Source organism: Notamacropus eugenii, chromosome 2 (genome assembly GCF_028372415.1).
Source record: "Notamacropus eugenii isolate mMacEug1 chromosome 2, mMacEug1.pri_v2, whole genome shotgun sequence".
Lineage (NCBI taxonomy): Eukaryota > Metazoa > Chordata > Mammalia > Diprotodontia > Macropodidae > Notamacropus > Notamacropus eugenii.
Genome location: NC_092873.1, coordinates 481454097 through 481598275, shown reverse-complemented (window position 1 = coordinate 481598275; position 144179 = coordinate 481454097). Strand labels below are relative to the sequence as shown.

The window sequence follows — 144179 nt, the reverse complement described above, 5'->3', positions numbered from 1 at the left end:
CTATTATGTTCATGCACAACAATTTTTCACCCATTTCCCGTTTAAACCATATCTACTTTGCATCCAACTGTTTTTTTGCTCTTAGGAAAAGTACTGCTATGACGGTTAGTACTCCCATTGACTTTCTAGAATATCCTCTGATCAGCAATCTCATTGGGTCAAAAGTGTTTTCCAATGGTCTGGATCATAAAGTCCAGCAACACTAATGAATAATTGGCTATCTGTTAAAATATAGCGCACAAGAGGTATGGTGGGATAATAGATAGGGTGTCTTAAGTCCTGGATTTAAATCTCACTTTAGGAAAATTTTTTAAAATCTCCATAACCCTAGATAAGTCATTTAACTGATCTTTGCCTTATTTTTTCCTCATCCATGAAATGACTAAGTTGGATCTAACATCCTATTCCAACAATAATAATTAATGATGATGGTGACGATAATGATGGTCATGGTGACAGGATGGTGATGATAGCTGACATTTTTAGAGTTCCTACTACGTGCCAAGTACTTTACAAATATTTTATCATTTGAGCCTCAAAACAAGATGCTATTATCATACCCATTTACAGATGATGAAACTGTGAAAAATAGACATGAAGTGACTTGTTCAGGGTCACATATTTAGTAAGATTCTATGACCAGATTTGAACTCAGGCCTTCCTGACTTCGAGTCCAGCATTCTATCCACTGCACCACATAGTTGCCCCAATAAACCCATTAACTTAAAATCCTATAATCCATCCATTCTTGCCCATCCTGTAGGAATGTTATCCATGTTCTCCCAAAAGTTCACTACTAGAAATCTACCCAACATGTTAATACCTTCTCTGAGATTACCATTTACACACACACACACATACACACACACTCACATATACACTTACATATATATGAAATATACACACATCTATACCTGTATATAGTATATCATTGTATATATTATATATGATATATTATCTATAGTATATACTATGTATTATATTGTATATACTAATCTATATACTATATACATATATATAGTATGTAACCATATAGTTATTACATGTCTCTTCCTATTCTTAGCACTTAGCAAAGTACCTGGAACAAAGCAAATGCTTAATAAATGCTTTTTTTGAGGGGCACCTCAGAGGTATAGTGGATAGAATACTGGCCCTAGAGACAGGAGGACCTGAGATCAAATCTGGCCTCAGATACTTACTGCCTCCCCAAAAAACAATGATAAACAAAGGTTTGGTTTTTTTCACTAAGGTAATTGTAGGCATTTCTGGTTTTCTTTCAACAGAAAGAGGGTATCAGTGGATCATTCTAGTTGTCCACTTGGCATGTCTCACTCATGCTGAATGATCACTCATTTTCTCTTCCTGCCATGTAGTACCATGATGGTGTCCTTTACTCTGCTTGGCAGAATCCTCATTGGTTATATGTTTTGACTTGCTCAAGCACATTATGCAACTTTCTATTGCCCTCTGTGTGAAACTAACCTTTGATTCACTGAAGGAAGTGATATTTGATGTCTTGCTACCATATATTAGCAATAGTAAAATGTTACTATTGAAAAGATGAGCCTTTGATATTATGAGAAGCTTGGAATCAGTAAAAAGAACTTTGTAATTTCCCTAAAGCACTCTATCCTGCTTCAATCTTCCTTTACAATTCTTATAGCTCATTGTCCATTTGTCCTGTTTGTTCAAGATTGACATACCACTGGGTAAACTCCACCTGAAATGCATATTGATATCTGGGTAACAGACATTTTTCATCTACTTGGGCTTTTCCATATGGATGGACAGATCAAACTCTGTTGAGTTTGATCTGATTACATATCCCTTCCAAAAAGCCTTACAATATCTTAGATTTGATGTAATAAGTACAAAATCATTTACAAACAGGCACATATGGAGGAACTTTCCCTTCCTGGAGGACTCTTGCTGGATATCCATCATCACAATGGCAATTATTTAGACAATCATTTATCTCTCTGTTTTATGCCTGATGTCTATCACCAAAGGGTCCCTGAAAAGGGTTTTTTCTGTTGTTACATCTTCCAAAGAATTCTGAATGACCTTGATGAATGATGAATGAATAGGAGACACCTTGCTGTAAAAGCTTTTCTAATGATGACATTTTGGTCTACTGAATCAAATACTCGTTTGTAAGCAACAACCAATAAGAACAATGAATCTTACACTCTACACATCTTTGACAGTCAATTATGATTCGGTAAAGATGTGGTCCATTATTGAATGTAGCTTGCAAAAGCTCACTTGGTTCTCCCTGATATCCTTAGTCCTGGATTCAAGTATAGATGAGGTTTGTAAGGATTTTATAAAGATAGGAAAGTAAGCATATAAGTCAGTAGGTATTGATCTTCTCTCATTCTTTTTTCAGTACTAATAAGCTTTCCCCCTATGCCTTTGGTATATTTCTCTCCTTCAAATGCATATCATCCCTTAGTGTCCTTACAACTGTATCATCTCTAGCACTGACCTCTTTCTGCATAGTTTTCCTCATCAGTCTTGTTAGTGCTGCTTCTATCTCCTCTATAAGTACACCTGGCACTGACATATATATTAGAGTCTAAATCTGATGGTTCTACTACCATTGATGGAGAAAAGTCTAGTGAAATGTGTTGTGTTGTGTTTTTTGTTTTATTTTTAGCAGTTCTTTTGTTTTTCTTCCCTTTGTAGTCCACTACTGCTTTATGTAATGATACTGTTCATAATTACCCATCCCATTTTGCCATGAGTTTTCACAAACCAGTTTGCGTGCTAACCTGGTATTATCTTTGAGAAATCTCTTTCCATTTGGCAAGTAAACCAGGTGTTCATTGACCAGAACACTTTCTGGGCTCTTTCAGTCTCCATGCTGTGATAAGTAATGTACATTAGTTAATCTTAGGATAAACATTTGTTTTCTGTCATGCTTCTTGTATGTGCCTAATACTGGATCACTGGATGAAAAGTAATGAACAATTTAGTAATATTTAAAATACTTTATTCTTATTATTTCTTTTGTGAATAAATCCCTTTCCCCTTCCCTAAACAGTAAGACATATATATATAACAAAGGTTTTGATAAGAAAAGTTTAAAAAATTAGCAAAAAGAATATATCACTTGCGTCTGCCTGTGTCTGCAAGAAAACACATCCATAGTGCCTTATCTTTTCAAAGAGAGAAGGAAAGGACATTTTCTCCACTCTACTACGTGGTCAAGTTTTGTGATTATACAACATTTAGGTGTATTTTTTTATCCTTTGTTTTTGAGTTGCCATTGCCATTTTGCACAGTACTATTGTGGTTCTGCTTTTGGTCATTTTTCTTAAATAATTACAAATTTATTTTCAGTGTGGCTAGACCAGTATTGAATGAGGGTGTCTATCTGCCCACACTTCCTCCAACTTTGGCAACATCCACTTTCCCAAACTGATCACCTTTGTCAATTTCCTTGGAGTGAGCTAAAAATTCAGTTATCTTAACTAGCATTCCTATTACATTTAGTGTCGTGAAACTGTCTTTCATATGATCTTTGATAGCTTGACTTACTTCCATTGCACTGACTAAATGTTTTAGATACATCTGGAGATGCAATTGTTTTGTCCCAATTCATCAGTCAACCCAAAGAACACACCTTCAACATTCTTCCCTTCTGTTCCCTTCCTTTCCCTTCTCCTCCCCTACCATCCCTTTCCTTCTTTTTCTTTCTCTTCCCATCCTTTATTTAGTATCTTCTCAATTAATTGCCTTAATTGATCTAATCACTTGTTTAGGCATCCCATAGACACAGCCAAAATTATCTAGATCAGTGGGAGAACCACCATATGTGAATTCGGTGAATTCCATGTCCCAAATTCATTGCTTGATGACGGATCCTTTTCACTTTGACTATAAAGACCTAACCAAAGGGCACTGCTGTTTTCACTGGAATAATGCCAAGCCTACTTACATAAGGAAGTTAGAAAACTGTTTTTCTTCACTGGAGAAACAAAAGTCCCATGAATCTACTATGCAGGAAGCCCCTCATAAGAACAACTTGTCACAGCCATTCAAGGGAAAGCAACTCCTTCCCAGAGCTATATGTGCATCTGAGGTCAAAGAGCAAACCCTGTAGTCATTTACAGAAAATTGATCCTTCTCTTTTCTTCAAGGGTAGGAGATCTAAGGAGCAACATGATCTCTTCTTAATCTGCCCAAAGAGACAAAAACCAAAGTGTCTTGTGATAGTCCAGGCTCATAGAAACATTGGTATTTGACCACTGGGACTGTCATGATAAGGTTTTCATGTGTAGACAACAATTCCCTCTTTTGAAAAGTTTTATTGATGCCTCTTAATTTTTACACCACTATTGAACACTATGCATCACCACTCCACCACTGTTGCCATAGGACTTTCAGTTGTGGCAAATAAAAATAATTAGGCAAAACCAACCAAAAGGGAATATGACTCACACTATGCAAGTAAGTATACAACATCCTATGTATCCATATTCACTTATTTATCTATGAATGGGGAAAAATGTATGTCATCATCTGTTCTCTGGGATAAAGATTGGTCATTGCAATTGTTCTGAGTCCAGCTGTCTTCCTATGTTCTTTTATATTATTATGGTCATTGTGCATTTTGTTCTCCTGATTCATCTTTCTTTGGTCTACAGAAGCCCATACAAGTTTTCCCATGTTTGTCTAGATTCCTCACAATCTTATTTTTTATGGTACAGTATGTTGTATTGCATGTATGTGCTACAACTTGTTTAACTATCCCCTAATCATTGGGCAACCAGTTTGTTTCCACTTTGTTTGCTTTGCTATCACCACATACACAGAAAAAGCAACCTATTCCTTGAAAATGTGTACTTGCCAATCTTGGGAAGCCAGTAAGTAGGTGATCAGAGCTTGTAATACAATCTTCCTGTCTTTTGGGGCTCTAAGGTTCAAACACAGAATCTGAGCATCCTGGTTCATTGCACTGGAGAGCTGTACACTATACATGTTACTACTTGCTACAGACTTTGTTTCTTTCGTCTATTGTACATAGGATATGACATGACATAATTAATACCTATATGCTATGGGCAGTGGAATTTTTTATATTAAACACCTGTGCTTAAAAGGGAAATTTTAAAGCATCCACCTCATCCCCCAGGGATGCTTTCAAACTGTAGCCAGTAGAAGATGCTGAGGCCCTTAAGAGAGTAGCAGCATGGGAAAGGGGGAAAGATTGTTGAATCTGGCACTGGAGTTCTTGAGATCATATCTTTTTTCTGCTTACTACTTCTCTTACCTTGGAGTTGTTGTTTGACCTCTTGGGCCTCCATTTTCTCATTTATAAGCATAAATATTTTGAGCTAAATGACCTCTAAAGTCCTTTCCAATTTTACATCTTCAAATTTATGAAAAAGCCATAACTTTTCTTCTCATCTTTCTCATCTCATCTCATCACCAATTCAGGGCTCTGCTGCCTGCCTACCTGCTAGAGATGTACCTCTCTTAAATTTCCTCCCAGAGAACGATCCATTTTTTTATTCCATTAATACAGCTAGGAAGCTAACTTGAAGAAATGGACTTTCTTTCATCAATGGACTACCATTAGATTCTAAAAGAAATTATTTGAAATTTGTCTACACCAAATGAATAAAAGTTCCCCAATTGCCTGATTCGCTTTCCTTTTGCCATGTGGACTCTATAATGGGGACCAAGTAATCTAATCAACATTATGTAAGCAGTGAGGAGCACAACTGGCATTCAAATCCAATCCTTTCGATCCTAGATTCCCTGCTCTTTTCACTACACTAACCTGTTCTACTTTACTTTAAACTATTCATGATAGGGGATAAAATAAATCAAAAAGCAATTACCAAACTATTTCTCAATGGAAAAACTGGAGCAGCCCTCTTGCCTCTTACAATAACTGAACATCCAATCATTTGGTCTGTCAGTCAACAAACATTTATTGTATGAGAATGAACTGTATAAGCTGTAAAGCACAATACAAATGTAAGGTATTATTCTTATTAATGTATGACTTGGCTTACTCAGTATAGTTGACTCAGGCAAAGAACCAGTGAGGCATGGTGGTTGAAAAGATTTGTGTATGTGGACACAGGCTTAACATAGGTTAATATAAAGGCAGAAAACCTTTTCAAAAGAAAAATGCCAGTGGGAATGTGCAGGAGAGGGGGACAAAAACTGAAAGGAAAATGTCTCTGGAAATCTTCTTATTAAGACTAATTCTAGTTTTCTATTTACCACCTAAATGACTTTGAAGAACTCAAAGTTTCTCTTTTCCTCAGTTTCCTCAACTGTAAAATGAGAGGACAGAACTAGATAATAATGCATGTTTCAGCCCTAATTCTATGATAGTGAACTCGAAGAGAAGAAAGATAACCTCCCTTTTTGTGTGCTTTAATGCTTTTCATTCATTTATTCATTCACCTGTTTATTCGGCCCAGAGCTATGATTTTGTCAGTGTTGGGAATTCCTGCTCCTTCTCCTGATAAACATTTTCATTACTTCCATAATACGGAAGCTCAGAGACTTGCCTGGGCCACAGAGAGATTAAGTGACTTGCCCAATACTTCTCAAGTTAGCCCATTGAACTACAGAATGGATAGCTCTGATTGCCACTAAATTGTTTCCTGATTGAGAGTTTAAATTTGCTACCTTTGATACTTCACCCATTTCTCCTATTTTAGTTCTTGGAGAAAAAAAGAACAAGATTAATCTTTCTTCCATGTGAGCAGCTATCATGTATGTCCTTCCCTAATCCCAACCCCTTATCAAGTCTTCTCTGGGCTAAACATTCCCAGTTGCTTCAATGGATCTTTACATGGTAAGGATTTGTGGATTTTTAATACTGTAGTCATTTCTTCTAAACATTTCCTATTAATTTTCTTATTAATGTCCTTTCTAAGCTATATGGCCAAGAACTGAACATATATAGTCTAACCAGGACATATGCTTACCTCTCAATATAATACAAGATCACATTAAATTTTTTTGTGGCTGATATGTCAATCTGTTGGCTTATATTAAACTTGAAATCCACCAAAACTCCAAGTCTTTTTTGAACAGATTTGCTTAATCATATTTTCCCATGTTACACTTATAAGCCTAATTTTTGAACCCAAGTAGAAGTCTTTCCAGTTATCTCTATTATATTTCATCTTATTAGATTCAGTCCAATGTTCTACCTGTTGATATCTTTAAGGATCCTGTACCTTTTGTCGTGTGTTAGCTCTCTCTCCCCACATGTGGTCATCTGCAAATTTGGTAAACATGGCATCTATGTCTTTATTCAAGTCACTGAAAATGTTGAGTAGTATGGTTTCAAGTACAACACTTGGTATTCAACACTAGACGTCTTATAAAAGACTTTAAAGCCATTCACGGCTACTCTTTGAGTCAGCCTTCAACTAGTTCAAAACACATTTACCTGTACAAACATCTGGCCTATACCTCATCTTTTTTCATGAAAACAGCATGAGATATTTTACCAAAAACTTTCTGAATCTCAGTAAATTATTTTGATAGCATTCCCCTGATTTACCAATATGGTAATCCTATCAAATGAAATGAACATAGCAAGATTTGTTCTTCCTAAAGCCATGATAGTTATTTATGATCACCAGTTCCTCTCTGGGTATTCACTGACCCTTTTTTAATATTGCATTTTAGAGATTTATCAATGATTGGAAAATCAAGCTCCTTGGACTACAAGTTGTAAACTTTGATTGCTTACCTTTTCTGAACGTTAAAAACATACTTGCCCTCCTCCAGTTCTATGGTACCCATTCCATTTCCCCCAGTTTTTAAATACCCCTGACAATGGCTCAGCATTTATAACCTCCAGTGCTTTCAGTAGCTGAAGATATAGTTTCTATTGACCAAGTGATTTTAATTCATCAGGAGGACCTATATGATTTCTTACTTTCTGCTTTCTTTTAGTGAGTATCAACTCTTCATTGACCATTTTTGTTTTGCACTTCGAAGCTTAAAGATATTAAATGACTTACCTAGAGTCATATGGTTAAGAAGTTGTGGAGATTGAGCTGCAACCCAGGACTGAGATGCCACCAGTTTTAAAAGTGTTTGAAAGTCCTGAGCTCCATTTGTTCAATGCCTGTGGCATTTAATCATATATTTGTTTTGATACTTTAATGCTTTGTATGTATGGCTCTTGTCTTCCTACCTCGATATGAAGTAAGAGATGCTGCTTGTTCTAATTTCCCCCCCCCACCCCACCCCTTATGTCTATTCTTGGTGCTCAACTTGAATTAAAACATTTTATTATTAATACTTCTATTAAATATGAACCACAGATTCAGAGCTAGGAAGACAGCAAGAGATCCTCCTGCCCTCCTTCCAGAGGTGAAATATTGCATGCAGTTTTAGATGAGAACACTATACTATTAATTTTAGTTAACTATATTACTTTGTTGCAAGAGCCCTCTAGTGAGAATAATCTATAAGTATAATTTAAAAACAAAACACATCAATGAAATAAGAAAAAATTTAAGTATCCAAGCAATATTAAACTAAAGAATGAATGAATGACCTCCCTCTGCCTGTGACTGAACATTTCATCTAAGACAATACTTTCTGAGATATTTGCTGGGCTGGCCTGCTTTTATAATTTGGAAATTGTGTCCTTAACTCAACAAATTGGGGGACTGTAGTGGGGACAAATTAGAAAGACTTCTAGATTGAATCAGAGGTATAAACAAGGTATGAATAAGACCAAGGCACCTCTATTTAATTCATCAATAATCAGAGTCCTTAGACTAGGTGGCAGTAACCTGCTTATTCAAGGGGGGAAGGAGTGGAATTACTGGAGCCATTGGATGAAAGAGTGATGCTGCATAGGAAATGTATTGAAATTGGCTGAGGAAATTGAGTCACACTTTATTGGTTTTAGATAAAATAGTTTGCAAACTAGAGTAAAATAACAAATCAGAACATAGCATTCAAGTGTCTGGAAGCACAGAAGAAAATAACAGTTCTAGCCAAGCCCCTGATTACTTGATTTGGAGTAGAGGGGGTAGGAATAGGGAAGAAAAGATCCTCTGTGTTTCCCCCATTTTTAATCCAAGGAGGACCTTGTGGATTTCTAAAGGTCAGGAGATTTGGAATTCTCTTTAGCATCCTGGCAGTGTCCATTAAATAGTAGAAGTCTAGAGGTAGTGTGTATTCTGGAAGTTAGGACAAACTAGATATGCCAATGAAAGGCATCTTCAGGCTTCTACAAGGAGTTCAGTTGAGAGCTACACTGTAATTATGGAGAAGAACCCTGTAAAGGTTCCATCAAGGGAAAGGAAGGACTTACAGCTAAAGAACATCTTGGAGATATGAGTTGTTCCTTTTACAAACGTCCCCTAAGTTTGAACTCATTTTCCTGGACTCTGTGTTTTTATGGGAGACTGTGCCCCCAAATTGTGAGGAGGTGTTTTGGTTGTTTGACTATGCCACTTTGGTAAATACCTGTCTCTAACTGTGGACTAAGTCTGGACGGCTAATTGCTACCAACAGAAAATCATTTGGGAAAGTACACCAGAAGGGGCTCATGAGCAACAGAATTAGAGAAACCAACCCCAGGTCCCCAAAGTCCACTGAAATCCTAAAGCGAAAATTAACAGTCAAACTCTAGGGGGCCTTCTCTTCTAATTAGAGTGCTATATTAGACAGCAATCCCAGAGAATAGTAAAACTAAAACATTTTATTACTCATGTTTTTCATGGCTGTTCTACACAACTATGCCAAAGGGAAGAGATCCAGCATACTAAATCTATACTTATTAGGTGTGTGACCTTGGGTGAGTCACTTGAGACTGTTTGCCTCCATTTTTTCAGCTGTAAAATGAGCTTGAGAAGGAAATGGCAATCACTGTAGTATCTTTGTCAAGAAAACCCCAAATAACGTCACAAAGTCAGACACGACTGAACTATAACAACGCAATAGTTAGATAACCCAACCTATTGCCCTCCATCTTGCCCCAAAAAAAGAATGGGGGAGGAGAAACAAACAGAACAAATATTATATCCTAGCTCAATTTGGTCACAGTGGCACAGAGACAACCTTAGACCAAATCCAGCTGTACAGATTGGAGAATTTCTAAGTATTTAACAAATTTGGGCATATTGATACATAGCTATCTTAGCTAATTCACGAGTTTTTGTTTGGGTTAGCTGTCTACACCATCCAAGTCATTGAATAATTGCTCACCCTATAGACTTCTGGGTGTCCAGAAATTGTCATTTTCTCTGTCATATGCCAAGAAATGAGGGTGAGAACAAGAGCAAAGGCATTAAAATGAGTGAAAGGATTATGAAGAACCTTGAAAAATCATAGCTCCTTACATCTCTAAGGACTAAACTGAGGTTTGACCTTGGGCAAGATCCCTCAAGTCTTGAGGCTTTAATTTCCTTAATTGTAAAATAAAGAAGTTTAACTGGATGACCTCTAAAGTCCTTTCAAGCTTTAAATTTGATTCCATAAAATTGAAGCTGATGAAGTTATCTTTTTTTCACTATTCCCTTATTTTCCCCCAAAATAGCTTTTGCTTCACTGTACATGTTTGAGTTTGAGGTTTTAATTTTTGATATTTTTGCTTTTAAAAAAAGTCATGTAGATGTTTCAACTCTTTATTTAAGAGTTCGCGCAAAATCTGGGGCTCTTGATGTGTCATCCTTCTCCTGTAGCTGACTTTGAGGAAACCTCCACCATGTAACTCCCTGTTAATACACTCACATGTGTATCTGTCCTGGAAGGGCCAGTTAATTAACATAAGATCACTCAGAGCAAACTCGTTCCCTCCTCCTGATAACATCTAATCGAGCTCCTCAATTGAAAGGTAATCTCCCAGCAAATCTCATGTTGGCCATGGGGCAAAAATCTTAGGACAATAGAGGGGTTGTTTATGGAATGTTCCAACCCTAGCAGAAAGGTCAGTCACTCAATCAAACCCTCCTCCTTCCCAAAGCCTTCTGTGACCTGATTTTTTTTTAGAAACTCATACACTAAAGCCTTCTCTCTGATCTTCTCCAGGCTAGTTTGCCTATCACACCTGAACCCTAAATAACTATCCATTTTCATGGACAGAGACGTAAGTAGAATGTTGGTAAATGGGTCAAGGGTCAAAGAGGTGTCTCAAGCAAAAATCACAAAATATCCTACAATTCAACTTTTAGAGATTAATTGAATTGGGTAGGAGTGTAACAGAGGAGAAAGGACTTATGATACCAACGTCTATAGTTAAATATCTACCAGAGACACCCCAAGGCTAACGCTGGGGAGATCACCATTTGATAGTTTTCATTTTTAATTGTTCTTGTTATATACTAAATTAAGTTGCTTCCATGTTATTGAAAGGAATAAAAGTTCTCTCAGTACCTCATAAATTTCAGTGTCCTGGGAATAAGCCTTGGTTTTCACACCCTAGTTATGACATTGCTTGCAGGAACTGGGTTAACACAATGTTTATGAAACCAGGATGACTCTTGACCATTTCTACTATATCTTGAGGTCACTGGATCAAGTTCAGCTCTTTATCATGTTGTGTTGTTATTATTTTTTTTAATGTCTTCAAGACAGTGTGACTAACTCAAGAAAAGCCCAAACATAGGATTATATATTTAGAGTTGCCATCACATCTGATCCACTAATTTTACATTTGAGGAAACTGAGGCCCAGAGGTGCAAAGTACCTTATCCTAAGGAAATGAAAGCATTAAGAAGCAGAGCAAGAATATAAATCTAGGTTCTGTGACACAGATCTCATGTTCTTTACACTAAAATAAACTGACCCTGATAGGTTAAGAACCTATCCACCGCATCTGGGAAGGATGGATGGCCAAACTGAATAAAAACAAGGTTCTAATACATTATCCTTGTGATTCTGTATAATTCAGGCTAAAGCACTTTATTGGGATTGAATTATCCAGTTCAATGTCTCTGCTGGGCCCATGCTAAAACCTAATCTATGCAGCCATACTGAAGAAAAGATCAGTCAATTTTCCTGAATAATTTGGAATGTAAGACAATTAGGGAAAAAAGTAAGTTTCTTTATTTTCCATTTTAAATTGTGTCTACTGGGCCAGTAACAACACCAGAAACAGAAGTCAAAACTTCAGTTTGCCATCCAGATGTTCCAAGTGTCTAGTGGTTCAAAGCTAAGCATATATTTTTAAAAATAGGATGATCTACATTGAAAGTTTTCTGTTTCACTGTTTCCCCTTATCCCTACTAAAGTTAGCCAGAGAGGTACATTTGAAACAAGATGGCTAGTGAAATGAGGGTCAGTAAAACGTAGGCATTAACTTTGACCCTTTTCTCATTCCTTCACTCCCTACATCCAATCAGAAGTCAAAGACTATCAATTCTACCTCCAGTCAGTCAGTCAAGAAATATTTATTGAGCACTTACTATGTGCTACACAATGAGCTGAGTAATAGGGATAAAAAAAGGGCAAAATATGGTCTTTACCTTCAAGGAGCTCCCAATATAATGGAGGACACAGCATGAAAACATAAGAAAACTATACACAGGGTCAGTTAGAAATAATCAACAGGAGGAAGGCACTAGAATTAAGAAGAATGGGAAAGGTTTTCTCCAAAATATCTCTAGGAACTAATCCGTCCCTTATTTTCTTATACCTAAGCTGTTGTAATATCTTCCTAATTTGTTTCCCTGCTTCCAATGTCTTCACTCTCCAAGTCATCTTTTATTTGACTGCCAGGATAATATTCCACAAGTATACATGTTATTCCCCTTTTCAAAAACCTTCAGTGGCTCCCTATTACCCATAGGAACAAACCTCAAATTCCTAATCACGGACTCACAGAAACATAGAATTTGGGAGTTGGAAAGAGCCCTATAATCTGACCTGTGCATTAAAGGAATCCCTGCTAGAATATATTGATAAGCAGTTATCAATCTCTGCTCAGAAGCTTCCAAGGAAGAGAAACACCACTATTTCTCAAAGCACTCATCTTCATTTCTCCACAGGCTGTACCCCAGACTTCTCCTCTTTGCCTCCCCAGTCCTTTCTCAACTTTCTTTTTGTGTTCTCTTCCCCATAAAATGCAATCCTCTTGAGGGGCAGGACCTGCCTTTCCTTTTATTGTATTTGTTTTCCTGGCATCTAGCACACAAATGAATGCCTGTTGACTAACTAAAAGCACATTTCACTTTTGAACAGCTCAGATTGTTAGGAAATTTATTGTTCATTTTGTGTTTTTTTTCCTGATATCAAATTTAAATTTGCCACTTTTCAGCTTCCACCCATTACTCCTGATTCTGCCCCCTTAGGGACAGAATAGATAGAAAAGGTCAATTCTCCCCTCATCATCACAGTGATTCACACACTTAAAGATGGCTACCAGTGCCCTCCCACTTCTCCAAAGTCTTCTATTTTCCAGGATAAACATGCCCAGTTCCTTTATCCACTCTTTATATGAAATGGATTCAAGGTCCCTCACTATCTTGATCACTCTCATCTGGGCACTCTTCACCTTATCAGTGTCCATCTTATAAAACTGTAGTGCCCCAATATTCCATAGAAAGTCTGCAAGGGCAGTGAACTACCAACTCCCCATGCCCTTCTTAATGCAACCCAAGATCATGTTAGATTTTTTTTGGCTGCCATGTCACACCATTGACTTTTACTGAGCTTGCAGTGCACTAAAACTCAGGGATTTCTTCCAGAGTAACTGCTGTCTAGCCATGCTTCCATCCATCTTAAACTGGTGAGGCTGTTATTTTGTATCCAATAGCAAGACTTTGTATATATCCTTACTAAATTCCATTTTATTAGATTCAGCTCAATGTTCTAGCCCTGCCAAGATCCTTTTGGATTCAAAATATCACCCATTGTGTTAGTTACCACATCTAGCTCTGTGTCATCTGAAAATTTTATGAACATGCAAGTTGTGCTTCTATCTGTCATTAATAAAAGTTTTAAATAGTACAGGACCAAACCCAAATCCATGGTATATTCAACTGGAGAGCATCTGCTATACTGACAATGAACCACTAACAATCACTCTTTGAATCCAATCATTGACCTAGTTCTGCGTCCTCCTGATTGTAACAGCAAGGACCCTGGCATAGATATGCTTTTCTGAAAGGAAAGCAACTTTTGAAGGGCCAACAATCTACTTTAATCAAGCACATGTATCATTCACTTAGTTCAGGGGAAAAAGTCAGCACCCTGAATTTCAGAGAAAATACAAAGAAATAATAATCATCAACAGACAGGGCTTCCAGCTATCTGATTGTAAGCAATATATACATCACAGATCAACAGACAGATCCAACAGTCTGACTGTACATACAGACCAGAGACAGAAGCACCAACATCTGGGTTTTCAAAGCTGGGGTACTCCTTAGAGGCTGCCCAGAGTCTCTTCTGGACAAACAGACACTTCTAATGAGTAAGCTGCAAAACAAACCCTCATCTCAAGTCTATATACACTTTTCAGAGCCAGAGGGCACGCCCCCCTGACCCAGTGCCTCAATTGAAATTGACAAAAGGTGTGGACCTCCCCAAATCAAACTTCCCTTAAGGGGCAGGTCCATCAATGGATGGAGAAGATCTTTAACTCTCTAATTAACATTACACTGATTGTGCTAAATCAGTATCCACCCCACTGTGAGTGATCAAGGACAAATCCTTCTAGTTCATCATGTCTAGCCAGTCCTTGGCCCCAGACCAAACAATTAGACCATGCTTTATGTCCAATTCAGACATCAACTACAGCCATCTTCACATGCTGCATTCCTTCCACTTGGCCATCTTTCCAGACACCACAGGCCTGTTCCCACCCCTCCCCAAGAACAGCATGAGATATTTTCTCAAAAATTTTGCTACAAATATGTACAGATTTCACCTTATCCAATAGTTTATTAATGCTGACAAAAAAGAAAATGAGATCAGTTCTGCCATGCCCTGTTCTTGATGAAGTCATATTGATTCTTTGTGACTACTGCTTCTTTTTTCTAGATGTTCATTAATAATTTCTTTAATGATCCTTTCTAGAATTTTTGAAGAATCAAAGTCAACATCACTGACCTCTGTTTGTATATTCTCTGTTTTGAAAATTGGGGTGGTGTGGTGGCCAAGAACTAGAAATCAAGGGAATACTCATTAATTGGGGAATGGCTGAACAAGTGGTGGTATATGGATGCAATGGAATACTATTGTGCTATAACAAATGACGATCAGGCAGACTTCAGAAAAACATGGGAAGACTTATATGAACTAATGCTGAGTGAAATGAGCAGAACCAGGAGAACATTATACACAGTAGCAGCCACAGTGTGTGAGGACTCTTTCTGATAGACTAAGCCCTTCAAAGCAAAGCGAGGACCTAAAACATTCCCCAAGGACTCTTGAGGCAAAATGCCATCCACATCCAGAGAAAGAACTATGGAATCAGAATGCAGAATGAAGTAGACTATTTTCTCTTGTGTTATGTTTCATTTTGGTTTGGTTTTTCTCATGATTTCTCCCATTCATTTTAATTCTTCTATGCAACATGTCTAATATGAAAATGTGTTTAATAAGAATATATGTGTAGAACCCATATAAGATTACTAGCCATCTCAGGGAGGGAGGGGAGAGGGAAGGGGAGAAAATTTAAGACTTATGGAAGTGATTGTTGAAAACTGAAAACAAATAAATTAATAAAATTTTTAAAAAAGAAAAATATAAGAAAATTGGGGTGGCATCTTCCCTTCTCCAATGCTTAATACCTCTTCCATTTTCTATGATATTTCTATGACAGTAACATCTATTAGTTCTGCCCATATCCAAGGATGTAATTCCTTTGAATCAGGCTCTTTGAATTCATCCAGGCTAGCTAGGTGCTCAGTTACTATCTCTCTACTCATCTGGCATATTAATTACCAATTAGCCATTTTCATCAGGTCATTTCCAAAGTAAAGAACCTTGGCTTTCCACTGGGGAGCTTTGCTCTGGAAGCATCACAGGAATGGTATGTTGATCTACAGTGCAATTGATTAACATGTTCTTTCAATACAAAACCAATAGTAGTTGTAATGTTTTAATTACTGTGCCTGAGAAAGAGGTGGAGTAGGAGATTAGAGGTATGGGGGACATGTGTATGGTGGTAAGGAAGACAACAAATTGACTGGCTTGGGAATCTGGAAGGAATGAGAAATGTGAAGATGACTGGAGTTAATGCCTGCATAGGATATGAAGCATGGTCTGGTGGTCTGGCCTGGTGCCAAGACTGGCTAAATATGACAAACTAGACAGTTTTGTCCTTAGTCACTCACCATTCAAGGCAGTTTGGTTCTAGGGCTGCAGTTCCAAATCTGAGTTGATTAACTTCCTAAGGAAAGTTTTAAACTTTTCCAAAGACAGGAGGACTATCTTTGGAGGTTTGCTCCAAGGAGTTTGCTCTAAGGAGTTTCTCTATCTTACTTTGAGTGCTTGCTTGGTTAAAGAGGCATTGGTGCACAGTGAAAAAAACACTGACTCTGGAGTCAGACTTCCTGGATCAAAATTCCACCTTTAACAATTTCCTAAGTGAGTGACATTGGGTTCAGTGGCCCTTAGTTTCCTCATCTGTAAAATGAAATGTGACCTATGAAGTCCTTTCCTGCTCTAGCTATTATGAGAATGATTTTACTCAAGGATTGTTTCCACATCTAAGCAAGGATGTAGTTCCAAAATCTACAAGTATGAGTTTCACTTTAGACATGAGCATTATGGGGATCTAAACCTGGATGAACCCTGGGTTTTTTTTCTTCCTCTCCTTCCCCAACTCAAGGTCTTCCTCTCCTTTTCCCATTCAAGCAAAAGCTGAATGACCCTCTTATTGGGAATGCTGAAGAAGAGATTTTTGTTCAGATATGGGCTAAACTAGGTATGTTCTGATGCCCTCTTCTGACACCAAGACTTAAGTTCTGGGAAGTGTTGTGAAAATAGTTCAGCCAAAAAAACTCCCACCCCTAAAAGGTTGCCATTTATGATAAAGAAGATTCCTCTTGGCTTTAATTTTCTACATTTTGTGATATCCTGTAGTCACCAGCTCCTTATTTGATCCCCCATTTGACTTTGTCTGAGTAGACATAGACATAGATTACACAGGACCAGTCTGTGCCTCTGGAAGAAAGACAAACATTTTAGCTAAAGGATTTGCTTTTCTTCATGGCCCAAACAATTATGAATAGGCTGCCTATGAAATGTGATTTGAGGGATAATCTGTAAGGGCCCCTCACCAAAAAAAAGTTCCTGTCAATCTATATAGGCAGAAATCCTGCCATTACAGGATTCAGGCAGAATAGTCAATTCCCTTTCTACTGATTATTTCTTGTGATTCCCACCTTTGTGTCTCTGCATCTTTCACTTGCCCTGAATGCCCACCCACCTCCTTTCCACTAATTCAAATTTTATCTATCCTTCAAGGCTTTGCTCTTGTTTCAATGACTCCATGAAGTCTTCCTTAAATCCCTAGACCTCAGTGTTCTTTTCTGATAATAATAACAACAATTGACATTTATATAGCACTTGAAGGTTTGCACAATGTTTTTACAAATTTTTCCCTTTATCCTCACAATAACCCTTGGAATTAAGTGCCATAATGATCACCCCCATTTTATATATGAAGAAACTAAGGCAGGCAGAAGTTATGTCATTTTCTTGAGTCACAGACCTAGTAAGTGTCTGAGGTTATATCTAAACTCAGATCTTCCTGACTTCTGGCCCACAGTGCTATTCCCTGTGCAATTCATCTGCCATTGCACAGGGAATAGCACTGTGAGATAGATAGATATGGAGAGAAAGAGACAGAACAGAGAGAGAGGAAGAAAGAAGGAGAAAGGAAAGAAGGAAGGAAGGAAGGAAGGAAGGAAGGAAGGAAGGAAGGAAGGAAGGAAGGAAGGAAGGAAGGAAGGGAAGGAGGGAAGGAAGGAGGGAAAGGAAGGAAGGAAAGGAAGGAAGGAAGGAAGAAAAGAAGGAAGGAAGGAAGGAAGGAAGGAAGGAAGGAAGGAAGGAAGGAAGAAAGGAGGGAAGGAAGGAGGGAAAGGAAGGAAGGAAGGAAGGAAGGAAGGAAGGAAGGAAGGAAGGAAGGAAGGAGGGAAGAAAGGAGGGAAGGAAGGAGGGAAAGGAAGGAAGGAAGGAAGGAAGGAAGGAAGGAAGGAAGGAAGGAAGGAAGGAAGGAGGGAAGAAAGGAGGGAAGGAAGGAGGGAAAGGAAGGAAGGAAGGAAGGAAGGAAGGAAGGAAGGAAGGAAGGAAAAAGAAAAAGCAAGTATTTAATTGTTTACCATGTGCTAAACTTTGTGTAAGCACTGGGGACACAAAGAGAAGTGAACAAGGCAGTTCCTGCCCTCACGAAGCCTATATTCTAATGGGGAAAGATAGCACATAAAGGTGATCTTAAAAGGAGATGGGGCTGGGGAGGCACCATGGTGTGTGGATGACCAGTAGTGGTCTGGGTGTATGGATGACCAGTAAGTGGTCTGGAGGCCTGGTTCCAGTGATACAAGGTGAAAGCTCGTCCAGTATGCCAGGGGAAGAGTCCAAGGTTCCTTGGTGGGGGCGGTGAGGAAAAATGAAGATGATGATGGTCAGAATGAAAGGAGCACAGTCTAGATATGAACTCTTTTTTGGCGGGGAGAGGAGTGGGTGAGTGCGAAGAGGAGTGTCTACATCTATGATTTCATTAGTGTAGTGAACTTCTAATGAGAAAACTTTTCTCTAACAGTGTGAATAAGCAACCCTTCAGCTTTCAGAACTGGAAGTGGCACTGATTAACTTGCCTGAGTTAGCAAGACCTAAAAGTGTCATATCTCAGCTCTGATTATACAATTATCTATATATGTTAGATTGCTGTTTAAAGTTTTTCACTATGTATATTTTTTTTGGTGGGGGTGATAATGGAGAAACACCAACAATGCTGATTACATTCTTGTATCTTTAGATGAAAAATCAAGTCACTTGATGAGTATAATCTTTAGCCTTGGTTCCTTTCTGTCTCTCTCACTGCCATTTTTGGCCCATAGTTTAGTTTGACTTGAGTCCTTCTGGAAAGCAGGAAGAGTGGTTGAACAGAAAAGTTCCAAGTCCTATGGATGTTTTTCTCTAACTAGGTCCTAGACTTCGACTCAACGACACACATCTACACACCATCTACACACCCCAGAAAACCTGATGAGATGCTTGGAGAGATTGCCATAGACCTTGACTCTCTCTCCTTCAGTGTCAAAGCTCTGAACATTTGCTTGTGATTGAAATCTTATCTGTTTGTCCTTAAAAAAAGAGCAACCTACTGGCCCATGGTGCAGGCTCATATTACAAGCTGTTAGAGGAGAGCAGGGCTGAGGTTTATAGAGGTTGGATCAAGCAGGGACTTGGGAGCCTCCTTTTTTCAGGTGACTGTTGTTCTTCAGTTTTTACCCTTTATCTTTCACTATGGGGTAGCACCTAGAATTGGGCCTTCAACAAAGTAGGTGTTCAGTAGTTTAATAAGTTTCCTGAATTCCTCTCTGAGCTTTGCTGACCCTCTAGACTTTTTTTTCCCCATCATTCTTCAGCAGCCTTCTCAACCTGGAAGACCACCCCCTACTCCCTCACCCTTTACTAGTTGGAATAGTTCAAGGGAGAGGAAGCTAAATCAATTCAGTAATCTTCAGGTGTTAGAAGGGACACTGCCTGAGGAGTCAAAGTTCCTGAGTCTAACCTTCATATTTCCTTTCTGTGTGACCATGAGCAACCTATTTTGGGTCCCTTTTGCTTCATATGCAAGATGGGAACACTTCCATTTGCACTTCTTACCTTAAAAGATAGTTATAAAAATGAGCTTCATTAACTTTTTAGTGTTTGATAAATATAAATTATCAAAAGGCCTAGGAGTGTCAGGACTGAGGGTCATTAGTCGTGGAGGGGAGTCGAGCATAGGCAAGATGGAGGGAAGGAGATGGGAGGAGGAAGCAGAGATGACAATAATCTTGGATGTACCTTAGATTTTGAGCTTTTCGGGATATGTTTCTTAGAACAATCCTTTGAGGCACCTAATATAATGTATGCTCCTTTGAGGACAGAGGCTGTTTTTGCCTTTGCATTCCCAGTTTTTATCACAGTGCTTTGCACGTAGTAGGTTATTATTAGATGTCTGTGAAATTGAGTTGAATCATCATTCTCAGGTTAAAAAAAACTGAGGCCCAAAAAAGATGAAATAACTTATCTAGGGTGACACAGCTATTCATTGCAGGATCCAAGAGTTATACACAAGTCCCTTCCTTTTAGTACAGCAGGAGAAAGCACTATATTTAGAGTTGGGAGACAGGTTAAAATCTTTTTTTCTGACATTTACTACTTGTGTGACTTGAGGTAAATTATTTCATTTCCCTGTTTCTCTGTTTTCTTAACTTAAAAGTATATGCATGTATGTGTGTATGTGTGTGTGTGAGAGAGAGAGAGAGAGAGAAAGAGAGAGACAGAGAGAGAGAGACGGAGAGAGAGACAGAGACAGAGACAGAGACAGAGAGATAGGTAGAAGGGGTTAAACTTGTTTGCCTCTGAGGGACCTTCCAACCTTAGACCTATGATCCAGTGAACTCATAACCAAGCATTCTTTCCCCTTTACTGAGATGTCTCTCCAGTTATCAGAGAAACAGAAACCCATTAGGAAAAGCACTAGCTATGAAATTCTACTAGAAAATAGAAATACGAAAGCTGTTATTTGCCAAATAAAGATTGTTCTTGCTGTGAGAAAGATGTGGGGAAGAGAGAGGGGAAGAGAAAGAACAGGGTAAAAGAAATCCATTAGTCCATATTTAGAGAACTGTAACTGAGGGAAAAAAGAAAGTAAAGAAAAAAAGAGATGGGGCTAAATGAAGGAAAAAATTGGTTTCTGAGAGATTCTGGAGAGCATAATGTTGAGAGCTAAGAATGTTAATTAATTTGGAATCTTTGTTCATATTGTCCATGCTGTCCTTTCAAAAATGTGACTATAGCTACAAACAGTTGACAGAACTTAGGATAGTTCACTTGGCATCGATAATTCTTAGATAGCAAATGAGAAATATCTTTAAATATTTAAAGGACCATCATGTGGAAGAGAGACTTAATCTGAGGGTAGTAGCAATTAGAACTAGAAACACTGGATCACAAAGAGACCAACTCAAGTTCAAAAAAAAAAAAAAGATACTTTTGAACAAATATTATTATTCCAAAGAGGAATGGGTTTGACTAGGAGGTAAAAATGAAGATTTCCCTTCTTTGAAAATCTTCTTGAGAAAGAGGAATGATCTTCTCAGATAAAAGTTGAAAGAAAAAACTTCTTCAGACACTGAGATCCTGGGATTCTTTGTGTGGTTATAGATTTAACAAAACTAGATTCAGAAGAAATATTTTAAGCCAAAAAACATTCTGGGTGAGGAAGAGAGAGGAAGGAGGGAGAAAGGAGAAGGAGGAAAATAGAGTGCATTTCCCTTATATGAAATAAAATTAAGAGAAAGCTACTCACTGAATACCTACTACCTGCCAGGCATTGTGCTAAGTGCTAAGGATACAAAAACAAGCAAACAAGAAAGACTTTGCTCACAAGGAGCTTATATCCTAACATAGGAAGTCAACACATAAATGAGAGTGACTATTAGAAAGGAGGAGAAGATGGTGAACTTATGGCAAGTGTCATAGGTTTTAGAGATAGCCAGGAAGTGGTGCAGCAGTCTAGGTCCAGGCCGGATAAGGAGAAAGTTCATCTAATATAAGCTCATGGCCCCAAAGTGGGGGTGGGAGGTCTGAGGTACTGAGTCCTAGTAGTCAAAAGAAGAGAAAAGAGTGCAGGTGTCATGGTTTGGAAATGGTCAGAAGTTGATGTGGTAGTCTTTTTCCAACCCAGATAAATTGTAGGCTAGAGAGGATTAACACATTATAGTGGAAGGAACACTGGACTTAGAATCAGAATGCATTTGGGTCTTAGCTCTGTCCATTACTGAGCCTGATCTTGGAAATCTAATTTCCCCATATAGACCTCAGTCTCCATAATTGTAAAAGAATGGTACTGACAATTGAGATAGAAAGGGGAGCTGTTGATTAGGGGAAAATATGTCAAATGTCCTTTATAAGGGTATGATATCTAGGATATATAAGGAACTAATATAGATATACAAGATCAAGAGCCATTTCCCAATAGACATGTGGTAGAAAAAAATGATCATTTATCAAAAGAGTTGCAAAGTGTTAACAACCATGTGAAAGATTGTTCCAAATAGCTAATAATAAGATAAATGCGAATCAAACAGTTCTGTGGTTTTGTCTCATTCCTAGCAAATCAACAACGATAGCCAAAAATGGTAACAGTTAATGTAGAAGGGGTTGTAGTAAGACAAACAGTGAACAGAGTGCTAGATTTGAAGTCCAGAAGATGAGTTCAAATCTAATTTCAGAAATTTGTAAGTTTGATGTGACCCAGGACAAGTAATTTACCCTTTTTCTGCCTCAGTTTTATCATCTATTAAATGGAGATATAAATAAAACCCATCTCCCACAGTTGTTGGAGAATAAAATTAGATATAAACAAAGAACTTTGTAAACTTTAAAGCACTTTATAACTGTTAACTATTATTAATATATTGTTAGAACTGTGGTTTTTTTCTAACTATTCTGGAAAGGAATCAGGAATTATAAGAAAATTCCTTAAATGTCCATACATTGTGACACAGATCTCACCATCTATCCAAAAGAGGTTGAAGATTGAAATGAAGGTCTCATATGACCAAAAACATTGATAGCATCACTAATGCAAAGAACTAGAAACAAAGTAGATGCTTATTGATTAGAGAATGGCTAAAAAGTTATTACTTGAATGTGATGCAGTTTTATTGCACTTAACGAAATTATAATTGTGAAAAATACAGAGAATTATAGGAAAACATATGAACTGATGCAAATTGAAATAAATAAAATCAGGAAAACAATGAGCACAATCTAAATGAAAAGAACAGGAAACTAAGCAGGTTATATAATGATAATGATCAAACAGCCCTGAGGAAGAGATGAGACTAGGTACCTCTCTCCGTTCTCTGCAGAGTGTGGAACACTGCATCTCTCATCAGATCTGGTTCATGTATTGATTTACAAATATTATTTCTTTGTTATAAAGGACCCATTTTTTTATGTTACCTATCTGTGATTGGGGTGGGGAAGAAATGTATTTGGAAATGAAGATAGTATAAAATATAATATTTTTAAAAATTAGGCCATTAAAGTAAATTATCTTTAAGGATCTTTCCAGTTTTAACCTTCTGTCATGCTAAGACTGGGTCAAGTTTAATCTCAAGGAATGTCAGTATAAGAAAAAAATCTTTGAACATAAGCATACGTTTAAGTTTTTTTTTTTTCCAGTCAGGCTAACCATTCCTTTTCGCGATGCCCTCCTCACTATAAAGACTTACAATTTCTCTGCCAATTAAAAACTACCCTTTCCCTTTGTTACATTTTAGCATCCATGCAGTATATTCATTTGATATAAGAGGAACATTTGAGGTGGATTACATATGTTGTCCATGGTGAAGTAGTTAGTCATTTTCATGGCAAGATCCTTCTTTGGATGTGAGAGCATCTTCACAAATATAGGAACCTTTCCTTGGCCTATTTGGACAATATGTGGGAACCCTCTCTGACCATAATTTCCCCAGATGTATTTATTTATTCTTATTTTCTCAAATTTTATTTAAACAATCACGACCCTTCTTATTTTCACTTTATTCAAACATAACCATATGATCATCCTTATTTTTAGCTCCCTCCCTTACTTGCCACCCTTGATCCCAAATAAAAAAAAAAGAGACAATACATTTTAAAGAAGTTTTTAATGTCTTTTCAGTAATCTTGTATTGGAGTAGGGATCTCATTCATTTTCACTCCCATAAGTCCTGCTATATTCTCTGACTGATTCTTACCCACAGTCACCAGCAGAGAGCTACAGAATATTAGCTATTTTCATTCACCAAATTGGCTTGTTTTTTTATTTGCTTGCATAAATTATAAACAACAGCACAAAATCACACAACATAGAATCTAGAATAGAGAGGACGTGTTTCCTCTGGCCTTGGGGACACTATGTCCAAGGTTCCTTCTGCTCCCCCACAAGGAAGTCGAGTCCTATAACAATTCCTTCTTAGAGAAATGGAGGCCAATCCAACTTCTCCACTGCTCCCACCTCCTTGTTTGGGTTTTCCAGGAGGCCTCCTGGCAAAAAAAAAAGGATCCCAATCTAGCACCACATTTGGGAAATAGGATGTGGAACCATATCCTTATGTGCAAGGCTATTGAGTTGAACATAGCCATGGTCAGAAAAGTGACTCGAAAGGATATTGCCACTGGCTTCCTTCAAAAATCGCCTCTTGAGGATTCCTTGAGTTACCAGACGTTGTTTAGAAATAGAATCTCCAGGGCTGCAGCCCCTCCTCCATGTCTGACATATCATCTTTAACATCCCAGGCTCTACAATTGGAAATGGGATGGGCAATGTTGCCCAAAAGTCCTAAGGCTGAAGAGAAGTTATTCTGCTCTCCTCCCAGGGCTGTTCCTGCATCATCACGTCACTCCAACAGTAGTGAAAGCCTTCTATATTGAATAACGATGGCACAGATCGGTATTGCACCTCTCTTTATCTGCATTTCATTAAGAATTAAGCTTCAGTGCTCCTGGGTGAGGTAGGTAAGTTCCATCAGCCTCATGCTGCAGCCCAATGCGGTTAAGGGACTTGCCCAATATTATCCAGCAGCTGAGTACTGTCATTAATCATCCTGGCTCTGAGCTCCCCACTAATGTTATGAGACATTACTCTCTCCCAACTAAGTCACTTGGTACTGGGGTAGGCGGCCCCTGTCAGCAAGGACCAATCACTTTTTGGAACTCAACCCCTAGCAATGAAAACTAAACGAACTCAAACCAGACTAGATGAATCGGCAATCCTGCCCTGACAAGTCAATCCTGCCTCCGACTAAAAATAAAGTTTATAAAAGTAAATTATCTCATTTTATAACTTAAGTGCATCAAGCATTTCCTTAAATAGAGTTCACACTGAAAATAAAGTTACTTTCGCTGTACAGTTGCTGCCTGTTACAATTAGGAATAAACTTTGATGATAAAGTATGAAAGGTTACACACACTCACACACACGTCCATCTGTCTATGGGGTCATAGATGGATGGACGTATGGACCTCTTGACAAGAGCTTCCCCAAAACGGTGGGAAGTTGTTAGGAGTTTCTAGGTATCTAATTTGTATGAGAATGTCTATATTAAAAGTCCCTGTCCTTAATGATAAACACGTCTTCATATCTAATGCTATTACTCTTATAGAAACATTAAACTATGCAATCCATAACGTATTCAGTCTTTGGAAATGCTGGACTATACCATATTGTTATTATACAGCATCCCCAAGAAAGGCCCCTCCCCCACCCACTTCTTCCCTAACTTCCCAAACTAAGGCCAGTTGACCCCTGGTTTAATATGTTTGTTTCACTTGGGAACCTAACCACTGGACTCTGGAGTGGACTCAAGAGGTGAAATAAGAATTCTGCATGGAGTACAAGTGGTCGATGGGGTTCCCCACCCGGGACTGCAAGGGCCCGGCTTCAGAGGTTGCTAGGAAACAGTCACCCAGGTTACTGAGGGAGGTGTCATCACTATCTAGGTCATGGAAAAGGGGCTCAGCACCTGAAATGGAAATAAAACACCAGCATGAAGTTCACCTTTTATTGCTAGAAAAATACAAGTCAATTCAATGAATATTTACTGTGTAGAGACTATATGCTGACAAAAGTAGTTGTTTGATAATGGTCCTCAAGAACCTGGTCATTCTTTTCAGCAAATCAGACATATGCAGACAAACACTGTAAAATAGTACTTTGCACACTTTTACATTTAGAAAGAAATTATAACAGAGTGCTAAATGGAATGAATCAAGTGCCACCACACATGGTCCAAGGAGTGAGGTGAGCAGACCAGTTCATGATACCCAGCGCTGAAGGGGACCCATGCTGCTTCATCCCCCGAGGTCTCCTTCTATCTAACAATAGCAAAACCTTTGAATCCTGACTGTTACCAACATGCATCCATGTCCTACCACCTCATCTGCCTTCCACTAAAGACTGAACTTCTGCATGCAATCAGTTTCAGCCCACAAAGGAGGAAGCCACCACCCAATGAAGTTAAGTGGCTTGTTTATCATTCTATGGATGGTCAGGAAAAGTAGAAGGCAGTGCTGCTTGGAGTTATCATTCAAGTTTTCGGGAAGAAGATTGGACCTAGAAAATGATGCTCCATGAATGGTAAGAAAACATGAAACAGCTCCATGACTGACTAGTGAAGCTTCAGGTGAATTCCATGTTCTATATTCAATGAACATTTAATAGCCAGCTCATAGCTAGGTAGCACTTTCAAGAGTTTTAAAGGCTTAAAAGGCTGGCAAAGTGCTTTACAAATATCTTTTCATTTTATTCTCACAACAACCCTAGGATTATTGTAATCTATTTTGTGTAGTATTTCTACATTATTTAGTTGTATATTATTTTACAGGTGTGATTTATTTCATTGTTTTCATATTTATCATTTTACACCGGAGGAAACTGAGGAAGTCAAAGGTTAAGTGACATTTCTGGAATCTGTAGCTAGTGTCTGAGGCACGATTTGAACTCTGGTCCTTCTCATTCCATAACCTGGGCCACCTCACTGCCTCATTTACTTAGTGCCCCCAGTGTTCCCAATCCTACACTAGATTCTTTGAGAAATGCAAAAGAAACAGATGACCTGGTCCCTGAGACAAGAGATATCTTTACACAATAACTAGAGGAAAAATTACGAAGCAAAATAAATAAATGTATAGAATGCACTAGAGGCACCTGCCCCCAGCCCCAGCTTAAGCAAACCATACACACATACACACACACATATATACAGATACACACACACACATATATATACAGATACAGACACACACACACACACATATATATATACAGATACAGACACACACACATACACATATATATACAGATACAGACACACACACATACAGACACACACACATATATATATGTAATCTGATTCTGAGGGGGAAAACATCATTTGGAAGATAAAATTATTCACTTTACAAATGTTTTAATCTTAAGATTTCTTTCTATAGCAAGCTACCTTAGTGTCTTTAAAATATGAGTTGTCAGAAGAATGATTTATGTACATTTTTCTAGGAACAGGGATATTTCATAAAGTTAGCCATATCTTTTTGTTGTACAGTTGAGATCCTATCATACAAGGGTTAGCTGAAGGAACTGGAGATGGTTAACCAGAAGAAGAGAAGACAGAGGCAGGACATGGTAGCTGCCATTGAGTATTTGAAGGTCTGTCCTGAGCAAGAGCAATGAGAACAATCATGTGGTCAAAGAGTTTAGAATTTAGAACAATAGGTCAAGGTTGCAGAGAGGAAGATTTTGACCAGAGATGTTTGAAAATGGAATGGAATTTTTCAGGAGTTAGGGAGATTCCTTTCATCAGAGATCATTAAACAAGTCCTGAATGACTACTTGTAGGTGGGATTCATTGGCCCAGAAATTCCCTTCCAAGATTTGAGATTTTATAAGACTGTGATAGGATACAAATGTGGTATAATGGTGGGTGGGGGTGGAATAAAGAAAGGAGGTCTCAGGGTAAATATGTATGTATGGTGCTAGAATAAGTACTTAAAGTCTTCTTGTAGGAAGCCATGACTATGGATGACAACTGAGAATTGATTTTGTGTCTGAAAGGATTTTAATGATTATCTAGTCCAACAGCTGAGAAAACTGAGGCCCAGGTGACTTGCACAAAAAACCAGGTCCTGAACTCAGCTTCTTTCTCCAAATCCAGTGCTCAGATCACACATGAATCAATAGACACTTCAAAATAGCTTCCTAAGTGAAAATAATAGCCCTATGAGTATCAGAGTTCAACCCACTGATCTCCTCACCTAGCTCCTTGCTTTGGTCTTATCATTAGTCATTCACTCTTTTTTTCTATGCCAGTGGTTGTTTCATCTATCCTGATCAGCCTCTAGGTCCACCAAGTATTTCTTTACTATCTATTGCCCCTTTGGGGGCTCAAGGAGGTCCCATTGAGTAAACCCGGGAATTGCTTCTCACCATGTTGTTGGATGTGGGCGTTGGAAAATAAGATAAGAATTGTGATCTCCTCTCATACTCAAGAGCAGATATACATTATGACTTCCTAACTCTCTCAGGCTTTCCAAGTAACTCTTGAACTCTAAGTAAAGGGAAGGGAGCTAGAGGAACCCAGCAAAACTATGCATGCCCCAGGAACACCTTTATGTTTTGATGAAGAAGCCTGTTGGTGTCTGCTACCAGACAGCAGAGGGTGCTGGTGGCATACAGCAATTAGATGTATAAAGACACCAGTGAACAATGGAAGTTGGTGGATTTAAGGTCCATAATTTGTGGTTGATGTTGCCATCGTACCAATGGTTTGGTGTTTCCTACTGGCTGAAAAAGCTTTATATTTAGTCTTAGCAACTATTTTATTTACTACTTGTTGCAGAATATTGGTCAATATGAATTTTTCTTTGTAAAAAGCTAATGTTCTAAATCCCCAATTTCCATTAAATCTCATCTTTCTGTTTCGGAGAGCAACTCTAGGTTCCAAGTCTGGTTCCTACTGCTGGCTCCTATTCACTAACCTACTAAAAGTTATTTAAATGGTAAATAGGGAAGATGAGTGCTTTCTGTAGCTACTTAGAGCTGGTTAAGGAGGATTCCCTACAGATTGACTTGGTCTATAAATCTATTCTAATTGGGAGGAAAACTTTTTAACCACTAAAGGTTGATTTATGGTCCTTAGATTACGTTAGAATACCTGCTAGCATTCATGATAGAAAAAGACAAGTAGAAAAACTGCTACTTGTGTGTTTATTCTCAAAGCTAATTACTTGCTTAATTAAAGAATCCTACCTTGATCAGAGGTATTATCATTAGATATTTAATGAGCTCCTCTACTCACCCCAACCTGGTATGAAGGAAAGAATCTGAAAATTCAAATGCATTGTTGGGATAGAAATAGTCATGGTGGCCCAATGGATAGAGTGCCATACTTGGAGTCAAAAAGATTTGGGTTCGTAATCTGGTCTTATATACTCACTAGCTGTGTGACAGTGGGACAATCACTAAACCTTGCTTGGGAAGCAGCCTTGGAAAGGAAGAATGCAAGAGCCTATATGTAAGTCGGAGATGTTTCTTGAATTCAGTCATGGCAGTGTTTTGAGTTTCTTACCATAAGGGTGCATGTGGTCTCCAGGCATCTGGGGAGGGGTGAGCCCTTGTCGAAAGGGATCTGAGTTGTACACACTCTGTTCAATGGCCAGGAGCTGCTGTGGGGTTGGCAGTGCAGTATAAGGATTCATGATCCCTTCCATCCCAGTACTCCCTCCACCATTTGTCTGAGCTGTAAGACAAAAGAGAGGAGAGATCAATCTCTCTGACCTGGAATAAGGGAGGGATTATCCTGATTTAGTCTCGCCCAATTATCTGGAATCTATTGCAATGAGTTCTTTTCCATTAGAATATAAACTCCTTGAGATCAGGGATGGTCTTAGCATAATGTTTATCACACAGTAAGTGTGTAATAAATGCTGATTGACTTGATTTCCTCCTCCAGGAGTTGTGACATGTTGTCCAAAGCAGTCTTTCTGGGGTGGTTAGTGAACCAGGGGACCCTGCCCTAGCCTTGCTACATTATTATAACTAACACTTTAAGCCTCTGTTTCTTCATCTACAATCAAAGAGGTAATAAATACTTGTCATCTGCCTTAGTCTTTTGATGTCCATGGAGCTATTATAGGAGAATCTCTTGGGAGCTTCTGAATGAATGGGTCCTAGAAAGATCAAGTGCTTCTGCTTCCATAGTCCTTTGCAGCATCTTTTTCTATGGGTCTTTTTAATTTAAGGGAGCCATTTTGCATGATTGTGTCAACAACTCCTTGAATTTTAAATTTGCTCAAGTTCTGGTCCACTGGAAATTGTGATTAAATTTATTATTATTAATTAGCATTTATTAAGCATTTTCTGTGTAACACTGTGCTAAACCTTAGGGATCTAAAGCAAAGCAAAAGACAGTCCATGCCTTCAAGGACTTTGTCTAGCGCGAAAGACAATGTATAGACAGCTTTGTGCACAGAAGCTATATACAGAATAAATTAAAAAAATTAAATGAATAGAGGAATTAGAACTGAAATCAAAAGATGAAATCTTTACTATGAGGCTTACTACTTGTGTGTCCTTGGTAAGTCACTTGCCCTCAACAGGCCTCAGTCTCCTCATCTAGGAAATGACAAGGTTGGATTTCACTAAACAGTCTCTGAGGTCTATGGGATCTAGATCTATAATCCCATAATCTGGGATCAGAGAATCTGATTTGAATGGCAGCTTTGATACTAAGCGTCTGTGTAACTCTAGGTATGTAGCATCACCTACCTAGGCCTCACTTTCCTTATCTGTAGAAGGAAGTGGCAGGATTGGAGAACCTCTGTTCTCTCCACCTCTAAGCTTAGTGGTGGTTAATAATGTCATACTTAACTCTGGGAGGAAACAGAGAATGACCTGGAGCAGTAGCTGCTGAGGAGGGGTGCCCACCTTACCTGAACTCAGCCTCTGTGTGTTCTGCTGATCTTGCTGTTGCTGCTGCTGTCGCCTTGCCAACTTCTTCATCTGGTGAAGAGAGAACATGGGAGTTAGAATCTAGCCCACCTGCAGTAGCCTAATGAGATGGAGGATGGGAGGGTTGGCCTGTCTGATCAGTGAAATGACTGGACCCTGCTTGCTCCACTTTGCATTTGGGGAAGGGGCTTGCTTCGCAGGACCCAGACATTTTGGGGAAACGGTTCCACTGGGAACCTTGCAACTAGCTATATCTCATCTGCATAGCTATTTTACAGATGTGAAGACTGACACACAGGCAGAACTTTGTTTCAGTGCAAAAGGCAGTGTCTGTGCTGGGAACTGAAACAACAGATTGGCAAAGAGACATCATCTGAGGAATAATAAGTAAAGAAATAAATAAAAGTAAGAAGTATAAATATATAAATAAAATAAAAATTAAATGAATGAATGAATAAATAAGAGATATAATTTGGAACAAGTAGGAATTACTAAATTTCCTAGCAGGGGAGAGGAGGCAAAAATTTTCTGAATGAACAGTATACAAGTTTTAAACACGTCTATAGAAATAAGAAACAGAGTAGGGAACACAGTAAAAGTTGATTGGTCAAGGTCCCTGGTACTGGGGCTCAAGGCTGACCTGGCACAGTAACCTTTTTACACAGTTTCAGGGTAACAGGAAGCGGGAGGTGGATTTCTGTTTCTCAGAACAATCTGTACAGCAGGTTACCATGGCAATCCTATTTAGGGTTATTTGCATTTTAGGTACCAATGGGAAACTATAGACATATACATATGTGAACTAAATGAAATGATTCTGAAAATGGAAGAGTTCTGAATCCACAACAGTGGAAAGATGAAATAGAGTGGAAAATAAATAAGTTTCTTTAATTTTCTGCCTATAATCATTACCTCAAATATTTATAGGCCTACTCATCTCTAATAATAACAATAGCTCCTATTTTTATAACATTTTAGAATTGCAATACCATTGTAAAACTCATTCCTTACAGTCCTGTGAAACAGGTAGTAAAATAGAATCTATCTGGTTTTGTAGACAGTCAAATGAGTATTTGGAAAAATTAAGTGACAAACCTGTGAGCATACAATTAATTAGTAAGTGTTGAATCCAGGGTTCCAACCCAGGTTTCCTGACTCTAGGGACAGTATTCTTTGCTGCATTTTGTTGTAGGGCGTATGTGCTCAGGCTGACCTAGTAGGCAGGTAGAATAAATGGCCTGCCCACTGATTGTCAGAATCTGACTTTAGAGTCACTTCTCATAGCCATAGAAAGAGATTTAGAGTTGAAAGAAATCTTAGAAATTGTCTTGTACCAATCTCTTCACCTTACAGTAGGTGAAAAAAAAAATGGAAGCCTGAAAAAAGGAAGGGAACTGCTCAGTCATACAATGAAAATTGATTTTTTTTGTTGGTTTGATCACAGACTTAGAAGCTAGAAGGGACCTTAGAAGTCACCTACAGCAACCCCCTCATTTAACAGATAAGGAAACTGAGACCTAGAATGGTTAAGTGACTTGCTAAAAGTTATCACATAAAAAATAAGAATTGAAGACAGAATTTGGTGCAGTCTTTTGACTTCCAATCAATTCTAAGATGCCCCTACCATGAGGAATCTTCTCTAGAAGGTCCATGTATTGCCTGGGGAAGGGGATTTGTGTGACACTATTAGCCCACGTGATGCCATTACAATAGATTGGCTGTTCCTAAAGAGAAGAGTCCTAAAGGAATAGGAATGGGGAAAATGGGAAATAAAGAGGTGGAGAATATGGGTTGCCACCATAGAAGGCAGGCCAAAATAAGTACCTTTGAACCAAGTGGCAGTAGAAAAAAACCTTATCCATGGGAATGGAGATTGCCAAAAATGGAGAGATACACTGGAAAGGACCATGTGTTTAAAGTGAAATTCCCCCAAAACCCAATTCATCTGGAATTAGGATACCTGGCTTAACTTCTTGGTTCAGCCACATGCTATCTGAATGACACTGGGCAATACATAACATCTGAGACAATTTTCTCTTGCATAAAAAGTGAATAATAACACTTATGCTACATATTTCAAAGAACTTTTGTTTTAAAAAGTGTGAATATCTCAAATCATTACAAAATGCAATAATTATTACTTAAAGAGTCAGTTTAGTAGAAGGGAAAGAAAACTAGACTTGGAGTAGACTTCAGTTTGAGTTCACAATCCATCTATTACTAGGAAGAATCTCAGCTACAGTACTGAGACTCAGTTTCCTTATCTGTAAAACAGGGATAACAGTACTTAGACTACCTTGAATTATCATTCTGCTATATTGATGAGTATCAAATGAGACTCATTTTAATGAAAGCTCCATATGACAATAATACATTACTATACAGCATATCTCAAAATTCCTAGTGCAGTGTTAAGTTTTAATATAATAATAACAATAATAATAGCAGTGGTCAGTCTGCTTGTTTGGAAGACAAAAATAAGAGGTTTTTAAAAATAGTTGTTTTTGTTAATGACTTACCATTTACACTAACCCCAAATGAAACTTAACAAAACTCGTATGTATAGAGTGTCCAAAAGTCACACTAAGACTTTTGGGAAACACTGTATAAATGTCAATTATTGTCATTACTTCACTAGGCTCGGTCTTGAATATATCAACTGAAATTTACATTGTAAATTTTAGAAAGTTTGCTATCTGCTTAAATAATGCTTAAAACCTCACCTCATAACCAACAAGGTAAAGCATTTTTCCTGAAATATGACAGGATGGCATCTAGTAGATGAGCATAGGATTAACTAAGATGGCTACAAAAAATGATCTCCTGCTATCACTATTATTTTTTCAGGTATACAGTAGTATCTCAAGGGATTAGGGTAGTATCAAGATCAGAAGGCAGGTTACCTTAGCTCTCTGATTTTGGAACCAAACTTGAACAACACGAACACTCAACCCTGTCTCAGCAGCCAAAGTCTCTCTTACCTTTAAAAGACAGAAAGTTAGAAACATTAAAATTTTTAAAAAGGGGGAAGATGTAGAAGCATTTCTTAATACATTATATCAAATATATTACATGCTTTATCGTGAACATACCTTATTTTGCTCTAATAAACAGATTTTCTGGTACACAGATTTTTTTAATGGATGGGGTAGGTATTCAAAATTATCATAAAACACGAGGAAGACCAGATTAGTGTTTCTTTGATCAATAACTTCACATTAAGCAATCACGAAACTGAACAAAACTTCATATGTACAAGGTGTCTCAAAAGTCTTTGTGTGGTTAAGCTTTTAATGGCTTAACACTGAACTAAGACTTTTGTGATATATTGTGTAGCTTTTTCATATGTGTAATTATCTTATGACACACAAAATGTATCATCAAAGCAATTGAACTCGATATGACTATGAGTTTGTGCCCGATCACTGCTGAAAGGAATTAGAGATGGAAGAATAACAGGTAGATAGAAGAATAGAAGAGATATTTTGTAATAAGATCAGGGGAAGGAGAATGTTTATCTGAACATGTTGAAACATATTTCCCTTCTCATTTAACACTTGACTTTAAATGTAAGTTTGGAACATATAATAAGCCAGCAAATGGTTGACTTTTGATAAGTCTGATGACAAACGGTAATTGAAACTGAAAAAACACATGACATAATTAAATATTCCACAAAAGGTTAATGTCAATATCTTCATAATGACCTGACTAATGATCAGAAATCAAGTAATCCAAAGCATAAGAAAAAATCCCCTCTTTAAAATTTAACATACAAGTACATCTCATAAGAAACAATCATGAACTCAAAGGTTTGAAACACCTCAAGGAGGTGTTTCCTGCGGTTTGAGTTTACGTTGAATATTAGCCAACTCTTCCAGAAGATGTTGGACACTAGCCCATTGTTGAACATTAGCTGTAACACATTTATTAACAGACAAACAGAGAGTGAAGGTTTCTGTGAAAAATACCTTTAAAGAGACTTACTGCTTTTAGCTTTATGGTTGACATTTTGCATTTTAATTTGCTTTGAATGTTGCCATATCTTTCCTTTGATTAATTTAAAGATATCATGTGTATCAAAATTAGTGTGAGACTTGCAGTTAGAATGCTTGGTTCCAGTCCCTACCTCTGATGCCTCCTGCCAATGTAACCATAGACAAGCAACTTAACTTCTGGTCCTCAATTTCCCCATCTGTAAAGTGGGGATAATCATACCCTTTCCACCTTTCTAATGGAGCATCTTACATAATGCTTTGTGCTATATTTGGTCTAATATGGAGGCATCATACATGCTACCTACAGGCTGCATAAACCCCACAATACTTTAATATCAAAACAATTTTACAAAAAGTTTCTCTCATAAAGGCCTCATTTCTCAAATGTACAGAGAACTGAGTCAAATTTTAAAAATAAGAGCCATTACCCAATTCATAAATGACCAGAGGATATGAACAGGCAGCTTTAAGAAGAAGAAATCAAAGCTATTTATAGTTGTATGAAAAATGCTCCAAATCATTATTGATTAGAGAAATGCAAATTAAAATAATACTGAGGAGTTTGCTTTAGTCTATGCAATGATTGAACATTTGGTATGGGGGATAGTGAGAATGGAAAGTTATTTTATGTTTATGCTGTGGTAAAACCTGTCACCTATGTTTTGATTGGTCACAGGAGACTTGGGAATTTCAGAAATAAGTTACCTCCCTTAGGATCAAAATAAGCAACATTAGTAATGAGAACAGAGAAGGAAGAGCTTCCAGAAATTTTTTGTATAGGTCCAAGAGGGAGGTGAAGCCAATGTTTAAATTAGTTTTTCCACCTGCCATGATTTTCTCATAACTAAGCTTTGCCTAACTCCTGGCCATGTTTTTTGTCTGTATACATCCTCAGACCTCACAGAGTCCTTTGTCAACACATCCATTTAATGCATTTATGTAATGTAGTTATCAATGTTTGTGTCTTACCTTCCAACTGGTCTCTGTACTTATACCATAGCAGGGACCCTGGTTTATCTAAATTTTGAACCTTCCCCAGTATGGTGTTCGATATAAAGTAAGTACTTAAGAAGTTCTTTAATTAACAAATGAAAGAATGAATGCCATGAGTGTAATACAAGTGAATATGAGTTTAAAATCAGCCTTAACAGAATCTGCCCTATTTAGGGTTAGACAAGTCTTTCTTGAGTCCTCATCAGAAAGAGATATGACACGGATGTGAGCAACTGTTTCCCTCTTCCTCCTGACAGTACCTTCCTGCATGGTTTGGAGGAGACTTCAAATGAGGCCTTGAATGCCCTCCGCTGCTGGGTGGTCAGGATGGTCCTGGGGCGTTTGGGGCGCTTGTGGTCTTTGCCATCCTCAGCAGCTCCTTTCCCTGTCCCATGACCTGCCTTGCAAAGGCTATCTTCATCATCACTTTTCCCTGAAAAAAGGAGAAAGTCATGTAGACAATCTATTGAAAGTCTTTTACTGGAATTTATGTGTTTTGTTTTGTTTTTTGCCCCAAACTCTCAGCCACAGAGCTGGCCTTCCATATCGTCAGAGTAGGTGATTGTAAATGGTATGATTTCAGAGGACCCAGGCTCCACTTCTCGTCTGATACTGTTCCATGCCTATTGGATCTGGTGATTTTTGTTATTGTCTATTATAATTGCTTTAAAAGGATCATGGGTTTTGAGATACCAGGCACTCTAGACTTTATCTAGTCCAAACTTGTAATTTTACAACTGAAGGAACTGAAGTCCAGAGAGGTGAAAATAATTTGCCCAAAAGTATCCAAGGAGAAATGGTCAAACTAAGATTCAAATCCAGATCCCCTATTTTCAAATTCATTGGTTTTTCCATTGTGCCATGTACGAACAGCATTACAGGGGTTTATTGTATCTTTAGAAGCACCAAATATGCAAAGCTAGTAGCTATCCCCAGGTGAAGAGTGGTACCCTCTCATCAGCAGATTCAGCATTTAGGTTACCCCAAGCCATGGAAAATATAAAGTAAAAGGAGGCCATCCTGTCTCATTGACTTGTAGAAGTTTAAAATTTGAAAAGATATCAGACAATTTTACAGCATCTTTTTGCTAGAACATTACTATCAGAATAGCAATATGAAATGGTTACTTATTCACCATAAGATATTGATAAACAATGAGATGGAATATGGCTCGAGACTGAAAAGGAAGATCACTTCCTGAGTACAAGATGCAGTATGAACTTTCTCTCTCTCAGAGTAATTGTTACCAACCATAGATTTACTTACTCTAAAGCTAGTGTCTTCCCAGGTTCAAGCTTTGAATCTTCTCTTAGACTAGCTCAAGAAAAGCTGCTTCTGAACTCCACAGCCTCATCAAAATGTATTGTTTATCTGCTTATTCTAATTATTCTAGCTTTGACCAGTGGGGGGATAGTAAATGTTTAACAAGTGACTCTCTGGAGGGAAAATGTACCCAAAACACACTTTCAGGTTTAATTTATGTTATTGACATTTTCTCCACCACTTTCTTGAATGGTCAAAATTAGCAAAACAATATATCTGTAGTGTTTGCCAATTTCTGGTAAACTCCCCTTAAAAATTTAATATTTAAAATATTTTAAAAATTAGTATTTCAAATTTAAAAATTTAATAACCAGCTCTCACGAGCTGGTTCTGACACACCTCTGAACTTCACCCTTATCAATGTTGTTGATTTGTTTCAATCTGACTCTTCATGATCCCAGTTGGAGTTTTCTTGGCAGAGATAGAGTGGTTTGCTATTTCCTTTTCCAGCTCATTTGACAAATGAGGAAAATGAGGCAAACAGGGTTAAGTGACTAGTTCAGGATCACACAGCTAGTAATTGTCTGAGCCCAGATAATCCTCACAAAGATGAGTCTTCCTGATTCCAGGGGCAGCGCTCTATCACTGTACCACCTAGATGCCCTTACCTATAATTTTACCAATTGCTATCAATGACTTAACTGCTTCTCTGAAAAAATGATTTGGGGGGTTTAGTGACTTGTAAGAAGTCCTGGAAAAGAAAAGACTGAGAGGGCTTATGATAGTGAATCCCAATATCTGAAGGCTGAAATATTCAAATAATTAGCTTATCCTGCCTTGCCCCAATTGTGCCAAAGTAGGAGCAATATATGGGAGTAGTTTTAGAAAGATGGAAAATACAACTAGCTCCTAACCATCAGACCGATCCAAAAAAGAAATAAGCTGCCCCCGATGCATGAGGGACCCTATCATTTTTAATCTGCAAACGAAGATAAGGCATTTGTTTGGCATACTGTAGAGGGGGTTCTTGGTCAGGTAAGGATTGCACTAGGTTGAATATAGGATGCCTTCTAGTTCTTAGACTGATTCTGGGATCTCCTTTTGTATCCTCTCACTTCATGAGAATGGAATTCCTAGTGCATCCTCATTTGGGGATCATTTCCTCAACTCTAAGTTCTTGGTCTTCTGTCCCTTCCCTAACACTAACTAGAGCTTGTCCCTTAGCTTCTGTGGATCCCAGACTTCTAATCTGTAAACTAGAGAGTGCAGTGTAGATTGGATGACAGGTAAGGTCCTTTCTAATTGAAAAATCTCTTCTTCTGTGGTCCTATTTTTCAAGAGGTTAAATAGAAGTGTTTTCAGATGGAAGGATAGAGCACACAAAAAAATGGCCTTTTCACTTTAAGCTTCCTCCTTCAGACCTATTTCTACTTCATCCATTCAGTCTTCCCCTCCTAAAAGTAGAGATATCTACATAAAATTATATTGTTTACTTTTTAGATAAATTCATTTTTGAAGTTCTGTTAACTTTGTCTTTCTCCCAAAATTAAATTATTTTCTAAAGAAGGGTGCTCTTTTTGTTTGTTTGAACATTAAAAAATTATTTTAACTTAATAGGATAAGCAATAACTGGTTTCTTTAGAAAATCTGATTCCTTTTACGTTTTAGCTAAATTCTTTCACTTCTGAGGTTCTGTTAACTTTGACTTTCTCCCAAAACTAAATGACTTATTTTTTAAAGGATGATGCCTTTTTTGTATGTTTGAACATGAAAAAAAAACAAAAATCCATACTTGAAATTTAATAGAACACATTTTACTCTGGTTTCCTCCCAAAACTTTTTTCTTTAGCCATGATTCCTGTTAAAATATGCATATGCTTGGAAGGGATAATAATATTATCAGTTATTTATGCCTGAGAGTGAATAAATTTTTTTAAACTTTCCTGCATTTTTTCACTTTGGGCAGTGGAAAAGAGAATATGAAATAACAGTGTACCTGGTGAGGGATAGTGGGGAACAGTGAACCACCAAGCTGTGTGACCCTAGGCAAGTCACTTAACCCTGAATGTCTCAGTTTTTCGCATCTGTAAAACAAGCTGGAGAAGTAAATGGCAAACCACTCCAGTATCTTTGTCAAGAAAACCCAAAATTATGTCACAAAGAGTCATACACAACTCAACAACAACCTCATTTCTTCCTACCTTTCCAATTATATTATACATTAGTTTTTTCCACACACTGCAAGATTCAGCTCTGCTGTCCTGCTTTCTGTTCCTCACACAAATTTATGCTTTTAAAATATCTATTTTCCTTGCCTTGACTGTTCCACCCCTATGATGGCTTATGTTAATTGGTGATTTTGCAGACCTACCTGGCAGTTAGGAGCATTATGGTACAGGAGACCAGTCGTGTCAGTGAGAATCTGTTCTGAGAAAGTTTTCAAGTGAGAATGAAAAGTGGGAAAGTAAGTGAGAAAAAAGTACAAATACGGACCCTAGGGGCCAGGACAGTGGATTTTAGACTTGGCATGAAAGCCAAGAATGAGCATGAGCATGGCTAAGGGACAGCTGTTATGTGCTTTAGGAGTGGACTGAGAAGACTGAGTAAGACCAGAGATTATATACAAAGGTAGGGTTCTGTTCTGGCTGCTAATTCTTCCCCCATCTCCCCCTCCTCCTCCCCTGCCCCACAATGCAATGTATACCAGTATGGAATGAGACATGATGAAAGGATGTAAGATAAGAGTCTGTCCAGTACAATGTATCTGAATTGTGGGTTTGTGAGGTCTCTCCTGGGTTTTATCCCAGATGCAGACTGAACTTGGGAGGAGGGGTTCATGGAGTGACCTAGGAGGATATTTGAGATAGGGTGGATTCTGTTCTGTTGACAGGTTTAGGGCAACAGGAGCCCTGCCTTTACCGTGACACATGGGCAGAATATCATTCTTGGTCAAACTGGTCAAACAGAACCCAAATAAGTCACAAGTTAACCATTTTGCCAAGGGTTAGGAGTATGCTAGAACACTAGGTACATCTACCGGTGCTGCCCAAGAGCAAAGGGTGAAAGATGGTGAAAGGGGGGAAAATGTCAAACAACAAATGGAAAGAAGGACCCTCTTCATGGCTCCAAGACTCCCCCATATAGATCTACTCATCATAATTTACTCTGACACTCCCAGGCTGAGATGAAAAGAGCTTCACTTGCTGCTCCCTGACAGCCAATGTCAGCAGAACTGGAGGGAATTTCATCACAATTGCAACATAAATCTGACTCCTGAAGGGAAAGTCCAGAGATTAAGTCTCCACACATTCTCCCACCAGGTGGAGATGAATTTGTTCCGTGCAGAGTTTGAACTTGTATCCTAAGGCCTTTTCTCCCCCAACTTCTTGTAAAAATGCTAGTTCTGGTACCAGCAACCCCCCCTTTCTCCTGTTCCTCCCACTCATTTATGACATAAGCAGTCACAGATGAAAGGCTATGCCATGGTTTATGGCTCCGAAATTGGCCTGACTACCTGTGGGGCCTTGAAGATTCCTTTCAGGTTGTTGGAAAAATCCCAGCGGTGTATAAACAGTAAAAGAGACATCTGAGCTTCAGTTTAAAATAGGGAGGAAAGGGAGGGAGCAGACCCCTTTGCTGAGGAAGGGGGAGGCCTGGGAGGTCCTCAGATGCTTCTCAAATAGATTAACCTTATAAATATTGTGTTTGTTGGGTGGGAGTGGGGTGGTATGGAGTGGAGATTATGTCTGGACCTCATCATGACCCAGATTCTGGTAGGAGGAGAGAAAGATCCGAATAGGAAAAAAAGAATAATCTACAAAGCCAAGAGGAAATGATGCCTAAGAGGAATTCTCAGCCATTAATCTGCATCTCATAACCCCCTCAGATGCTTCTCAAATAGATTAACCTTATAAATATTGTGTTTTCTGGGTGGAAGTGGAGTGGTATGGAGTGGAAATTATGTCTGGACCTCATGGTCACCCAGGTTCTGATATGGGGAGAGAAGGATCTGAATAGGAAAACAGAGAGTAATCTACAAAGCCAAGAAAAAATGGTGCCTATGAGGAGTTCTCAGTCATTAGTTCACATCTCATGACCCAAACCCCTCAGAGATGTCAGCTCTGAAAACCAAGTGTCCAGTGACTGCAGATATATACAGTAAGGTACCAGAAAGATAAGCAGAGGGAAGGTACTAGCTGTGGAGAAACCCAGGAAAGGCTTGGAGATGGCAGAATGTGACTGAGTTACAAAGAAATTCAGGGAAACTAAGGGAGAGAATGAGAAGGAAAAGGATTCCAAGCATGGATACAAAAAAAGAGGCACAGAAATGAAGGGTCAAGTTCAAAGAACAGCCAATAGGCTGACTGCATTGGCCAGTGCACCAGAGGGGAGTAAAGTGTGACATTGTACACAGGAGCAGCCACAGTGTGTGATAACTGACTTGGATGGACTTAGCCTTTTCAGCAATGCAAGGACCTAAAACATTTCCAAAAGACTCATGAAAGAAAACACCATCCGCGTCCAGAGAAAGAAATCTGAAGTCTGAACGCAGAGTGAAGCAGACTATTTTCTGTGTTTGTTTTGTCGTTTTTTTGTTTTGTTTTTTCACTCTCATGACTCCTCCCATTTGTTCTAATTCTTCTATACAACATGACTAATGTAAAAATATTTTCAATAGGAATGTATATGTAAAGCCTATGTCAGATTGCATGCCACCTTGGAGAAGAAGGAGGGGAGGGAGGAGGAGAAAATTTGGAACTCAAAAGCTTGCGAAACTGAATGTGGTAAACTAAAAATAAATAAATATATTCTATGTATAATGACTAGAAAGGGGCCAGATTATAATGAGCTTTAAGTGCCAAATAAAATTTTGCATTTGATCCTGGAGGTAACAGGAAGTCACTAGAGATTACTGAGCAACAGGGTGACGTGGTCAGACCTACACTTCAAGAAAATCACTTTGACAGCTGAGTGGATAGCACTCAGTGTAGGAAGAGACTTGAGCAAGACCAATTACACGGGTATTGTAATAATCCAAACAACAGGTTGTGAGGGCTGACATAAGGAAGGATGATTGTAGGGTAAGGCAACTCAAAAAAATTTCATGAAGGAGGTAAGCAAGGCTTTGGGTAGGGTTTTAGATATGCTTTGACTAGGGTAAAATAGGAAGGATATTCAAGACCAGAGAAACACAATAAGTTACTTACTACCATGGAGGTGAAAATAAGCAGGGAATTTGTGAAAAACAATAGGGAAACCTACTGTCATTTTGCATAGGAAAACTGGAGGGAAATAGAGTGAGATGGGATGTGACATGTCAGGGAGGGCTTTGAAAGTCAGGCAGAGTTTATAGACTCAATGTTCTGAACAGTAGGGAGTCTTTCTATTTTCTTGAGTAGGGAGGGAGTAACATAAGAAGGACGTTTTAGGAAAATTAGTTTGGCAGAAGTGAACAGGCTGGATTCAAACAGAAACATTGCCATCAATACCCTGGATTTGGCACCTGGGTGGAGGAAGGAGGCGTGTTCATTTTAAAGGTTAGTGGAGAAAATATCCCAGCTCCCAGCTCTAGGTGCTAATCCTGGAAGGATAATGAGGGCCTGGCTCATTCTCAATCAATAGAGGACCAAGGACAAGCAGGTGAAATGCACCTGCTGGGAGACCTGGCAAGTTTGAAGGCTTTGTTACAAATAGACTGTTAACATAAGGAATCTATTTGTTATTTAAAATGCTGAATGAGGTTATAGAAAGAAGTGTGGCCCTTGCTGTATTATCATTCTGAGAGGTAGCTACACTACAGTACCAAGAGTCATGAATTTGAACGTAGACTTGGGTTTGAATCTCAACTATTTTACTTAGTACTTTTGTGACTTTAGACTAATCTATCTGAGCCTCAGTTTCCTCATCTGTAAAATAAGAATATAGGAGTTGAAGATCTCTAAGGTCTCTTCTTTCTCGACATCTGATGGACTCCTACGAATTATGAATGAAGCTATATAACTTTGGATAAGTCAAGTGACTTCTCTGTGCCCTTATTTATCCATCTGTCAAAGGGAAATAGCACCTGCCTCACTTACATAAATTTGATATTTCCATAGTGCTTTTAAGTCTTACAAAGTGTATTCTTTGTAGTGACCCTATAAGCAGGTAGATACATGGAAAGAATACTGGATTTTGAATCAGAGACCCTAAGTTTGAATTCTACTTCTGCTTCCTACCTGTATTACCTAGGGCAAATCACCCTCTCAAACCCTCAGTTTCTTTATCCATATGAGAAGAAGTTGATCTAGGTGATTTGACTCTAAATCTGTGATACTACAACTTCACCATGCTGTTTTGATGATCAAATGAGATGTGATGACACATGAAGATGTTTAGAAAAGAGTTATGTTCTATGAATTCAAAGTGTCACAGAAAAAAAGAAAACTCTTGTAAAGAAGGATAAAGGATGCTATTGGGAAGTTCAGATTTTCTGGAGTTGGAGCATCAATTAAACTATGGCTAGACAATCACTAATAGTCCAGTCCAAATGGGACTGAGTTTATTTTTCCCCCTCTTTAAAAACAGACCCACAGCTGAGCAAGGAAGAAGTTTTCTTTCAATGTGCTAATCATTCCCAGAGTTGGAGCGACAGGAGCTTTGCTACCTTCCCAGATAAGGCTGTAGCTGAAGTGCCCAAAGAAAGATATCTTTGTTCAGGGATGTTCACTGCAGATGGGTTTTCTGTCCAGGCAGAGGGGAGTTCAGATCTGGGGCAGGCTGCAAAGGGGATCTGTGTGTGCTGTAAGGTCTGGCAGAGTGCCTCTGACTCCTTTTTCTTCCCTCTACTGGCTGATATGCATGAAAAGGAAACCTTGTGCATGGAGTATTATAGGAAACCTACCAGTATTGACACTGATTGGGGGGACTACTGTTGATTTGTATAAAGGACAGTCTTTTACTCATTCCCATAAACCCAGAGGGAATGAGATCCCTCTTTCCCCCTCTCTGGGTCCTCTCTCCTTTCTTTGGTCCCCTACCTGCCTCATTCTTTCCTTTCCCACTTCTTGGTCTTTCTATCTTGTCTTGGTTTCTTTTCCCCCTCTTTTCCCTTCTTTTTTTCCACTCCCTTTTCTTCCATATCCCGTTCTAAGTTCTCTATCTCTGTCTCTCTGTTTCTATTTCTCTCTTTCTCTGTGTCTCTCTCTTTCTCTGTCTTTCTCATTCTCTCTCTTTTCTCTTCCTCCCTCTCTGCCTCAGTCTTTGTCTTTATTTCTATTAGTCTCTGTCTTTTTGTCTGTCTGCCTGCCTCTGTCTCTCTGTTTGTCTTTTTCTCTGTCTCTCTCTTCTTCTCTTCTTCTCCCTTCTTCTCTTCTTTCTCCCTTCCCCTTCCCTCTCTCTTTCCCTCCCTTCCCCTTCCCTCTCTCTTTCCCTCCCTTCTTCTCTTCTTTCTCCTTTCCCCTTCCCTCTCTCTTTCCCTCCCTTCTTCTCTCCTTTCTCCCTTCCCCTTCCCTCTCTCTTTCCCTCCCTTCTTCTCTTATTTCTCCCTTCCCCTTCCCTCTCTCTTTCCCTCACCTACTATTTTTTCATGAAGAAAAACTTTGTGTTGATTGATTTTTAAACTAGTCATGACAAAAAAATTTTTCTTTACATAAACTCACACAAACGTCAAAGAAATCCAAAGCATCCATGTTATTGTTCAGTCATTTCAGCCATATCTGACCCTTTGTGACCCCATTTGGAGTTTTCTTGGCAAAGATACTGGAGTGGTTTGTCATTTACTTCTATAGCTCATTTTGCAGATAAGGGAATGGAGGCAAACATGGATAAGTGACTTGCCCAGAGTCACACAGCTAGTCTCTGAGGCCAGATTCGAAATAAAATTTTCCTGATTTCCAGTCCTGGCGCTTTATCCACTGCAACACCACAGTAAAAAGTAATAGGAAAAAAAGGAAATTACATTTATCTTTGCAGACATAAACATATATACTTGTGGGGGGAGGGGGAAATCAGTTCACACTAGCATTGGAAAACTCCAAACCTGGGATATAGAACCATAAACACCGTGCAAAGGTCAGAGTTCATCATCATTGTGTATCTCCCTTGCCAAAGTACCTGTCAAGCTTCTCCTTTACCTAACCAATCAAGCACAAATTTCTCATCCTGGAATTCAAGGCCTTGTATAATCTTTTAATAATAATATTTAATAATAATATTTTCAAATCCTTCTCAGGGCATCCAATCCCCACCAGCCAGCTCAATCTCTTGATCATGCTCTAGAAACACTCTCATCCTTCCTACCTGTTCACATAGCTCCTACTGCTTCCTTTACCTGGAATCCCTCCCCTCATCCTTCAAGCCAATAAAACCTGTTTGTACAATGGATGCCCTAAAGTCATGTTACTGAAGCACTGACTTAAATTTCCGTATGAAATATGTCAGTTTGGCCTTGTCTACTAATATAATAACTATTGTATTGATAAAGTATGATACTTGCCAAATAATTCACATCACAGGTATCTTACACAGCTTCTCCCTCTCCACGTAAACAAATACCATCTCTTTAAGGCTATTTTGAGTCCCACTGCCTCTATGGAATTTTCCCTGGTAACCCCAAGTAACCTCGGTCTATTTCCTCAATGACCACCTTTCTCTTATTGGTTGTGTGATAATTTTGGTAGTTGTGGTCATGTTCAATTTAACATGATTACAATTGCATTCATGTTAGTAACTCACATTTACATAACGCTCTAAAGTAAGCCTAGTGTAGTAGGTGGAGAATGAGGTTCAGAGTCAGAAAGAGCTGAGTTCAAGTGCCACCTATGACACATACTGGCTCTGCCACCCTAGGTGAGTTGTTTAACCTCAAAGAGCCCCAGGTAGCTTAGAAGATAAACTGCAAATTAGGTGGTGATCTACATTGATAGAGGGAGTTCCCTAGACCAGTAAAGGCAGCTAGATGGTGCAAGGCATAGGTAAGAGCTCCAAATCTGGCCTTAGACACTTGGAAGCTGTGTGACCCTAAGCAAGACTCTTAACCCTGTTTGCCTCAGTTTCCTCATTTGCAAAATGAGCTGGAGAAGGAAATGGTAAATCACTCCAGTATCTTTGCCAAGAAAACCCCAAATGGGGTCATGACAAGTTGGACACGACTAAAATGACCGAATTACAACAACAAACACAAAATCTCAGATCACGTCACCTCACCCTGCCTTTGTCCAAACAAAAAGCCGTCTAAAGTTTACAAAGTATTTTCCTTACAACAATCCTGGGAAGTAGTACAAGTATGGCAAGCCAGCATGGTATAGAAGAAGGGATGCTGGAAGGGAGGTTATCAGACCTAATACCAGGTACAAATCTGATAAGGCCAGCTATGCAAACATTTTATCTCTGAGCTCATCATAAAATGGGGATATTAATACTCATACTCCTGACCACCTAAGACTGTTGTAATAAAAGAGTTTCACAAACTGTAAAGTGCTGTAGAAATGTAAGCTGTTTGCCTCACTCCCGTTGTCTAGGTCAGGAAAGTCAAGAAAGATGAAATGACTCAAGCAGGGCCACACAGTCAAGAACAGATCTGGAATTTGAACTCAGTTGTCTAAGTCCAGACCTAGAGCTCTTTTCAATACAAGGCTGTTGTGAGGATCAAATGAGATTTTATATACATACGTGTGTGTGTGTGTGTGTGTGTGTACTTCTTAGCCTGGTACACAATAGCCACTAAAAAAATGCCTATTCTCTTCCCTTTTTCTATCAAGAAGGCTTCTATTATTTTCTAACTGATTTATTTGTAATTTATTCTGATTTATTAGCATTACGCTAACACACACTTTCTCTCCCACCCCCAAGAAAAATTCCCATTGAGAGCAAACTACAATTCTTTAGCACCTCCCCTTGGCCTAGCACAGAGCTCACCTTAAGGACCCCAAGTACAATGACTGTGGAGTATCCATCTCTGTATTCCTCATAGCTTTGAGCAAGATATTAACCACAGAGTAAGTTACTTAAATATATATTGAATAAACAGTGATGCTCAATAAATGCCTATTAATGTTAATTAAATTGAACTGGATGGCCTTAAATCACTTAAAGACCTCTACAATATGACTACCTTTCCACCCATATTTCATATTATGACCTCTTCCCTCCTGTATTGACCAATTCTGATCAAACTGGCCTGCTAGCTGCTCCTTTGAATACTGCATTTCATCTTCTGCCTGTATGCATTTGCATAAGTGTCTAGAATATACTTTCTCTTCATTTAGAATCTGCACTTCCTTCAGGTGCAGGTACCACTTTATATATAGGGTTTTTCAACTCCTTCTCTTCCTAGTTACTTCCTCTCTCTCTCTCTGTCTCTGTCTCTCTGTCTCTCTCTCTCTGTCTCTCTGTCTCTGTCTCTCTGTCTCTGTCTCTCTCTGTGTCTCTGTCTCTGTCTCTCTGTCTCTCTATCTCTCTGTCTCTCTGTCTCTGTCTCTCTGTCTCTGTCTCTCTGTTTCTGTCTCTCTGTCTCTGTCTCTCTGTCTCTGTCTCTCTCTGTGTCTCTATCTCTGTCTCTGTCTCTCTGTCTCTGTCTCTCTCTGTGTCTCTGTCTCTGTGTCTCTGTCTCTGTCTCTCTATCTCTCTGTCTCTGTCTCTCTGTCTCTCTGTCTCTCTCTCTCTCCCCCTCTCTCCCCTTCCCTCCCCCCTTTTCTTCAGGTATTTCTTTGTCTACACCTATCATCTACTTACTTATATGTGTTTAATACAGTTTCTCACAGATTGTAGGTGCTTAATAAACATTTATTTACCAAATTACATCTGTGTATTTTCTTCAGTGGCAGAAAGTAAGCTTCTTGAAGGCAGGTACAAATGTTTTTGTTTTTTAATTTTTATCTCTATAATCTAACATAGTGTAGGACACGTAGTAGGTGCAATAAATGTTGAAGTAAACTGAGCCTTGAAATCACATGCCCCATCTAATCACCCCACAGAGAAAGGAACGTAATCGTTAGGCCTTTCCAATTTTCATTACTTATTTTACAAACCGAGCATGTTACAGCATTCAATGGGAGGAGGCAAAGCCTAAATAGCAGCTTCTCTTCTTTCTGATTGAATTATGGAATATGATCCCCTATTGTCTGGGCCTCCTAACAACTGTCCCTTTGGTATCGACTTGAAGATGTGGAATGCAATCTATTTCTCCTGCTCTCCCTCACCCCCTCATCATTGCCGCAGTACATACTTTGGGTTATTTAACTCTGTGCAGCATCATTGAAAGGGAAGAACATTTGGCTGGGAATCTCCTAATCCTGATCAGCTTGCACGGGACTTCATAATTAAGAAGCCTTATTTATGACATAAACAGAGGGCTGGATAGCCACAGTTCTTAATATGTCTCGGAGACTGGTGAGTCAGAGGGCATGAATGTTTTACAGAGGATGAACCTCCCTTTAATTAGTCATAAATTCATCATAAGGATTCATTTGGGAAGTGTTCATGGTAATTACCCCTCAGGGGGGATGGGCTAAAGGCTGTAATGTGGCCATGTGAATGAGGATCGAATCTCATTTTACTGTGGGCACCAGGAGCAGTATCAGACGTAGTTTATGGTATTATCAGGAAATGAATTAGCCTTGAATCTATGACTTTCAATATAGCATTTACTCATGCAATATTCTTTGGAAGCTCCATTTTTAAAGGAGATATTGGACTGCTAAAATGGCCATCACCATGATCAATGGTAGGAATACATAGTGAAGAGAAACCAGCTACTGCCTGTAAGGGGTTTGAATTCTGATGGGAGAGACAACACATACCTGTGTAGGTTTATGTGGGGCACATGTAGAAAGCAGGTCCGAGGTAACCTGGGAAGGGAAGGCTCTAGCAATTTGGGGAATGGGGAAAGGGGATCAGGAAATTCCTGCAGTTACAAAAAAAAAAAAAAAAAAAGATGGGACTCGAGCTGTTAGGTAACAGAGGTGTGAATAGTAAGGCACTTTCACCTTCTATTCTCAGACAATGGGTTTATTCATGATTCTTTCACTGCTCTGATCAGACCTATAGGGTGACCCTTATCATTGTTAAAATTCTTAGATACTCTTGGAAGGGAGGGGTTCAGCGGGTACAATTTGCTCTTTGGAATGTGAAGGTCAAATAAGAATGAAGTAATTGGAAATAATAATAGCTAGCTAGCATTTACACAGTGCCAGGTACTGGGCTGCTAAGTGGTAACAGTAGATAGAGTGCGGGACCTAGAGTCAGGAAAAACTGAGATCAAATACAGCCTCAGATGTTACTAGTTGTGTGACCTTGGGCAAGTGACAACACCTGTCTGCCTCAGTCTCCTCATCTATCACATGGGGATAATAATAGCACTTATCTCCCAGGGTTATTGTGAGGATCAAATGAAATATTTGTAAAGCACTTAGTGTAGTATGTGATACAGAGTAGGCACCTGATAAATGTTTATTCACTTCCTTTTCTTCCAACCAAGTACTTTACAAATAGGGCAGCTAGCTGGTACAGTGGGTAGAGCACCAATGCAGGAGTCAGGAGGACCTGAGTTCAAATCTCACCTCAGACACCTGACACTCACTAGCTGTATGACCTTGGGCAAGTCACTTCACCCCAACTGCCTCATCCTGGGTCATCTCCAGTCATCCTGATGAACATCTGGTCACTGGATTCAGATGGCTCTGGAGGAGAAGTGAGGCTGGTGACCTGCACAGCCCTCCCCACTCAAAACAAAGTCAAGTGCAAGTCGTGTCATCATTTCTCTGATGGCGTGGTCTTCTTTGGCAACAAATAATGGACACACACACACTTTACAAATATTATCTCCTTTGATCCTCACAACAACCCTGTAAGTGCTATTGTTATCATCTTCATTTTATAGTTGAGGAAACTGAATAAAGTCATTTGTGCAGATCACACAGCCCGTAAATGTCTAGGGTCACTGTAGCCTTCTATGGGCTCGGGAGCAAAACTTTTATCTGTGTCATTTTCCCTATTTAGAGGGTAATCTCTCTGTCTCCCTCTCCCTCTCTTTTTCTCTCTCTCTCTCTCATTGTAATCCAGTACTTAACATATTACTTAATACATACTAAGTTCTAAATATCATGTTTTTCATTAATTCAATATTTATTTTTATTTTTCCAAAAACTTTCCCAGTCTTTCTTAAACTTACTGGTTTCCATCTGATATTACCTGCAATTTATTCTGTATGTATCTTATTTGCATATTGTCCTCCTCATTATAATGTGAGCTCCTTGAAAGAAGGGGCTGTTTTTTAATCTTTCTTTATATCCCCTGTTCTTAGCACAATACCTGGAACATAGTAGGACATTACTAAATGCTAGTTGATGGATTTAATGACTCTTCTAGAATTTAGTACAGGACTTTGCATGCTCTAGATCATCAACATATATTTCTTGAATTGGATTCAATTGGATTGAATGTATATCACAAAGATAAGAGGCTCCATTCATATTTCCTAGGATATGGCTGGCATTGAAATGAATCTTGATGAAAGATGAGTATTTTAAAAATAAAGATTAAGAAAGAAGGCATTCCAGCTGTAGGGGACAGCCTTTCCAAAGACAGGGTAGTTGATGAAATGGTTTGCTCCATCTCCACACAGGCTGTCAGACTGCCAAGGGTTGACTACAATCTGATTTTTAATGATTTTTAAGTACCTGCCTGGAGCCATAATATTACGAAAAAGACCAACCATGATTCTTGTTCTCCACAGTTCCAGAACTACACAATTTTCTCCACCTCTATACCAGCTGCCTGGCCCTATTTTAGGGGTATCCTTCTACTCCTATCCCACTGTCTCTTTTCTCTGTTTTCCCGCTCTCCCTTTTGTTTTGTCCTTCACTAATTGAGTGCAAGATCCTTGATAGTAAGAGTCATCTTCTTTTCTTGTTTTTGATGCCCAACGCTCAGTACAGGGTCTAGTACATAGGAAGCACTTCATAAATGTTCTATCTATCTGTCTATCTATCTATCCATCTAAATTTCTGGAAGATTATTTTGGCAAGTCTGTGAAGGATGGATTAGAGAAGGCGAGAGACTGGAAGCTGGAATACCAGTTAAGAGGCTACTATAATTATCCATGTGGGAGGCAATGAGGACCTGAAGTAGGGTGTTAGTTATGTGTATGAAGAAGGGATGGAAGCCTGCTCACAGTTGGAGATCAGTACATACGTGATGATTAATTTAAAAAGTGTTTTATTTGTCTTAAATGAATTTTTATGCATCATAGAATTTCCCCTAGTCTAATATTCTGAGATTTGACAAACAAATTCATGCTCAAACTCTGTATAGACCTCATGATTTTAAAAGGCATCAGTCACATCCTTTTCAATCTTTATTTTTTCATTATCAATATTAATAATCCTGTTGGTGTGTTCTTGCATGGCAATGCCCAAGCTGATTTCTTCATCTTTATAAGTTGTCTTTCTCTAGACCTTCTCCAGCTTTATGTCTTTTATTCAGAAAAAGAGAAGATCTGCATGTAGATATCATGCTTCTTCATGTAGGCAAGATAATATTTTCTGTTTTGTTTCCAATATCCTTACCGAAGACAAGCAAAGCTGGTTAGGCCACAGGTACACACTGGACTCATGTCTTTGGAGCAGTTTGTTCATCGTGGAAATGATGATGGATGTGAAGTAAAAAAACTGGGTTCACACACCTGATCTGCCACTTGCTAGTTTTATGAACATGAGAAAGTTGTATTACTTCTCTGAGTCTCAGTTTCTTCATCTGTAAAATTAGAAAAAGAGGAGGAGGTGCAATCCAGTCAAAAGAGTCCTGATTTTGGAGACAAGGAGCCTGGATTCAGATTCCACTTATGATGCTTTTTACCTGTGCAACTTTGGTCAAATTACACAATATCACCGGGCCTCGGTAATATATATATATATATATATATATATATATATATATATATATATATATATATATATATATATATATATATATATATATATTTGAAGAGGGGGATAGGGGTCGGGAAGGATGGACTAGATGTCCCTGAGGTCTCTTCCAACTAAAACCTTATGATGGTATGAATCAGAGAAAGGCATGAAACTGAGTGGAGCCCTCATATACAGTTGTGGGAAGACACAAACAAAAAAGACAAATGATATAAAGGCGTAGATGGCTTGGTATCTGAATCAGGAGGACTACTCATATCAGTGAAATCATAGATCCTATTAAAATAACTCAAGTCTGAGAAAACTTCCACAGGCAGGTAGCTCTATAATATTACTATGGGGCAGTGGTGAACACCACCTGAGCACCATGTTCCATCTCATATTTTCAAAGTAATTGATAGTCATATATTCTAGAGGAAGAATTAGGTGATAAATATACTCTAAACTACTCAGCTCCTAAACCAAAACCAATCTCAGGAGTTTCTATGAGTTTACCTAGATGATTTATTTTCTCTTTCATGACACATGGCATAGAGGAAAAATGATGGTCATGTAGCCATAAAACCTAGGTTCTAATCCAACGTATTCCATTTAGAACCTCTTTAGGTTTCATTTTCCTCATGTGTAACATAAGGAGAGTGGCTAGGTGATTTTCAAGGTCCCTTTCAGCTCTGATATTCTATGGTTGCTATCTGTAACATCATCACTGCCTCCTTTACAGTTCCTTTGTGTGGTCTTTATTGTCACCGTACATGTACAGATGAAGGACATCTTTGAAAAATGACATTTCAGACAGGTCAAGCTACCTCTCTCTGGGAATTTAGTTTTTAAAACTAGATTAAATCTTGGTTAGTACATTTCATGAGAGTTTACTTAGATGTCACTAATTAAAATTTTAGATACTTCTGTGTCTCCTAAGTCTTATAGAATGGAATGTGTCCAAACTGCATGAAGTTCACATCAGAGTAGAAATTAGACAACCAAAAATAGTAAGAATTAATAGTTTTGTTCCCTTTCCCTCCCACTTTATCCTCAATAATTAGGCTTTAAATATTTGAAGAAATGTTATCCTAGAGGTGAGAGGAGGGCTTGAAGAGTAATGCTAATAATGTACGTGTATTCAGCACCATGGTCAGAGCCTGGTGGACTTGGAAGAACATTTTAGAACTCAAGGCTAGAACAAAGTAGAGGAGGCAAGAGATCTCTTGATTTAATTCAATGATAAAAATATTTCAAACTTACACATGTAGGATTTAGGGAGTTAAAAAACTATTAAAAAGCACCCTCAGACTTCTAACCCAATTTTGTTCCATTCCCCATAGTAATTATCCAAAGGAATGGGTAACGTTTTTGAAGACGTACCCAGGTAACTGACTCTATGGATGGATGCTACATCCCTTGTCTCCTTGGCAGTCAGCTATTGAAGAATCAGAGGAAAACAGTTCCCAAAGTTCTTAGTATTGTTGAATGATTCACCATCAGAAACTGACATGTTTTATCAATGAAAATGACACTAAGGAAAATGTATAACCATCTGTGGTAGGACTATTATCTACCAGCATTTCCTCCCAGCATGGATTGGGTCTCCATCTCTTCTTTCCCTCCTGCTAGAGGGATTAGTTTTCCCTAAAGGAAGACAAAGACATACCCAGGACCTGATTTCCCTGGCAGATTCTTTGCTCTTGGCCCTGACGTGGGGCAGGCTCAGACCCCTCCTCTCTCTCTCCTACAATAGAGACTAGCTCTCCATAAAAGGAGATAAAGCTGCCCTAAGAACTGCCAGCTCCCTTTTGCAGGTTTCTGGTCATTTTAAGGGCGTACAATGTTCCACTTATACAAAGGTTGGCTCCCTCTGACTTGGTGGTTTTCTGAAGATAATGCAATTCACATATTCTTCACTTTATCCAGCCTGATGGCCAAACACATTTCCATAGAGGGGGCCACATTAAAAGAAGCTAAGTGTCACTATATCCTTTTTTACATATTCTTGCTGTGTTAGAGCTAGTAAACTTTCTTTTGTTAACTGCTCAGTGACTCATGAGTGTCTCGTTCCATCCCAACAACGAACCTGAATTGAAGACTGGCATTAGGCCCAACTCTTACACCATCTGCTTTACTGATTTACTCTAAGGACCATAGGGTCTTTCCATCTGCTCTTCAGCTAAAACCTTTGAGATGTCTCATCTACCCTATTAGAATGTGAGCTCCATGAGAACATGGACTATGCTGCGTGTCTATGCATGTCCCAGTATCTGTGCAGTACTTTGCACTTAAGTATTTAATAAATGCCTTCTCATTCATTCAATTTGCTTCCAATTTCAGTATATGACAATAATGATAGCTGATATTTAGGATTTTGAAAATACTTTACATACAAGGTGGCCCTATACATTTATTATCTAAGAGTTGCATAACCCTATGAGTTAGGTATGATGAAGAGTATTATTTCAGTTCTACATATAAAGAAACTATGGTTTGAAGAAGTTATGTGACTTGCCCATTGTCATGTAGCTGGTGAGCATCAGAAGCAAGTTTCAAAGTCAGGTCTTTCTGATGTTTACGTCCAGAATTCCATCCACTTGGCTTGTTGCCTACATAGCTGTTATTTGTACTAATAACAAAATGCTAGAAAGGTAGTGTGATATAGTGAGAAGGTGGCTGATCTAGTCCTATGATACAGGTTCTAATCCAACCATGCCACAGATTGCTATATGACTGTGGACAAATCAGCTCTCTGGGACCTTTCACATTATCTGTAAGATGAGACTCTTCACTCGATGGTCTCCAAGTTTCCTTCCAGATAGAAGATGTTTCTTTTAAGTGATAGGTAACTGTGTTTCATCTAGGCTAGGGAAAACTATGAAATGGTCTTCATTCAAGTAACTTGGCTAGAAATTGATTCATGTCCAATGACCATAAAAACGAAGCTCCATTTTAGACACTTGATTCATCTTAATCAAATTGCTAAAATGTCTTGAAATATTTGAATTATAGGCATCTCAAGAGATAGATGATACTGTAACCTCAGCCACTTAGGCAGAATATATAAAGGTCATTTAATCCATACATTCATTCATCTTTTCTTCTCCAGGCAGCAAATAATTGCTAGTTTCAGTACATTAAAACCCATTCATGAATATCCAAAAACCTCCCTCGCATTGTATCTACATGACACCTCAACAAGATGGGTGATAAATAATCCAAATAATTGTCTTGGGAGTATAGATTTTAGAAGTTTGATTATTTTCATTAAATCAATTAAAGGGTGTTGTAGTATTGTATGGACTTAACTGAAAAGCTGCTGTTCTAGTGGAGTCCTGCTGAGATCAGATTAATAGTTCTTTTAATTCAATAAAGATTTCTCAAGTACTTACTATGTTTAGGCGCTGGGGGAGATACAAAGATAAGTAAAACACAGTCTTATTTATAAATTCAGAAAGCTGTTGATTTGATTAGGGAATTAAAGCATAAGCAAGTAACCAAAAATAGATTCAAGAGTAGTGACATAAGAATTCAGAAAAAGGAGGTTCATATAATCAAAAATATTTAGGGAGGAGGTTGATCAAGAAAGGCATCATAGATAAAGTAATATTTGAATTAGACCTTGAACCAGCAGAAATAGAAAAGAGAAAAGAAGTATACGTTTCATTTGCTTTACTTCAGAATAAAAATAGAAAGCTTCCCCTGATATACTAAGCTCCTCAGATGTCACCCCTATTTCCCAATCTTTACTTTTCCTAGTTCTGTGGGCAGTCTAATATATAGGCAAAGGAGGGTATCTTATGTATATGGTCAATGTCAGAAGCAGGCTTCAGAGTCAAGTATTTCTGACCCTTAAGTCCACTGGGCCATGTCATCAACATATATGTTATTCCTGTTAATAAAGATGCTAGAGGGGCAGCTAGGTGGAGCAACAAATAGAGCACTGGCACTGGAGTCAGGAGGACCTGAGTTGAAATTCGGCCTCAGACACTTAACACTAGCTGTGCGATCTTGACCAAGTCACCTAATCCCAATTGCCTTGCCATCCTCCTCCAAAAAAAATAAAAGTACTAGAAAGGTAGTATTATTTATACTAATAATAAAACACTAGAAAGGTAGGAAGATGGCTGATCTGTGAAATAGGTTTAGTGCTGACTCTGCTACTGATTACTATGTGACTTTGTAGAAGTCATTTCAATTCTCGGAGCCATTTGTCACTATCTGTAAAATGGGGCTTTTCACTAGATGGTCACACTTCACTATAAATAGTCTTCACCATATGGTTTCAGGACAGCACACCTTACTCAAAGGTACCATCCCACTTTCCTGTAATGGTACACATATGACACCAACTCTTCTTTGTTCTCATTACAGTGGAAGCATCAATTTGAAGAATAAACCTCCTATATTATCACTTGTTACTGAATATCTTTATAAAATGCATTAGCTTGATTTCCTGCCTTATTAAGTAGAGGGGACATAATGGGATCTACAGCAGCTCCGATTATGTCTGGATATCCCCAGACATTTGTCCTGATAGGCTGAAATCCCAGATCCCTGCCTGATCTGTTTTGGGAGAACTGACCTATCCTGCCAGGAGGTGGAGTTTTTCAAAGTAGGAGAACCTTGTTTGAAAACAGTATGAAAGAAAGTACAAATGAAACCATACAGAGACACAAACAAAACCCAAGTCCTTTCCTAGGACTGTCTCCTTCTCTTTTGTCTCTAACCTTTTTCAGAAATCATATTTGGTGACCTCACTGCTCTTCTTCACACCACAGCTGTTACACCAGATGATGCCAGCTGTGGCATCCTTGCATCTTTGTCAAATAACCTAGCATGAGTGTGGGGACACTTCAGTATATTGTGAAGGTGTCCTTGACATATCATAACTTACCAGATTACATAAAATTAAACAAAGCCTTAGAAATCACATGTTCTAATTCCCTCTTTTTACAAATACAGAAACTGAGGACTTTCCCAAGGTCAAAGAGAGAATTAGTGGCAGAACCAGAATTAGATGCCAGACTTCAGGCATCTAGTAAAAATCTTTAGGTCATGATGCCCATCCAAAAACTTCTAGTGCCCATTTCTTACACACTGGCTTTCCCTGTTTGCGACCAGTAGATTAGAAGCTTCCAGATTAAGGCATATCTATTGTATGAACGCTTTCCTGACTATTCTAGCCTTCACTGATTTCTCCAATGTCTAAGCACTGTATCATTCAAATCATTGGCTATATAATGCATATCATACAACATAGAATATGACCCATCAAAAAGCATTTTTTAGGTGAAACTGTTCCTACTGTCAAGGGACTTTACATTTCAATGGACAAAGGTAGTATATACAGCATACATATAAAGTAAACACAGACTTAGGTAGAAGATAACATGCTAAATAAATACAAAGCAGCATCATAGGAGATGGCATTATCAGCCCAGGGAAAATGGGAAAGGCCTGAAACTGATTCTTGAAGGAAACTAGAAACTATGAGAGGTACAGGTAAAGAGGGAGGGCATTCCAGGCACAAGGAAAGGCCAAAGCAAAGACATAGAAATGGGAGAAAGTTGTACGTGAGGAACATGAAGGAGACTAACATTGCTGGACCTCTGGGTGCATGGAAGGAGATAATGCATAAGAAGGTTAAAAAATATCAAGGACTAGTTTGTTAAAGGCTTTAAATCTGAAAACAGGAATTTATAGTTTATCTGAATTTATATTTAGTATCTTGCAATGTTTTTGATCCTTTCATAGAATAGTATTATTTTTCCAACTAGACACAATCTCCTTGAACTCATGTATTGTTTTCTGTATTTTTATATAACCCCCGCAGTACTTCTGTTAGAAGTACTAGACATAAAGTAATTGCTTAACTCTCACGGATTAAAAGAAAGTAGTGGTCACCATGATGGTTACTTGGTGGGATGGTGTGTGTGGATGTGTGGATGTTTATCTATCTACATAATATAGTGGAGGTGTAGGGCATAGATTGACAGAAGACTGAAATGATATGTGTATGGGTTCAGTTGTTGGGAAGGGAACTTAATTGAAAACGTAAAGAATCAAGGACTTAACACTTTGGTGCCTAAGACAGGCTCGGTTTACCCACACCAGGATGAGATCTGAAGAGCTGAAAGATTCCATTGATTTGTTTTAACCCTGCTCAATAGACAAAGCATTCAGAAATGCTAGCCCTAGTTACCTATGCAGCAGTCTTTATAAATTGTGCCTAACTGCATCTACTGAATCCTACTGGCTTGTTTCTACTGTCATCATGCAGAAAGGACATGAAATGGTGGCTCCCTACCTTAATTTGAGGCCTCTGAATCACCTGATTGAAAGCAACCTGACGGGAAAAAATTAGTGAGAATACAGGGAGAGGCCTGGTCTTCACTTATGCAAACAAACAATCATTTAGACAGGAAAAATGAAAACATGCTTCACCTAAATTATCCTGTAGGGTCCTGTCCTCCAAGTCCTGATAACTGCCCAATTCTATATTCCCTTTTGGTTAAGGAAAACAAAAATGAATTGATCAGCCTTTTCCTTCCGTCTGAAACCTGGCTAAATATCAACAGCAATTGACATTTATAGCAATTTACAGCCTGCAAAATGTTTCACATATATATATCTCATTTAGGGCTGCTCCTTTCAACGACCCCCCTTTTGCAAAGGAGCAGGCCCCCAAAGCAGAAATTGAATGTCAATGTGATTTAGGTTCAGCTCATCCAAACTGTTTCAGCAAGAACAGGGGTGCATACATTGTGGCCTCATCGCTAGCGGACTCCCCTTCTAATTCTAAATTCTGCCGATGGGGTCGTGGGGCAAGGTGGCAGAGGGAGAAAATCCTTCCAGTGGATAAAGCGCTTGCAAATTATCCTGGAGAACTTCGGACTGTCCTGAAGATCCCAGCTCTGAGGCCACCAGGCACTAGATATGCAGGAACCAAAAAAAGAACAGCAAAAACCCACCCAACCCTTGCCTGGGTAGCATGCAGAATGGCAGGTGGAAGGAAGCGGGGTGGCGGGAAGACACACGAGGGGGCAAGTTATAGTGGCTCTCCCCAAACCACCAACCAAGCCCCTGCTCCCCCCCAACCCCTCATGTCCAAACACCTGCTCCAGGAAAGCTTGATCGGGCTTTCTCTCTCTCCCCCTCCTCTCCACTAAGGCCCAGCTCCTCTCCAGTTAAGAAAGCCGGGGCGGATTTAACGTGGTATTACTTTTAATTAACTCTGCCTCTCCAGTCCTCCACGAACAAGGTAGGAATTAATCTGGCAGCCCCGCCTGACGTAACATGGGAAAGCGGCGGCCCAGGGATGGACGGGGGGAGCGGGCGGGCGGGCCAGGCTTCGCAGAGCCGGCTGTGGCTGTGACCTCTGTGCGACCCGCGGGGCTCCGGAGGGGACCAAGAGCCAGGGACACAGACAGAGAGAGAGAAAAAACAAACCCGAGGACTCCATTCTCCCCGGGCTGGAGATGAAGAAATTCTTTGGTTCGGGGGGGAATTAAGGAAAGGAGAAATGTTAGTACACTTTTAATTGGAAACCGAGTTCCTCTTTGAGAGCAGCGTGTTTACTTAGGATTGGGCATTAGAACTCAGGGGAGGCTCTAATTGAAGTGAGGGCTTTGGAGATTACGGGGAACATATGGCTCTGCCGCCTGGCTCTTTATCTGCATTTTCTCATAAAACTGCCTTTCGTTTGTGTTCCTCTTCTCACCCTCTTACATTTCTAAAGGCGTCTTTGAAAAGGCAGGCAGAATGCGCGGGGCTTACTTAATGCGGGGGGCTCCGACCCTGCAGTGGGGAGCACCTTGCTCCCAGCCTCGCATGGGTGAAATTTACATCCCCCCATCCGCTCTGCGTTCTCCCTTCCTGAGCGCTGCTCTCCACTCTCCTGCTATCGCCCATCACCTTCGTGCGCCTCTGGCCAGGAGCTGACCAGCAGCACGGCGTGGCAGGGACCTTCTGCCAAGCACCCAATATTGGCTCTCGTCTGGGATGGGGTGAGGGGGGAAGGAAAAATGGCTAGCGAGCCCCACCGAGTTGGCATAGAATTCAAACTGCATTAAACTAGAGCAAGACTGAGAGGGAGTTGCCAAGGAAACGGGAGGTCTCTTCCACACATACCCCCCACCCCAAATTCTACGAGAGGGTAACCTCGTGCTTCAGGCCTTCCTGAATACGTGGAACCTTAAGTAGGAGAGAAATAGAAATCGAGGTAAATTGGGAAAGAATTACTGAGCCCACCGTACCCCATTACACACACACACACACACACACACACACACACATACACACACACACATCTCCTCTGAGCATCATTACCTGCCCCCAGTAATATTGAGCCAGAGAGAAGAGGAGAGGAAGGAGGTAAAAGTTAGGTTTCAAGATGCTTTGGATTTGCATAGTTCTTCAGCTTCTGCTTTTCAATTCAAGCCCTGGATATAGAAGGTAATTGCAAGGGAGATCAGATTTAAAGCTAGAAGGGACCTTAGAGGTCATCAAGATAATCAATTGGTAAACTTCTAAATGCCTTCTATGTGCCAGACACTGTGCTAGCCACTTGGGATATAAAAAACAAAAACTCTGAAGTGGCTATATATTTAAAATACTGTGTACATACATGTATATTGCATACATATAGTATAATATAAAGATAATAAATACAAAATGATTGCCAGGTGATTAAATAATGCAAGGTGGTTTAGGAAAGGGGTCGTTTAAAGTTGTCCAAATGGGGAATCAGTAAAGTTTGTATTTAGAAAATGGTTCTAGACCTGTGTCTTCAAGGAAAAGAAGGATTCTATGAAGTAGAGGTGAAGAAGGGAGTATGTTTTAGGCCCGGAAGGTGATCATTGCAAAGTCACAGAGATGAGAGATGGGGCCACATATGAAGAAAACAGACAAGTCAGTCTGACTAAACCACAAGTAGGGTGTAAGAAGAGAAATAGAAAACAAGGCTGAACAGATAAGTTGGGGCCAGGTCAAAGGCTTTAAAAGCCAAACAAAGGAGTTTGATTTTATCTTAACGGCAGTGGGGAGGCAGGACAGTTTATTGAGTAGACAAGTGTGCTTAAGAAAAGCCAGAATGTGGAGAAAGGACAGCAGTGAGAAGAGAGAGAGACTTAAGGCAGGAGGTCATTTAGATATCTGGTCCAAAGGTGGCAGACATGGGGTTCAGGAGCAGCATCTCCTGAGTGGGGTTCAAACAAGATTAACATGTAATTGGCAAATATTTAACAAAATATATAAAAATACAATAAAACATACATAATGTTACAGTTTAAAACTAAGTTAATATTCATCCAACAAGGATCCTTATGTACAAATTATTGATCCCTGTTTCCATGTGAACTTGACACCATTGGTCCAATAGAACTTTGTCATTTTACAGATGAGGAAACTGAGATCCGGAGAGATTAAGTTACTTGCTTAAGGTGACAATGAAATGATAGAAGAAGGAATCAAATCTAGGTCCTCAGACTCCAAATTCACTGTATCATGCTTCCATTCCATGCTTGAGTCACTCCCATATTTCCCCATCCCAGCTCAGCTAGAAAAGCTTATCTTCCCTCTCTCCATCCATCTGAGAAGAAAAATGAGCTCCTATAAGCCCAGCCCACATATTTCTCCTCATCCCCTTGAGAAGAAGCTTTGAGGTTACAGACTGGGGGGTGGGGGTGGAAGAATGATGGTAATATTAAAACAACATGTATTATAAATTCTCAGGAAGTACTTGATGAATTGAATAGTGGAGGGAGGACAGGAGTAAAGGCAATAGTGATATCCTTGAATAGTCTTCTATGATCGGTGTCTAGCCTCCCACACCCTCGGCACAGGCTGGAGGCTTATTTCGCAGGGGATAGCCTGAGCAAGATGGAGATCACCATAGCCTTGATGTTCCTCCTTCATCCCTCCCACTCACCTGGGAACCAATGTAGGAGATAAGACAGGACAAGAAAACAAGAATTCTGGTTATTTTGTTACTATCCTTTCACTAACTGATTTGGGGAAAAGTTCCTTAAACCTTCTTGGTCCCTCTAAAGAAAAATACTGCCATATCCCCCAAAGGGCAAACCTACTAAATGCTGAGATATTGTCTAAAGAAAGATACCTTACAAGCTTGTGTGTTATTTGGTATAAAACATAACCTTTCCTGCATATTCTACCATATATTTTAAAGCTTAACCTTTAAGCTTTAAAACACACCTTTAACACACTCTTATGTACATGTAGTCTTGGTGTTATTCACACTGCCAGTTTCAACAGATTGAAATAGATTTTTTTTTTATAAAATAGTGATTTTTAAAGGGAAATTTCAGGGTTCATTTCTAGTCTTTGAAGATGAAATTACTTAGGACAACTACTTTGCTCTCCCAACAAAAATCCTTTAAGGTCACTGGTAAGGCTAGATGGGCCATGACTCTGAAGCAAATGATTACACTTCTTATCCAGTGTTTTTGGGGAAAGCATGGTGACTGGACCTATGAATGATTTCACAGTAATGTCCATATCTTTTATTGATATCTTTTTGCCTTAGGAGAAAAATAATGGTACATTTCCACACCATGTAAAAATCATGATGCTCTAATTCATTAAGATTGCCAAAATTATGCTAATGTCAACAATTCAATATTTCAAGTACCAATTTTTTCACTGATATTGTCTTTCTATTCATTAATATAGAATAGGATCCCATTAATGATTTTCATCAGTAACTGCGGCTGGAGGGAAAAATGATATATACTGAAAAACATGAAGGTAGTACTCACATCCAACTGCTTTTTAAAATCGTTAAGGTTTACAGCAACAGGTCATTTTCCTCCCAATGAATGTTTATTCAGTTTGAGGCCTCTGGTAAAACTGTGTTATGAGGAGCATAGCATTGACAACTCACTGAAATGAATATGGTCAGCTTAGAGTCAAGTCAATCCAAGAGGACACTCTCGCTCAATTCACCTCCCAATAATCAGACCCCTAGGGTTCTCAACTCTGCTGCCTGAATGGGTTTCCACTCTCACCTTTCAATTTTTATAGCTACCACTGTCCTATAAGAGAGTAAAAGAATGGTCTATTGATAGCAAGGTATCATCTCTTGTGTTTCAGGTAACAGTGTCCCAGATTCTCCTGGGAGTTAGGCTAGCTTATAACCAAGACTTGAACTGACATTCCCTTGGAAGAATTTTCAGGTATTAGAGTGGATTTAAGGCATGTCCCTTAGTTCTGCCTGACATGTGGCTAATTAGAGCAGTTAATTCATATGCATTGTTTGAAGTCTGTTCTGAGTTCTGTTGCTGGTGTTCCATCTTGTTTTGCTCCCATTATTCCTTTTAACCCATCTTTCTCTTTCACAACTACATGCCACATAGTTACTAGGGAAACTAGAGTGTTGAGATCCATCAGTAGAAATCTATCACCAGGAAAACAACCTAAAGCATGCAATGAATTAATCACATTTTCATGTATGAAAGTCAGTATGTCATCATAATTGTTGTTATTATACAATTCATCTTCAAGACAAACCCTGTCACCTTCTTTTCCTGTATGGTATAGAAAAATAGAATTCTTCCAATCAGACTAATGATCTAGTTAGTGTATGGGTGAAGGTGCAGGTCAGGATAACTGATCCTTCCTTTGGATCGTCACGTATTCCAATGTCAGCCAAATAATACCTTGTGGTTCACTAACTTTAGTGCCTCTATTTACATCATTCTCCATGTCTTTAATGTCCTCATGTTCTTCTACAATTATTCTACACATAGTCATCTTTTAATACCCTGTTTAACTTCCATCTCCTCTATGACGCCTTCCTTGACCCTATCAAGTAGGAAATTTTTTCTCCCTCATCTCATCTCTGATAGGATGGATAGTTCTTAATATTCATTGTTACCTATCATTTACCCTCTTCCTGGTACAATTTCATTGATTATTTTTTCACTTGTATTTATCTTACCTCCCCAACTACAAGTGACTCTTGAATACAGCTAGATTTGGAGCAATATTCTCATGATATCCTCATAGACAAGAAAAAAATAAAAAAAGAAAAGCTAAATGACAAAGTATTTGGATAGATTCAAAACTAGTTGAATATCTGGAGTCAGAGGAGAATAATTAATGGGCCAAAGTAAAATCAAAAGAATTTCTATAGTGGATAGCTTCAAGGATCTATCCTTGGCTTTACATTTTTTTTAACATTTTATAACTATTTTGATCAAGGGTTCTTAACCTGGAAGTCCTTGATTTTGATTTAATATATTAATAACAATTTAAATATATTTGGTTTCATTTGTAATCTTATACATTTTATCTTATGTATTTAAAAAAGTTATTCTAAGAAGGAGTATATAGAATTCACTAGACTACCAAAGGGATCTATGACATAAGTAAGGTGAAGAATCCCTATTGTAGTAAAAGACATTAAGTATTTGTGAGATTTACAGATGACAAAAACTGGAAGGGTCAGCTAATATATAGGGCAATGAACGTGGAATCATTTATAAAAGTAGACAAGTCAAAATGATAGCTAGAATCCAGTAAGATGAGATTTAAAAGAGGCAAGAATCTGACAGGTATATTGGTACTTGTAATATGTAAAAAGACTAGAGGTATTAGAAATACCTTCAGAGTGGCACAGCTCTTTTTTTTGGAGGATCTATGGGAGAGTCTATTTGAGTTCCAGAAGATGAGAAGTTATGGATGGAATGTTATCTCTTCTGGTGGAAGGAGTACCTAGGTCTATGAGATCACAAATCCATTGAAGGATGTTTATATTAATCTCATTACTTTATATAGTACTTCTATCCTGTATATTTCATCTATATTCCTCACTGTGCCAAATGTAACATGGTTATCCAGTAGTTAATTAATGAATTCAATTGCACATTCATTTTATATATTTGCTGTTGCTTTTTCAATGGTCTGCATTTGAGGTGCAGGTTTCTACTTATCAGCATTTTCTTTGATCCTACCTGGCACATATACACAACAGTGCTTTTAGTCTCCTGTTATTATGGCAGCATACCAAGCACATGCTACAACCATGGGTTATATGCCAGTGTTACAAGGCAAATAAAGATATGCATCCAGTCCTTGAGATGTAGACCTGGTTTTTCATTCCTTCTACTTTTTATTTCTTGGTTATTACAAGGAGGTCTACAGAGGGTAAAGGGTGGGATTAGCTCTGACTTTATCTGGCATCTATGTACTTTTATGACATCCATCACTGAAATAGTCAGAGAAAGCAATAACCTGCTTCACCCTCAATCTTTAATAAGACATATAAACATACAGTCCACCATCATTTGAACCTTCTCCAAATACACATTTTCCAAACCTACAAATTGTATTCAGAAGCCTTTAGCCGTTTTCTTTCTCCATTGACTCCAGGACTTAGGGCATTTGAAGATGATTTTTTCCTTCCTCTGTGCTGAGACTGCTTGTTCAGAATAGTCATCCTAGCATGTCAAGACCAGTATTCAAATGTTTTAGATAATGCATTAGTTGACTTTATGAAACCTGATTATGAGGTCCAAATCAGAATGCTAACACAATATATGCAGTCAAATTCTCCTGTACTTTTTGATAACAAGTGATTAATTATTTCTTCCCAGTAAGCACATTTGATTGGAGGATAGTGCTACTGAGTACAAAGATATGGATTAGATCCCTTTAAAGGCAAGCTAGATTTATTCTGTACCATGGCAATAATTTGGATATCAAGAAATCATCTTATTTGGGCAAGCTCAAATTATTTCCCTTCATAATCTCTACCTTTCAGCCAAAATGAATTTGCTCATCAGTCTCTTTCCTAATCTTACTATCTCTTCTCTTCATGCCTTTGCTCACATTTTCCCCTAAGCTTCTAACAGGCCACCCCACCCTCTCCTTCCTATTGTAATAGCTCTCTTCATTTAAGGCACTTTAGGCTCTCCCTGAAGTCTCGTCCCTCCACTACCCCCGTAGGAAGCAAGAACTCCTTCCTTGAATCTCTCATTTGTAACTTTCAGCATTTGCTTTGTATTTATCCTATTCTTTAGCTGCAATTATTTGTATGCATGTCTGATCTTGCTACTAGTTAGTCACTGAGTATTTCTTTTGTTTACTACGTGGAGGCACTGACCTAAACAGTGACGATCATAAGAAAAACAAAAACAGTCCCTACCCCCTAGGAGCTTACATTTCAATGGGAGTAGGAATTTAAATAACTATGTACAGAAAAGACGTGTGTGTGTGTGTGTGTGTGTGTGTGTGTCTTTGAGGGGGGAGGGATGGACAGAGAGAGAGAGAGGGACAGAGAAAGAGAGAGAGAGAATGAATAGAAGGCAACCATAAAGGGAAAAGACCTATATGGGTTCTTAAACTGGGGGCTGTGAACTTTAAAAAAAATATATTACTTCACTGAAATTGTTTTCCTTTGTAATCCTATATATTTTATGTATTTGAATATTATTATCATTTTATGTATTTGAATATTATTCTAAGAAAGCTTCAACTTCTTCTATGATCAAAAAAAATGGTGGAAGTGGGAGTTAAGAATCCCTACTCTGACACCTTGGGAGACAAGGAGAACCTTCTTCAGAATGTGGGGTTTAGGTTGAGTCAAGAAGAGGGCAGGGCAAATAAGAGGCAAAGATGAGGGGGCAGAGCATTTCAGGCATGGGGGACAGTCAACACAATGTCTAGAATCATGAGTATCAAGGGTGGGGAACCTTCAGCCTTGAGACCACATGTGGCCCTCCAGGTCCTCAAGTGTAGCCCTATGATTGAATCCAAACTTCACAAAACAAATCCCCTTAATAGAAGGATTTATTTTGTAAAATTTGGACTCAGTCAAAAGGCCGCACGAAAGGACTTAGAAGGAAACATATGGCTTTGAGGTCGCAGGTTCCCCACTCCTGGTCTAGGTCATGAAGATATTTAAAAACCAAACTGAGAAGTATATGTTGAATCCTGGAGGTAAAATTAAAGCACTACAGTCCACTGAGAAAGGGGGAGACGACCTGGTCAGAACTACACTTTAGGAAAATCACTTTGGTTGTTGAGTGCAGAAGGATTGGAGTGGGGGAGGGGCTTGAAAATGAGCAGTTGAAGGTTCAACAAAGTTTGGAGGCTTTGATAAATTGGGGAATGGTGATGCCCCCAGTAATAATGGGGAAGTTGGAAATAGGGAAGGGTTTGGGGGAAACTTAATAAAGATTTTTTTAAAGATGTCAAATTTGAGATGTCTGTGAGACATGCATTTCAAAATGTCCAACAGGTGGTTGGACTCAGAAATGAGGTTACAGCTGTTTATACAGATCTGGTGATTATCTGCCTAGAAATAATAATTGAATCTATGGTAACTGATGAGATTATCAAGTGAGAAACTATACAGCTAAGAGGAAAAAAGGGCCCAGGACATAGCCTTGAGGCTAACCCACCATTAACAGGCATAACATGGAAGAAAATCAAGCAGCGGAGATTGAAAAGGAGTGGTTGGAGAAAGAGAAACAAAAGCAGATGAGAGTTGTGTCATGAAAATAAGAACAAAGAATATCCAAGAATGAAGTCATAAACAATGTCAAAGGCTGCAGAAAAGTCAAGAAGGATAAGGATTGAGAGAAGGCCGTTAGGTCTGGCAATTAAATAGTCATGGGTAACTTTGGAGAGAGCAGTTTCACTTGAACAATTATGTTAAAACTGAGAGTGGGGAGGGTTTAGAAGAGACTGAAAAGAGTGGAAGAGGAAATATGGGTTGTCAATGACTTCTCCAAGAAGTTTATCTAGGGAGGGAATGAGAGATATAGGATGATAGCTAGCAGGGAGTATGGGAACAGGTGAGGGTTTTTAAGGATAGGAGACACATGGTCTTATTTGTAGGCAGCAAGGAAATAGGCAGTAGATGTGGAGAGACTGAATATAAACAAGAGAACAGGAAATAATTGTGGGGGTAATAGGCTGGAGAAGATGAGAGGGGACTGGATTAAGTTTTGACCTTAATAAAGAGAAGAGTGACTTCTTCATGTGAAACTATAGTTAAGGAGAAGATACTTAGGGAGGCAAGAGAGAAGAGTGAAATGAGGACCATGGTGAGGACAAAGAACAGGACTAGAAGTTGTATATAAGACCTTAAAGGGAAAGCTAGAATGATCAAAAAGTATCATCAGATAAAGCAATTTTAGAATTTTTTAACATGGAAAGGTAAAACCTCTGGATGATGGCAACATCGAAGGAATGACCATTTCTCTGTATAGTCATGGTGGAGTGGAGGATTATGTTGTGGAAACTGAAAAAAATTAGGCCAAATCATAAATAAGCTCTTTAGAGATTGTAACAACTTTTCCCTGTAGATCTCTCACAGCACTTTATTATAATTCTGTAATGTAATTATCCTATAAGATTATATATTATTGTTATCTTTGCTGCCACTCCTTAACTAGACTATAAGCTCCTTAAGAGGTAGAAATCTATCCTATCTAGACTTTCTAGAGACCCTGGTGCTTAGGACAGGATAATGTTCCAATAGCCACTAGGGATGAAGACTGTATTTTGTTTCATTTTTGTACCTCTTAGTACAATTCTGGAAAGAGCACAAAAGAATTTGGAACAAATGAACAAAATGCTAGTTAACAGTGGGTTATCTCTCAACGGGGAGAATCTCTGATTATTTAAGCTCTCTGGAAATGTTGATGACATTATATCTGGTGCCTACCTACTTCTGGCAATTCCAGAATGATGAGCTAGGTATGATCGACAAAGTCCATTGAACAAATCATAACATGAATCTATAAATCAGTTACTTTCAAGTAAGTAGGTATTTGGAAATCAATTCATTCCTTCAATACACAAGTGCAGAAAGCACCTGTCTTCTTTGGCCCTGCAGCTTGTGAAGTCAGAACTAAAAATCTTTTTGAAAAGAATGTTGCCCCAATTTCATACTTTGGATATGACCAGAGTCACAATAGCTCATGAAGTCAAGAACCTACCACAATTCATTCTCAGGGGGAATGACCCTGTCTTCTACTTTTATTTTTCTTATCACCATGATACTTAGCACAATGCTGGACACATAACAAGAATAACTAGCAGTTATAAAGAACTTTGAGCTTTGAGAAATGATTTACAAACATTATCTCATTTGGTCTTCACAGCAACCCTGAGAAGTAGGTGCTGTTATTATTATCCCCATTTTATAGATGAGAAAACTGAGAAAAATAGAGATTAAGTGAGTTGCCTAAGGTCACATGGCTAATAAAAATCAAGTACTGAAGGCACACAAAAAAACCCCCAAAAAACAAAAAAACACCGACAACACAAACAACAGTTTCTGTCCTCAAGAAGCTCACAGTCCAATGGAAGAAACAACATGTAAATTACTATGTATGGACCAGATAGTTCCAAATTAAACTGGAAGTGATATCAGAGGGAAGGAATTAGCACTGAAGGGAACCAGAGAAGACTGTAGAGATTGTAGGACTTGACTGACTCTTGAAGAAGCCAGGGAAACCAGAAGGCAGAAACCAAATTGGGGAAAGGGCAGGGGAGAGGGAAACAGTACTCCAGGAATGGAGAACAGTCAGTGAAAAGGCACAGTCAAAAGTATCATGTTTGAGTAACAGCAAGGTCCATGTTGCTAGATCACAGAGTATGTACAGGAAAGGAAAGTATTAAAAAAAAAACTTGGAGAGGTAGGAAGAGGACAGACTGTGAAGGCTTCAAAAACCAAAAGGAGGATTTTATATTAGATCCAAGAAGTAATATGGAGTGACTGGAGTTTATAGAGGAGGGGAAGTGACATAGTCAGACCTTCACTTTAGGAAGATCACTTTGATAGCTATATAGAGGATAGACAGTTACATGCTACCATCATGCATAGAGTGCCAGACCTGGGATCAGGAAGACTCATCTTCCTGAGTTCGAATCCAGGCTTAGACACTTATTAGCTGTGTAAGCAAATCACTTAACCCCATGTGCCTCAGTTTTCGCATATGTAAAATGAGCTAGAGAAGGAAATGACAAACTATTCCAGTATCTCTGCCAAGAAAACTCCAAATGGGGTCACAGAAAGTTGAACAAGAGGGAAAAAATTACTTAACAACAAAGTATGGACTAAAGATGAGAGAGACTTGAGACACCAGGAGAGCCTACATCTGAGTGGCAGCTGTGTCAGAAAAGGGAAAGGGGGATACAGGAGAGATGTTTCAAAAATAGAAACAATAAGACTTAGCAACAGGTGAGGTGACAATATTGTACTGACTAGTACATTAGCTGTGAAATAGAAGTAGAGAATAAGTGAGCAGCTGGCTCTGTGGAGGATGTCCAGAAAGAGGATCTGGTTTTCTGTATCATGGAAGAAGATTCCATTTAGAAGCTCAGATCCTAGGCTTGCGAGCTGAATATTGATTTTTGGTAAAATATTAGACTCAATTATTAACGAGATGATTTCTGAGCACTCAGAAAAGGGAGAAGTAGTCACCTGATAACAATGACGTACTCACACATAACTTTCAGGTTTACAAAGTCTTTTTCTTCTCAGTTACCTTCTGGGATAAATAGCACAGGTATCATTATACCCATTTTACAGATGGGGAGATGGAAAACTCAAAGAAGTCAATTGACCAAGCTCCCATGTAATTTTCTCAAGCATGACTTGAATTCAGGTTTCCTAGATTCCAGCTAATTCAAATAATGTCAGACAATATGCTGCCCCTTTAGAAAAGGCCGTTATCCTGGACTGTTTCAGAGACGTAGAGAATAGCGTAGAAGAAAGAGCAGTGGACTTGGGGTCCTGAGAGAGCGAGGTTCAAATCTCACCTTTTCTACTTATTGCCGGGTGACACTGCGCTAGACACTTAACCTCTTGGAGGCTCAGTTTCTTTATACGTAAGATGGGGATAATCCCTCTGCTATCTACTTCCCAGGGTTGTTGTGAGGGAAGGGTCTTGTAAACCTTAAAGTGCTATATAAACGTAAGCTATTATTCCCCTTGTTTTCGCCCTAGGGGGGGAGGGGGCAGGCTGAGATGCTTTCCTTAGTAACCCTGGCAACAGGAGGATTCGCCAGCCAGTCTGTTGGAAGTTTTCCGATGCTGGCTACAGAATCCATCACAACTTTAATGATTTTGCCTCAAGACCACAGGCAAAGCACAGACCCAAGGATGAAAGAACAGTAGATCAACAATGAGCAAATGCCCCGAATCTGTTCCCAGTTCTTTCAGGATTATACAGTCACAAAATTGCAAAATTCCAGAGTTTGAAGGGACCTCAAGGGTCCATCAAGTCCAAACGACACCTGAAAAATAAATCTTTTTATAAGATACTTGAAGAAGGATCATCTAGTCTTTGCTCAGACCTCCAAAGAGACACTTACTATATCCACTGGCATCCCATTCAACGCTTGATTAACTCTGTTAGTGATTCCTTTTAGAATGCCTAAATTTTCGTAAATTTTGTGAATTTCTAAATTTTGTTCTTTTTGTAAATTCTACCAATTGCTCCAAATTCCATCATCTGGACCCAGCAGGACAAGTACAAACACCCCTTCAGGTGGGGATATTTTAAATGCTCGAGGATGGCTATCATATGGCCACTAAAGCTTCTTTTTTCGTCCCAGTTTCTTTAACAGAACCTCGTTCGCCATGAACTTGTGAGCCTGATACCATCACAGTTACCTTCCTCTGAATGCTCTCCAATTTATCAGTGTTCTTCCTAACAGAACACACAATATACTAGATTTGATCTAACCAGACTACAATAATACTGTCTGAACAACAACATATAGACTTGTCATTACTTGTCAGACATGCTTGACCCCATTTGGGGTTTTCTTGGCAAAGATACTAGAATAGTTTGTTGTTTCCTTCCCCAGCTCATTTTAGAGGAAACTGAGGCAAGCAGGATGAAGTGACTTGCCTAGGAAGAGTCAGATTTGAACTCAAGAAGATGAGTCTTCCTGACTCCACACTTGCACAATTGATTCCTCATTTAACATGATTTCCAGATAAACCACCATCTTGAGCATACTCCCCTGGGCATGATCCAGTTTATCAATATCTTTCTGAAATCATAGTGCCCCAGATTGAACGCAAAACTCTAGACATGGTCTGGATGATGTAATCTAAAACAGGACATTTTTTTTCTGTGATGGATGCTGGGGAGAAGGATCAGATGGGGTACTTGGCATTGAGGTTCAGTCAAGGGACAAAAGAAGCAAAAGGTGATTTTTGAGGTATCTAAGGGAAGTATGGAAGAATGCAGAGAGAACAAGTTGGTTCTAACGCTTAGAATCATAGAGGTGGAATGGATCCAGTGGGTCCTCTGGGCAAAGCCCTTTACGAATCATAAATCCAGTCTACACAATGTGCCTAAGGAGCATTCATTCAGCCTCTGGTTAAAAACTTCCAATGATAAAGAACAAAGTTTCCCTACTAACTCCTTGTCTCCTTCCATACCCATCACAGGGTAATACATTCATTTTCTTCAAAGTCCTAATTGTTAAGAATATTTTTTTCCTCCTGGTGAGCTGTAATTTGCCTTTATGCAATATCTAGTTATTAGCCCTTACCTTCTGGAGCCAGGTTGAACCACTATAATCCCTTTTTCATATGACAAACTTTCAAATGTTTGAAAGTTACTATTATACCCACCCCTGCTAGCTATGTGAGTTTGTGAAAGTCACAAGGCTCCCTAGAACTCAGTTTTCCCATATTTAAAATGGGAATAATAATATTTTTACAGCCTATTTCATAAGGTTGTTGGGATGGGAAGTGCTTTGTAAGCCTTAAAGTGGAAATACAGGCATGTGAGTAATTGTTATTATATAATATGTGCAAATATGTGCCACATGATGCTTTTGGAGGAAAGCTAATTGGAACTTGCAATCATAAAGCAAGTACAATAGTGGCTGTCATATAAACAGTGATATACGAGATGTCCCAAAAGTTTTATTGCACTTTAAATAACTGAAAACTGCACTAAGGTTTCTGGGACATTGTGCTTGTGTGTGTGTATATATATATATGCGTATATATACATGTGTATATAAATACATACATTAATATACATGTATATACACACATTCATATACACATGTATACATGTGTTCATATAATATGTGGTATATATGTGTGCATACATATATGTAGATTATACATGTCTTAACCCTACTTTGTTCAGTTTCCTCTAAACTGGGCTGGTGAAGGAAATGGCAAACCACTCCAGTATCACTGTTTTCAGAAGGATATTGATAAACTGGACCATGCCCAGGGGAGTATGCTCAAAATGTTGGTTTACCTGGAACCCCAAATGGAGTCATGAAGAGTTATAGGTGAGTGAATGACAAGTTCAGACAGTATATCTACATGCATATGTATGTATTTGTATTTTGTATGTAAATATATGTGTCTATACATGTATGTGTATACATATCTATTTGTATATATTTATTTGCATCTATTTTGTATATATTTATATCTCATTTGGGCTTTACAACAGCTTTCTAAAACTGCTGTTTTACAGATGGAAAGGTTTAAATGACAGGCAGGGTCACATATCTAGTAGGATTCAAACTCAGGCTTTCTCAGCGCCACATCTTCCGCTCTTATACTACCACCACTATAAAAGATTGCTCATGTAAGTCTTTTGTGCTGGATGACGATGACTCCAGAACAGACTGCCATGTAGCATTAAGTTAGAAGCTGAAATTAAAGGATGATCATCGTTGTCCCATATTTGCATCTAATTGGAATTGTATGATGCCTATGTGGACAGTGTATCCTTTTTTCATATTCCCACAACAGGATGTAGACCTCTGAGAATTATGAAGGGCAGAAGTAAATGATTTCCATATACAAGGTGTGAGCCTCCAGTGAAAATTTTTTGCATCGAAAAATGGGAATCTAGAGTATGATTTTTTAAGAATTTAACTACTACCCTTAACTTTTCTATCATTGTAGAGGGCATCTCCATTCTCTAAGTCATGTAGGCTTACAACCCAGGTGTCATCCTTGACTCCTTATTCTCCCTCACCCTCTGTACTTAATCAGTTGCTGAGTGCTATCAATTCTACCTACATAACAGTCCAGCCTGAGTTTGGAAAAAACAATCATTCCATTTCTTCTGAAGGTGTAAAATTTGGTATGAGGCACACTGTTCATTGCTCTCTCCACTCTTCAGGGGCAGTAAGGAGCCATCACTGATCTGGGATAAGTAGAGATGAAGGGTAAAAATCAACTAGTTATACCGCCTGAAATCACATTATTTTCTGGTCAGAAAGAAGTATCCCCATTTTACAGATGGAAAATTGAGGAAAAGAGAAGTTTAGTTGTTCCTTTGGTTCAACAATGAGTTTCAAGATAACAGGATGCAAGAGCTCAGATCTCCAGACTCCTGGCTCTGTTCCTTTTTCCATGAAATAGATTTGGAGCATCCCCTTCCCTTCCTTTTCTCCCTCCCATTAGCTCACTTACCAGAGTCTGAAGCCACTGGGCTCACCAGGCTGAGCAGCTCTCGCTCCTTCTCATAATCACCCTTACAGAGTAGCTGTCCCTCTTTCAGGACAAACTCATCGCCCTTTTGAAGTTGACGCTCACAGACGCAGCAGCAGAAGCAACTCAGGTGGTAAACACTTTTCTGAGCCCTCATGACAAACTCATTAGGTGCGATGGCTTCAAAACAGCCACCACATTTAACAGCAAACAACCTGGAAGGGGAGAAACCAAGAGCCGTCAGACAGAGAAAATACTGGCTCAGGGAATCTTCCCCCTAAACCAGTCACAAATTAAAAAGTCCTATTCATGTTAGAACAATCTGGGTCATCTTCCTGAAAATCCAGGTGGCTCCTAGACATGGGGAAAATTAAAATTGGTTTATTATCCCATCCTTCTAGCTCCAGTCTGAGATTACTGAATCAAACTGAGTTAATCTGGAAGGAAAGTGATGAATTCAAATTAGTGGCCAGTTTTGGACAACATGTGTTCAGACATTTTTTGAGGAGGAGTTCAAACTCAAACTCATCATCAGAAATATTTCTTCTACTGTTAAAGTAAATCAAGTCATTAACTTACACAAAAATATCACAGAACACAGTAATATTGGAGGTCCCTCCATTTCTTGCTACATCTTAACTAATTCAGTCCTTCTTCTTGGACCGTAGGTAGGGGCTAGAGTGGATCAGAAGCAGCAGACAGAAGAGGGGTAGGGGGAATGAGGGAAGAAAGTAAGAGCTGAGCATAACAAAGACAGGATTATGTGGAGAATGAAGGGCCTGATAGCATGTCCCAGAAAGAGGGAACAACCTGAAAATGAGGTACAAGGCAACGCAGTCAATCTGGTTTCAACTTAACTTTCCATCTTTACCTTAAACTATTCATTTAGACATGGCCTTCCAACTCCATTAGTTCCATATACCTTAGTTTGTATAGATTTGTATGCATGTTGGTTTTCCCATTAGACTGTAAACTCCTTGAATGCAGGGACCATCTTTTGTCTCTTTTTGTATTTTCATAAGTTAGTACAGTGATTGGCACCTCATCATTGTGGTTGTTCAGTTGTGTAGGACTCTATGTGACCCCCATGGACATTGTACATGGAGTTTCCTGGCAAATTATTTCTGACCTCTCATCTTGTCTTGTAATGTTATTGTCAATGTAAATGTAGGTGTTGTCATAAATGAAAAATATGAATGACTGTCAAAAGTCCATGGGTTTGGAGACACATGCTATAACAACTGGGTATGTCTGAGAGAATGCATGTCAAACAAAGAAGATGCCCTCATCTCACTCGATGTACTATTGGATGACAGGAGAGAGGAAGGAGGACAGGGGATGAACAGGTCAGTTAGAGGAGGATTACATAACTAGTAAGTGTTTGATGCTCAATTTGAATTCCAGCCTTCCTGACCCTGAGTCCAATGCTCTGAACGGAAAAAATAAAGTATATTGTGCTACTTTTTCTTTAAGGCCCCTTCTGGCTCTGAAAATCTGATTGTCCGATTCTGAATTCATTAAGTATTGAGAAGAAAGTTGGAGAGTGATCTGAATGAGGTGGACTTCATCTGGGAAGCTTGCCAAAGAAAGGGAATTCTAAGAGCAGAGGAAGAAGAAGAAAGAGGTCTGATAGTGAAATAACAGAAGAAGGAAGAAAGGCATCACAGGGAGCAAAACGATAGGGGGGTAAAGGCCAGCCCACCAGGAATGATTTCCCCCAAGATTCCCAGAGAGAGGCCAGTGTGGCAGAAGCATCACCCCACCTGCCAGTGAATGCCAAGCAGTTCAAGAACTGACACGAAGAAGTCTCCAGATTTGGACATTCACTCACATAGGTGCCTCCCTCATGCATAACTAGGAACCCTACTCAAGAACACAGAGAAATATCTGTACACACCAACCGTAACCTTTCCCCCTCATCCCCAGAAGGAAAGAGGACATCTGGGGAGCAAGGATAGCAGCAGTTGCAATAAAGAGCTTACTTTGCTAATATGAGGGTGCATCTAGGGGTCCCACATGCACCAAACGGTTTAAAATTTAAAAACACTCTTCTCATAACAACCCACGTGATGTATTATTATCCACAAGTGTTATCACCTACATATTAGAGATGAGGAAAGAGATTCAGAGAGTCTGAGTTTCTTACCTAGAGTCACACAGCTAGAAAGCATTTGATCAGCTATTGGAGCTGGCCTCTCTAGATGTCAGATTCCACATTCCTTCTCGTACACCACACTGTCTCCTAAATCTAGTCACCTTCCATTGCTTTCTCCCTTCCCCTTCCTTTTACAGAGTAGAGGCTGAGTGTGAGTTTCTTCATTATGCCTTGGCACACCAAATCCCTGGGCATTTTCTTCTCCTTCCCCAACCCTAAAGTCATATGCTCTGTATTGGACCAATGCACACACACACACACACACACACACATACATATCTCTTGTGTGTTGAGACTGCATTTGTTGTTTGCCAACCTGAGCAAACTAATCAAGGCCCTTCCAGGAGACGGCCAAAGTCCCTCTGTCCCTGGGCCCTCGTTCTCCTCCCCTTCCCCTAGAATGAACTGTGAAACAGACTTAGGACAAACGCTCCCAGAGAGTCAACAAGCATTTGGGAATCGACAGCAGCAGGTGGGAGCATCTGTGCCTGTCCAACTTCCAGACTGTTAATCTTCTCCTCCCCTTTCACCAACCCCCATGCCTAAGACTTCCCTGGAGGGGGGGATTTGAATGGGGGTAGCCCAACAAAGGAACATGCCATGTTGACTCAGGAATGACAGGAGGAAGTGTCAGGAGGCACCCAACTTATGTCCTGAAATAGTAGTGACAAGAGCAGAGATTACTCACTTAAGACGGACCATTTCACTTTCTCTGGGGCCCTCCTTGAGAAATTGGGGACATCAGCTTCCCCTTCTGTGTCCAGACCAGGCCCACAGACAATTTACCTTTCTACCACCAGCCACCACCAATCCTATTATTGATCCAAGGAGGGAAGGAACATGCATTTCAACACCTGTTTGCCAGATGTGTACGCAGCTGTATGGGTACCACTGTGGATCCAGCTGCTGAAGACATGTCCCCCACCAGTTGTTTTCTCTAAGGCTCAGCCAAGCAGAGGAAAGGATTTGTTCAAAAGTCCAATTCGTAATTAAAACACAGCCTGTCTTTGCGTGCTGCCCTGAGTGGTTTCCTCCACGGTAACTTCCCCCTTTGAATGTTAATGAAACCTCACTGTGGGTACAGAGCCCAGCAGACTGGCAGTGCCTTGAAAAGCCAAACAAGGTTAACCAATATTCTCAGCTCCTTCAAAGGAGCAAGGAGCTCTCCTTTTATCCTTAGAATTCCTCCTGCCCTCAATTGTTTTTGCAAAGGATTCCCTTCCTGCTTTCTATGCCAAGGACTTGATGAGGCCAAAGGAGTGGGCACTAGTTGGCTGGCATTTCTTTCAAATCCCAATTTGCATAGGTATGAGGGATCACAATGACCATTAGCATCCTGTAGCTCAAAGTATACTAGACTTTGAGTGACAAGAGTCAATTTCCAGTCCCAGTTCTGTTATGATTTGGCACAATAACCTTGGGCTATCTCAGAGGTTCTTAAACTGAGTTCCACAAATTCCCCAAAAGGCCCTTGGTTAGATTTTAGGGAATCTATGAACTTGGATGGGAAAAAATGTCATATCTTTATTTCCAATAACTTTTGCTGAACCATAACATTTCCTTCAATTATTTTAAAATGTAATTCCAAGGAGTCCATAGGCTTTCCCAGACCGTCAGAGTCATCCATGATACAATAGAAGGTGGTGAACTCCTGCTCTACTTGTCTTAAGGATTGTTTTCTTACCTATAAGAGGAGGAAGTTGGACCAGATGAAGACTGAGGTCCCTTTCAGATCAAACATTTTATGCACTGTGGGAATAAAATGTAACAACCACCCCACCATCATGGAGTAATCCTCTAGAATGGATGTCAGGCTTCTTAAACCAGGAACTATGGAAGGCTCAACAGAATCCAGCATACTCATGTAGCATATAAGAGCCAGTACATGAGGCATGTACAGATATTTTCTGTTAGCTTCCTATTCAGTCATGTAAACACTTGGTAGGATGGTTTCTGGTAAGGAGTGACTAAAGGGTCAGTACTATGTGATCAGGAAGTCTTCTAATTGGTTGTAGAATCAAAGGCAGAGGAGGCATTGAGCTAGGAATAAGTATGGGTACAGAAGGTGCACAGCCATCTCTTCAGCGATTTCCTTTGTGGTTTCCATCAAGGCAAAGCTACTTTGAGATTAGTGGGAAAGGAGCAGTTGTCTACATTCTCCTAACTAATTGTTAGATGGGGTTGGGCACATCTCTACTGATACTTTTGTGTTTATACTTTCCTGATCTTAGGCAAAAGTGTACTCCAAGATAGGAGAAGCAAGCTGACCTGGTGAGTTTAGGATGTCCTGAGGTCCCATTGAATTCAGGAGCAGAATTCACTGGACCTAGTAGCCGTAGCCATAAGAGTCAAGAGCATGACAAAGCACCAACCTAGAGGTGGACATGCCCAGCCGGAAACCTTATTGGGTATTGCAAGATCTGGAAAGACTACAGTGTGCCATCTGAGAGACAACCCAGTAGTTGATATGCGCAGCCCAACCCATCAGTGGCTGACCTGCCCAACAAAGAGCTTTACTTAAAGGTAATGTTGTAAGGAATCCTTGAAAGGAGAAAAGGCCTTCTATGGCTGGCAGTTGGGAAGTTCCCCTGAGCCACCCTTGTCTTCTGCACCAGTGATATATAACTGAAACAGAAAAGGATCCCTTGGGGCCACATACTGACTTTGGAAACCACAAATTCACCTTACTTATATGTATTTCTATTAATTTTGTTCATCATTTCTTGATTACATTTTAATCTGCTTTAAGCTACAATCTAGAGTTTTGTGGGACACAGCCCATGAGTTTGACAGCTCTGCTCTACATATGTGCCTTGAGACCATTGTGCCTTAAATTTGAGCCTACCCTTTCTAGGGACCTTGTGAGTACAAGGGGAAAGTACATCCTGATTTTGAAGAATTAATAGTAATAACAATAAAAAACATTTATACAATGCTTTAAGATTTGCAAAGAATTTACATGTAATATTTACATGATTCTCATTACAACCCTGTGAGATATTATTATCCCCATTTCACAGATGAGGAAACCAAGGCTGAGAGAGATTAAGTGACTTGCCCAGGATTACAGAACTAAGGCAATGTATCCAAGGACAGCACTCTAACTACTGTATCACCTAGCTGCCTTGATATTTTTTAATGTTTCAGACCAATTGTTCTTTCTGTACCTTCTCAATAAATCCCTCCATACTTAAAAGCTAATAGAGTTCAATTGTTTGATTGATAATGGAGAACACATTGATGGGGGATCAGGATCAACAGTATCAGAAGCCCCAGCCCCTCAGATTTACCTGAGTGAACACTGAGAGTAGGAACTGTAAGCTACATATATCCTCTGAGAACAATACTCTATGAGTGTGGGTGCCCAGCTGGGGAGAGTGTCCCCAGAGCAGGTGCAGTACTCACATGACTAATTTCATTGTCTGATAGATAGTGTCACCAGCAAAAAGTTGGTTAGTGGTTTGCAATTCCTGCCTCCCTATTGACATCACAGCCCAGAGAATCTGGGAAGGAATATCAGAGGGACTGTACCCAAGACACAACTCCAATAGGTTGGCTAAGTTGTTTAAATGCAAAATGTACTCTTGCCAAAAAGACTTATGGAGAACTTGTATGGGGCAGGCAGTCACATGGTGGCCAGAAGAAACGATACAAGGACACTCTCAAGGTCTCTCTCAAGAACTTTGGATTTGATTATGCAACATGGGAGACACTGGCACAGGACCATTCAGCATGGCATGCCCACATCAGAAAGGGTGCATTGTTCTTTGAGCAAAGCAAAATTGAGACAGCACAAAGTAAATACAGGATGCACAAATTTGGGATATCCACTCCAAATATTCATATGGACTATCTGTGCCCAATCTGTGGTAGAGCATTCCGAGCTTGTATTGGTCTGATCAGCCACAGTCGAACACACTGAAATTTCACTTTATCATGGTGATGTCATTTTGGTCCTCTTTGAAGATGAAGGACAACAACCAACCCAGGACAGGAAGTCCAGCTTGGACTATTAAGTAGTTCAACAACCTGCAGTTGTTCAGAACTAACAATTATAACAACAATACAACAACATTTATATAGCACCTACTATGTGCAACACACTGTGCTCAGTACTTTACAATTATTATCTCTTTTGATCTTCACAGTAATCCTGGGAGATAGCTACTATTATTATCCCCATTTTATACATGAGGAAACTGAGGCAAACAGAGGTTAAGTGGGTCACACAAAGAGTAAGTATCTGAGGCCTAATTCAAACTCAGGTTTTTCTAACGCCAGTCCTGGTTCTTTATCTGCTGGGCCAACTAATATCAGATGAATGTTCAGAACTACCTGGTTCCATGTTCGAGGACCTCTTTGTAACTTCCCCATAAACCCTCAGATTAAGAAACATAGCCCTAAACAAATTATTGCTTTCTTCCTAATAATGGCTAGCATTTACATAGTGCTACAAAGTTTGCAAAGCACTTTACAAATATAATCTCATGTTTATCTTCACAACCCTGTGACATAGGTGCTATTATTAACCCCATTATATAAATCAGGGAACTGAAGCAGACAGAGCTTAAGTGATTTGATCAGGGTCATACACAATCACTAAGTGTTTGAATCTTGATTTGAACATATGTTTTCTGAACTCTAGATCCAGCACTTGGTCCATGGTGCCTCTTAATATCTTGATGAATCAACATTTAAGAATTTCCCCCATTGGTTAAAACCAATCCTACATCACTTCAACTGGGAAAGATGAGTGGTTGGTCACTACCAGTGCTAGGTAGTTGAGTCAATTATTGGTAGCAGTCTTTATGTTGAGTGAAAATTTACCTCTCCAAAACTTCCCCCCATCAATCTTTTGCAACTAACTTCCTGAATGACCTTAAGCAAATCACCTAAGCCCTCTGATTCCCAATGTCCTTATTTAGACAAAACAATAGTATTGGACTAGACGATCTCCAAGGGGCCTTGCATCTCTAAATTTTATAATAATTCTGTCTCCTAAGTTTAAGCAAAATAAGTCTAGTCCTTCTTTTGAATGATGGTTCTTAGAAAGCTATCCTATGAACCATCCCCCAAACCCATGCCCCCAAGTCTTCCTCATCTCCAGCCTGAACATTCCTCATTACTTCAACTGCTTTTCATATGGTATCCTTCCACATCCCCCCACCATGCTCATCACTAATTTCTTCATGACAAAAGCTCTAGACACTCAATTCCTTTCCAAAATTCAGCACCCATAAATGGATAAAAGACTATAGATATGACCTGTACCAGTGCATAATACAATGTCCTTGTTCTGAATACTATATTTCTTTTAATACAAGCTTCCTCTCTAAATGTCTTTCACAATTTTATCATCTTCTTTTCTTTGTTTTCCACTGCCTATAATTTATCAAAAAGCATCTAGTAGCTTCAATGAATGTCATTAAGCATCATAGGTAATTCAATTTAGAGATTTCCTACAACTACAAAAAACTATGCTGTAAGATAGTACTGTAATTAGAGGGATTTGACTGGATAATCTCCAGGTTTTGATTCCGGATCATAAATTTTATGACGTAGGAAAAAAAAAGATTCTTGGAAAAAGAGTTGTGCTAGCTGTAAGTTCCATAAAAGCAGAGACTGACATTCTTTTTTCAAATTTATATCTCCAGTCCCTAGCACAAAGTATCACATTAATAGGCACTTGTATTTGTTGACTTTAATCGACTGGGAATTAGAAGACCTGAGTTCCAGGCTTTGCTCTTCCACCAATTCACTGTGTGACTTTAGGCAGGTTATTTCTCTTATATGAGACTAAATTTGCTTATCTGAAAAAAATTAAGGGATTGAACAATATGAACACATATGTCTCTCGCAACATTAATTAACATTCAATGATTCAAAGATGCTATAGAATTCTAGGACGGAGAGTTTTGATTAGCCAGCAAATTGTTTCCACCTTCTCCACTAGGGGGCCATATAACAACACTCATCCACTCAACATCCAACTGTCATTGACAGCTAAGGTCATCCAAACACAATCAACTACTGGCTATAGTCCAAAGCTGTCCATCAGAGAACTCTGCTGCTGGGAGTTTGAGAGTCCACATAGTTACTGCACGTGGAGGAGAAAGGGTAAGAGAAGAGGATACAAAAGACGTGGGGCCACTGAAAACATCACTTCTAGTCATAGACATCATCCAAGTTTTTCAGCTCTCGTAAGGTCCTTGTCCTTGAGGCTGAGCCAACACTATCATAATAAACAACTCATGCGTTCAGTACTGGAAGTGGTGGGAAAGTCTGTCGGGACAATAGAAGGGGCAGTATCTTCTATGGCAAGCAGAGCTTCATGACTCCATAATGGTGAGAAAATGGAGAACAATGGGTGACTGGCACAGGCAGTCAGAAAATCCTATCTCCTGTGGATCTTGGTGAACTGTATACAAGCAAGGATATACAATGGAACTGAAGGAGTGGGTGACAGATCTGGTTTGCATAATGCCTGCATGTCTGTCCCTGCACTGGTCGTTTTGTGCATGTTAGACCTTACCCAGGAGCAAAGTGACGAATTTCACCCATCAGCCCACAAAAATAAAGTCATATTTTTTTAACAAATGCATTTAAAATAAATTATGGTCAATTTGTTTTAAAGTAGTGGGCTGAATTTTATTCTTTCTTTAAAACATTGATTCCCATATCTTATACTACTTATTTACAAAATTTTATAGTAATCCATAATATTAAAGAATATGTGCCCATTAAAAACTCTTATAATATGCCTATTTATTCCATTCAGCAGACTAAATGGTAATATTAACTTCAGGTGAACCTTTATAGCTTTTTTTGGTGTGCCTATTTTAGCTAAAAACCATCACCTCTTTCACAGTTCATCATGGGAAAGAAAGACAGACAAACTTGAAATGCTGAGATGTTTCAGGTCAAACTGAAATAGAGACCTCCCTTCATTTGGGCAATTGTAGCTATAGCTCAAACCAAAGAAAACATCTGCATTAGTAACTAATGTTTACATTAGACACATTCACTGCTAACTGTCTAAGATATATTCCTAAAATCAACTAATGCCCTGCTCATGCCACAACAGCTACTATTTATCTCATTCCAATAATATCTGGTAAACAATTCATTTTTCCCATATGACTCAGAGTTTTATAATGAGAAAAAACCTATCATATGTGGAAAATGACATCCAGGGAATTAAATTAAATTGTCCTAAATCATATAGCAGCCAGAATTAAAGTCCACTTGTCCTGCTTCTCAAGTCATTGTTCTCTCCATGTCATTCTTAGTAAGCTGCTTAATGCTGGTTCTGCTGGCCACCATCAACAGGGCAAGAGCTTTGACCTCTTTCTCCAGATATCTAGATGGGCAGATCAGTTTCAGGCATTTACAAGATGGCAGCTGAAGTTAAAGATTCAGTTAGTGGCCACAGATCAGGCAAATGGGTCTATACAAAGATAAGAAATTCTGACTTTAGTACCATGTTCCAACCAAAGGAGTTAATAAACAATTGTGTCTATGTTTATTTGCATGCGCCTGTGCATGTGCATGTGTGTGCATAAACCACTCCTGTTTCTCCTGCATAGGATCTCTTTTTTCTTCTTTACTATACCTCCCCCCTGCAAACATCCAGAAGACTGCCTATTAACAAGTTCAAAGAGTTTAAGAATTCCAGGAAACCCTGGTATCCAATGGCCCATGGATGAGGTGACACAACATATAATATAGTCTTTCCCTATTGTCACACAAACATACAAAAATGGTATGAAACATAAAACAGACATACGGAAAATATATTTTCTTTTCAGGGGGCTAAAGATTTAGTTTCCTTTGAAAATGTCAGTTTTCCTTTCCCTTCATCATCATTACCCTCCTGGGACCCTCCTAACCATACCCAGTGAACAACAGAGCAGGAGAGAAGAGGGTATTTTTAGCTGATATTCTGGGCACCGATTCCTTTTGTTCCATAATTTTTGGCTTGACTGGATGGCAAGTGGCCAATACAACGTATACTCTTACAAAGAATGTATGTTTTCGTGGGGTGTGGTTGTGTGTGTGTGTGTGTGTGTGTGTGTGTGTTATACCGGGAAGACAAGGGTATTACAGCATTTTTGATGAGAAAGCTCTTAGGACCCCTTGAGAGAGCATCTCTAGGTTCCCACGTCATCCCCTTTGTTATTGTCTCTATCACTTCTCATTATTCTTATTGTATGGTAGGTCAATAACATGCTGTTGTCATAAACTTCTGACATTAAAAACACTCCGATTCTCCTACTCGAGAAACTTCTAAAATCTGGGAAAGGAGAAAATCCCCACTGATTGCTCCAGTAGGTGAAAGGAGTCAAATTCTTCCACCAAAAAGTAAAGCCCTTCACAAGGGCTTCCTTGGGGAAGGTTTATAACCCCTTGGCCTCTGATCTTTGGGACACAGAATAGGGATGAATATTTTGAATTTCTGGAATGCTTCAAATTCAAGGAAATGAAAACACTTGAAGGATCAGAAATAATAATGATAATAAAAATAACTAACATTTATATAGTGTCAGGCATCCTTTTGAAGAAGGTTGCATCAGGAATTGTTACCCCATTTTACAAATGGTAAAATTGAGTGAGACAAGGACTGACATGCCTTGTACAGTATCTTAGAATGATTCAGTAGTGAGACTGAATGTAGAACCAGGGTGTACTGAATGAAAGTCCAGGGCTCCTTCCCATTTAGTTGGGGCAGTCCATTATCCTGGATTGGATTTAAGGTTTCCAGACGTCTTTATTTAAATCAGGACATAGGCAGAAGTGTTGTCTAGGGCTGAGAGGTGATCTCTTTTGGTAATATTCTTAGACCCTTCCCTTGTTCCATGATTTTCCCAACCAAGCAAAAATGACTGTCCTCATGATTTTTTACAAAATCCCTTCCATGAACCAATTTTCATATTGCATTGCTCACCTGGCTTGGGAAATTTGGGGATGAATAGAGAAAGAAACTGCAGAAAAAATGTAAGCTCTTTGGATGAATGAATGAAAAAAATATTAAGCATTAACTATGTGCAAAGAGTCATCTTTGTACTTGAATTCCTAGTGCCTACCACAAGGCACTGAAGATAGTAGATACTTAACAAATACACACCAAATTTGAATAAGAGCTTGCTCTACCACCCACTACTGTTAGCTCTGGAAATACAAGGTACTTACCTGATGCTACAACAACACACAACCTGTTAACTCCAGGTAGGGGGTGATAGAATCTAGAACTAGAAAGAATCTTGGAAATCATCTCATCCAATCTCATTATTTTATAATTGAGGAAATGGAGATACAGAGAAGTGGATATAACTTGCCTAGGATTTAAACACACAGCTCATTAGTAATAGAGCCTGTGTTTGAACTAAAGTCTTCTGATTTCAAATCCAGTGCTCTTTCCCAGTACAAGGTCCAATCATTAATCCAGGTTTATGAGATAATGGACACAGCCCTGGTGGAAAGGATAGAGAGGGCTTGTGCAAAAGGCGTAATAAAATGTTCTAATAATGACCAAAATACAGCAAACATTTATTAAGTGATTGTTATGTGCACTGTACTAAGCACTGGGGATACAAATAAAAGGAAAAAACAGCCCCTGTCCTCAAGAAATTTAAATTCTAATGCAGGAAGACAACACATAAAAGGGAGCTGAAGAAAGAGAGAGAGATAGAGACAGAGACACAGAGAGAAAGATAGAGACAGAAAGGGGGAAGGGAGGGAAAGAGGAAGAGAGGGAAGGAAGGAGGGAGAGAGGGAAGGAGGGAGAGACAGAAGGAGGAAAGAAGAAAGGAAGGAAGGTAAGAAGGAAGGAAAGAAAGAAAAGAGGAAAGAAGGGAGGGAGGAAGAAAAAAAGAGGAAAGAAGGGAGGGAGGAAGAAAAAAAGAGGTGCTGGTTATGACATACAGGCTAAGTTAACTCCATATAGCATCAGCCCTGAAACTTGCACTGAAACAAGGAAGGAATATTGTGTGGAAATGGAATAACCAGGGTGAATGGTGGCAAGTGCTTCGTGCCAGCCAACCAGCCGCCCAGCTAAACCACATCACTCATGTCCAAGTCTGGTATGTACTTTTCTGCCTGGATTCTCTCCCCATGGCTCTCTTCCCTATATCCAGCTCTGTTCAGAGGATTAGAGAACAGGGACAGACTCTGAGAGAAAGAGAACCACAGAAGAAAATCTCTGAGAAACAGGATGCTTGCTTTGGAATCAACAACATTCTATGCAGACAAACACATACATACTCATACGTTATTGCACACACATTTGGAAACCATCCCTCAGGCCAGCAATTGCTGACCATTTTGGATTCAAGACAGCTGATTGTTCTTGGTTTCATTTCACAATACTCCCTTTCCAGAAGTTTTTTGGGGAATTGTCCAACACTCCCAGAAATAATTGGTAACACACAGGGAAAGGGATGCGCTGATTAAAGTTTAACAACCAGCTCTTTGGAAAAAATGTAGGCACAACACATTTTTAAAGTTTTTTCTGTTTTTTTTAGGGTCAACCAGGTGACACAATGGATAGAGCACTAGACCCAGAGTCAGGATGATTCATCTTCCCAAGTTCAAATTTCGATTCAGACAGTTACTAGGTGTATGACCCTTGGCAAGTCACTTAACCCTGTTTACCTCAGTTTCTCCAACTGTAAAATGAACTGGAAAAGGAAATGGCAAACCACTCCAGCATCTCTGCCAAGAAAACCCCAAATGGGATCACAAAGAGTCAGATGCAAATGAAACCACTTCCTTCTTTCCTTCTAAGAAGGGAACAGAATATATAGCCTAGAACCAAAGCATATCCAGAACCAAGAAACTTCCTAGATTCTAGAAACTAATAGGTTTTCAGGAGCATATTCAAATGTCATCATAACACGCAAGACACGCTCTTCGAACTTAAGCCAAAGCAAAGCCTTTCCCTAAATTCCTTACAATTCTGAGACCAGAAGTTTCTTCCAGCTGCTTAATTCAGACAGCACATCAGGCTCACCACCAGGGAAATTCTTAGCCGTGAGGACTTGGTGGAAGAGAAGGAAGAACCTGAAATGGGGCTGCCTTTTGGGTCTCTTTTTGTCAGACCCCTCCCCCCATCACTGTCTTCATTTCTTACTATGGAGAGTTTACCTGAGTTCACAAAGACGTCTCATGGAGTACTGGGTTAATGTGCAAAAAAGTGTTTTTGAATTGTATTAGGCGCACCCCACCAAGCCTCAAACAGCCAGCAACTGCATCATGGGAGCTAAGCAGGGGTCTTGTAGATGAGGAAACTGGTAAAATGACTTAGCCAAGGTCACATGGGCAGTAAATGGCAGATTAAAATGGGTTGAGATGGATTTGAATCCAGGCTTAACAGACACTCACCACCAACCTATGCCTCCCTCACACATATATAGGCACATATACATACACACAGACAGATGTGTATATAGACACACGTATATACACAAGTATACACATAGTCTTTTTTCCCAGAGAGGCTATTTTCACCAAGCAGAAAACTGGAAGAAATTTTTTTGCTACTGACAGAGATATTTAACACAATTGACGGAAAAATGCTGTTAATATTCCACTTCTTAGGAGGACCATAGTTAACTTGGGAGAAAGGAAAGAGGGAAAGGGATTTTCTTGATGGCAACCCTTATTCATTCATGCCATCCATCTTACAAATGCTCTGTTCACAGAGTGGGATGGGGTAAGACAGTATTGACGGATCCTCACAACCCACAGACACAACGACTGAAGCAACTTAAAAAGCTCCTGCCAAATCACCATTCCTGACTAGCTGCACTCTAGGTTTTTCCCTGCTAGGCCACCCATGATACACCTCATGTTAAGCTCCTAAGGGACAGAGCATAGGAGTGGCCAGTTACAAGACTAGATTTCAGTAAATGACTCATACACTCATACACACACACACACACACACACACACACACACACACACACACGACACAGAGCCCAGGGAAGTGAAAGGATTTGGCCAATAATCCAACAATTTACAAACTCTGAAAAGGTCTGTTTCCTTCATTGGTAGAAATGAGGATCTGAATATTGATCATTAAATATTCTGAAATCCTGATAAATAAATAGAGGCAACTTTTGGTTATTTCATTGTCTTGTTGGGAAAATATGTGGCTTTTTAATTTTGGCCTGGACCCTTGATTTCATTGATATAGATAATTTCCAGTAAAAAAACTCCCTCTGCTATACATATTGGCCCCTCTACTGAAATCAATGATTTTGAAGAGATACTTGGGGCCATGAGAAGTAAGATATCTTGCCCAGGATCACAGTCAGTGCATTCAGAGTCAAAACTTAAACCCAGGCCTTCCTAACTCTGAGCCAGAATCTGCTTATCCTTCCCACTCTCACTTGAATAATATCATCTTTAGTCCTCATATCCTCTTGCCCAGTAATAGCTACCAGGCTGGTCTCCTCACCTCCAGACCTTTCCCCCAAGTCTATGGTTCAAATCATTATCATAGCGATGGTTTTCCATTCTGATCATGTTACTCAGAGCTCTTGCAGTAAAACAGGTTACTGATGGAGTGGTATAGTAAGGGTGATCTTGGTACTCTAAATTTCTACTTAAAAATCCTCCAACAACTCCCATATCCTACCCGATAAAGTACGCATTCAAGGCCTTACAGAGTTTGACTTCAACTTAGCTTTCTAGTTGGATTCCACCTTGCACCCTTATATCTTATATTTCAACCAAACTGAACTGCTTACCATTTGGCTTTCTTAATAAATTAGCAAGAGTGTATGACATAACTTAAGTTCCAAATACCAGGGATTCAAAGACATAAATTAGTCCCTCCCCTCAAAAAGTTTAGAATCTATATGGGGAAACAGCACATACACATATAAATGTTTACAAAATACATACAAATTCATGCCCTTTGCTCCATATCTGGAATGAACTTCTCACTCATCTTTTTCTATTAAAATTCCTATTTTTATTTGACTTGCTTCATGGAGCTCTTTCCCCGCAGCTAAAAATGAAATCTCGTTCCCCAAATTTCTTAGAATACTTTGTCTAGAACTCTACTCCGAATCTATCACGTTCTGCTTGATATGATAATAATAACAATTTAATAGCAATTATATAACATTTTGTTGTTATTGTTATTCAGTTGTGTCTGATTCTTCATGACCCATTGTGGAGTTTTCTTGGCAAAGCTACTGGAGTGGTCTGACATTTCTTTCTCCAGATGATTTTACTCCATCAGTGACTGTATCCAAGAGCAAAGTTATTTTTGAAGAAAGTTATCTCATTTGATTCTTCTAACAACCCTGGGAGAGAGTTGCTCCTATTACCTCCATTTAACAGATGAGGTAACTGAGGCAGGGAAAAAGTAAGTGACTTGCTAAGGATCACAGAACTAGGGGCAGGATTTGAACTGATATCTTCAGGATTCCCAGATCCTGCATCCTATCTGCTGTGCCACCATATAGAGGGCAGCTAGGTGGCACAACAGATAAAGCGATGGGCCTAGAGTCAGGAAAACCTGAATTCAAATCCAGCCTCAGACACTTAACTACCTGTGTGACCATGCCTGGGTTAGTCATTTAACCCAATTTGCCTCAGTTTCCCCGTCTGTAAAATGAATTGGAGAAGGGAGTGGCAAATCATTCTAGTATCTTTACCAAGAAAAACCCAAAATGGGCTCATGAAGAGTTGGAAACAAGTGAACAACAAAAACCAAATTATGACCCTATAATATATATAAGACCAACCCTCTTAATGATCTCCTTGAATAAAAGAACTGTGTTTAACTCTTATTTTTATCCTTGACAATGTGCCTTGCACACAGTAGGTAATTAATTAATGTTTTTGAATTTTGTTTTAATCAGCTTTTTTTATTTTGTTTTAATCAGTTGCAAGACCTGTGATGATAAATTTAGATCTGAAGAGGACCTTTGGAAGTCGTCTGTCCTCTAGTCCAATCCCCTCATTTTACAAATGATAAAACGAAGGGAGGGTAAAAGGAAGTGAAATGTTTTGGTCAGGATCACAAAAGTATTAAAGGGTAGGGCCAGGTTTTGAACCTGAGACCTCTGATTCTATATCTAGTTTTCTTTTTTAGTGTATTGCAGCTATGTGGATGGACTCATGGGGAAGGCGGTGGGAGGTGGTCCAGGAGTGAGCTAGGTGACAGAAGGAAATGAGCCATGGATTCCTAGCAAACCATAAAATGGAGAATACACAAGCATGAAATTGAGAGTTGCTCTTGGCTTGGCAGATCCCAAGTAAACACACCCACAGATGAAGCCAAATTGCCCTGAAAACCCCTGTGAAGATTAAACAGACCATCATGAGAGAGCACATGCAGCGGTGGAAAAAAAAAATGTTGCACTTGGAGTCTTGGGTTCTAGTCCTGACCTGCTGACAGTCACTAAGCTGTGTGATCATGGGCAAGTCACTGAATTTTTCTGTGCCTCGATGGCCTCACCTGTAAAATGAAGATAATAGCGCTTGTGGCTACATAAATCACACAGCTGTTGTGAGGCTCAAATGAGTGAATGTAAAAAAGCTTTGTAACCATAAACTGCTATAAATGTCAGCTATTATTATAAGCAGGAAGCATAGCTATTAGAAGGCTTGTTTATAATCCACTTACCTTTCTAGCTATGCTTCACAGGGGAACCTTTTGCCAGGCAAGCCAATATAATAAAAACTTGTCTTCTAAGTATAACAAGGGATCTGATGGAAAGCGTGAATGAGGGAATTGAATGTGGATTCTTGGGGCAACAGGTGTGTAGCGAGGACCGGGAATCTTCTGAGCTTCTCAGGGACCCCAGGTGAAATAAACAACTTAGCCAAAAGGCGGAGTGACTTCAGAACACAGACACAAGTTTACTGGCAGAGGAGACCTTAAGACTGCATGAAGCCTCTTCTGAATAGCCTAACTCATTACCTCACTCCTGAGCTAAGCCACCACTGCCTTGCCAAGAGCTGCCCAGAGATGGATTTCCTGTTTCATCATTTACTCCCATTATCTCACCAAGTGCACTTCAGTTCTTTTGAGGTTTTGAGACAAAAGAAAACTAGATAATGAGTCTAGACTCTATCTGGAGATTGCCTCAAGAGGGTGTTATCAATCCAAGGGCTGGGGGCAGGAGAGCTTAGAAACGGTCCTGCTGAGATCCGGCTACCCAAAGGTCTATTTGATTGGATCCATGTTTTCATTCTCACAATAGAGAGTGCAAGGTCAGAGTTCAGCGAACTAATAGAATAAATGTGGGAACTGTCCGTGCGACAATGGAAGTTGGGATTTTAGGTCTCACCATCGACCTGCCCTGATGACCCTGGAGACAGAAGACAGGATCACTCTCTAGTGCCCCAACCTCCATTACAGCAAAGGAAGTCTGGGCTCGATCTCATGCCAGCTAATCATGTCTTAGGTTGGAGTCCAAGCAGGCTAATGAGAGCTCCGAGTCATGGCCATAAGTAATCACAGCTGGATATGATCTGAGACGATGATATAATGATTGCATTAAATGCATCTAAGACACCCAAACTAATGTGTGAAAGGGAGGCTGTGGTCTTTCGGACACAACCGAATCAATCCTGGTATTTTACTTCTAGGAAAGAAGAAAAAAGAAATAAAAGCCACTTAATATTGTCACAGTGAGGGAATGGGCAAAAGTGTAAATATCACAGATAGTCTATCGTAGGGGAGTCCATATCTATCTATCTATCTATCTAGATATATATATCTATATCTATATATAGATATATATATGGTACCTGTGATGAACAAGGCACTGTACTACATACGTGTCAGATAACTATTTTATTTTTTAATTTGCAAAAAAATTATTTTATTTTTTAATATACAAAAAAACTATTGTATTTTCTTATTTGCAAAAAAAAATGTATTTTTTAATTTGTAAAAGGTGAGGAACACTTTTCTGATGTATTTATTTGAGAGACTAAAATTGCCACCTAAATGGTTCTGGAGAAAGAGTATGACAGGAAGAAAGAAAGGAAAAAGATCTCTGGAACCCTAGAAGGCTGCCCAAATACATATGCCTGTATTCCCAGATCTTCAACTCCTCTGTCTCTTCTCCACATATGGAAATCACCAAGTGATTTGTCTGACAGGGGTAGGGGACCTGTGACCTGAAGGCCACATATGACCCTCTAGGTCCTCAAGTGCAGCACTTTGACTGAATCCAAACTTCACAAAATAACTTCTGTGGCCACACTTGAGGACCTACAGGGCTACATGTGACCTCAAAACCTCAGGTTCCCCACCACTCTAAAAGAATAGACAGTTAGTAGAAAGTTTCTGTCTCGTTATCAAGCTCGGTTGGCCCCAAGAAAGTTATTTGTTCTTTCTGGGGTTCAGTTTTTTTCACCTGTAAAATAACCTGGAAACCTCCTTCCACCTCTAAGAGTCTGTAATTCCAACCTTTCAGTCCCACCTCCTCCTCCATGAAGTCTTCTCTGCTGCTCTGGACACTGTAAACCACAATTAAATCCTCCACCCTCTAAATTCCTTTAGCACTTTTTCTTTGTAACAGTCTTTTAGTAAGAAGAGCTCACATTCTTATGCATTTTACAGTTTTCAAAGTAATTTCATTTATTACATTTGGATTTCATTATAGCCCTGTGTGTAAGGCTGGGTAAGAATTATTATTTCTGTTTAGCAGTGGAGGAAACTGAGGTTAAAAAATTGGCCAGCTAAAGGACCCAAGGCTAGCAAGAGGCAGATCCAAAGCTAGAACCCAGATCCTTCTTCTAATTCCTAGCCCAATATTTAGTATACTTTTCTGCCTTTTAATCCATATCTTTTCAACATATCCTGTCCTGAGACCTCTCATTATTATCTTATTATTTAATTTTTTTTACATGTATACGTCTTGCTCATCCAATTAGATTGTAAGATCCTTGCGCACAAGGGGAATGTGCTATATTTTTGTATTCCTTCATAACATGCAAAATGATGCTGTCCTCAACAGATATTTGTGGCATGGATACATGATCCATCAGTCCTTCCTTGTTTATCACAACATTCCTCATGCATCAACTGCTTTGTCTTTAGGAGTGCAAATAAACAGAACAGGATTTTGATATTTAGCCACTGTGATTCTTGGTAACTTTTCTATATCTCTACAGTATGGTGAGTAGAGAATATCCTACAAAATGTGGGCTAGGGAAATTGTTACAGGGACACATCAATAGACAGAGTTTGGGGTGACAAACTGGCTATTCTCTGATCCAACTGAATGCAGTTCAATTTAACAAGTATTTATTCCACTGGAAAAGTCCAAGCTACCGTAAGAGTCATTGAGCAAATGCCTGATTACTCTCAAAAAAAATCAGAGTGGGTTGGGGGACCAGAAATTCAGGTCCTGCTGCTTACATGTCATTAAAATAGGGTGTAAGGAATTTAAAAACCGAAGCTTTCAGTCAAGGGGCTAATTGGTGCATACTTAGCTTATGTCACACATAAAGGCAACTCACCAAATAAGACTTACTGATGTACCCCTTTTTTAATAAACAGATAATTGAAAGTAGGTACTAGTATCATAGAAAAATAGAATCCTAGAATTGGAAGTAACCCCAAGAGATGAGGTAGTCCAATCTCAACCCAAATCATGAATTTTATTTTAGGAGACCAGTGGCAGGAGGACTATCACAACCAAGAATCTCTCTCTCTAGCTTTTCCTATCTCCCTAACTCTCCCTCAATCTACAACATTAATTTCAAACATTTTTAAATATATAGAACTATTTTAAATATATAGAATCATTGATTGAGATAGAAGATCCTTCTGAAGTTATCTACTTGTCTCCTTAATTTACAGTTAAAGAAACTGAGACCCAAAGACACTAAGCAACTTGCTGAAGTTCATATGGATAATAAGAACCAGAGCTGAGATTTGAGCCCTGTTCCTCAGACTCCATATCCATACTGCATTATGGAAGATTATATTGGACCTCAGACGGTCAGATGTGGGATTCCTATTCCTATTCAGAATGAGACAGATATGTTCTTCCTGGACACATCTGGATAGTTGAAGACAACAGCAGAACTATTGTATCAGAGCTTTTGTCAGAAGTCTGGGCACTTGGTTTCCATACCAGAGCGGTAACCAAGGCTGGGAACCATGTGCCACACCCCTCAAGACAGGAGACCTCTGGCTACTATCACAGCTGGAAGAGAGCTTCCAGACTCGCTGCTCATGTTGGCCAGATAAGTGAGCTTTCAGAAAGATAGTTCACCAACTAAGGAAGTAGTATTTTTTCCTGATCCTAGGAGAGGTTTCAAGACCCCTTCCTGATCACTCTTTTCCTTACCAAGTGCCCCAGTGCCCACACTTAAACTAGACAAGCCTTCTGCTAGTTAAGCAGAGGGGAATGACATCCCTAGTGCTCTTTCTGCCAGATACTTGGAGTCTATCATGCTTTACAGACACAAAAACAAATTCCACCATATGTTAAAGTTAATTGCAAACATTTGCTGCTGAAAAGAGTTCCATTTTTCAAAAGCCCATGGAGATCCGGTTACACCGGTGGCTGAAGCATCAGCCAACCTCATTTGCTCACTTAAAGTGGCAGGACCAATGTTCTGGTGGCAAGTATGACATAGGAAGGATTGTCCTGCTCCAAAACTTACTCCCCTTGTGTGAGTTTAGAGCTCCACTCTTGGACTGTGTAATTTCTCCATCAACACTGGCCTAGGAACAATGTGGAGGAGTTGGGTAGTGGTGGGAAAAAAGGGGGGATGATGGAAGGTGGAGAGATGGGGATAGAAAGGGAAGTCAGCTGGCTATGTTCCACTGTCCAGTGAGTGGTGAAATAAGATGACACAGCGAACCACGATGACCCCATGAGGCCCAGAGAAGTCAGGCTAGATTGCCAGGGGTCTGTACAAGGATCTCTGAGTAATAGTTATTGATGGTGTGGTTTAGGAAGAGGCCAGTTGAGGGAAGTCTTGGATTCACAAACCTACTTAGCTTAGAATCCAATCTTAGGATGTCACAAAACATAGAGAAGTCGGGGAGGAGGGGGAGGAAGGGATGGAATGGCATTTGAAATTCTGAGGATAATTCTTCCCCAGGTCACAGAGAGGAGATACCTTTATGAGCACATCTGGAGGGTAGATTTCTTTGACTATAATGCCAAGAGGGAGGAATAACTATTGAGAATTCCTAAGCAGTTATTCCTGCGCATCACCCAAGCAACTCTAGAACAAAGAATTTCGTCAGGTCTTCCGTGGTGATTTCTCCCAACTGCAGCTTTAAATACCAAAGGGTCAACCCTGGATCTTACAGGCAGCAGCGAGGGAAGGGATGCCTGAACATGGGAGTATAATGCTGATGTTTTCTTATGGGTTCTAGCCAGCTCCTAATCTGCTTTGCAGCCTAGTTGAGTCAGTCTCTTTGGGACCTCGTTTTCCTCTTCTGGGCTTGGGTTACAATGACCTCTAAGGCCCCTTCTGGTTCGTAATTCTATAAATCTGTGTGCTTCACTGAATCTGTTGTTGAGGCACCTGCCTGACTCAAGCCATCATCGCTGTAAACAGCTCAAGTGTGAGTCTGGTTGACAAGGAGAGACCCTGCAGGGAAAGGCAGATGGAACAGCAACAAGTAAGGCAAACACAACAACTAGCCCTCCTGGTGGTGCCTGCAATGTCCATTGCTTGACCGTCCCAAGGACAGCCCGTGCTTGTGACTGGCGCTCACAGCACTGCCAGCAATGTATTTGTCCTCTCAGCCAAGCCTGCATGAGGGAAATCACACTGGCCAGGGTGTCACCTCCAAATAAGGAGGAGGAAATCCTTATTGGCATGAATGTCAGGCAAGCAGCATAATCCAAATGTCCAGAGCCCTGCCTGGGCTAGGTTTCAAAAAAACCTTGATTCCCAGGCTGTGTCTGCTTCATGCTCAAACATCTGGTAAATTCAAACCTTGCAATCGAAAGAATGACTGATTCAGTGAGGATGGGGTAGGGGCTAAAACAGGCAAGAAAACTAATGCAATGTAGATAAGGAATGGACTTGGAATCAATAGATCTGAATTTGAGTTTTGGCTTTACCATCTAGCAACTGAGTGACCTTGGGCAAGTCACTCGACTTCTGGGAGGTCAGTTTCCTCATTTGCAAAATGGGCATAATCATATCAACTCAACGCGCCTCAAAGGAGTGTTATAAGGATTAAGGGAGGGAGGGAAAGGAAAAAAATGATTAAGTGCCCACTATGTGTCAAGGACTGTACTAATATTTTACAAATATTATCTTGTTTTGATTCCTCACCACCATAGGAGGTGGATACCATGGTTGTCCCCATTTACAGTTGAGGAAGCGAGGCAGATTTGTCCAGGATTACAAGGCTAGTAAATGTCTGAGGCTAGATTTGAGCTCAGGTCCTCCTGACTCTAATCCCCAGAACTCTATGTCCTGTGCCATCTAGCTGCCTCTCAAATAAAGTATGTATATAAAGTGTTTTTAAGTAAAATATTTTATATCAATGTGCCATTATTCATAGAATTTAGAACTGGAGAAAACTTTTGGAAATGTTTTTGCAGATGTCCAGTGACTTGACCAGGGTCATACATAGTACCATGCATTTAGAGCTGGAGAGAAGCTCAGGGGCCATCTAATACAACAGCATCACTTGTATAAGTGGGGAAATGGCAGCACGGAGAGGTTAAATAGTTTCATATTAGGTTACTCATAACACTAAAATTTGTGAAATACATGTACCAATGAACATAAATTACATATTTACATAATTACAAAATCACATAATTTACAGAATACACACCTCACAACAGCCCTGTGAGGTAGGTGTTATTGTTATCCTCATTTTACAGATGGGGAAACTGAGGCTGAAACCACTGAAGTGACTTGCTCAGGGTCACATGGCAGGCAACTACCGGAGGCAGTATTCACACTCCAGGCTTTTGTGACACTAAGTCAAGCGCTCTAAGTCAACTGCTTAGGAATGTGGAATCTACATAAAAATCCATTAGCTTCCTTCCAGGCTCCTCTAAGCCTCTCACTACCCTTATTCATTTTCTCTTCCTTCCTCCCAATCTCAGAAGAGGCGGTTCTCCTCTCTCATTTCCTCCATTATCCTCTTCCATCAATCATACCCTCTTGCTCATGCTTCTCTTAATTATTTTAAATAAACAATTTTCCCTTGATTATATCACAATCCTCCCACACTTATCCTTTTCTCTTTGTTGTTGAGTCATTTTCCTGCCCAACTCTTTGTGACCCCATTTGGGATTTTCTTGGCAAAGATACTGCAACAATTTGCCATTTCCTTTTCCAGTTCATTTTACAGACAGGGAAACTGAGGCAAACAGGATTAAGGGACTTGTCTAGGGTCACTCAGCTAGTAAGTATCTGAGGCAAGATTTGACCTCAGGTCTTCCTGACTCCAGGCCTTGCACTCTATCCTCTGAGCCACCTACTTACCCTTTTCTCTACTTCTCCTCACTCAGGGGCAGTTAGGTGGTACAGTAGATAGACCACCAGTGCAGGAGTCAGGAGGACCTGAGTTCAAATCTCACCTCGGACACTTGACACTCACTAGCTGTGTGATCTTGGGCAAATCACTTAACCCCAATTTCCTCATCCTGGATCATCTCCAGTCATCCTGATGAATATCTGGTCACTGGATTCAGATGGCTCTGGAGGAGAAGTGAGACTGGTGACCTGCACAGCTCTCCCTCACTCAAAAAACAAAAGTCAAGTACAAGTCATGTCATCATTTCTCTGATGGCATGGTCTTCTTGGCAATGAAGGACCCACTTCTCACTGTCAAACATCTATGAAGAGTAGCCCACACTTGCTGTTCCCTCTTCCCATCATTCACTCTTCCAACCATTGTGATCTTCCTTCCACTAGTCTACTATAAGGGCTTCCTCCAATGGCATTAATAACTTCCTGACCCTGAAAGTCAGTTTTTCCTGTTTTCAATCTCCTTAGCCTCAGCAGCATGTGACACTCTGTCCCCACTTTCCTCTGCCTTCATATCCTCCCCTCTCCTGACTTCTATGATGGCCAGCTCAATACTCTTCTCTAATCTGCCTCACAATTCCTCCCATATCTCCTTTGCTGCTTTCTCCTCCATCCTCTAATAGAAGCCCTACTTAACTTCTACCCCATGGAACAACTTGTCTTCCCTCCCAGGATAAGCTAATCATCATGAAAAATGGAATGTCTTCACTTTCTCAACTCATCCTCAATTGCTTCTCTCTTCAGATTGCAGCAGGGTGTGGAAGGGAGGGCACTAAACTCCTCCCAGAGTCTTCCTTTCTAGAGGGCTCACAACCTTCCTGGTAACTCAATTCTTCATCAGCATTCTGCTTGGCCTCTACTCCATGGAATATCACTCCCCTGTCTCCCCACACTGCACACTTTTCAGTCTCCTTTTTGGGGTTGCCTTCCCCGTTAGATTATTAACTCCCTGAGGGCAGGAAATGTATTTTTCTTATTTGTATCCCCAATGCTACATACAGTTCCTGGCATCAAGTAAGCACTTAATAAACAGCTATTGGTTTGAAATGAATTTATCAAATTGAATTAAATCCTAACGCTTACTCAGATATGGTTATTGCCCAATGTTCTTTCCTTGGTTCCCTCCCCTAGATAGCCTCTATTCCTTAGCGATCTTCTGCTTCCATGACTCTAATTACCACCTCTAAGTACAAAACTCTCAACCCTATATTTTAGCTCCTATCTCCCACCTCATAGGTACAGATCCATATTTCCAACTGCCTGCTGGCTAACTGCCTGTAGATGTCCCATCAGCACCTCAGACTCAACATATTGAAAACAGAATTGCTCTGTTTTTCTCAAAATCTTCCACTCCTCCAACTTTTTTTATATTTATACTGGTGGCACCACATTGTCTTTCTAGTAACCTAGATTTGTAATCTCAGTAATTTTTACTCTTGGAAAACTATTGAGTTTGGAGTGAATGGACCTGGGTTCAAATCCCAGCTGTGTTACTAATTATTTCTGTGACGTTGAGCAAATCATGTTATTTCTTTGTGTCACAGTTCCTCATCTGTGAAATTATATATTTGAATTAGACATTTCAATTAGATTAAGATTCTTTCTAACTCTAACCTATCACCCTATTTTTTCTTCCTCATCCCACAAATACAATCAGTTACCAAGTCCTGTTGATTCTCCCTCCAAAATCTCTTTCCTCTTTTCCATGCCCACTATAACCACCCTAGAGCACTGTGTCTAATTTAATTGGAAGTCCATCTCTAGTACAATGCCCTAGGGGTCCTTGGCCTTATGTTGCTCCATATTCTTGTCAATGATTTGGATAAATGAGTCTATAATATGCTTACCAATTTAACTGATATTACAAAGTTGGGAGAAATACCTAATACTTGGGTAAACAAGATCAGAATCCCATAAATTTTTGACGTTAAAATGTTGGGTCAAATTTAATAAATTAACATTTAGTATGCAGCCTACACTTGGGTTCTAAAAAATCAACTATACAAGTACAATAAAGAGGCAAGATGGTACAGTGGAGAGAACACCATGGTCAGGAAGATCTGAGTCCATTCCTAATTCTTACATAATCATGCGACCATGGCCAAATCACTCCACCTCTAGTATTCTAACCATAACCATAACCCTAATCATAAAATGGGAATATTAGTACTTCCTTACAGAGTTATCCAGAAACGTATCTGTAATACAATGTGCTTTAGAAACTTTAAAATGCTACGCACATATTAATTATTATCTAATCACTATGTCTACTGAATCAATGAATAAATATTTCCCCTTAAATAATCATTTATAGCACTCATGTTAACAATAATTAATACCTATATAGAATTTTAAGGTTTACCAATCATTTTGCAAATATTACCTCCTTTGATCAATACAACAACCTGGGAATACTATTATCATCCGCATACTAGGGCAGAAGAAAACCTTGCCCAGGGTCACAAAGTCTGAGACTGGATTTTGAAGTTGGGTCTTCCTGATTCAAGGTCCAACCTCTATCAATGAGCTCCTCTTCAAACCTTTTTAACTTAATGTATTCAAAGCTGCTCTGAGTGAGTGACTAGATAAAGCAATTAAAACCTGATCTGTTTTTCCATCTACATTTTGTTCACTTATCAAATCTGATCTATTATTCCATCTAACTATCTTATTTCATATACATGAGTGTGTATATGTGTGTGTATGTAGTACTATTCTAGGTCTGTGTGCTTTGCACATAGAAAGAATTTAACAAAATTTTATTGAATAAATGATACTAAGAAATACATATAAAATATATTCCATGCTGTTAACTAGTTTATAATCCAATGGGAGAGGTAGGACATGTTTACATGAGCAGTATAAGTAACAGTACAATGTTGGGCACATAGTAGGTACTTAATAAATGTTTATTTGCTGACATTACAAGAATTTTGGATTTCAAGATTATCATATAGGAGATTCACAAGCTAATAAATTCATGATTAATTGTCTAGTGACCAGTAAGTTCTGGTTTCATATGTTTACGACTTACCATCCCAAATAGAGTATAAAGTTTTTGAGGGCAAGGACCAAGTTTCAGATTTTTCTCATAGCCCCTGTGATATACTCATATGTAGTAGGTGGTCCAAAAAATGCTTGTTGATTGACACTCCACTATATAGACACTCCAGTATCTTTGACAAGAAAACCCCAAACGGCATCACAAAGAGTTAGATATGACTGAAATGAATGAACAATCATTTTTTTTCAATATAGTGTATGCTTTTTTTAATAAAGTGACTATTCCTTCAGGATTTTGAAGTGTCTATGATTTCTTTCTTGTGGATGGGGTAGATCACAACTCATTAATGACTGCTACTTTCTGTCACTCTTGTGCATGTTCTTAGTCCATCCAACAAATTAGAAACTAAATTATGCCTCAGTTTCCCCATTTGCCTTACAGAGAGAAAAAAATACTTGGCCCCAGACCCTCTTCCTTCGAGGCTATAAAATCCAGAAGCAATTATGACAGAATGTAGGATGCTAAGAATACAAGAAATTTTAACAGAATAATGGCTATAAGAATTTGGAACTATCTAAATCCAATCTACTATTAGATGAGGGAGAAGATTCTTGGCTGAATCGTGCCATTCTTTGTTTCCCAGTTTAAGCAGTGAGTGTTATTGTCTGCCAATAGCACTGACCTCTGTGTCTATAGTGTGGAATTATATATATACATATATATATATAATATATATATATATACATATATGTGTGTGTGTGTGTGTGTGTATGTGAGAGAGAGAGACCAGGTACATGAGAAATGTCAGTTGTATGTGGTTAATTTCTTCTTCTTCCTGACCCAGGGAAACTGATTATAATACCTTATAATCAGTTCCTCTTTGTACCTTTCTAACTTAATGTATTCAAGGCTGCTCTGAGTGGGTGAATAGGTAAACAGTTCTTGCTCACCTAACAAAGCTAAGCTATTTAAATTCATAAAAAATAAATTAAGGGATAATTATTCACTTTATTAAGATCAAATGAGACATAAAATTGGGAGAAGAATGTCTGACATTTTGGAGGTAGCACAATAAATGAGGATATCTGATAGACTACACACTATTTGAAGGCAGAGATGTTTTTACTTTTATTTTTGTATCTCCAGTACCTTGGTGTACTTCCTGACATATAACTGATACTGACTTAATGAGCACTTGCTGATTGCTTGTTCTGTGCTGACTCCAAAAGGAAGAAGAATTCCCTCTAGACGATAAGCTCTTCTGGATGCTCCAGTTTGGGGATGAAACCATGATGGTCAGACCCTCCTAAGTGAGATGTATTGTCATTCATAAAATTCAGTCTAACAAAACACAAAGGAGTGGATGAAGAATGTCTGTTGTTCATGTAAAGTTATTTCAGTTGAATGAATTTTGAAAAACACAGCAGATAAATAATAAACTGGTCCCAGTATTGAAAGAGAAGGAGATTGAGAGAAGGAAGGGATTGGATTTGGAGAACTGTGCAATGTTTTTAATGACCTCAAGCTTTTTCCTGAGCTAAAACAGATGACATTTTTTAACACTAATATCCTTCTGGTAGTACCATATGGTGGTAGATCATAGATAGATATTCCGTGATCAAGGACAACTAGTGGCTTAGTGGGTAGAGCTCCAGGCCTTGAGTCGAACGCCTGCGTTCAAATCTGGCCTCAGACACTGGCTAGCTGGGTGATCCTGAACAAGTCACTTAACCCAGTTTGCCTCAGTTTCCTCAACTTCGAAATGAACTGGAGAAGGAAACAGCAAACCATTCCAGTATCTCTGCCAAGAAAACCCTAAATGGGGTCATGAAGAGTCAGATAGGACTGAAATAACTGAACCACAATGTCTCAGCAGTAACATAACTGTAGTTCAACCAAAGGGCAATCAAGATACATGGTAGGCATAATTAGACTTCTAATCCATGAAAAGTACTATATAAGAAGTATAAAAAGATACCAGAAAACAGACATATGACCAGAAAAGGGGATGGGTAGACCTCTTTAGAGAGTAAGGTGTACTCTGTTGAGGTTATACTCCCTTGGAACCTTCAAAGTGTCAAGGGACCCAGAGGACAATTTCTAATTTGTTGGATGGACTAAGAACATGGACAAGAGTGACAGAAAGTAGCAGTCATTAATGAGCTGTGATCTACCCCATCCACAACAAAGAAATCATAGACACCTCAAAATCCTGAAGGAATAGTCACTTCATTAAAAAAATCATACACTATATTGAAAAAAAAATGATTGTTCATTCATTTCAGTCATATCTAACTCTTTGTGATGCCATTTGGGGTTTTCTTGGCAAAGACACTGGAGTGGTTTGCTATTTCTTTCTCTAGCTCATTTTACAGATGAGGAAATTGAGGTAAACATGGTTAAGTGACTTGCTCAGAGACACACACCTAGTAAGTTTCTGAAGCCACATTTTAACTCAGGAAAATGAATCTTTCCTGACTCCAGACCCAGCATTCTATCCACTGTGCCACCTAGTTGCTTCATATTGAAAAATGCGCTTACAAATTTCTTTAAATAAATAATTACCCTTCTGGTGCATTGAAAATATCATTTCACTTATATTTATAGTCATTTGACTTTCACCAAATTTCAGAAATAGACTGATTTGCATGAAGAAATGTAACTGGATCACAAAGAGTCTAAACAAAGTTCCAGAAGAACTATAGAAACAAACAATTAAGGCCACAAAGTAGGTGGATACACAAGCAGTTTGGCTGGGGTATATCTAGAAAAAGGAAAGTCACTAATGTGGAATTTGTTTCCATTTGGTTTATATCCTTATCCAACTTCACTATAAACTTTAAGCTTATGTAGGTAAGATTCAAGGGTCAGGATGGAACATCCATTTAAATTTTCCAGGCCTCAGTTTCCATGTCTGTTAAGATATGCAATGTCTTGCCTGTACTGGGGTATTGGAGATTTAGGGTTGGAGGGAATCTTAAAGGTTATCTAGGTAAACCTCTTCATTACAGATAAAGAAACTGAGACCCAAAGAGAAATTTGTCAAAGGTCACACAGCTATGAAACCTCAAAGTGGGAATTTAGCACCAGGTCCTAAGTACACAGCCAACACTCTTTCCATTATACCATGTTGCCTCCAAAAATGATTTAACTTGATATCCAAGACATCTTCCACTCTATGTCCTAGGAAAATGGGAAAAGAACTCCCATTAATATGTACAAACTAAGGAGCCAGGATACTTCTGTAGGTAAAAATGGTGAAGGAGGGAGAGGAGAGTTCCCATTCTCAGTCATCTCTTCAATATACTTCAATGCGATGAATATTTACTAAGAAATTATTCTATTTAGAGTATCTGAGCAGGATTAAACATAGCATAGTCACTAGAGTGCTAGACTTAGAGATGGGAGGACCTGAGTTGGAATTCTGCCTTGGTCACTTACTAACAGTATGACCCTGGGCTAGTCACAAAAGTAAGCATTTATCAAGGACCTCCTATGCCAAGCACTACCCTAGGTGCTAGGGATGGAAATACAAAGAATAAATGGTTCCTGTTGCCAAGAAGCTTCCATTCATGACCTTCTGAGGTCCCTTTCAAAATCTATGATCCTATGAATCAATATCCTTACAATTCTCGTAGCCTGCTACTCCATAGAAGGTAAGTGTTGGTCGGATCAGATCAGACACTAGGTAAGCAGTGGCATGAACCAAGGTGGTGAGGTATGTCATTTTAAGGTTGAAGATGTAACCAAGGAGAGACACCCCTCCCTCCTCCCACTTTCACTAATTAGTCTCCATAGATTACAGTGGTCATATTGAGAGACAGTCTTACTTGAGTCTTGGTGTGTATGTGTGTGTATGTGTGTGCGTGTGTGACATATAAGTGTTAAATGGCTCACCTTAAGAGTTTTAGCACATAGATTTTTCATCTCAATGTCAGCCAGCCTCATCTGGTCTCCAGCGATGGTGAATAAATATGCACAAGGGCACTGGCATGAGTTAACAGTAAGTGATAGGGATGGATGTTGGGATCTTTTGGGTTGTTCCAGAGACAAAGCTGGAAGTTGGCCCAACAGCTGGCTGAAGGTACGATTGCAATGGTGTTCTGACATTCTCTTGCTTTCTTTAGGGAATTGCCTTCACCTCGGCAGCAATGCTCATTTGTTGAGGACCCCCACATGTGCTAGGCACTGTGTAGAACAAATAGAAAAATAGCACCTGCCACCTTTCACTCTTAATGATGTAAAGTAGACAAGCACAAGCATTTTCTTTTAAAGCCTTTGGGTTTGTAGACTTAGGGGCCTATAGACCATGGCATCTCTCTACGAAGAGAGAAACAGTCAAAAACAGACTTAGTTTAGTCTATTTTTCCAAAATCTGAATCCCTGGGGTTTGAATTTAGTGCAAACTGAACTGAGAAGGTAGATCTAATGGTCGGTCATGTCCCACATAAAGATCTGTGTGACGTGGTACCAAGCCATCCACAGGCTCATGGCTATTTAATCCCTTGACACTTGATGGCACTCTTGGCATGGAGGTTATGAAGGTAATGTACAATGGAATCAGAGGTTGAGACTCCCCTAGAGGCAGCACATGGGTTGGGGACAATGCAGAGGAAGGTTCAAATATTGATTTTGTCTCTCTTTTCCTGTACTTTAGGCAAGCGACTTTCAACTTGTTTTAGGGATATTATACTTAGGCCCCACTTTGAAATAATTATAAATAACATCCCTGCATGCACATACACATACACACACATTCACATACACAGCCATATTGTAGCATTATGCATACTTAATAGATTAGGAACGGAAGAAAACTTGTGGATAACTACAGAAATAAAATTCAGACCCATAATTTGCAACAGATGTTGCCAACATCGATCAGTCAAGGAATCAGTGATGTCCCTGTCCGGAGAAAGTCCTTAAGGCTTCACTTTTTTTTTCGTAGCATCTGACAGCTTCGAGTCCTGAAAGGAGTTTTCACCAGGCAAATAAGTGGCTTTTGGGTTTTTGATGTTAACTTGTTTGGCCTTGTCGTCTAATACACTAATGGAAATTATTCATTAGCAAGTGTGAATCATACCCCAACAACAACAGACTGCCTTCATCCACAGTGCCAAATAAAGTGCCAACATGAACTGCTCATTAGGATTTGTGAGAAAAACTCAAATAAAAATGCCAATGGATGTCACAGCGATCCTGACTGTTGCTAATGGCAAGAGAGGGGTGGAGAACTTCCTTCCCAGCGACTGGAATTAAATACTGATTCAATTTCCCTATTATAAATTCTGTGTTTACATGTAAGAATGAGTTACCCCTCCCCCTCTCCCACCTCCCACACTTTCCTTTTCTCCTTTCTTACAGGTGCTCAACTCCTCAGCAAGTCTCTCCCTCCTTCCCTTTATATGATAAGTCCAGAGGCCAAACAAACACGGAGTAATCCGTCTCTGGGGGAAAGAGGAGCTTTTATGCAAGCAGCTAAGTCAAATGCTCTTCCCCAGCCCCTCGTAAGCTGGGGGTGGGGTAAAAGGGTAGATACAAGAGAAAGATAAAGAGAGAACAAGGTCGGGAGGATTTTACTTAGTCCCTCTGGTTTCTTAAAAATTTTATAGTGCTGCTGGGGGGAGAGTGTGTGTGTGTGTGTGTGTGCGCGTGTGTGTTCCTCCCTCTGAGTTTGAACATCAGCCAACTCACAGTACAAGAGCAGGCTGGGGCGAGGCATGAAGGTAACCACAATTCTGTTTGGGAGCGGCGCACTGAGGTTTTAGAAGGGGAAGCCAAGGAATGAGTGATGGGCTTCGGAGATGAGATGCACACACCAGAGATCGGGGAGAACGAGACGGAGGGGAGGAAGAAGGGGGGGCAGGAAAGGGGGAGCAGGAAAGGGGTCATGGAAGAAAGGAGGACAATCAGAAAAAGTCGGAGGGAATCGTCCCCAGACAACGGACTTGAGAATGCATTTTCTGTCTCTTCTTTCCAAACTTGAACTCCCAGGTCACGAAATATTGTGTAAGCCTCTCTGTCTTCCGCTAAAGCAGCTAAACCAGAAGTCTTAGACTCTAGGGAGAGACGCCTCCTTTTTAGAGCCTATCAAGAATTAAAACACAGGCCCTGGAAAGGAAGAAGCTATTCCAATGTAAAATGACTCAAACTCTGCGTGAGATAAAGGACTGGCTGCACCCAATCCTTATCTTCCACTACAAAGGAGAGACATCTGCGAACCTCGGGGAACACAGCTACATGGGAGGCTTGGGGGGGTTGGGGGGAAGAGGGGGAGTAGAGAGAGGAGGGAAGGGAGGAAGGTTGATCTCCGCTTGTGTGAAGAAAAGGGGCGCACCATGACAGAGAGCGCAGTTCAGTCACAGATGCGGTTGTACTTGGTGAGAGAGTACCCTAATTCCAAGAGAATTGGTTCTAGATATTCATGGAGATAAGGGAAAAAGAAGTCTAGGTACCATGCATGGTTCCAGGACCTAAGGCCAGCTGAAAGAATGAAACCATGACACACATCACAGATCAGTAAAGGACAAAACAAAAAACAAAAAAAAAAAAACGGACAAAAAGTCAGTTGCCTTGCCCTGGTTATAGCTGTGATGAGGAGAATTATTATATGAGAATAGGTTAAGTGTACTATGGCCAATAAATCAACAATTATTTTTAAGTGCTTGCGAAATACCAGGTACTGTGTTAGGGGCTGGACTTTTGTAATAGACTGAGAGGTAGATAAAAACTTGAATACTTTTATATTGTCACTAACATGATCTTGTTTGAATAAGTCACAAACCCTTATTATCCATGAATGTTATCCCGCTCTCCAGTATATTAGTGAGGGAAATCATTAAAAATGTTTTTGAGAGATGCAAAGAACAATCACACATAGCATCCATTTTTAGAAAATTATAATATTCTACAATTAGAATTTAATATTTAAAATAGTGAACAGTGCAGAGAACATCAGATGAAGAACTGAGAGTTCAAAGGCTAGGATTCATTTCACACACACACACACACACACACACAACCTCTTTTCCAAATAGATTTGCTAGACTAACATTCCTATGAGTTAACTAAGGGGCATATGGTATTATCCCCAGGCCAAATGGCATAATGGACAGAGATACTACACTTAGAGTCAGGAAATCCTGAGTTTATAATCCTGCCTGAGACATTAATTGTGTAACCTCGGGCAAACCACATAAAATCTCTCAGCCTCAGTTGCCTTATCTATAGAATGGGAGTAACCTACCTGATAAGGGTGTTGTGAGGATCTAAGAAATTAATGCACACAAAGTGCTTTGCAAACCTTAAAACATTATACAAATATTGACTATTACTATTGTTACTACTACTATGTACCATTATTACTAATTTTCAGGTGAAGAAAATGAACAATTGAGCATGGAAGTATTACAGAGAAGTAAGGGAATGGAGAAGGAAGAAGAACAGAATCCTAACCTTTGAACTCTGAATTTTTCATCTGATATTATTTGCTACACTGTTAAATATTTTAAAAATTAAATTCCAAATCTAGAAATTTATAATTTTATATAATTGCATGATTATTAATATGAGAATATGGGTACATAAGTACGATAGTTTGTGAATACGTGTGATTTGCAAGTATGTGATTTGGGATGGCATAAGGGCAGATTAAGGAACATATGTGTATGGGCATGGGTCTCTGTGGAGAACCAAAGTAAAAGACGTAGCACAGACTTGGTGGGGCCAGAAGAGCCTCGAATGTCAAAGACTACAGGGCAGTGCCATTGGAGATTAAGGAAGGCACTAAGCGCCATGATTCTGTGTGTGGTATACCTGCTCAATGAAGTTGTCTTGGCATCTGAACACCTTCCCATTCAATGCTATGGCTCACAACCAAAAACCTTGGCTTACATAATGCCATAGCTGAGTACTTCCTTAAATGATGGGAAATTCCAGGACCTCACTTGTAACTGGGAGACCACTCATGTGGGTCTTTCTATGTGTTGAGTTCCAATCTCCGTATGGCTTTGACTGACAAGAGCAGGGTTAGAGCTGCGCAGGGATTCCCCAGCTGCACACATGTCCACAGCAATGGATCTGGCTAATCAGAATGCCTGAGCTGCCTTTTCTATAGCTCATCCTTTTTCTTCTCCCTCTTGACAAACGGTGCCAGGAAAGGAATAAAGAATAAATTCATAGAGTTTATTTGCTCCATTGTGGTCATGAGTAGACTGCCCCACCTCAGTTCCGTCTAATCATTCTAGCACCAAGAGAGCAGTTTTAGAAAGCTTTTTCATTATGATTTCAGAAACAAAATCCAGTTACTTTCACACTGAATAGAGGAAAAGCAGGATTAAAGAAGAAAACAAAAGAGGTCCAGAAGCAGAAGCACTCAAGATTGAGAGAAGCCTGCCATAATGCATAGAGCACTGGACTTAGAGGTATGAGACCTGGGTTTGAGTCCCACATAAGCCTGAATCATTTGATCCCTCAGAGCTCTGTTTTTTCATCCTTATAAAGAAGCTATGAGTCCTCTCTATTGTAAGAAAGCTACTTTGCAAACTTAGAATTTCTACAGAAAAAGAAGCTATCATTATAGAGATGATAGACAGCTGATGACTGCCAAGGTCCCTTCTAAAGTTATCTGTGTCAGCATCTACCACTAAAACATTAATACAATAAGCTGACCTCCATCTTTTCTTTGTGTCTTTTTTCTCCTTCTTTCTTAGTTTTCTTCCCTTTCATTTTTTCTCACTTCCCCTTGGTACCTACTAGATATCATTTTTTTCAAGTGACCATGAGCTCTTTTCTTCTCTCTCATCCTCCTCTCCCAATAATTCCCCTTTTCCCTCAAGGACATTCTCTATTTCTATTCCCTTTATACTTCAGTGCCTGGTTTCTTCAGCCCCAGCCAATTCTGATGCTTCAGGAGGACATCTAGTGACACCTAACTCCAGTCACCTCTGAATTTTGATTGGCAGTTGGGTTAGAAGACAGGATACTGAAAAGGAATCAATTCAGCCTGTCGATTTCTTCCACCAGCTGGCCCTCTGGGGAGAACATCGCCTGAAGCCACAAACATCGTGAAATGCGGTTCTCTCAGAAAGAAAAAAAACAAACCACATTTCCAAGCCATCTAAATACGCCCTAAAGTAGTGTGTCTCTCTCATGGCATTCTAACCATACAGATGTTTGTGATATCCAAGAACTGAGGCCTAGAAGAACAGAGAGTACAATATACATACCGTATGGCAACAGTTGCCGTAGCATTGGGGTTTTAATGCTACTACAAGATTCCCATTCGTACTGGAGGCCTCTCTGCCCAAGAAGCATGAAGTAATAGACAGCAATATGTAAAAATGGGAGTGTTGCCCAAACAGCCCCTGAATAAAAGAAGATGGGGGGGAGGGGAGGAACTCTGTTTGAAATTCAGTTATTTTGTTACTGATACAGAAAAAGGGGACTGTTACCTTCTGAAATCACCACTGGGAGTATACACTGAGAGAACCCAATTCCTACTCACCCTAGAGTAGAATAAGGAGCTTTTCAAATGTCAGTTGTTTAGTTCACCAAGCTCATTCAACTGAGGCTAAAATCCATTATCATCTGACGGAAATTCTGTGGTCTGTGTAAAATAACAGGGTGGAGACTTTACCCTGTAGGACAGAGAGGCCTCTTCCCCAAAAAAACATCACCTCCGCCAGCAATCACTGGTCCCCTTCTCTCCAGTGCCAGTCCATCACTGGAGGGGGCTGGAATCAAGCATTTTCCCCTCCCAAGGCCCCAGAGTGCCCAGTTCAGGGCCATGAGCCATGGGGCAGAGTTTCCATACATATTCATTTTCACATACAATGCTTATAGATTTGAACTGAATGTTAATTTTCACTGTTAGAAGTTATCTATCCCAAGGGATCTGAAGACCGGGTACAAGAAGAGGTGGGAGCTGGCATCCACTGTAGCTCTTTGCTCAGGAGGAAATCGTATGGGAAGAGGAGGAGGGTAGAAGATGGGGAGGTTTGGGGATGGGGAGGAGATTAGAATATTTCTCTATTATATCAGTGTGAGCTACTTAGTGTCTCAGTTTCCCTCATCTGCTAAATGGGGCCATCAGAGACTAATTTCAAAAGCACTGTGAGGATCTCCCAAGAAAGGAGAGAAGAAACTGAGAGTATCCTTATCATCCTTGGACAAATCATAATTTGTATTATTAGTTCCAACAAATGAACGCAGTTTGGGTGTGTGCCGCGGTATTCCTTCCCCACCAATAAACATATCAACTACCCCAAAGGGCTGGCTCTCAAGTGGAGATTTGAGGGGAGGGCTTCAGTGCTAGTTTACATGACCCCTTTCCATTCTCCCTGTCCCCCTCTCCCTGGGGCGGGCAAGTGCTCGGTTTACTGCCTGGCAACCAGGCCAGGGCTAAGCTTGCTAAAATATGAGTGCTTTTTTGGCTGGAGTACCAGAGAGCCCGCAGCCCTATGGAGAGAGAAAAATTGAACACACCAGGCCGTGGCTCCAGAAAGGGGAAGAATTAGGCTTCACACCGAGCAGGCTGAACCATGGCATTCTTTAGATAATGCTTAACAAACCCCCAAACAAAGGCAGCCAACTTAGCTGCATGTTCGTAAAATGTATTCTCAGCAGATTCAAGCTTATTGAATCACTCTGCTGCTCTCCAGCCCAAGTCACCACTCTAAGCTTCCCGTTTTTCCGGGCTCCTCTCCCTTGTCTAAATTCCTCCAGCTTCTGCCAATCAGAATTCCTCACCTCGGGCTCAGAGAGTCTTAGCAACCAAGGTAAATGGTAGCCCTGCAAGATGTGGCCCTCACATTTGCTCCTCTTGGAGCTGCCTTCTCCAAAGGAGGACGCAATGCCCAGGGCTTCTCCATTGGACTACCTTTTATTTGGCCATAAGGGACTCATTTCTGACTGGTTAAGATAGATAGATAGATAGACAGACAGATAAATGTATACGTAAACAAGACATTGAATTCTTTATTCAAATGACCCTTGCAGGCTTGAATGAGAAATTTTGTTACATTGGGCTTTTAATACTATTATTTTTATGAATCTCATTAATGCCGACATTCCTTCTGCTCATACGGATGCCCAATCCTATGTGTTATTCTTGCCCATGTTCAGATTATTTTTATTATTATTATTTATTGCCAATTTTCTTCTTTTCGTCTTTATCATTTGTGGAACTCAGGCAAAAATAGTCCTAGGACTGGTCGCTAGCCTATTTTTGTTCTTTCATGTTTATTGTTCAAACTACTTCCCAGGTAAAAATAAAAGTATTGGGATGCAGGCTTCTCTTCTGTAGGCTTCTTTGAAAAAAAAAAAGGCATCGCCATTATCCTCATCATCATTATCGTATGTGAAAATAACTGCGTTGATATGATAGAGATATATCATGATTTCAGAGGAAGGGGAACTTATTTCCCATTGCAAGATTTTCTCTGGGTTATTCAAGAGGCAAGAGGTATGAAAGTAAGCATATTGACTATGGCATAGCTACCTTGTTATTTATTATTATTAATAATATATAGTATTATATATTAGAATACCCTAGTTTATTATCATAGGGTTATTTGGAAGCTATGCAGTCACCACTCTCCTTTGGTTTTCAAATCTCTTTGTTTCTATGGAATATTGAGATTTCTCATCTCACATGACTAGTCTCCCCAGAATCTCTGAGTTGGACAGGACCTTTGTCAGAGCTAATGGTGGGCAGGAATCTAAAGGTTTAGAGAGTAGGTCTGGGTTCCCATCTTAAGAGCAGAGGCAATTTTCATGAAATCAACAATTTTTTTTCTCACTGCAGGAAAAGGCATTCATCCAAAGTCCTGATTTCTCTGTACTCCGATCTGCCCCTGGCTAACTCTGTGACCTTAGACAAGTTTCTTTGTCAGGGGGGTTTCCCCTCCATAAAACCGGAATAACAATACCTGTCCTTCATCAAGTTCCCAGGGGTATTGAAGTAATGAATAGGATAAGGGGCATAAAACAGTTTTAGTGCCTCTGAGAAAGGATACACAGAAATACAAGGTGTTTAACCTTAGAATCTCCAAGTATTTTCTAGGTCCTATGGAGCCAGATAGACTACAAGGAGCTGTGGGTATTAACAACAGAGAGGGCAACCTCACAGACAAGCCCAAAGCAGAGCTGTCTGACTGGACCATTTGAAGCCTTCAAATGAATTTTCAGAGGCAAGTTTGCTTTGGTTTTTAACAGAAAGTTTATTTTATACAGATCTGGATCATATCTGATAAGTTCAGGAAAGACCCCACCTCCATATATGAAAGACAGAGGAAATTCATGAAAGACACCTTGAAGCTCACACACCTTTCACTAGTATGGCCTGATGGGAAACAGCAGTAGCAGATGAAACAACCTAGACTGAAAGGTCTAACAAATGGGGTAACTGTTGGAGCAGAGGCTTCAGGTTAAGTATAAAGAAGAATCAAAATTGTACCTAGCAATTTTTATACCTGGGCAAGCAGCACAAGCAGACCCTCAAACCAACTTTGTAATTTATGTTGTGAAAAAAATAACCCAAGAAATAACTAAGATAAATTCAGTTGAGTAGAGGAGGGGGGATTAATTACTATTCACTATTAGAGAAAATCAGAGATGAATGGTATTAAGAATCTGACCTATCTCCTTATTTTCACTGAGCTTTATGGATGACTAGGTACTAACCAAGTTATCAATATCAATTGATATCAGTATCGATTTTTATTGATAACTAGGTTCTAACCTGAGTTGTTTCTGAAGGAGTGGATGGCATTTTTTTTCTTTTTTACCTCTACATTTCAGTGATCAGGGACAAAGCATCAGTTACCCAACCCTAGTTATGGTTCTGGGTTGAGTCACAAATATTCACAGATTTTCTGTAAATGGTGTCTACAGACTCAAATAAAAGATTACTTTTAAGCATGACCCGTGTCATGTCATGTAAACCTACAGAGAACAATAATTGTCTGGTAACAGCATCATTGATTTGGGGGGCCAATATACCTTGTGGTGGAAAGAATGATTTATTTGGAATCAACAGTCTTGGGTGTGAAGTCAGACTCTGCTATTTATCAGCTGTGTTACCTTAAGCAAATCATAGGATCATAGATGTTTGAGCTAGAGAAGAAATAGGAAATCATCTAGTCTAACTTCGTCATTTTATATTTATTTGATGACATGGGGACCTAGAGGGTCACTTGCCCCTATACCATACTGTATAATATATACCATACTATATAATATATACCATATGACATATATAATATCATATAATATATATACCATACTATATAATATATGATATGATACAATATATGTTGCTACATTGTATAATATTACATGTTTTATATTTTAGATATAACATAACATATATATATATTGCCTCATGGTCACACAGATATTAAGCAATAAAGTTGGAATTCGAAACCATGTACTTTGACGCAAAATCCTCATTCTCAATGAAGCTTTTGTTGTAGCTCACTCTAATCTGGCTCTTTGTGACCCCATGGACCATCGTACGCCAGGCCCTTCCATGCTCCACTATCTCTCAAAGTCTGTCCAAGCTCATGTTCATCGTTTCCATGAAACTGATGGACAACTATTGTCATCTATATAAGCACAAAAGGACGATGCTTCTGGATACTTGTAGCCAAGGTCTTGGTGTTGGAGGTGGGAGGGAGGGAGGAAGGTTTTGAAAGATATTCTATCTATATGTTTAATAGTATCTTCTTACGTGCATTTATTTTTATGCACTCCTATGTTCTCCTTTAAATCTGAAGATGGAAAGCATGTTCCAAAAGTCTTAGTTCAGATTATGTTTTAATAAACTTAAAACTTCACTAAGACTTTTGGAGCACCCTGTTTAGTATGTTATAGGTGCTCAATAAATGTGCCTTGTGCATCTTTCTTGACTGAACCATAGTTCTACTGACCAATTGGGAAGCAATAAAGAAAAAAAACACTTTTTAAGCAATACAGAATCCTGAGTTTTACTTCGAGCTCAGCTAGATGGTCCAGGGAATTGCTTGCTGGGCCTAAACTCAGGAAGCCCTGAATTCAAATCCTACCTCAGACACTTACTAGCTGTGTGATGCTGGCCAAGTCACATAACCTCTGTTTGCCTCAGTTTTCTCAGCTATAAAGGGGGGAGAATAATAGTACCTACCTCCAATGGCTGTTGTTAGGGTCAAATGGGATAATATTTGCAAAGCGCTCAGCACTGTGCCTGACACATAGTAAAAGCAGTTGCTGTTTTATTTCTGAAAAACTGCTTCCTATCTTTGGAGTTCAGTTTTCTTATCTATAAAATTAGAGAGTTGGAGTAGATGACCTTTATGATTTCTTCTGACTCTTCATTTCTACGATCATGTGCTTTGACTAATTTTTCTAGGTATGATGATGGCTTTCATGATGAAACTGTTGTTTCATCCCTATTCCCTCATTTCCCACCCTCTCCTCCTGTCCCTCTGTTTGGGGAGAGGAGCATGGAATAGAGGGAAAACTAACTGGTCCATGTGAAGATGTGAAAACCTATAGTCAAAGCAAAGGATTTACAGAGTGAATAGATTTTAGAGTCTAATCCAGCATCTTCTCTTTAAAAATGAGGAAACAGACCCAGAGATGTAAAATGAAATAAAAGAACTGAGAAAAACAAAATCTCAGGGTGAGAAGGGACCTGAGAGAATTCCCCATCCGACTAATATCTGTACAAGAATCCCATCCATAAAATCTTTTAGAAATTGTGATGACTCTTAGTGAGATAGAACCCCCTACCTTTTGAAGTGTCCCATTCCAATTTTAGAGAGCTTTAATTTTTTAAGGAAGTTTTTCTTTACATCAAGCCAAAGTCTTCTTCTTTGTAATTTCACCTATTTCTTTTAGTTTCACCCTCAGGAGTGAAGATCAGTTCTGACCCCCTTCCAAATGATGGCCCTTGAAATTTTCTAACTCCAGTGTCCTATTCCCATCTAAGTCTTTTCTAGACTAAAGAACCCCTCTTCTTTCAGCTGATCCTCATATGGCATTGCTTCCAAAGTCTCCTTTCTTCCAGCACAATTCAATTCTCCTTCAAATGTGGCATCCACAATTGAACAGAACATTCCAGACATGCCATGACTAGGCAAAGTACAGAGGGGCTGTCATTTCCCTCAATCAGCAGATTGTAGCACTCAATACAGCAGAATATTTAACCAGCTCTTTTAGTCAGCATGATAAATGTTGAACTTCCATTCCACTAAAACTCCCAGATCACTTTCATGCTAAATGTTCTAACAGTAGCCATCTTGTACTTATGAAGTTAATGTTTTGAACTCAAATGTGAAACTTTGAATTTATGTATATATGTACATATATGTAATTATATTCATTATATTATATATGGCATAATATATAATATAATTATATAGTGTTAAATAATTCTATTGTATATAATTATTATATATTTATATAATTACATTCTATATATATAATCCACATGTGTATATATACATTTATATATACATGTTTGCATTTTACCTATATATATGTGTTTATATATGTGTGTGTGTGTGTGTGTGTGTGTGTGTATAGACTTACACATATATAAATCAGAAGACCTGAATTCAAATCCCAACTACCTTCTATATGATCTTGAGAAAAACACAATCTCTTTGAGCTTCAGTTTCCTTGTTTGTAAATAGAAGGATTGGACTAGATGATTCCCTAAGTTTCTTTCTAGCCCTAAATCTATGCTCTCATGATCCTAAATTTCATCTTATTCGATGTGGCCCAACATCTTCTACTACCGTGATCTTTTTTTGATTCTATCTCATTCAATGTGTTGGTTATTCCATTCTTCTAGGTTTCATCTGCACATTTGTTTGAATTGGCTAAGGTGATAAAGGCAAAACTTAGCAGAGTCAGGATTCACACCCAGGTCCACCAACCTCATATGCAGCTCTCTTTCCACTCTACCATAATGCTCCAGCTCACTGGTTTTTCCATTTTCCCTCTTGGATTTCATAGAGCATTTTGTATACCTATCTGTTGTGCTTACCATGTAAAATCCTACATTATAGCAACAGTTGTTAGAGTCTCACTCCCCTCCCCCCAGACTTGAGGGTGGGGAAAGTGTCTTATGTAAACATTAAACTTTCTCCAGGGCTAAGCACCTTGTTCTAGATAAGAGGGCTGTTGAATGAATCAATAAATTGGTAGATGAATAAATCTTGACCCACACCCCCACCATTAGCAATATTAGTAACCACAACACAGTGGATAGGTAGGTAGGTAGGTAAGTAGAAACAGAGAAAGACAGATAAAGATAATTAAATATCTGCAAAACATGACATCATCTTCACATTTTAATAATCTCCCTGATTCTATTCACAAATGACTTGGGTACTTTTCTTCATTTCAGTTGCATCTCTTCTTATTGTTGGAAGGAGGAATAAAAGTTTTGAACCCCCTTTTGGCTGCCATAAAATGAAAAAGAGAAGCAATACCCTTTCCCTGCCTTCCCCCTCAACTTAACATTCTGCCTTGTACCCATGAGGACAATGACAACCCCCAAACAATGTGATTATTTAGAGGAAAAGTGATCGTTGAAGAGAGGTGGGTTACTTAGGGTTTATGTGGGTATAGGGGCAAAAAGCTCTTACCAAAATGGATTTTCTGAAGAGGATTTAAAATACACTACAAAAACAACAACAAATACAGAAGGTGAATTCTATGAGTCACAGTGACAGACAGTTCGGAGCAAGGGAGGCAGCCAGCAGGCAGCAGAGGTCGGAGTTAATTACAGCCAACGGCATTTCACCATCGTGCCATGGTGCCTACCTCATCTCTCTCCTCTGGGAACTGAGACATTCAAAATCCGTGCTGGCTGATATTAGTAAGTACTGATTAGAATATGCCCACAGGGATCTTTAAACTTCCCTTCTCTAGTTAGAGGTTTAATTTTCATCAAGATTTATGGGAGTTTCTGCTTCAGCCAAGTAGAATTTGCCAACAGGGAAGTCCCTCCATTTACAGAGCAGGCAAAGCCTAGCACTGGGGCAGCCCTTGGAAAATGCGGACAATCTCCATTTGGGTGTTTCTTAGCATCTAAGGTAACTATGTGGAAAGACAAAAGAAAGACTTCCTAGATGCCCCATATGGTGACATCTCCCTCCTGAATCTTTGATTCCTCTTTGTGTGACCTCTCTTGTGACTTTGTATTGTGCTAACTTGTAGTTTAGTTCAAATCAATTCAACATTCATTAACTCCTACTATGTACAAGGCACTCTGCTCAGTGCCAAAACAAAACCATCTGTGTCCTCAAAGAACTTATATACTACTAGGGTAATATAACATGCACACAAATAAGTCATTACAGTATATGTCAATATATACAGAGAGGGGAGAGAGAGACAGAGAGAGACAAAGAGAGAAAGAAAGTGTAAGGAAGGGAAGGGAAGGAAAAATAACTGAAAATCAGAAAAGATCTTGGATAGGAGGTGCACCTGAGCTGTTCTGTGAAGGAAGCTGGGATTCTAAGACAGGGAGGTAAGGAAAAAGTACATTATGAGCCTGTAGCCTAGGGTTTGGAGATGAGAGATGAAATGTCTTTTATGAAGAAAAACAAGTCATTTAACCTGGAAAGTAGACTGTGCAAAAGGCATACTATGTAATAAGCCTGGAAAGACAGGATACAGTCAGATTGTAGAAGGTTTCTGATGACAAACAAAAGACTTTTATCTACAATAAAACAGAGCGTTTTATCTAGAGGTAATAGGGAGTTAGATACCACAGCTTCTTGAACAGGGGAGTAACATAGACCTGTGCATCTGTGTATGAGCTATATTAGAAAGGGGAGAGATTTGAGACAGGGAGATCTATTAGGAGGTAATTTCAAGAATAAAGATAAATTATCTTGAGGGTATTTACATGGGAAAGGGCAGCTCGGTGGCTCAGTGGATAGGGAACTGAAGTCAGGAAGACTTGTCTTTATGAGTTCAAATCCATCCTCAAAGCCTTACTAACTTGTGTGACCCTGGCAGGGACAAAGTCTTACTTAGCCTTTGTATTCTCAGAACTGAGTAGAGTTCAGTGTACATAACAGGTGTCAATGGATCCTCTTCTTGTTTCATTTATTAGAGCAATGAGTATAACAATATTTTATAGAAAATATAAAGGTTTATAGAGTTTTTCCCATGCATAATCTCATTTGAACCTCATCACAACTCTGTGATGTTGATGGCACAAGCATTATCATCTGACCACATTTTGCAAAAGTTAAAATATGAGCCTTTCTCAGTGTGATAGAACACCCAGGATTTGAGAAGGAATATAGCAAAATCCAGATTTATGATCTAGAAATCAAGAAATCCAAGTTCTAGTCCTGGTCCTACCACAACTCTCTGTGTGGCCTTGAGTAAATTACATAACCTGTCCAGTCTCCAGTTTCCTTATTTCTAATATTAAGATCCCATCCAATACTAAAGCAATAGGATTCTCTTGGTGACTTCTCACCACACCCATGAAAACAAGCATCAAATCTGGAAAGGAAAACCTGTGGTGTCTGATCAGAAATGCTGCCAATTCTTCCTTTTTCTCCAACTAAGCCCTGCTTTACATCCCAAGATTGCCTGGGGGATACAGACAGCCAGCACATTAGGCAAGAGAGAGCTTAAGTCTCCAAGGTGAATGCATACATATGAGTTTCTAGCATATGAAGGCTTATTACATGGAGTATGATGACCAGCTGTTCTCCATCTCTACCGAGGAACAAATGAAAAGAAAGGGGCTTAAACTAAAGAATTGTGTATTTAAGTGAGATATACAGAAGAGCTTTTCCACCAGCATCAATTGTTAATACCGGGAAGGATTGCCAAGGTCATTGTATAATCTTCTCTGGAGGTCTTAAAAAGCAGAATGAATGACTATTTCTCAGGGACAGTTTGGCTGACTGATTGAGGGGACTAGGGTATTAGACTAGGTCCCAGCAGGTTCTAGACCTCTCAAGACCCTTTCCAGTTATGTGAATCTAAGCACTGAACCCCATCATATTTGGCAAGAGTTACTTAGTTCCATATGGCGAACCATATACTTGTAATAAGAAGATGTCCTTCTTCTAATCTCCAAGTGACTTCAACAAACGTTTATTAAATCCCTATTACGTATATAATAAATGCCGCAATAAAGTAGATAAGATTGCTGAACTGTGAGTCAGAAAGGCCTCGGTTCAAATCAGGCTTCTAACAAGTCTTTGTTGTATGATCCTTTGAAGGCCTTTTAACTTTGTGCCTTGAGTAAGGCTCTATAGCTTCTCTACTAAAGAACAAACAGATAGATTTGTTAAGGTGGGAAATATTCAAAAGAAGGTAATTTCTAGAGACACTTCCTGAAAAGAATGAATCTCTGACTACTTGAAGTCTAGGATTGGTGTGGTCCTAAGTAAATACTGTTAAGTTTCCCACTTCAACATTTGTATATCAATTGATCAATCAATCAAATATTTAAGAAACATATACATGCCAGGTCCTGTGCTTAAGGACTGTGAGAAGAAAGAAAGAAAGAAAGAAAGAAAGAAAGGAAGGAAGGAAGGAAGGAAGGAAGGAAGGAAGGAAGGAAGGAAGGAAGGAAGGAAGGAAGAGAGAGAGAGGAAGGAAGGAAGGAAGGAAGGAAGGAAGAAAGAAAGAAAGAGAGAAAGAGAGAGAGAGAAAGAAAGGAAGGAAGGAAGAAAGGAAGAAAGAGAGAAAGAAAGAGAGAAAGGGAGGGAGAGAAAAGGAGGGAGAGAAAGAGAGAGAGGAAGGAAGGAAGGAAGGAAGGAAGGAAGGAAGGAAGGAAGAAAGAAAGAAAGAAAGAAAGAAAGAAAGAAAGAAAGAAAGAAAGAAAGAGAGAAAGGAAGGAAGGAAGGAAGGAAGAAAGAAAGAAAGAGAGAGAGAGAGAGAAAGAGAGAGAGAGAGAAAGAAAGAAAGAAAGGAAGGAAGGAAGGAAGGAAGGAAGAAAGAAAGGAAGAAAGAGAGAAAGAAAGAGAGAAAGGGAGGGAGAGAAAAGGAGGGAGAGAAAGAGAGAGAGGAAGGAAGGAAGGAAGGAAGGAAGGAAGGAAGGAAGGAAGGAAGGAAGGAAGGAAGGAAGAAAAGAAAGAAGGAAGGGAGAGAGGGAGGGAGGGAGGAAGGAAGAAAAGAAAGAAGGAAGGGAGAGAGGGAGGGAGGGAGGAAGAGGGAGGAAGGGAGGGAGGAAGGAAAGAAGGAAGGAAGAAAGGGAGGAAGGAAGGAAGGAAGGGAGGGAGGGAGGGAGGAAGCCTGGAAAAGAAAAGGGAGGAAGAGAGAGAAAGAAAGAGAAATAAGGTTACAAAGGGGTCAGGTTGTGAAGAGTGTGAAATGCAGAACAAAGAACTTTCTCTTTTATCCTAGAAATAACAATAGCTGGTATTTACATAGTGCTTTAAGGTTGCAGAACACTACAAATATTATTTAATTTTATCCTCACATCAATGCTGGGAGGTATGTGCTACTATTATTCCCATTTTACTAATGAGGAAACTGACACAAATAGAGGTTAAGTACCTTACCTGAGGTCATACAGATAGTAAGCATCAGAGGCTGGATTTGAACTCAGGTCTTCTTGACTCCAGATCCAATTCTATACTCACTGTACCACATAGCTGGCTAGGAAGGTTATTGACCCTGGGGTTTCCATGGTGAGGCTACACTTTAGGAAAATCATTTTGGCAGCTGAGTAGAAGATGGATTGGGGTGAGAGAAATGAGACAGAATGATCAGTTGGAAGGCTATTCCAATTGTATGGATGAGAGAAGTTGAAGACCTGAAGTTGGCTGGTGGCTATGAGTAAAGAAAAGGGGGCATACGTGGGCAATGCTGTAGAGAAAAAAATGACAAGATTTGGCAACTGATTGTACATGTGGGATAAGCGAGAGAGAAGATTTGAGGATGCTACCAAGGTTTCTAATCTTGGTAAGTTGATGAGATCCCCAAGTAAGATAATGAGAAAAGAAGGTGCAGGACAGCCTTAAGGGACACTCACTGTTACAACAAATGACATATGAATAAAGAGACTGAGGAATGGTCACCCAAATAAGAGGGGAACCCAGAGAGTAGAGCCATGAAAGGGAGGAGGAAATATTCTCCAGAAGGAGAAGGCAGCCAACAGTGGTACCTGTCATGGAGATGTCTCTAAAACTGAGGGCTGAGAAGAGACCATTAAATCTGGTAGTTGAGGTCACTGGTAACTTTGGAGAGAGTTGAGTGAAGAAGTCAGAAGTCAGACTGCAGAAAGTTTAGAAGAGAGTGTTAGGGGAAGAAGTAGAACCACCAAGAGTAGACAGATTTTTAGCCAATTAATGGAGAAGAAAATATAAGATGATAGTGCGCTTCAAGAGCTGAATCTATACTCCTGACCCCTTGTTTGTGTTCTTTCCTTCCTCATATTATTTTGTATTAACTTATCTTAACTGTATCTCCCAAGCAAAAGAGTTAGGTCTTTGATGACTTTTTAATTTTAAGTGCTTTGCATATAGGTCAAAAGCAAAGGACCTCTGATTATGTCAGTATAGAGACTTCCACTGACAAAGACTTGGGTTTAAATCCAACCTGTAACACTTATGAGCTAAAAACTTGTTGATAACTTTCAGTCTTAGAGAATCATTGGAGACAGGGAGAGGTTGGGAGCAGTGAAATTTACATGGAGTGAGAGGATCTAGGTTCAAATTTCACCTCCAATTCTTTCTACCTGTTTGAGCTTTGGCAAGTTACTCTTAAGATCTTTGAGGAGGGGACAAAAAGGAGCAAAGGAGCATTTATTAAGCACCTACTATGTGCCAGTCACTGCTAAATACTTTACAAATATCTCATTTGATAATATTAATATTGTATTATTATAATTGTATTGAAGATGATGATAATATTGAATTATTTCTATTATTAAATTAAAGTCTGGGGCAATATTTTTATTACCCTGGACCTTGGTTTCCTCAATTATATTGGCCTCTGTGATTCCTTCCTGCACTAAAACTGTGATGATCCTAGGATTTGTACATGTTAAATTTCAGAGGTGGGTCTTCCTGACTCCAGACTTAGTCACTAATTTTCCTTACTTTTCCACATTGAACCATATTTTGCACATAGTAGGGCTTGAATCAAATACTATTTTGTCCCGTATACACATTTCATGCAATATTTTGCACAAGATTATATGTATGAGAAGCAATGAGGCTAACGTGGGCAGAGCTCTCACCTTGGAGTCAGAACCACCTGAATTCAAGTCTTGCCCCTGGCATATAGTGCCTGTCTGTGTGACCATGAACTAGTCTTTTAACTTCTGGGTATCCCAGGCAACTCACTAAGACTATAAATTTCAGAATAATTCCTGATCCGCAGTGGTTAGAGAGAGTTTCCTCACCAGAAATTCTCTACATCAATGAAATCACAAGTGTAGACACTGGACATTGACATTGAAGTTATTTATGGATGTCATCCTTCTCTCAGAATATTAGGTTCATGAGGGCATGAACAGGGGTAGGTCTTATTTAAACTTGTTATCTTCCCCACAGTACCCACTCAGTGGTCTGCATGTAATAGATGTTTTTAAAATATATTGATTTAAATATATTTTAATGAATTAAATGCTTATTTGGTAGTATCTTAATATATTAAATGCCTTTTCTGAAAAAGTAAAAGATAGCCATGTGACAATTAAAGCAAAGTACCAGGGTATTCTATATTTTAAAATATCCAGCACACAAAAATTCGAATTTACAAAATAATTAAGTGGAGGGAGATTGGACTTTTCATATTACAAAATTATTTCTTTGATTTAAAAAAGGTTTTACTGTAGTATTATTAAAAAAAAAACCAGAAAACTTCCTTGACCCCACCCAGTGAATTTAAAAATCTGATTTGACATATAAAAAATTTAATTTATTTAGTGTATTGTGTAAAGTTAGGGACACATACTCACAGAAGTAACTTCTTAGCCCTGGCTCCTTGTTTAGTTCTATGGCTTGTATAGGCAAAGTGAGTTATTCATTAACTTCAGTGTGTAACCTGAATAATGAAACCGAAGTGTGTTAAAACCAGATTGGGGGTTTTAAATCATCTCCAAGTCACTTGGCTTTTAACCATCTTATTTTCCTGGAACTAACAGGACCTAAAGTTGTTGTGGAACAGCACTATGAAATAAAGATCCCAATATTGTGCTCAAGGTGGGGGTGGGCAAGGATGGCACAAGGAGAAAGAGAGGTTAAAAATCCAACAAATCTCTCTCTGTGTGTCTGTCTCTCTCTGTCTCTGTCTGTCTCTCTGCGTCTCTCTGTGTGTTCCTCTGTCTGTGTCTCTCTCTGTCTCTGTCTCCATCTCTCTGTCTGTCTGTCTGTCTGTCTCTGTCTGTCTCTCTCTCTTTTTCTCTCTGTTTGTGGGTGTGTGTGTGTCTCTTTTCTTGTGTACATGAAGAATTGACAGTGAGGGAATGGACCAGATGACCTCTTAAGTTCCCTTCCAGCCTTGGGGTTTGAAAAAGTGCTTTGAGATCCCTGGGTGAAAGGCACATGGGATGAAAAGTGTTATTTAAAGGAGGGAACAAAGTCCCGGTGAATAGCTGTGGGATTCAAACCCGTCACCGCTTTGTAACAACCACTTAGCTCTTATTTCTCCCCAGGGATTTATGTGCTAGAGAACAGCAGGCAGCTGTCTCCAACACTGAGGAAACCTCCCCCTGGGCGAACAAGGGTACCGTAAGCAGGCAAGATGTGGGTAAAGCAAGCTTCAGATTCTGGCCGGATCCTATGTCTCCTAGGTTACAAGTGAGGACTTTCCCCTCTTTATAACAACAGCAAATTTATATTCCCCAGGGACTGTTCAAACATCTGTATGAGGAGCCAGGCCTGTGCCCGCACGAGTGTGCACACGCAAACACACGCACCCAACCACCAGCAGGAATAACACAGCTCTTCAAATAAATCCTCTTCAGATATTTAAAATTCATGGTACATTATTGCTGTCACTGAAGCTGCCCCGCTACAGATGTGTGCTAGCAGTCTTGAAGCAAAGATCCAGCATTCTAATTAAAACAGAGGAAGGCTATCTCCTCTCGGATTTCCTTTAGTGTAACTCTATAAAAATCACTAGGTAATATCCAATTTAAAGAGAGTGAGTCACTAGGGTTAGCAGCTGGGTGATGCAGATAGAGCAAACAAAGTTCTGGCGCCCCACTGGGGGTGTCCCAGAAAACTCTATAGCAGGAGTATCTATAGCCCGAGTCCCTATCATCACCCTGTCCCTCATCTAATCCCTCAGGGTCACATTGACAAAATTGTGGCTATATATCCATCTGGATGTTCCCCCTTTCCTCCAAAATGGGAAAAAATAGAAACACACAAAAAACAACCAACCCTATTGTTTTATGGGGAAAAACTCATAAAGATGAGCTAAAAGTCATTGAAATTGTGCTTTGCTGGGTTGGTTTTTTTTTTTTACTATCATTGACAAAAAAATGAAAAACAGCTGTTCTGATCTCCATGCACACAGACCGCTTAGAGCAGAGCTGCATTGCAGATGGAATTATCTGGGAAAAGGAATTCTTCATTCAAAGCTTTGTGCACTAGAGAGCACCCTTACATGCATTTCTATGCAATTTGTCACCCAAGACTAGCTAAAGCAGCAGGGCCAAAGGACCAAAGAATTATTTTCTCCAGTGAACTCAAACACTCCTTTTTCAGAAATGTGACTCGGGTGGCGTGGTCTCTCCAACGGGACCTGCCTTCTTTCCCCATTTACAAAGTTTATAAGGTTTGATGTTTGGTGGTGCTAGTTTTGGAAAGCAGAGTTTCAGCTTTTGTCAGCTCCAGCATTCCAACCAGAAAACTCAGAGTGCAACATGGATCAACGCTTGTCAAATCCTTTCCAAAAGCAGTTCCATAATGGGAGCTGTAAGTGAGGCAGGACAATCAGGACTTCAACATAAGACACTGGATTCGGAGGGTCCGATAGCACTTGCAATGTTGTAGCAGCATGGAGGGAGTGGGAGGGGTGATGTTTAGCACCTCTGTCAGCAAGAATGATTAGTGAAAATAGGACAGGACTAGTGGGGAAGCTCCTTCACCATCCCAGTTAGCTCCTCCCACCACTGCTTAACCAAGGGCGCACCTCAAGTTTTGTACCACTTGTTTGGGGTGTAGTTGAAATACTTGCCCTGGTGCATAAAACCCTATTACGACTTTGCCTGTAATAATACATCTATACAGCATGTTGTTTTTATTCAGTCATGAATGAGTCTCTGTGACCCCATCTGGGGTTTTGTTGGCAGAGGTATTGGAGCAGTTTGTCATTTCCTTCTCATTTTACAGATGAGGAAACTGAGGCAAACAGGGTTAAGTGATTTGTCCAGGGTCACACAGCTATGAAGTGTCGGAAGCCAGATTCAAACCCTGGAAAATGAGTCTTGCTAACTTCAGGCTTGGCTTTCTATCCACTCTGCTATATAGCTGTCTAATATATAGCGTGGCTCAGTGTAAAGAGGTCTGAGTTTGGAATGAGAGGAAAAAAGTTCAAATTTAGGGCAAGTCATAACCTCTCTGAGACATGAGGCCCTAGTTTTTAAAATAATACTCACTGACTACTTTAAAAGACTGTATTTAAAAAAGCACTTGTATAGACTTTAAAGCTTACAAAATGCACAATAGTAATATTATACACTAATAATTAATCAATATACGTAATCTAGCTGCCATGAGATAGCACAGTTATAATGAGATCTAAGACAATTCCAAAAGACTCATCATGGAAAATGCTGTCCACATTCAGAGAAAGAACTGTGGAGTCTGAATGCAGATTGAAACACACTATTTTCTCTATATTTGTGTTGTTGCATTTACAGTCTAGCAGGGAAGGTAAAGGTGCTTACCAAGTAAATGAGAGATGTCCCTAGACAACTGCAAAATACTTAAAAAAATGTATCTTTGGAATTAACTTACACAGACATTAGACCTCTAAAATGAGCAAAATTCTACTTACCTCTAATGTTTTCAGATTACTTATGTATATGCATACACACATATGCACATATGTTTATACACATACATACATATATGCATGTAGTACAATCATACATATTTAGATGTTATATGATTCATGCAAAATTATAGGAAGATGAAACCTCGGAGGTCAGTAAACCTAACCTCCTACCACGTGCAGGAATTGCCCCAACCATATATCAACCTGTGCTTACAGCCCACTGCTCCCTGGGGTATCACATTCCACTGTTGGACAGCACTGGTTTTTAGAAATTGTTGAAAGAAATTCAAAGGAGTGGAATTCTAGAATCCTAAAATGGCAGAGATGAATGGAAGGGACCTTGGAGATCTTCAGCAGCATTTCTGCCTTTGTTTTCTCCGGGGCTAGCACAGTCTGCCACATCAAGGTGTTTCATACATGTTTGTTGGGCTGAGTTAGAGGTCTCTTGGGCCCCCTCATTTTACAGGTGAGGAAGCTGGGCCCAGAAAACTTTGAGCATGCTGTCACATAGCTAGTGAGAAGTGGAGTCAGGGCCTGAAAACCAGTCCTATGATTCTAAGTCTCTGTTTCCAGTATTCAGAAAATGGAGAGATCCATGTGAGCTGGTGAGCCACAGGAGGGTTGGAGGGGAGGGGTGGTACCTGAGGTGGACCTTGAAAAAAGGCCAAAAATAAACTAAGTGGAAACAGAAAGATCCAGTATTTGGAATTAAGTTTCTGCATGATTTTTTTAAGTGAGATGATAAAAATGAGCTTTTATGGCTATTATGAACATTTCTTTCACTTCTTCATAGGAGCCTATTACAAAAACACTTGTTTTCATTTTGGAAGCTCTGAAAACCACAAGTAGAAAGCTGTGGTATTTTCTGGGTATAAGACTGAGGAAAATGACCTGGGGCCAGCAGGATCAGTGAAAATTATCGAAAGACAGAACAGGAGGGAAGTGACATATTCAATAAGGGAAGGGTCTATCAAGCCTGTGACTCAACAATGGGACAGGATCTCAAACCCTGAACACCATAGGGAGGTCCCTTCCCACTCCCCCAGTAAGTAACAGCCTTCACCTAAAACTGAATTTGAACTCAGGCCTTTCTGACTCTAGGCTCAGTGCTCTATGCAAGATGGCATCATGTTGCTGCCAGACTCTCTCTGCCTCAGACTTCTCATAACCCTTTGTTTGCACCTTTCTATACCATACTTAGCATGTATTGTTTAGTGTCGTTGTTTTCTATGTATATATGTGAGACTTGCTTACTAGACGGTAAGCTTCATGAGCTTACCTCCCAGCTCAGCACAATGCATATACAACACGATACAGCACACTGTTTACAGTGATCATTTAATAGATGTTTCTTAAAATGAATTGGGGCATGTCAGTAGCTCAGTGGATATATCCTGAGTTCAAATCTGATCTAAGACACTTAACTAGCTGTGTCACCTTGGGCAAGTCACTTAAGCCATCACTTTCCTCATCTATAAAATGAGCTAGAGAAGGAAATGTCAAACCACTCCAATATCTTTGCCAAGAAAACCCCAAATGGGATCATGGAGAGTTGGACATGACTGAAAAAACAACTGAACAACAACAAAATTAATGAAATTGACTGATGTGTGGGATAGCATCAAAGTGGGTGGTTAGAGCAAGAATAGACCATGTAAGTAAAGTTACATTCTAAAATGCCTAAGAGTTGTCTGTTTGTTTATTTTTTTGGTATTTAACTGTTTTAAAGTCCCTTCCTACTCTTTCCACAAAGCAAATACAATTGGAGGTACTAGCATATTCAGTAAGTTGATCAACGCTTAGAACACTTAGAAAGCCAACATATCATAACTTCTCATTCAATTTAATTTTGTGTAATTCAACAAATAATTATTAAATATCTATTGGATGCTAGAATGATAGACTAAGTTTAGATAAGACACAAATTCTGCCCCCATGAACTAACTGGATTTAAAGTGAAAATTCAACTGACCCTAAGCACATTATTTCTCCTAATTTTTCTATTTCTATCAAGAACTCTCCTATATTTCTGGTCACCTTTGGAATTTAAAATGTCCCAGTTATCTTTGGATTTTCTCTCTCAGTCATATTAGCTGCCATTTCTTGTTTATTATACTTTCTTGACATTCCTCACATCCAAACTATTCTCTCCCTTCAGAAACCACTATCCTAGTTCACAACCTTATTCCCTCCATCCCTAATTGGCTCTCTAATTGAACCCCATGGGTTGGACTTTTCTTTCCAGGAAGATGACTCCCCAATCTATCTATATCCAGTCTTATTTTATCTCCTGAATTCTATTCATTCATTGCCAATTACTTATTAGAAATCTTCAACTCAGTGTTCTTCAGACAACTTAAACTCAACATTTCCCAAATTGAAATTCATTGTCTTTAGCTTTTACTTCTCACACACAAAAAAAAGAAAGAAAAAAACTTTCTTCTTATTTTTTTTCTGTTTCTCTTAGTACCAAATCCTTCTAATTATCTTGGTTTAAAATATCCAAGTTATTCTAAACTCCTCAGTGCCACCCCCCCCCCAACCCCGCCTTATCCAGTCCAAACCAAAAGTTTTGTTTCTATATTCACAACAATCTTGTATCCATTGCCTTTTTTCCACTCGTACAGATACTCCTTGAATCCAGGCCCTCATCAACTTTTTCCTAGACTGTTGCCATAGCAATGCTGTTTATCTCTCTGCATTTAGCCTCTCTCTTTTGCAATCCATCCTCCATACACTTCTCAAATTGTGATTCCTAAGGCACAGATCTGACTGTGTTATTCTTGGGCTTTTTGAGCAGAGCTCCTGTCTCTAGGATAAACTACAGACTCCTTAGTTTGGCTTTTAAAGCCCTCATAAAGTGGAAATTTACTGTACCTTCCTCGCCTTTTCACCTTCCGTGTTCCAGTCAAACTGGCCTTCTTGCTGCTTCCCCTAAGCAACATCCCTTCTTCCTTTTCCATTTTTTTTATGGGGGCTCTGCCCCATTATTAAAATGCATTCCCTCTTCACCTCCAACTCATAGAATCCCTTGTGTCCTTAAACTCAACTCAAATGCTACCTTCTATAGGAAGCAGATCGTGATTCCTGTCCCTGCTACCCCTCCCCCCAGCCAAATATATTGCCTTCTTCCCTAAATTAACTCTTATCTACTTTTCATATACTGCGTATTTTTACCTGTATGCATATGTTTCTCCCTCCCACACACAGGATGTAAGTTTCTTGCTTTTTGCTTTGTCTGTGAATCCTAGTGCTTAGTACAGAATCTGGTCCCAACGTGGTACCATCTTGCATAGAGCATTCATCGTGCCTGGAGTCAGAAGGACCTGAGTTCAAATTCAGCTTCAGACCCTGGAGAGATTCTAGTTACTTAAGTTGTTTGTTTCCATTTCCTCATCTGTAAAACGGAGCTCTAAAATTGCACCAACCTCCCTGGACTTTTCTGGGGATCAAATGAGTTAATAATTGTAAAGCATTTAACACAGTGTCTGGCACATAGTAGGAACTATATAAGTGTTCGCTGTTACTATTAACTGATGTTAAATAAATGTTTACAGAAGAAAGGAATGAACATCCTCCCAGATATGAGATGCTATGACTCGTTGACCTTAGGCAAGCTACCCAACTCCTTGGGATTAGTTTCCTCATTTGTAAATGTAGAGTTGGACCAGATGCTTCTCCAGAAGTGGTCCACAGACTTCTGGGTGGCCCTGAGAGGCTTTCAGAGGGTCTGCAAAGTCAAGACTATTTGCATAATAATAATATGCTATTTTCCTTTTTAAAATATTCGTCCTTTTTCCAATTTATGAATTACTAGGTGGCAGTAGATAGAGTACTAGGCTGGGAGTCAGAAAGACCTGAGTTCAAATCCATTCTTGAGTGCTTACTAGCTTTGCGACCCTGGATCAGTCACTAAACTTCTCTGTATTTCGGTTTCCTTGACTATGAAATAGGAATAATAATAATACCTCCCAGGTTCTTGTGAGGATCAGATGAGATAATGTTTGTAAAGTACTTACCACAGTGTTTGGCACATAGTAAACACTAAATAAATGCTTATTTTTCTTCTCCCTTCTCTAACAATTAAGTCATTGGAGGGATGAATCAGAGAAAGAGAAATATGACAAAAACTGATGTAACATTTTTTAAATTCTAGTCAAAAGATTATCAATATACCAAAAAATATTTATAACAATCAAGCTGGATTTATTACAGGATGGAAGAATGGCCCAACATTAGGAAGCAACACAATCACATTAAAAAGAAAAATAATCAACACCTTATGATGGAATCCATAAATACAAAAATATAGCACCATCTTTTGCCTTTGACAAAAGATAGCACTCATCTATATCAATGCTCTAAAAAGCACAGCCAAGCCATTTATTAATATTAAAAAGCATATATCTAAAACCAAAAGCTGGCATTATTGGCAGTGGAGAAACACTAGAAGCTTTCAAAATAAATACAGTAGCAAAGCACTATTGATTGAAATAACTCTAGAAATGATAATAGTATCAGTAAAACAAGAAAAATGCATTAATGACATAAACATTGGGAAGAAGAGGCAAGATGATTCCTATTTGCAGATGACAGGATGTTCAGTACTTAGAAAATCCCAGAGAGGCAGCAAAGAAGTTAATGAAGACAATTGGTAGCTTTAGCAAAGTAGCAAAATACAAAACAAATCCTTAAGATTCATTAGCAATTCGATCTGGCAGTAATGAAAATTAGAATGAAATGATAGAGAAATCCCACTCAGAATAGCTAGAAAGTAAATAAAGCATCTGAAAATCAGTCTACCAAGGCACACTCAAGATTTATGTCAAAGCAATTCAAGAGAATTTTTTACAGAAATAAAGACTGACCTAAATAATTGGAAGGATATTTGTTGACCACTTGGGGCCATGTCACTAAAATAAAAATGAAAATAATTTATATATTTAGTACCATATCATTCAGACTACCAAAGGACTAGACAGACTAGAACTTTTAGAACTAGACAGATTAATTTATTTTTAAAAATCTATTTAATGAAACACAAAGTCAAGAATCTTTTTTCAATAAAAAATCAGAAAAAAAAATGGAGAGTACAAGAAAATTGTACCTAAGACTTCAAACTAAATTAGAAAAGTGTGATTATCAAAACTACGTGAATGTAGATAAAATAGAAAAGTAGATCAGTGGAACATGCAAGATAATCATGATCATGAATAATTAAATTCTATACTCACATAATTGATGAATTCAAGAACAAAACCTACATGGGGAAGGATTTCCTTATCAATAAGAACTTACTGAAAAACAAGAAATCAGTTTGGCAGAAAAAGTTTACACCATCATTTTATACCATGTATTACATTAATTTCCAAATAGATAATAAAAAAATAAGGAAAATGAAAGGAAATATTTCTGAAAGAGATACAGGATGATTTGGGTGAGAATTTACTTTCAAACAAGGCATGCAGGGGATTCCAAAAGGTAAAATAGATCATTTAAAGTACATGAAATAGAAAAGCTTTATCACTAACAAAATCAATGCAATTTGGATAAGGGAAACTAATCAGGGGGAAAAAATTGTGCATCGGATATCTGATTAGAGTCTGACAGTCAAAATACAACAGAAATTAATAGAAACATAGAAGGTCAATAAAAAACTAGTGTAAGGACATAAACCAGGTAAGAAAAGAAGGGCATTTGCTCTATAAACACCTCAGAGCAGAAAACTCAGGCTGAGTGAAGTCCCAAGCAAAGGATGGTTTCTTCCTCAACCTCCCCTCGGCATGTTTGTCTATTGACAGAAACTATAATAGAGTGTCATTTCATTACTCAAATTTTCCAGTAAACTGAATTTTGCCTTATCCACAAAGAGACCAGAGATAAGCTAGAAATAAATATAAATCTAAACTTAGGCAGAGAATCCAACCTCTGCTTCCATGTTAAGAATTTTCCTAACTGGGAACCCACGCAATTGTGAATGAGCTCATCACTTTTTAAATTATATAAAGCTGAAGAGGAGAACCATTTGAACCTGACTTAAATGTCCTAATTATTGTAACAGGGTATTAAAGAAATACTAAACAATTATTGTAGCAATGTCAACAACAATAACTAAAAAAACACAATAAAATCAAACTAAACATTGTGTCGTTATGATGACCTTGCCAACAGAAGAAATGAACCCCCCTCTTTTTTTTTTTTTTTTTGCCGGAGAAGTGAGGTACAATTGATATAGAATACTGTATTCTGTCAGATATAGAAAACGAATTGATTGATGTTACTTAGTTACAAAGGAAGACTTATTTAGTAAAAGTATATCTAGAAATAATTTTAAGAAAAAATGAATAAGATTTTTAAACACTTTAATGGTACAAGGTGGAATGACTCTGATAGCAGAGAATATAACTCTGCCATACAAAGGGGAGAAAAAAATAAAAACAGGAAAAGTGGTCATGTTCCTGAGTAAGTGATCAAGCAAACCCCTGTGGATCCAAGTCACTACTTCCTGGCTCAGGAGAATACTTACTCTCCCACAAAGAAGCAGGCAAGAATAGGGCCCCAGACAAATATGAATCCCAGGTTGCTGTTATAAGCAAATCAAACAAACTGGCCTCTCAGTGCACCCAACTGTAGCATGCAGGTCCTGCACAATCAGAGGAAAGGATATTGCACGTTTACTGTTCTTCCTTTCCAAATATTTGTTTGGTAGGGAAAGGGTTAGTTGGAAACAAGAACAGCTATTACAGATCATTTTAAGGGCCCTTCTCTAGAAATACATGTATTGCTTTAAATGAATTCTTTTCAAACAGAAGTTTATTGACCTAATTTATCAGTTGATTGATTTGCAATTTATTCAATAAACAAATAAATGTCTCCAACATGCTAAACGCTGTGTAAGATATAACAGAAATCTGGTCCTTATTCTTTAGGAGCTTAGAATGTAATGACTTAACTGAAAAGGAGGAGGAGAAAAAGAGGAAAGTGAATATAGATATAGAGTGGAGATGAGTTTTCCTGATTCAAGAATGTTTTTCAGATGCACAGGGCCATTAGGAACTATCCACCTTGACCCTTTCCTGTTCTACTTGTTCTCAATCCTCAACCCCTCACTATTCATGTCTTTAGTTCCCAGATAAGTCCCAGGTTACTTTATGTCCAGTCCTACTAAATAGGACCTATTGGTCACCTTATCCAGCAGGCAGAGGATTCTTTGATGGAAGCAAATACACAGAGTGGTTGAGGACATTTTGGAGGAATCCAGACCTGTGATTTCATCAATGTGAGGAATTTTCAGTGTGGAAGGAAACTCCACTGACACAGAAGTGCTACTTGTCAAAAGCCTACTGTCTTGAGGAGTTTTGCTGCAACTTGACCATGTCCACACAGCTAGAATACGTCAGATACGGGTGTTGAAACCCAAGTCTTCCTGAGACCAAGACCAGCTCACTATCCTAAGCCATTTGGCTAGGTCGCTCAGAAGTCATCATATTAAGTGAGGGTTGTGACACACAGATTAGATAAACAAAGTTAAATAGTACTGAATGAGCAAAGACAGATATAAAAGAGAGTATCAGAAAGTGCTCTCCATTTCCAGAGGACAGAGCTTAGATCAAACCATTGTGCTAGGGAGGGATGGTTGACTGCCCTGCGACATCCCCTGAGCTGAGGCATGTGTTGGATGATTCTATTTCACTATTGCAGATGCCCCTCATTGGGGGATGCCCAAAGAAACACAGTTGGGTGGAACCTGTGGGGTGCATCCCCATCCATGCAAAATTAAATCTCCTATGCAACGAAAGACCATCAAGGCCACAAATAATGTCAGTTTCCACATGATATCAAGCTTACTCATCTTGCCCGCTGAATTCTCATCTCTGGAATTTTAAGAACATTCTTTGTGAGCTCTAATCTCCAACAGATCTTTCTATCATCGTTCTTTATATTGATGTCTTCATGGAAGAAATCAAAAGTTACTTCTAGGTTATTTTCAGGACTGGTTACCTCCAGCACCCTCAGTCTTCCTGTCTCTTTGATGGCTTTCCTCTTCCCCTCCCCTCCCTTCCTTTCCTCCTCTCTCTTCTCCCGTCCATGCCAAGCACTCATGCTTTCCCTCATCTTCTCCCTATTTCAAATGAATCTCAGTAGAAGATCTAATGTAATTCCCTTCTACTTTATTATGAATAAAAATCAGTGCTCTAGGAAATATGCCAAAATATCAAGGACCCATGATTTGATTTGTATGAGTACTCCTTGTATGTGAGCTCCTTCCACCAAGGCATGACTGAATCCATCTTTTATATATTCTAGCTTCAGAGAGCTACTTGAAGTTCAGAAGAGTTAAGTAATTTATTTCTTACTTACCACATAGTTAATTAGCATATGAGGTGGAATTTGTAAGCAAATCTTTTCTACTCTAAGTCCCACATTCTATCCACTCTACCCTACTCTCCAGTCTTCTCTAGAATTTTTGCATTTTAGGCTGAATCCAAAACCTGAGACCTTATCTTTAAGGAAACATGGGGATCCATATGATGGTGGGTAGACACTTGGAGAGCAAGAAGACCTTTCTTGGGATCTTTAAAATCATACTTTGTGGGTGGCCATATACTCAAGCCATGTCTAAAACTGGCCCTGGATGTGTGGTTGCTCAGGAACCAACTGAAGAATGGGAAGTAAGATCTTCCGATGATTTTTGGCATATTCACTAGCCAGTAGGCCATGCTCTGTCTCACAGAAAGCCTTTAATACCTCAGGATGGAAGGTATTCTCTGTCTGAAAGATATCATTATTGAATAAAAGGGGAAAAACAGAAAAAGGGCATCAAAGCCTAAATAAATAACATCAGCATGAAATCTTTAATGAATGTCTCATCCAACGCGATCCAGCGAAATCCAAAAGGTTTTAGCAAAAGATGCCTTAAACCCAGTTTATACTGCAAATCAGCCATGAAGAAAAGTCAACACCAAGTTAATCCCCATTTAATAATTCAGTTTCAGGATGTTAAAACATATTTCTTTCTTGGAGCTCTGCATAGGTGGCTGCTAACATGGCAACTGAAAAAAAGTTCCAGAAGTCTCCAGAAAAAAAAATTATTATTGTCATCATTAGCAATAATAACAATGAAGTTATTTACTAGCGTTCCTTTTGATAACTGATGCTGTATTTCACTCTTCCACTATTGAGACAAATCATAGTGAAGCAGCATCTGGACTTGAAGTCAAAGGATCTTGGTCTTGGATTAGCCCCTGACTCTGTTACTGACCTCCTCAGGGACCCTGGACAAATAGCACGGCATGGTATAGTAGAAAGAGCATTGGCTCTTGAGTCAGAAGACATGGGTTCATATCCATTTCTGATGTTCATTACCTGTGTGACCTTGTCCAAGTCCCTTAATGTCCCTCAGCCTCAGTTTTATCATCTATAAAATGAGAAGATTGGATGGGTCAAATGAGCTCCAGGCTTTGGATAACATGAAACTTTATTCCTTTATGGGTCTCAGTTTCTTTGTTCATAATAATAAGGGGACAGAACAAAATTATTTCTTCTGGTTATACATCCTTTGGTCCAAAGATTTCCTGTAGTTTCCCACTGCCTTCTTCTACTTTAACTATTCCCATCTCCTAGGACCCTTTCTTTCCTCCCTCAAGACTTCCCTACCAAACTTTCCCTCTGGCTTCCTGCATCCCCCCACCAGATGATTCCTTAGCCTGGTTTGGGGGTTGGGATCTAACGTAGGATGACTTTAAGAATATCAGCATCCCATCTTTACACAAGAGGAAAACTGATTGTTTTGGGGATAAGTCAATAAAGAAGTTGTACAGGATTCATTGTAGATTATTAAATAAATAAGTATACTGGAAATTATGCTAATGGTGATAATTGATGAGGATAATAGCATTTAAGTAGTTCTTTAAGGTTTGCAAAGTGCTCTACAAACATTATCTCATTTTATCTTCAAAAAAATCCAAGGAGATAAGTACAGTCATTATCTCCATTTTACAGATAAGGAAACTGAGGCAAGCAAAAGTTAAATGACTTGTTCAGGGTTCTAGAGTTAAAAAGTGTTTGAGGTCAGACTTGAACTTGAGTGTTCCTGACTCTAAACCCAGTGCTCTATCCACTATGCCCTCTGGCTTCCTACATAATAGGTAAAGATCATAGCGTTAGAAAGGTCTGGGTTCAAGTTCCCCCTAAGATATAGACTTTCCGCGTGATTTTGCCTATCACTTATCTTTCAAGGCTCCAGGCAACTTTCTAGGATTATGAATTGTAAACAAGTCACTGATCAGTCAAGGCAGAACCAGTAGTTCTCCGATCTGAAGAAATCACAGATTCAGCCAGGAAAAAAAGAAAAAAGATATTAAACTATGATCACTCCTCACTGACCTCTTCAATGCTTCAGTTTATTTGACTTCAAGTTTAGCTCAGAGGAGACCCTACCAGGTCACTGAGATCCCCCATTCTCCCCAGTTACTCTGGCACATCTGGCCCTGACTATCTGGATCTGTTGGTTAATTTGTGGCTGCTGCTTATGAAGACAGTCCCCTCAAGAAAACTCAGGATCATAAAATGTTCATTATCAAGGTAGGTCTTGCTGAATGCTACCAAAATGGTGGCTCCCCAGGCCAGCACCTCACCCCATCACAGTATTAATAGTCTGTACAGTATGCCTCTATTATTATCCCCAACCAAAGGAGCTAGTCACCCCAGTGGCTGGAGACCTGCCACAAACCTGGGTATTGTACTCAAAGCTGCCTCAGTAAGTAAGCAGGAATGTAGGTGTGGACCATTAAGCCCCCTTCATGAATCTTATTTTCCCTGGCTTCTGGAGAGGAAAAGTAGGTTAGATTACTTCAGTGTTCTCCCCTTCACCAGAACCTGGACCAAGATATTATAGGCTACTCATCTACTTTGAACGATAGGGTCATAGATTAGAACTGGACAGGACTTTAACAGAAAACAAGGGTCAAAATGGCTAAGTGACTTACCCAAGGTGACATCCCCCACAAGTGGCTTCCTGGTGTCTCAGTCTTTTGGTCACTAAGGGAGCATAGATAGTAGGGGTCCTCTGCAGCACAGAGTAGACCCCAGAAAAGGCACTCTGTGCATCCACGGAATCTGCCATATTTGGGTAAGATGTGAATTTTCATAGTTCACCCCAAAGCAGCCTAAGCTTATCACTCTGCCCACAAGAAGCCCCCTGGGTGCCCTGATAGCATATTCAACTGTACAAAAGGAAATTAAAAGCAAATTTGCATCACCTTTCATCCATGCTAGAAGTCCCAGTGTTAATTTGCATGATATTTGAATAGCACTTGCGTGTAATATTGTTGACATGAGCAGACCTCTCACAACCTCTCTTCCTTCACTCTTTCTCTGATCCTTCTTCACACCTATAATCTCACCATCTCTGACCTAGCATGAACAACCACAACAAAAAATATCCATAGGCTCTTGGATGGTCCAATTACTCCAACCCTCTTGTGGTATAGATAAGGAAACTGAGGTCTAAGGATGTTAAATGACTTTGCAAAGATCACCTAGGTAGTAAGAGGCAGTAATCGAACCCAGGTCCTTTGTTTCCAAATCCAACATTCTTTCCACTACACTCCTACATCAAGATATCATCTCCATGAAACTGGTCCCCTCATGAAAAGTACCATTCCGAAGGAATGAACTCTAGAGAAGCTACATTTTCAAAGGGATGGGGAACAAAGGGTCATGGGCATGGGCCCCTGCTATGAAAAGCTGGCCTGAATGAAACCTCTCCTTAGCTTTTCAAATGCCCTATAAACTGGCCACAACCAATCTTTTCATATTTTGTGGACACTCTGCACTGCAGCCAAACTGGTCTTCTCCACGTGACCCTCCATATTCCTTCTCTCTGCCTTGTCAGTGGCCAGCCCCCAATGCCTAGAATGTAATTCCTCCCAATTCTGTCTCATAGAGTTCCTGTCTTCCTTTAAAATGGTAGTTCAGACACCACCTTCTGCATAAAGCCTTTCCTGATCCCCCAAACTGCTGGTGGGTGCCCTCTCTCCCAAACTATCTTATATACAACATATAAAGTATACACATATATGTATGTATATGAATATACATATATATGTATGTCCACCTAGATATATATACATATACAAATGCACACCCATATATACACTTATAACTATATGTTTATTTGTTTTGTATATACACACCCTGAAAGATTCCTCCACTCTTACATCCTCCTCCTCCTCCAATTGGTGAGTTACTCCAAGAGGCTCCATTTTGAGGAAGTGCCCAACTTAGCCATTCTCACTCTTCCATTTCTTCACTACCCTCTTGGCACTGCTCCTGACTTTCTAGACTTGTCTACAAGACCCCCACCATGATACATCCCTCCTACTATGGTATATCTCTTCTTCTCCCTTTGATCTTCCTTTTATGTATTGTCTTCCCCCATTAGGATGAAAGCTTGTTGAGGTGAGGTCATGCTTCTATTCATAACCCTAGCACTTAACACTCATAATAAGCATTTAATTAATGAATGTTGATTGGCTGACTGAGAATTCTGGTACCAGAAGACACCTTAGAGGTCATGTAGTATGACACTCGCCTAAAGTAGAAATACCTTCTGCAGCCTGCTCAGGAAGTAATCACCTAGTGTCTGCCTAAGCACATCCAGCGAGAGGGAACTCACTACCTACTAAAGTTACACATTGCAGTCCATTTTAGCCCATTCCAACACCATGGCCAGATCAGATCATTTATTACTATGGTTGCTCCTCTGCCTCAAATTCCATCTTATTGCTTGGGATTGAAAACTCCTCCTCCAATCCAAAAGAATAGTATACTTAAACACCCTCACAAAGACATCCTCATTCATCTCACATCATGGTCTAATGGATGGAGCTCTGGCCTTGGAGTCCAGACTTCTGGTTCTATCCTGGTTCTACTGGTACCTACCTATGTGACCTGTTTCTCACCCATAAAATTAAGTGTTTGAACAAAAAGATCTCTGAGGATTCCCATAGCTCTAACATTGAATGCATCTACAAACCACTTAAATCTCTTACTGTCCACACAATAAGTCCCTTAAGTTCACGTGCTACCATGGACTTCAGGGACACTATTTGTTATGGAAGAGTTAGAAAGTGGGTCTCCCCATACATATAAGCCAACCATTCCCAGTACCCACACTAGGAGTCTCATCCCTTACTCCTCCATTTACACAGAAGGAAAATTCTCTTTAAAGAGAAAGAAAAAGAGAAATAGTTTTCTAAATGTGCTTCTCTGGCATTCAAGATCACAGCCATATTCTGAAGTGTACTCTAAAAGGAAAACAAGTCAGTGTTTGGACTAGTGGTAAAAATAATATTAATGAGCTAAAATGATTATATTTCTTATTTTTAAGAAAAAACTTCCAAGGTACAAGACTCAAATATAGACTCCCTGAAAAGTTTTTCCTTTTATCAAGGTGAAAAAACTTTTTATTTTGGGAGAGGATTTAGGGTAAAACACACACTCTGACAGGTGCTGTTAAACTGGGAGTGCTTCCGGTAGCGGCCCATCTTTTGAGGATTAAACTACGTAACAACAATTTCTCTTAAGCAGTATTTCACAATCTCAGCGCACCCATCAATACTTCTCTTTGGCTTGTGCCCCAAGGAGATCAAAAAAAGAGTAAAAAGATGCGTGTATACAAAGGTGCTCATAGCAGCTTTTTTTATGGTGGCAAAACGTTGGAAGCTAGAGGGGTGCTCATTTTATGGAGAATGATTGAACAAATGTTGGTATACCAATGTAATGGAATACCATGCTAAAGTAAGAAATGATGAAAGGGGTAGTTTCAAAGAAACTTATAAAGGCTTGTAAGATCTGTGGCAAAGCGAAGTAAGCAGAGGGGCCCTTTATATAGTAACAACAACATTGTAAAGACAAAACACTTTGAAAAACTTGAGGAGTATGATCAGAGCAATGGCCAAACAGTTCCAAAGGACCAGTGATGAAGAATGCTGCCCACCTCCTATCAGAGAGATGACGGACTCAAGGTACAGAATAAGACATGTTTTTTGGACATGGCCACTGTGGGGATTTTTTTTTTGTTTGATCATTCTTATTTGTTTCAAATTTTGCTTTTCCCTTTCCCCTCCTCCTATTTGCGGATGGGGCAAGAATGAAAGAAAATAAATACTTATTAAATAAAAAATAAATGGGAAAAAAAAGAAAAACTCACAGAGCTATCTATGTACAGCATTTCATTTGAGCCTAATAAGAATTCTGAGATAGGATTGCAGTTGCTATTACCCTCTTTTTACAGATCAGGAAAGTGAGACTCAGAAGTATCTAGATGATTTGCCCAAAACATTGGCTACTAATTGTTGCATTTTATCAACCACACCAATTCATGGAGCTTGTCCACTGAGATGCAGAGTCGTTACAATTTGCCTTGAGAGAGGCGTAAACACAATCAATCTGTGTTAATCAGCAAGCATTTAAATGTTAAATGATTCTGGAAATAAAAAGAAAAAAATTAAATAGCCCCCCCTTCAAGAAACTTACATTTCACCACATATCCAAAAAAGGAAATTCCTAACATACATTTATTTATATAAAATCAGATCCAGTCTCTTTGTTTTACAAATGAGGAAACTGGACCAGATTGGTGAATAGACTCTTTTCCAGTTGTTACAGTGTTAGTGGTTTCCACTCACGTCGTTTGTCACCAAGGTATTACATTTTTGTCAAAATGTAAAATAATTGTTTCATTTCCTTTCATCTCAGTTTAACATCTAAGATGAGGATATGGGTCTGAGATTCTCATACTAAATTAGAAGATTAGGAAAAACAACTATTCTCTAACATACACCCTACCCTGTCTGTGAAGTGCACCCTGAGCCAAATAAGGACCAAGAATTAGCTTTATGACCCTTAATGTGTTACAATCCTCTGAGCTTGCATTCATATCTTGTTATTGTCATTATTGATTGGATCAGACATGATAGCATTAAGTAGGGAGCTCCCTGGGAGGGAATTCCATTTATTGTTGCAGATTATGATTTAGAATCTTATAATCTTAATATATTATCTGAGGTATTGAGTGCCTTGCCCAGGATTATACAACCAGTATGTGAGAGAGTGAGATCTTCTTGACTCTAGGAATGACAATGTATCCACTATTTTATTTTTATATGCATTATTATTTTTATTATTATCATTGTTATATGCCTTCTTTGAAACGTCTCCAAAGTTACTGGCCTTCCTGTTCTGTTTAGCCATGAACGGACCATTCAGGTTTTAGCTCTTAATTGATATTTTACTTAATTTAACTATCCTGGGGACCAAGAAGGCTTTGCTGGTGCATGACTTTATACCTCCTCCTGGTGCTTTGGTATAGCTTACAGAGCTTCCCCTCACATTTAAAAAAAAAGTACAAGACAGATGAGAAGAGGGAAATTGCATTCCTTAGCTGGAAGAGTTCCTCTTGTTCTTGTCCAAGTAACCACAAAATGTAAGCCCCTTTGAGACCATGCTGGTCACGGACTTGGCTTTCACATCCCAATGACCTATTCCTCCAGACATCATCCTGCCCAGCAACCAGTTATTCTTCTTTCCCAGCAACAGTCCACTGCATCCACAAAGAGGCAAAAAAACAGTTGAGGGGGTAGGCAGGGCAGCAGATACAGCCAAGACTGAACTGATAGATAAGGAAATGGCTTCATCAGATTCCAAGAATAGATTCATTGAAAAGAGATTCAGTAAGTGCCTACTGTATGACTTTTGCATCAGAAAGTTTCTTTTTAAACCATAGTATGACCCATTATCCTTAGTCTAAGCTTAGCCAATAGCAGCAGCAAGTTGTCATGGGACAGGAAGTGGACCTGGAGTAAGTAGACCTGGGTTGAAGTCTAAGCTCCGTAATTCCCCAGGTCTATGACCTTGGACAAAATACTTCCTGTCTTTGAAGCATGTTTCCTTCTCAGTAAGATGTGGATGAAATATTTGCGTTATATACATGAATGTGAGCAAAGTGTTTTGTATATCTTAAAGCAATGGAGAAATCTCAGCTATTATTTCTGTTTACAATGGAAAACAAATTGTTTTCAAAGGTAAAGGAAATGATACTGGATAGAGACCCAAGAAATGTCCATTCTTAGTCTTAACTATGTCAACTTAAGATTAAGGTACCCAATTGGAGACATTTTGTCTAAGCATTAGTTCCTTCATCTACATGCATACATACCTGTATACATGCACATATATACACATATAGATACCTGTGTGTCTGTCCCTTCCTGGATCATTGACTTTTCATGGAGGAGGGGCTTGTGCAACTCAATGAAACTGTGAGCTATGCTATGCAAGGTTTACCCAAGATGGACTGGTCATAGTGGACAGGTTATGACAAAAGGTGATACATTGAAAAATAAAATGGCAAATCATTCCAGTATCTTTGCCAAGAAAATTCCATTGATAGTATTAAAATCATCCATGGATTCACAGATAGTTGGACACAACCAAATAACTGAACAGTAACATATACATATAAATATACCTATATATATATATACACATAGATTAAGAGTTGGCCTGGTAGAGGGGATAGAAGACCCACTTTAACATTAGAAAAATCTGGCTAGATAGATTATACATGATGTCTGGACACTTAACCACTCAGCATCCCTGGCAATTCTCTCAGACTCTATGTTGGAGAATAGTTGTAGACCTTCAGTGGCTAAGGAAATTTCCTTATGAGGATCTCCCTATAGTGAAAAAAAACCAAGTCAAGAACAATTATAGACCTCATTTTATATCTGGAACATATTCTTCGATATTATGTTGATGTATGACACTATGAAGTAGGTGCTATTATTGTCCTCATTTATAGGAAACAGGTAATTATTTCATAACAAATTACTATTGATTACTTGCAAGTGGATTATAGAAAAGTGAGGCAAATATGCCTTATTCCTATCAGATAGCACCCAAATTGAGATGCATACATTTTTCCCCAAAATCTAAGTTAAGATTACTGAGAGTTGATTGGCATGTCTTGAAGAATCCTTTAGAAAGACTGAAAGTAGCAACTGAGTCTATCTGTCTAGGATGCTTTCTGTATCATTTATGAAGTAGTAAGAAGGCACTCCTTGAGCACATTCATTCGTTCAATATTTAAGTGACTAGTATGTGCCAGACCCTGTGCTAAGCCCCAGAGAGTCAAAAATAGGCAAAAGACAGTCCTTTCCCTCCTGGATGTAACAATCTAAT

At 39.3% G+C, this 144179-nt stretch overlaps 1 protein-coding gene across 1 annotated transcript; it reads right to left on the bottom strand.

The window, feature by feature from the left end:
- Window positions 1–25365: 25365 nt before the first annotated feature.
- Window positions 25366–138057, bottom strand: LMX1A (LIM homeobox transcription factor 1 alpha). The gene is made up of 7 exons (XM_072638190.1): window positions 137921–138057; window positions 74266–74498; window positions 35925–36097; window positions 33577–33654; window positions 30655–30724; window positions 29292–29462; window positions 25366–25691 (listed from the first exon to the last, which is right to left on the bottom strand). The coding sequence occupies exons 1-7, from the start codon at window positions 138055–138057 to the stop codon at window positions 25531–25533; spliced, it is 1023 nt and encodes a 340-aa protein (XP_072494291.1). The 3' UTR covers window positions 25366–25530.
- Between the last annotated feature and the right edge of the window lie 6122 nt (window positions 138058–144179).

What these genes read in the sequence shown, in the direction of transcription:
- LMX1A (XM_072638190.1), bottom strand. Translation starts at nt 138,057, where the DNA reads ATGGCAGATTCCGTGGATGCACAGAGTGCCTTTTCTGGGGTCTACTCT. An exon ending in CCTCCAAACCATGCAGGAAG is followed by an intron (nt 33,655 to 35,924) that starts GTACTGTCAGGA and finishes TGTCTTTTAAAG; the next exon opens with GTAAGAGAGACTTTGGCTGC. An exon ending in TCCAAAATCAGAGAGCTAAG is followed by an intron (nt 30,725 to 33,576) that starts GTAACCTGCCTT and finishes TCTCTTCACCAG; the next exon opens with ATGAAGAAGTTGGCAAGGCG.